The sequence below is a fragment of the Lycium barbarum genome, chromosome 6 (assembly GCF_019175385.1).
Source record: "Lycium barbarum isolate Lr01 chromosome 6, ASM1917538v2, whole genome shotgun sequence".
NCBI classification, from domain to species: Eukaryota; Viridiplantae; Streptophyta; class Magnoliopsida; order Solanales; family Solanaceae; genus Lycium; species Lycium barbarum.
Window position 1 is genome coordinate 40,046,254 of NC_083342.1, and position 144,179 is coordinate 40,190,432.

Consider the following 144,179-nt stretch of genomic DNA (forward strand, 5'->3'; position numbering starts at 1 on the left):
TCATATTTGGAGCTTTCCTCCACTTCTTTCCCTCCAAACCTAGCATAACCATCACATAAACTAATAAACATGGAAATAAGATGGAATATTACCTCAAGAACTCAAGAGCACTTCAATTCCAAGATTATTTCACCTTGAAGTATCCTCCAAAGCTTCTACAAGAAGAAGAAACAAGCTTCAACAATACTTTGAAAACCATTAGCACTTGATTCTTACTTTTAATCCTTGATTTCACTTGGGGGTTGATTACATATGTTGGAGATGGTTCTAGAAGTGTTTGAGGTCAGGGGAATGAAGAAAAATGAGATAAAATAAGGGGGTAAGAAATATACATAAAAGAAAAAGCTGCCACTGACTTAAATCTACTGTCCTCATTTAGGGATCGTAAAAATTATACGGTCCGTATAATTGGACCGTAAAATCCAATAGGGGCTCACCTCCACTGTTATCAATTTACGGTGGGGGTCAACCAAATATACGGTTGGTATACCCAACCGTAAAACCCAGCTTTTTCCAAAATGTAATCTCGTCGATTCGTTTAACCTCTAATCCTCTCAACACATACTAAGCATGGACTTAAATCCTTGTATACTCGAGATGAACATGTCTAATATTATGAAACCGTGAAGATAATTCTATATCTCTAATCTATAATAACTAACTCACGAAGAAACTTAAAGTATAAAAGTCCAGGGTGTAACAGATTTCATACTTGAGTTCTTGACTGTACTTGAATGCTTATTTGCTTACCTGTTAACTTCTTTCCTCAATATATGTAAATTATTCGTTGACGGCCTAAGATGCTTACTAGTACTACGTTAGACACCGGAGGACAGTTACGATATAGATCCATCTGAGTATTCCTCTGGGACACCGGAGGAAGATATTTCCGAGGCCATGCCAGCTGCTCCTATGGCGGAGCACTACGTTAGACAGGCCTCCCCGGTGAGTGTTATGGACTACTCCAGTCCCCTATCCTGGCCGTCAGTAAACCATGAATTGCCCGGTTATCTATACTCCTCAGATTTAGATACGAGCGATAACGAAAGTCAGATGAACAGATGGCGGGTAGACGATGATGAGGAGCACACTTCACATTCTAGCCCACCAGACCAGACTAGAGACCGGTCGGCTACAGGTATATGAGTTCTCTTTGGAATTTTCTATGTATGTGTAATTTCTGTAGAGTACTATTTAATGGTGGCGAGATGAAACCCAAAGAGGTCGATAATCCAGTATTTATAAGTAATGGCGACTAAGGTGTCTCCGCCACCAGTGGGAATCTGGAAACCTCGGATGAAAGGTAGTCATACATACAGATGAAAAGTGAATATTGAGGATTTAAAAGGCTAACCCGGTAATTGTATAGTCAGAAGAGTAAAAGACCCTCTCTAGTTCGGAGGGAGACACGTTACGAGGATATTTTGGAAGTTGTTAAGACACCGACTTGCTCAAAATTACGTGATGAAGGTCATGTGGTGAGGTAGATGTAATCATACCAGCATTAACGCACCGAGTTCCATCAGAACTTCGAGGTTAAGCGTGCTAGGGTGAGGGAAATTTTAGGATGGGTGACCCCCTGGGAAGTGTACTAAAGGTTCCATAAATGTAAACATAAGAGACAAATGAGAATTTAGGGAAGTCTAAAGGAAATTAGAGTATGCGGAGTGGTTAGAAACCTTAAAGAGGTCGCCTAGGCTGAGGTGGGGCTCCCGGTTCTAGTGGTCCTTTGAACCGCATATATGCCTTGGCCAGCCGACAGGACCAGGAGGCGTCACCAAGCGTGGTTACAGGTATATTATCGATATTCTCCTGAGATGTATATGCATTGATAGATCCAGGTTCTACTTTATCATATGTTCCCCCCCGGTAGCTAGTAGAATTGGGATAAAACCTGAACCGATAGAACTGTTCGAGGTAGCTACACCGGTTGGAGATTCTGTTATAGCAAGATAGGTATATAGAGATTGTTCAGTAGTTATATGTGGCCGTTGCACCAAAGCGAATCTGATAGAGCTGGATATGACTGAGTTTGATGTTATTATGGGTATGGATTGGTTAGCTTCTTGTTATGCCGACGTTGACTGTCGGAAGAAGGTAGTTCGCTTCCAGTTTCCAGGAGAACCAATTTTAGAGTGGACGGGAAGTACAGCATCGCCGAGGGGTAGGTTTATTTCATACCTCAAGGCCAGGAAGATGATTAAGAAGGGGTATATTTATCATCTGGTTCGTGTGCATGATATGAAAGCAGAGGCACCCACTCTTCAGTCGGTCCTGGTAGTCAATGAATTTTCAGATGTATTTCCAGACGAGCTTCCAGGTCTTCCACCTGAGCGGGAGATAGATTTCACGATAGATGTGCTGCCAGATACTCAGCCTATATCTATTCCTCCCTACAGAATGGCACCTGCAGAACTGAAAGAATTGAAGGAGCAACTGAGGGATTTGTTAGAGAAGGGCTTCATCAGGCCCAGTACATCACCTTGGGGAGCGCCAGTACTGTTCATGAGGAAGAAAGATGGTTCGCTACGGATGTGTATTGATTATAGGCAGTTAAACAAACTGACGATAAAGAACAAATATCACCTCCCCAGGATTGATGACTTATTTGACCAATTGCAGGGCGCTAAGTGTTTCTCGAAGATAGACCTGCGATCAGGCTACCATCAGGTGCGGATAAGAGAGGCAGATATTCTAAAGACAGCATTCAGGACCCGATACGGGCACTACGAGTTTAGGGTGATGTCTTTTGGGTTGACCAACGCCCCAGCAGTGTTTATGGACCTAATGAACTGAGTATTCAAGCCGTTTCTAGATATGTTCGTACTTGTATTTATTGATGATATCCTGGTCTATTCGCGATCAGAAGAGGATCATCCAGACCACCTGAGGGCGGTACTTGGGGTACTCCGGCACCAGAAATTGTATGTAAATTCTCTAAATATGAATTCTGGTTGACTTCAGTGGCATTTTTGGGGCATATCATTGGAGCTGATGGCCTTCGGGTGGATACATAGAAAATTGAGGCCGTAAAGGCTTGGCCGAGACCGACGACACCTACTGAGGTACGTAGTTTTCTGGGATTGGCAGGATATTATAGGAGATTTGTGGAGAATTTTGCTTCGATTGCAGCGCCATTAATGAAGCTGACTCAGAAGGCAGCTAAGTTACAGTGGACTGATGCCTGTGAACGAAGCTTCCAGATGCTGAAAGAAAAGTTGACTACAGCTCCAGTTCTGACTCTCCCTGAGGGACCAGACGGTTATGCCATTTATTGCGATGTTTACAGTGTTGGGATAGGTTGTGTATTAATGCAGCATGGCAGGGTTATAGCCTACGCCTCCCGGCAGCTCAAAAAGCACGAAAGAAATTATCCTACTAATGATCTGGAGCTAGAAGCAGTAATTCATGCTTTAAAAATATGGAGACATTATCTATATGGCATCCATGTCGATATTTATACCGAACACAAGAGCCTTCAGTATATCTTTAAGCAGAAGGAGCTGAATTTGTGGCAGAGGAGGTGGCTAGAGTTGCTGAAAGACTACGATGTTGATATTCTATATCACCCTGGAAAAGCCAACATAGTAGCAGATGCACTCAGCCGTAAGTCTATGGGTAGCTTGACGGACGTGCATCCCGGAAAGAAATAAATGGTTCGTGAGATTTACCAGCTAGCTAGTCTTGGAGTCCGTTTAGCTGATTCTGGAGACACTGGGGTTTCTGTCCGAGAAGTTACTGAATCCTTTATTATGGAAGAAATAAAGCGACGCCAATATGAGGATCCTGTTCTGGCACAGTATAGAGACACAACCCTTGAAAAGGAGAAGACTCCATTCGAGATTACACCTGATCGGGTGCTACTACATAAAGGCAGAATATGTGTACTTGAGGTTGCGGGGCTGCGGCGACAAGTTATGGGAGAAGCACATTATGCCCGTTATTCCGTCCATTCGGGATCAACAAAGATGTATCGTGACCTCAGATGCTTATATTGGTGGGATGGTATGAAAAGGGACATAGCAGAGTTTGTCGCTCAGTGCCTAAATTGCCAACAGGTTAAGATCGAGCATCAGAAGCCTGGTGGGTTGTTACAGGAGATGGAGATTCCGACTTGGAAGTGGGAAGCAATTAACATGGATTTATCACAGGTTTACCATGCACTCCGCGGAAGTATGACTCCATATGGGTTATTGTTGATAGGCTGACAAAATCAGCCCATTTTCTTCCAGTCAGGACTACCTACTCAGCTGAAGACTATGCAAGGTTATATATTAAGGAAATAGTAAGACTTCACGGAGTTCCCACATCCATTATATCCGACAGAGGTGCTCAGCTTACAGCTAATTTCTAGAGATCATTTCAAGAAGGATTGGGGACCCAGGTAAGCCTTAGTACCACATTCCACCCGCAGTCTGACGGACATGCCGAGCGTACTATTCAAATGCTAAAAGATATGCTGCGGGCCTGTGTTATTGACTTCAAGGGTAGCTGGGATGACCATTTACCACTTATTGAGTTTTCTTATAATAATAGTTACCATTCTAGCATCTAGATGGCACCGTATGAGGCCCTGTATGACAGGAAGTGCAGGTCACCGATCGGTTGGTTCGCTGTTGGCGAAACTAAGTTAATCGGCCCAGATATAATTCAGCAGGTAGTTGATAAAGTGAAACTCATGCAGGAACGGTTACTGGCAGCCCAGAGTCGACAGAAATCATATGCCGATAATCGACATCGACACTTAGAGTTCCAGATTGGCGATTGGGTATTTCTGAAAGTGTCACCCATGAAGGGTATAATGAGATTCGGCAGGAAGGGAAAGCTCAGTCCAAGGTATATTGGACCTTATCAAATTGTCCATAGGGTTGGCAAGGTCGCCTATGAATTAGAGTTACCATCTGATTTAGAAGCAGTGCATCTAGTCTTCCACGTGTCCATGCTTCATAAATACATTGGGGACCCTTCCAGAGTGTTTCCCATAGAATATATCCAGGTGAAAGAGGAGCTATCCTACAAGGAACAGCCTGTGGCCATACTGGATCGTCAGGTGAGAAGGTTACGTACCAAAGACGTGGCATCTGTTAAGGTATTGTGGTGAAACAATAACAGAGAGGAGATGAATTGGGAGGCCGATGATGAGATGAAGAATAAGTATCCCTACTTATTTCCTATGCCTAGAAGTAATCTAAATTTCTAAAGCGGATATGTTGATTCATGAATGAACGGTATGTGATAGCCATAAAAGAGATCTCCCCGAAGTGTTATAAGACCCCATAAGACAAGTTCAACATTCGAGGACGAATGTTCTAAAGGGGAGGAGGATGTTATATCCCGTATTTTGTACATTCGGATGTTTCAAGATAATCGCGATAAGTTAAGGGCAAGGCTATTATTTTCCTTCCGATTTTATTTTAATACACAAGTTGGTTATTAGTGGTATGGAAATATTGAGAAAGGGTAGGGGTAAAAAGGAAAAATTTTAAAAAAAAATGGTCATGAAAGCCACAAGTGGCCTTGTGGCTTAAGTGGGTCCCACCTATGGCTTGGCCAATTAACTCAAGCCATGAGTGGGGGCATGTGTCCACCTTGCATTAGTAGGAGCTATATATATATATATATATATATATATATATATATATAGATAAGTGATGACAAACAAGACATGTTCATCTTTTTAATTCAAGAAGCTTGGAGAAGAAAAAAAGAAGTATTCGGCCATGGTTGGCCGAATTTGGTGCTCTTGGAGTTGATCAAAAAACAAAAAATTCCTCTAGTATTCCAACCAATTGGAAGGCCCTTATTAACGTGGAGTAGTTGTTGGAGCAAGCAAAGCATTCATTTGTGCAACTCATAAACCCTAGCCAAGTTGAGAAGTTAAAGGATAAAGGTAAGATTTAATCTCCTTTTCTATGTGTTAGGGATGATTTGTGAGTGTTGTAGTATGTAGAAATGGATGAAATTCATGAAATATGTGTGTGTAGGTTGTGGCCGAATAGGGGCTGTGTTGGTAAGATGTGATGAATTGATTTTATTTAGTATTTTTGGTTGTTGTTGTTGTGGATTCCATGATGAAAATGAAGGTTTGATGGCTTAAAATGAAGTTGTAATCGTTGTGGGTTGTTGTAGAAGTTAATGTGACGTTAGCATGGTTTCTTATATTTGTATGAATGATGTTGTGAACGTGTGGTTGTTGGTATAATTCATGAACTTGGAAGCGAGGAATGTGTTGTTGTTGTTCTTATTGAGTTTGGAAGATTGTAAGTTGGGTTGTTGTGGTTAACTTGAAGGTAAATGAAATGCCGTCGAATTATGTAGAAAGGGTTGCTAACGTTAGAATGCATTTTGAATTAATTGTTGAAGTTGTTAATGTGGTTGTTGGTAATGTTGTTGATGATTTGGCCGAGTTGAATTCTCGGGGTTGGTGGAAATTATAGGGGAAATGCTGCCCAAATTTTTGTAGGTGAATTGCTAGCTTAGAATCAGATTCCTAAACACCTATAGCTAATGTTTGCTATCTTCTGACGTTGTTGTAGATCTTGGGAAAGCCGAGACTTAAGTTCGGATTAGCTTAGGAAGCGGGCAAGGTATGTAAGGCTTACCCTTTCTTTCTTTTGGCATGTCCTAGAGCTAAGTAATGTTGGACACGCATCTTGGGGTAACTCTATTCTTTAATTCCGAGCTTGTTTACGATTCTTACTCACTTCTTGACACGAGCATACTTGGTATAGTCGAGCCTATTGTATGATTGAATAACGAGCAAAGCATAAAGAGTCTCTATTCCAAAAAGGGTTCTATAAGGATTAATGTGCCTAACTTTCATAGGTGGTCTCGGATTGCTCTGAAACGTTCATAGAGGTTTCTATAATGAATAACGTCCATAACTTTAACTCGGATTGACTCGAAACATGTTTATGATTCTTCAAGTGTCGATTAGTGTACTTACCTATTGAGTCCTAAAAATTGATTTATATGCATATGGTTTCTCACTACTTTGCTCGTGCATGCTGTCAATACTTCCTTCACTGAGTCTCGGGCTAGGACATATTCTCGTGCGCACTCCACTGCATTGTTCATCGAGTCCCTCACTAGAGGATCGGGACACATTATATATATATATGATAGATGCATGACTTTCATTTCATAAGGCAAGTGTATTGATGCTTTTAAAAGTCATACTTGTTTCTGGTAAATCTCCATTTTAGTTATGATCCTCTTTATTGTATTTCATGCCTTACATGCTCAGTACATATTTCGTACTGACCCCCTTTTCTTCGGGGGCTGCGTTTCATGCCCGCAGGTACAGACGCTCATTGTGGTGACCTGCCAGCCTAGGACATCCATTCTGCTACTTTGAAGTGCTCCCTTGTTCCGGAGCCTATACTTTTGGTACAGATCCTTCTGTTGTGAATATGTATATATATGTCTAATTAGGGTACGGCGGGGCCCTGTCCCGCCATATGACACTGTTGTTACTCTTAGAGGCCTGTAGACATGCATATGGGTCATGGGTGGTTAATGTCCAGTTATATTAGTATGGTTTACGTTTGGCATTTCCCTATACTACGACGCAAGTATGCTAAGTGTCCATCTGGTTGAGTCGTGACAGTACAGGTTGAACGATAGATAGTATGATATACTGGGTACCTGTCATGGCCCTCTAGTTGGGTCGTGACAGGTAACTAAAGGTTCCAAAAGGAGTTCTCAATTGCTTGAAATCATATATACAGATATTTGTAAACCTTTTCCTACCCCTTGCTTGAATGTTGAGAGGTATTTTATGTCACGACACAACTTGAGAGTCGTGCGGGCACCCACACTATCCTCTTGTGGGCAAACCCTTTCCCTAACTACAGCATTTACTTAAAGTATGCGGAAATAAAAGCGAATATTTATATATATATATATATAAATTCATCAACAATAATAGAATAACAGAGGTGCGGATAATACAACTACATCCCAAAATCTGGTCTGGACTTATATAAGAGCTCCAATACTATACAATATTCGTTCTCAAAATACAAAGATAATAACTGTATGAAAAATCGAATAGACAGGCAACAAGGGTAGGAAATCCGGGTAGCAGGATCCAACAGTGGCTTACCCAGAATCTCCCATAAGAAGGCCTCGGGATCACTCGCGATGTCAGGAAGTAGAACCGGCTAAGAACTATGCACTCAAGAAAAAGTGCGAAAAGAGTAGTATGAGTAAAACACTAGTACTTGTACGCATCATAGGCCGACAACGATTAGGTCACACATATAAACGGAAAGAAATCAACAAGTAGAACAAATAAGTAGTCAAGTACAGTCATAAGGCATGTTCACCTATAAGATAAGATGAAGTGTATAAATTCCGAGAAAACAGTCAAGAATAGATGAATGAGTCTAGATGCAATGCACAACTTTCCATATCCGTACACACATGCTAAGGGAAATGCCTCAAAGCCATGACCCATGGGGGACTTGCGAAGTCCAAATATCCTCGTTCCGAAAAATGATCACGGACACGAGCACTCTCTCACTCCGATAAATGACCTCAGATCACGAGCACATCCTCGCTTCGGTAAAGACCTCGGATCATGAGCACTCTCTCTCTTTTACGCTCTCCGACAAAGACCTCGGAGGCTACACTCTCTCACTTATCCTCATTTCAAATCACAATCATATCAAATCACATAAGAATTATGGAATGCATGAAATCAACCTCAACAACAACGCATATCATAGGATCCACATATGCTTGTCATGAAATGCAATAACTCAATTCTTTCATATTATCCTTTTCTTTCATGAGATAGGTGAGATATCAAGAGACAGAGATAAATACATCAATCATGAGTATAACAAACATGGCGACAAGCCCACATAACAACATCCTTACTAAACTAGTTGATTTATCACCACAACCATGCCCCAAGGCCTATCATACTTTCCCCGCCAACAACTACCATCTACATACGTTTTTATAATCGGAGTCTAAACATAAGTAAGCCATAGCCTACCTCGGTGCCTAACTGGTGCTGTGAACTATTCCACTTGAGCTTTTCCCTTCCGGATCGTCTCAGAACAGTTAACGGCTATCAAATATTTACTCTGCATTAGATTATGAGTCTAAGGATACCCATGTTGTTACACTTCTGAATGACTCAAAAATGACCTTAGAAAATGACCCCGGGCCCATAAGGGTAAAATCAGAAATTTATTGGAAAATTAGTTTAGCCAAAGCCTAAGTAGTCATAATCTCCAGTTTCATGCAATTCTAACCCCAAATGAGCTTTAGTTTCATCAATTTTGGAGAAAACCCTCAATTTGCATAATAAGATTCTTGAATAAAAAGGGTGACTCAAGCTTAGTGACTAGTTGCCCATTGATTTAAATGCTTAGAATCTAAGAAATTTCTCAAAAAAAGTTATATTAGATTGAAGAAGGTTTCAAAATTCAACCTAGGGTACATAACCAAAAATCCCCTACTAAACACATGATTTTTAACATGGATTCCTAATTAATAGATGATATAAACATAAAAGGAAGGTGGGAAACTTACCCAAAAGAAGAATCTCCAAGAAACTCCCTAAAATTGCCTACCCAAGCCTTCTAAGTCGAAATTTTTGAATGAAAAGAACTAAACATGAATTTGGAATTAAATGAACCTGATTCAGCGATTTTCGAACCTGCGGACCATTCCTCACAGGTGTGGCATCGCATCTGCGGAGAAATGGCCGTAGATGCGGCCCAATTTAAACACCACAATCTCGCACCTATGGACCAAGCCACGCAAAGGTGGGTCCACAGGTGCAGTCCCACATCCGCAGATGAAATGCACCAGAAAATCAGAAAATCTGGTTTTCACCAAATTCAACCCGAAACTCATCCAAGACCTCCCGGATACAAACTAAACATGAAAACCACTCTAAAAACACACTACGAACTCACCCGTGCCCTCAGAATTTCCAAAAGAGGCCATCTTAACCCAGTCAACCCAAACGCCCAAAACAAGCTTTTCAAGGAAAAGACCAAAATGCCTCAAGTGCCTCGGAACCGAACCACCCCCTACCAAGTCAAAATCAACCTTCCAAACCTAATGGAACCGACGAAATCCCCAAAAAGACTCATCTAACCAAAGTCAACTGTTGGTCAACACTTCTTCACTTATTCAACTTTGACGTTTATAAATTCCTCAAAACCAACCAAGACTCACCTGAATGCCTCAGGAACCGCGCTTCCCATCCCCACAAGTAAAATACAAATGCACTCTAACAAAGCTAGGGGAAGGGTCAATAGTGGTAAAAGGGTAAAATACCTAAACGACCAAACGGGTCATTATAACAGATACTAATTAAACAACCTTTTGTCTGTTATATCCTGCATTTTCGAACGTCGAATTATTTGTAAGCTGAGGTGGGGCCCACACATCAAGATTTTTTTGGGACATGTAAAAATTTATATGAATCGTATATGTAAAGTTAAACACAACCCGTGAAGGGCCCTGGGGCCAAATCAAAGTGGAAGCCCTCCAAACGAATATTTTTAAGAAAATGTTTTCGGATGACCTGACTTGGAGGGGCAAACACGGCATTATAAGTTTGGAATTTGGGAAAATGCCCAGAACTAACAGTTGTAGATAATTGAAATAGCTTTCCAATGGTAGGTCGTGGGCTCCCAGGCGACGTCGGTACAAGGAGATATGAACGTTTTAAGGTCGAAAGGTCAAGCTGGGCAGTGAAATGGGCCCAACCCGATTCCAATTCGGGTCAGGCCTATTACCCACGCTTTTAATAGAAAAAAATCATTTTCTCTCCCTCATTTTCAGATCAAGAAACCTGGAAAACTCTAGAGAAAAAGAGAGAGGAGAGCCTAGAGAAAAAAAATCAGTTTTTGACCAAAATCGGAACCCCGAATCCCGAAGCCCATGAAGAGAAAAGTGTTCTACGTCGCGTTGCCTTCAATTTGAGCTAAAAATCAACTAAAAATAAGAGGGTGGACGTGGTGGCTGTGCACTTAAGGTATGAATAAGGCTTTTTGTTTATTGTTAACAAGTTTATTTAGAGTTTTAATGGATTAGAACGAAGAAATAACGTGATAAATTCGTTTGTTGGTATGGCTGAATTGTAGAATGGGGTTTGAAGAAAATTTTGGATGAAAACAAATGTATTTAACTTGTAGAATGTGGAGGATGTTGTTACTGATGTTGTTAGTGTTAATTTTGACCTCTTTGCGGAAATAAAATTATTAAATAGTTATATCGCGAATTGGTTGGTTGGGAAAATTTGGAAAATAATGTGCGGGCTGTTTTACGGCATATGTTGGTATTGATTTGGAAGTGTGAAGTCGAAATGAGGATTATTGCATTATGTCGTAAAGTAGACTAATTGCGTATATTGTGAATTATGAAAATTGTTGATGTTGTTGATGTTGTTGTTGGGTTGTTGTTGGTTGTGTTGAGCCGAGTTGAATCTCGGGGAGGCTATATGTATAGGGGAAATGCTGCCGAAATTTCGGTAGGCAAGTAATAAAATTTGGATTCTTAAAGGCTTGAATTTGACAATTGGTAAACATGACCATTTGTAGATTTTGGACGAAATTGGAAGTGAAGCTAAGCGAGCATAAGGCGCAATCGAGGTATGTAAAGCCTTCCCCTTTATTCTTAGGCATGTTCTGGATGTGATAGGCTCGGCCGCGAGCCTTAAGTACGACTCCGTTCCTCGGAATTCGAGACGAAAAACCGCTCCAATTCCTTCAGTACAGTTGAAACCATTTTCTTACAAATTGCCTTTAAAGTGAATTTTTGTACGAAACTTCCCTAAACGGAATCGGAACACTTCCAAACGATTATGGATGACCTCATAAGGTCTATTATCAGTAATTTACATATGTTGCCTCGAGTTGGTCCAAGGCGGGCCCACAAGGCCCGATATCTTCTGTATAACTTTAAATACTTCCGTTTTGTCCGATTTTCTCAGAAAACATCTGGACTATTATTTTGGTTATGATATGACTATTTTTATGCAATTCATACAAAATGACTTCTGAACATCTGAGAATCTGATTCTGATAATAAGCTGTCGTGCCTTCCCAAGTAGGATATAGGCGCGTACTATGCATACTATCTGGATACTCTGATTTGGCTCGCCGTTTGGCACCCTTCAGTCTGATTGAGTCTGTATATGAGTCTGTATGTATGTGGTTTCTCATTAATCTGTTCGTGGCTGTCTCAATGCATTCCTTCACTGCGTCCCGGGCCAGGTTCTGTTATCGTGCATGTTTCTCTGCATTGTTCACCGCGTCCCTCAGCGTGCGGGTCGGGATCTGTTATATCTGTATGATTATGATATTATGATCTGTGTATGGGGATGGCGGCCAGGATGGCATATGATCTGATCTGATTCTGTCTGTCCACCGCGTCCCGTACTAAGAGGGCCAGGTTCTGTTTACCGCGCCCCCAGACAGGGTCGGGATCTGTATGTATGTATGCATGTTCCATCAGCATTTATACAAGCACATGCCTCTGTATGATTCTGTATGACTCTGTATGACTCTGCATGCATAATTCTGTCCGGCATACTTCTGTCCGTCCATCTGGATTACGATTTAGTCTGTATATCCGTATGGATTCTGATTCTGTATGTCCGTATGGATTCTGATTCTGTATGTCCGTATGGATTCTGATTCTGTATGTCCGTATGGATTCTGATTCTGTATGTCCGTGTGGATTCTGATTCTGTATGCCCGTATGTTTTACGATTCTATCTATCTGTCTGAACCATGATTCTGTCCGTCTGTCGGGATTATGATTCCGTCCGTCCGTTCGATTTATGGTTTTGTCCGCTATATACATATGCTTCCGGTTCAGATTATGATTATGTTGTTATGTTTCTGCTTTGCATACTCGGTACATCCTTCGTACTGACCCCCGGTTCTTCGGGGGCTGCGCTACATGCCCGCAGGTACAGACGCACCAGGTGATACGCCACCAGCGTAGGGTTCTGATTCTGCTGTTCTGAAGAGCTCCTTTGATCCGGAGCGTACACTTTTGGTATATATCTTCTGTTTTCCGTATATTTTGTATGTATGGAAATTCTGGGTACGGCGGGGCCCTGTCCCGTCATATGATTCTGTATGTCTGTAGAGGCCTGTAGATATGTATGTGGGTTACGGGTTACATCTGTTCAGGTAGGTGCGTACGATTTCACGACTCTGTCTGCTATGTTAGCCTTATCGGCTTATATGGAAATTTCTATATGTTCAGGTATGTATCTGTTCGCGTGCGCCGCATATGTATTGGCCTGATTCTGTACACAGCTGTTTAAAAAAAAAATCTGTACGGTACGAAATTCTGTTAAGCAGATACGTATGGGTATCCAGTTAGGATACCAGTCGCGGCCCACGGGGTTGGGTCGTGAAATTGTCCTCGAACGGAGAAGAAACAAAGTGAAAGGTACCTGAATCGGTAAAGAGTTGGGGATATCTACTGTGCTTATCGTAGTCGGTCTCTCACATAGCCTCCTCAACTGGGTTGTACTTCCATTGCACCTTGACTGAAGCGATCTCTTTTGACCTCAACTTTCTAACCTGCCTATCCAAGATTACTACCGGCTCTTCTTTGAAGGACAGATTGTGATCAAACAATACCGAGTCTCAATGGATGATATAAGACCCGTCTGAATGGTATTTCTTCGACATGGAATCATGAATACCCGCTAAGCCTGGTGGCAATGCTAACTCAAAAGTAACCTCACCAAGACATCGAAGAATCTCAAAAGGGCCAATGAACCTTGGGCTTACCTTGCCCTTCTTCCCAAATCTCATCACGCCCTTTATGGGTGAAACCTTCAATAGAACGCGGTCACTAACCATGAACTCCAAATCATGAACCTTCCGATCCGCATACTCCTTTTGCCTACTTTGAGCTGCAAGAAGCTTTTTTTGAATCAACTTCACTTTATCCAAGGACTCTCTCAACAAATCAGTACCTCAAGGTCTCACCTCAAATGCATTAAACTAAGCAATCAAAGAAGGACAGCTCTTACCATACAAAGCCTCAAATGGAGTCATGTCAATGCTTGAATGATAATTGTTGTGTAAGCAAACTCTGCCAAGGGAAAGAACTGGTCCAAATGACCACCAAAATCGATCACACAAGCCCGCAACATGTCTTCTAACACCTGAATAGTCGTCTCGGACTGACTACCTATTTTTGGGTGGAAAGCGGTACTAAAATCCAACTGAGTCCCTAATTCCTTCTACAAAGTCCTCCGAAAATGGGAAGTGAACTGAGTGCCTATGTCTGAAATGATAGAAATGGGCACCCCATGCAATCTGACAATCTCTCTAATTTAGATCCTAGCCAACTTCTCCAAATTGTAGGTAGTCTGAACTGGAATGAACCGCGTGGACTTGGTCAACCTATCCACAATAACCCAAATGCCATCAAACTTGCCCAAAGTCTTCGGTAGACCAACCAAGAAATCCATAGCTATTCTCTGCCACCTCCACTCGGGAATGGGCATCCTCTGGGTCACACCACCCTGTCTCTGATTGTCACGACCCGACTAGGGGGCATGACGGGTACCCGGAGCTGACTACCGAGCACTACTCATTATGTTAATTATTATACCCAAGCTGAACACATATACTCTCCAAGGCAATACATAAATATACATAAGCCCTCACGGCTGCAAAAATGATATACAAGAATATACACTGATGTATCCATGAGACAACTATTACCCACGCATCCGTATCTACGAGCCTTTACTAGAGTACTGAGACATTAGGACGGGACAGGACCGCGTCGTGCCCAAATATATATATACAAAATAATGTATCAAAAATGGCACCTCCGGAATAGTGGGGTGCTCCTGTAAATCTGCTGAGTAGCTCCTAGGAATCTGGGCCACCTCCCTATCTACCTGTGGGCATGAACACAACGTCCAAAAAGAAAGGACGTCAGTACAAACAATGTACTGAGTATGTAAGGCATGAACAATAATAACATATCGAAGGGATAAGGAAACATCAAGTGAGGAAACAACCTGTAACTGAACGTCACTTAAGACGGAATAATGCATGCGAACTTACATCATAAATAACATCATATCAAGTATGCATATATAAGTTGCCCGACTATATAGGTATGGTGTGATCATCATTAGCCAGCATCCAGGCCTCCCGCGTCTGGGGTAACCATCTCACGCCGCCCACTAGTGGTGTCTACCCATGCCATCTAGACATGGTGTATATGCCGACCCCCTTAGCGGTGTCTGCCCGGCCATATATGCACGGTGCAATCTCATTATTCTATACGTATCATAAAGAATGCATAAGAACTCAAAGACAAGCTATAACTCTATCGAGGTGGTGTAAGGTCGATAACCCCCGATTCCATTATGGAGTAGTCATGATCATCATGCCTCACCTTGAAGGAACTAGCATTACAAGGTGAGTCTAGCAACAATGAATAACATCAAGGAATCATTAGCTTCATAAGGATGTCATATCATAAGCTTTGGTATCTCTAGACTTAGGCTCATCATCATCATTGTCATATTCACAACGCCTCTCTTATCTTTATTTCATGAGATGCTCTTGACAATCATACCTTTTCGCCTTTGTAACTTGCCGACTAAACACTTCCTTCCAAGTTCGTAATTCTACATTCAAGGGAATTCATACTAAGATTAGATATTCGGAAACATACTTGAAGCTAAGCTAAAGCTAATGAAAATTGGGCAGCACCTCCTTTGTTTCTACAACTTTCTCCATATAATATAACAACTTCCAAACATCAATAACAACACTACAATACCATAATTAATAAACTTTGTTAAGTTAGTCATTATTCAGTTCTCAAAATTCCCTCTCAAAGTCATTCATAACCATAGCCATAATACAACACCACATTCCTCCTCATATAATGCTTCTACAATATTCCTAATACCATTTATAACAAGATTATACTCATAACACATCAAGAATCATGATTCATGTCAAACTACTACTCAGGAATACCACTATTCTCATATTTGTAACCATTTTCTACTTTCTTCCATAATCCAAGTCTTTCAACCACTCAATACTCCTCTTAATAGCATGAAATGAACATAAAACTCACCTTTGATTGTGAAGGAATGGGTTTTGGATGGAAATGCTTCACTTGGAGAAAACCCTAGCTTCAATTCCAAATAGATTTCTATCTTCCATCAACCCTAGTTAGCATTCTTGCACTTGATTTCCTTGGATTGATGATGTTGATCTTTGCTTTGCCTTGGATTTATGTTAGTGAAATGTATGGAACCTTCTAAAGGTCTTGAGAGAAGGGGAGAAGTTGGAAAAATGAGATATTAGAAGTGGGAACATATATTTATACTTGGAAAATACTCAGCCCGACGGGAGTTATACGGACCCTTATACGGTCCGTATAATATTATACGGTCCGTATAAGTGACCGTATTTCACCATCATGGAAATCCCCTTTTCTGTTAGGTTATACAGACCGTATAAGTGGTCATATAACCCTATTTTTCTGAAGTTAATCTCGTCGTTTCGTTTGATCTCCAATCCTTAAGGAACCTTCTTAGCACTTGTTTAACACTTCATTAAGAACTTAAGGGGCGTCATAACTCTTCCTCAAGACATCATTAAGTCAACATTAGTTCGGTACTTTGCAAAACCCTTCCAAAATATGACTTACACCTTGCATTTTTCAACGAACTTTCTTCTCTTGTCTCAAATGTCTTTGGAATCTTAATTAGAACCGTTAAGTACTACTTCATACTTGTAGAAACATCATATACTTCTTACCCTACGTTAGACTATCTACCAAATGATGACATGAAATTTTTCGAGGTGTAACACTCTTCCCCACTTTAAAATCATTCGTCCTCGAATGTTAAGTTCTTTGGAATTCTACAAAAATTTCGCCAGAGCTTCCCCTGTAATATGGCGCTACCACCCTGTCACGACCCAACGCGATGAGCCATGACAGGATTCTAACTTCTAGCGACCAAACACCTCTAAATACTTATCTGAAACATACTGAACATCAAAGGTCCATAAATGGCACAAACTAATATCATAAAAGGGAAACATCAGAACTCTTTACAATCTGCATATATATATACACAACATGCGGAAGAACAGTACAAGCCAGCTAGGCTGCTACATATACTGTACACAAAAGAATGGAAGCCGACAAGGCTGCATCATCTGACTACTACATAAAACTGTCTACAGACCTCTACTGGAATAAAAGTTGTAGAAAGGACGGGACAGGGCCCCATCATACCCATATGCATACACATCTCAAAAGGGGCATACCAAAACTGACTGTAGCTCCAGATCAAATTGAGCGTACTGACCACTGCTAGATCTAGAGGTCCTACTGAGCTGGACCACCTATCGGTCTCCCTGTACCTGCGGTCATGAACGTAGCCCCCCGAGCAACGGGGAGTCAGTACGGATAATGTACCGAGTATGTAAAGCATAAGAACAACATATACATAAATATACATAAGAATCAAGGATAAAATCTGAACTCATAAACTGAAATGACTGACCGCATGTACTTGTATGAACTAGTATCCGCCTAAATCTGCATAAATATGCGTAACTGATAATGCCTCTGTGGGCGCATAATATGCATGCTCATACCTATCAATAATGACCGTGCATCTATATGAGTGCGTATTTAACGCCTGATGTATGTGTGCGTATATAACGCCTGTAAGCCTCTATGGCATCTCGTCATATCATATTGGCTCCTCTATGGCCATAATCCATATAATCATCATAGTAGTAATGCGTATAGAACGCCTATATCTCTTCTCATATTTTACATAATTTAATATTTGCATGTATAACGCCTGATATATGTGCGTATATAACGGCTTCTAGTCACGAGTCAATATATATAATATATAGTAAATGTAATGCATGAATGAACTGTATGCACAGAACTGGCTACACAAGACTGGAGCCATGAACAGAAGGATTACTCATGAACGAAGTACATGAACATCAAAGACTGAAGTACTCCTAATATTTCTAAGAGTAGAGTAATATGAAATCTCGCTTACTCGCTTGTTGGATCACATCGTAGGATCATGCCAAAAAGGAAAGGTTAGTCTTATCATACCTTGGAATATCTCAAATCGCTCAACCTCTACCTCTTGAACTTGCGAGTCTACAATTAAGATAACATAGTGCTTAATTAGGCTATTTACTTCGCTTACTAGCCATCTTCAAATGCGTATAAAGCTCAACGAGCTATAGACAATAATTTCCTTATAAGCTTACAACTCTCCAACTTCTTATTCGATTCCACATCAACTACAATACTCACATTAACAATGAAAACACACACACAGATATATATATATATATATATATATATATATATATATATATATATATATATATATATATATGTATCAAATCCCTTCCCAATCATCTTTTAGAAAATAACCCTAAGTCACTATCTTGTCTTTCATCCACTTACCACTTCCACCACTATCCCCTCCTTACATAGAATCACTAAAACTCTTGATAACCAACTTAAATACACGGGTAGATATCATTTACATACCTTGCGGGGTTAAGAATCCCAAGAATCACTTCAACTTCAACTCCCTAAACTCCACAACTTGAAGAAACCCTAGAAGCAACCTTCTTCTTTACCATCTCGGGTTTACGGGGTCCGGGTCTTGGCAAATCTTCACTAATATGATGGAAAAATATTGGGAGAGAATATATTAGGGTTATATAATTTTTGGAAGGAGGAAAATATCAAATAGGGTCGTGGACCACCTATTTATACTTGGAAGCCAAAAAGGCTACAGCGGTTCGGTTCGACGAGCGGGTCGACTTGCCCGTCGACCTGCGCCTGCAGATGCATGACTGCGGGATCCCATCGATGCCGCACGTTGATGGTCCATCGAACATGTCGACGACCCATCGACGATGACTGGTGTCCTGCAGGTTTTTCTATTTTAGTTCCGATCGCGTCGACTTGATTCGCTCAACTTTTAACTCCATAGATTGCCAAGAATATCTATTGGTACCCTTGTACATGGGGTAAGACATTCTCTACCTCCAAGCCCGGGCTTGGGTCTCTATTCCAAGGGCATACTCGGCTAGGAAACCATAGGTTCTACCATTACGAACACGAGGGGTGTAACATTCTCTCCCCCTTATGAACATTCGCCCTCGAATGTTCGAACCTGGGTTATAAAATTTCGGTAGAGTTTCCCCTGTACTTATACCAATCCACCCTGCACACAACAACCCAAAATAATGCCACAGAGGGCCATATACTATAACAAACAATGCTATGGCCTCACACAACCAATCATGACAACTAAAATGAAATAATACCTGGGGGCGATAATGCCTCAGGCTGAACCTCCTATACTGTTGGGAACAATTACGGGTACTCTGTCATCATTGCCTCTTCCGTTTCCCAAGTTACTTCCTCCATATTCTTACTCCTCTACAAGACTTTAACAGAAGCTACATCGTTGGTCCGTAACAGATGGACCTGTCTGTCCAATATAGCCACTGGAACTTCCTCGTTTGATAACTGCTCGGTCACTTGGATGTCATTCACTGGTATCACTCTTGAAGGATCTTCGATACACTTACGAAGCATTGATACATGAAATACTGGATGTACCGATTCTAACTCAGAAGGCAATTCTAGCTCATATGCCACTGTACCCACTATACAAATGATCTTATATAGCCCAATATATCGAGGGCTCAACTTACCCTTCTTACCAAACCTCATCACTCCCTTCATTGGTAAAACTTTCAGGAACACCCAGTCGCCCATCTTGAACTCTAGTTTATGTCGCTGATTATCCGCATAGGATTTCTGTCGGCTATGAGCTGTTAGCAACCTCTCTCTAATCACTTTCACCTTATCAACTGCTTGCTAAATTAAGTCTAGCCCTAGTAACTGATTCTCCCTGACATCGAACCACCCTATGGGCGTTCTGCATCTCCGCCCATATAAGGCCTCATAAGGAGCCATCTAAATATTGGAATGATAATTGTTGTTGTACGCAAACTCAATAAGAGGCAAATGATCATCCCAACTGCCTTGGAAGTCAAGTACACAAGCTCTAAGCATATCCTCAAGGGTCTGTATAGTACACTCTGCTTGTCCATCTATCTGGAGGTGAAACGCCATACTAAGACTCACCTGAGTCCCCAATCACTGCTGAAAAGACTTCCAGAATTTAGCGGTAAATTGTGCTCCCCTATCTGAAATAATGGCTGAAGGAACACCATAAAGTCGTACAATCTCCTTCAGGTAAAGCTTTGCATAATCCTCGACTGCATAAGTAGTTCTGACAGGCAGAAAGTGAGCTGACTTTATGAACCTATCAACTATGACCCATATCGAATCACACTTTCGCTGAGTACGGGGAAACCCTATTATGAAGTCCATATTAATTACCTCCCACTTCCATGTCGGAATCTCCATAGCCTGCAATAGACCTCCAGGCTTCTAGTTCTATTTTGACCTACTGACAATTTAAACACTGAGCGACAAATTCTGCTATATCTCTTTTCGTACCATCCCACCAATAAACTTCCTTGAGATTATGGTATATCTTTGCTGAGTCAGGATGAATAGAATAGCGGGAGTAATGTGCCTCTCCCATAACTTGCTGACGGAGTCCTGCAACACTAGGGACATACAATCTACCTCGATATCTGACACCTGTGATCACAAAAGGTGTCTTTTCTTTCTGAGGGGTTATATCTCAGTAATGAACTAGAACAGGATCTTCATACTGACGCTCATTTATCTCTAGTACCAAGGATGATATTGTTGTGTCTTGAACAGTAACTTCTGCATCACCTAAATCTAGCAATCGAATTCCGAGGCTAGCCAATCGATGAACTTCACGGATCATTTCTCTTCTCTCTGGTGTCACGTGCGATAAAATACCTATAGATTCATGACTGAGGGCATCGGCTACCAAATTAGCCTTCCTGGGATGGTATAGAATATTCACATCATAATCTTTTAACCTCTCCAACCATCACCTCTGACGCAAGTTCAAGTCCTTCTGTGTAAAGATGTACTAGAGGCTCTTATGATCAGTATAGATATTAACATGGACACCGTATAAGTAGTGCCTCCATATCTTCAAGGCATGAATCACTGTCGCTAACTCAAGATCATGGGTTGGATAATTCTTCTCGTGCTTCTTCAACTGTCTAGAAGCATAAGCGACAACCTTACCGTGCTGCATCAGCACACAACCCAATCCAACACCTGAAGCATCATAATATACCACATAGCCATCTGCTCCCTCTGGAAGAGTCAAAACTTTTGCTGAAGTTAGCTTATCCTTCAACGTCTGAAAACTCTGCTCACAAGCATCTGTCCATTGGAACTTAGCTGATTTTTGAGTCAATTTGGTCAATGCGGCTGAAAGAGAGGAAAATCCTTCTACAAACCTCATATAATAACCTGCCAAGCCCAAGAAACTACGTATCTCCGTTGGTGCCGTGGGCCTCAGCCAATTCTTCACAGCCTCAATCTTCTGGGCATCCACTCTAACACCTTCCTCTGAAATAATGTGACCCAAAAAAGCCACAGAGTTCAACCAGAACTCACACTTAGAAAACTTGGCACACCACACGTTACCTCGAAGAATTCCAAGCACTGTCTGCAGATGTTCTGCATGATCGGCCTCTGACGGCGAATAAACCAGAATATCATCTATGAACACGATCATGAACAAATCTAGAAAGGGATTGAATACATGATTCATCAAATCCATGAATACTGCTGGGGCATTAGTTAGCCCGAACGACATAACACAAAACTCATAGTGGCCATATCTAGTCCGGAATGCCGTCTTCGGAATGTCCTCTTCCTTGACCCTGACCTGGTGATATCTTGATATCAAGTCTATCTTCGAGAAATATTTAGAGCCTTGCAACTGATCGAATAAATCATCGATCCTTAGGAGCGGATACTTATTCTTTACAGCCACTTTATTCAATTGCCTATAATCACTACACATTCGCAAAGAGCCATCCTTCTTTCTCACAAATAACACCGGCGCCCCCGCGGTGATGTACTAGGCCTGATAAAGTCCTTCTCAAGCAAATCTTTCAACTGCTCCTTCAATTCCTTCAACTCCGCAGGTGCCATCCTATAAGGAGGAATAGATATTGGCTAAGTGTCTGGCAATAGGTCAATAGCAAAATCAATCTCCCTCTCTAGGGGAATGCTTGGAAGCTCATCTGGAAACACTTCTGGGAATTCATTAACCACATGAACAGACTGAAGAAGCGACGACTCTTCTTGCACATCTTGGACTCGAACTAGATGAAAAATATATCCTTTTCTGATTATCATCTTTGCCTTAAGGTAGGAAATAAACCTACCTCTAGGCTAAGCAGCATTGCCCTTCCACTCTAGGACTGGCTTGGTTGGAAACTGAAATCGAACCATCTTTGCTCTACAATCAACATTAGCATAATAATAAGCTAACCAGTCCATGCCCATAATAACATCAAAATCAATCATGTCTAATTCAATTAGATCTTCTACGGTATGGGGGTCACAAACTACAACAACACAGTCTCGGTATACCCGCCTAGCTATAACCGAATCACCAACTGGCAAAGACACCTCAAAAGGTCTAATTAACTCGGGCTCTACCCCAAACTTTCCAGCAACAAAAGGCGTAACATATGATAAAGTGGATCCTGGATCAATCAGTGCATAAACATCATGGGAGGAAACTGGTAATATACCTGTAACAACATCAGGAGACGTCTCGCGGTCTTGTCTACTAGCTAATGCATACACGCGGTGCTAAGGACCGCTCGAGCTGGATGCTCCACTCGTCCCCCTACCTCGCCCTGCTAGTGTCTGAAAAACTTGCCCTGGAGGGCGCATTGTAGAAGAAGAGCCAACCACAGACCCTGTAGCCCGGACCATACCTCTACCACCCCCCATCGGGCACTCCTTCATTCTATGGCCTGACTGCCAACAAGTATAGCAACCATCTGAGCCCAACCGACACTGACCTGCATGTAACTTGCCACACTGGGTACATCGTGGAAAAAGGGGCCTCATCTGGCCTGACTCTGGTCAGTACTGAGAACCTGATGCCCTAGAACTCTGGCCCGCTCTGGAATAAGAAGACCTGTCAAACCTCAGACCTGGAAATTGCGAAGGTGCACTCCCTGCCGGCTGATAAGAATACTTAAGATGTTGTTGTCTCTGACCCCCCGAACTCACTAACTATATCGAAAGATCTGGCCCTCTTACCACGGCTCCGGTCACACTCACGCTCTATCCGCCGCTGGAGTTTACGATCCTCCAAATTATGTGCGTACGCCTGTATGCGGGAGATATCCATGCCTGGCTGTAATGCAGCAGTCGTGCACTCATCTACCAAGTGTGGCCCTAGCCCAGCCACGAAGCGATGAACTCTATCCTACATCTCAGCCGCCATAGATGGGGCATACCTAGCCAAGGAATCCAAGTGTAGGCAATACTCTTGCACATTCATGCTGCCCTGCTCAATACGTTGGAATCTGTCTGCTCGGGCCCGTCGGACCTCTGGGGTAAGTAATGGCGAAGAAAAGCATCGGAGAGCTCTCGCCACATGGCTGGATGGGCATTTTCTCTCCTAGATAACTCCCATGCCTGATACCACTGTATCGAAATATCCCAAAGTCTATACGAAACCAACTCTACTGACTCAACCTCATCCGCGTGCATAACCCTCAAAGTCCTCTTCATACTATCAATGAAATCCTAGGGGTCCATGTTTTGCTTTACCACAGAAAACTCAGGAGGACCTAACCCAAGAAAGGTCTTAACCCTCGAACTACTAGCCCTGTCTGCTGGGTCAACACCAACTACTGCCGCTGTGCCTGTGCGACTACTAATCTGGTCAACAACCGTACATCATCCCGTACATCCTGGCCCTCTGTATCCGGCTGAAGAACTGGGGCTGGTGCTGGAGACGGGGTATGCGATGTCTCAAACGGCCCCTCACTCTAAATCTCATCCTGGGCCCTCGTGGCCTATCGAGTACGACTAGTGGTTGCACCTGTGGCTTTCTTGCCCTTCTGGGCAGCTGTAGCTTTCTTGGGGGGGCATCGCTGAAATCATAACAATTCATCAGAAAGTGAACGCCTAACACATGGCTATATCGCACAATCTAGGAGAGAAAGAATGACTTTATCCTAAATGTCTTGTAGCCTCCTATTTATAAGTGTGGTGCACAACACACCCATAAATAAGATTCTACCAGACACGATCTGTAGACAGTCCTAGGACGGAACTGCTCTGATACCACTTCTGTCACGACCCAACCCGATAAGCCGTGACGGGAGTCTGACTTCTAGTGACCAAACACCTCTAAATACTTATCTGAGACATACTAAACATCAAAGGTCCATAAATGGCACAAACTAATCTCATAAAAGGGAAATATCAGAACTCTGTACAATCTACATATATATATATATATACACAACATGCGGAAGAACGGTACAAGCCAGCTAGGCTGCTACATATACTGTACACAAAGGAATGGAAGCTGACAAGGCTGCATCATCTGACTACTACATACAACTGTCTACAGATCTCTACTGGAATAAAAGCTGTAGAAAGGATGGGACAGGGCCCCGTCATACCCATATGCATACACATCTCAAAAGGGGCATAGCAAAACTGACTGTTGCTCCGAATCAAATGGAGCGTACTGACCACTGCTAGATCTAGAGGTCCTACTGAGCTAGACCACCTGTCGGTCTCGCTATACCTGCGGGCATGAACGTAGCCCCCTGAGCAACGGGGAGTCAGTACGGATAATGTACCGAGTATGTAAGGCATAAGAACAACATATACATAAATATACATGAGAATCATGGATAAAATCTGAATTCATAAACTGAAATGACTGACCGCATGTACTTGTATGAACTAGTATCTGCATAAATATGCATAAATCCGCGTAACTGATTATGCCTCTGTGGGCACATAATGTGCATGCTCATACCTATCAATGATGACCGTGCATCTATATGAGTGCGTATAAAACGCCTGATGTATGTGTGCGTATATAACGCCTGTAAGCCTATATGGCATCTCGTCATATCATATTGGATCCTTTATGGCCATAATCCATATCATCATCATAGTAGGAATGCGTATATAACGCATATATCTCCTCTCATACTTTACATATATTTAATATTCGCATGTATAACGCCTGATATATGTGCGTATATAACGTCTTCTAGTCACGAGTCAATATATATAATATATAGTAAATGTAATGCATGAATGAACTGTATGCACAGAGCTGGCTACACAAGACTGGAGCCATGAACAGAAGGATTACTCATGAACGGGGTACATGAACATCAAAGACTGAAGTACTCCTAATACTTCTAAGAGCAGAGTAATATGAAATCTCGATTACTCGCTTGTTGGATCACATCGTAGGATCATGCCAAAAGAAGGAAAGGTTAGTCTTATCGTACCTTGGAATATCTTCAATCGCTCTACCTCTAGAATCCCAAGAATCACTTCAACTTCAACTCCTTAAACTCCACAACTTGAAAAAACCCTAGAAGTAACCTTCTTCTTTTTCATCTCGGGTTTACGAGGTTCGGGTCTTGGAGAATCTTCACTAATATGATGGAAAAATATTGGGAGAGAATATATTAGGGTTTTCTAATTTTTGGAAGGTGGAAAATATCAAATAGGGTCATGGACTACCAATTTATACTTGGAAGCCAAAAAGGCTGCGGTCCGATTCGACGAGCGGATCGACTTGTCCATCGACCTGCGCCTGCAGATGCATGGCTGCGGGATCCCATCGACGCCGCACGTCGACGGTCCGTCGAACATGTCGACGACCCGTCGACGATGACTGGTGTCCTGCAGGTTTTTCTGGTTCAGTTCCGATCGCGTCGACTTGATTCGCTCAACTTTTAACTATATAGATTGCCAGGAATATCGGCTGGTACCCTTGTACACGGGGTAAGACATTCTGTACCTCCAAACTCAAGCTCGGGTCTCTATTCCAAAAGCATACCCGACTAGGAAACCATAGGTTCTACTACTATGAATACGAGGGGCGTAACAACAACAACCCATAATAACATCGCCTCACAGGGCTATAACATAATAGCAAGAAATTATGGCCATACACGACCAAAAGCATTAAAAAGAAAGCATTATTATACCTCATAATACTGATGTCTCATCTTGAATCTCTCCCGGGGGTGGAAACAATTGCGGATATTTGGACTTTATGTTTTCTTCCGCTTCCCAAGTCATTTCCTCTCGATTAATGTTTCGCCACAAGACCTTAACTGAGGCTACTTCTTTATTTCGAAGTTTCCGTACTTTCCTATCTAGTATAGCAATAGGTATCTCTTCATAAACCAACCCTTCCGTAACTTGAACATCATCTACAAGCACAATTCTAGTAGGGTCTCCGACACACTTACGGAGCATTCATACATGGAAAACTGGATGGACTGATTCAAGTTCTGGGGGTAAGTCTAGTTCATAAGCCACTTAGCCTATCTTGCGGACAATCTTATAAGGTCCAATGTATCGAGGACTTAATTTTCCCTTCTTGCCAAATCTCATCACGCCTTTCATCGCTGATACCTTTAGGAATACCCAATCATCAACTTGGAATTCTAAGTCTCGCCGACGGTTGTCCGCATAAGATTTCTGGCGACTTTGTGCTGTCAACAATTGATCTCGGATAACCTTGATCTTTTCCACCGCTTGTTGAATCAACTCTGAACCTATTAGTTGCATCTCTCCTACTTCAAACCACCCAATAGGGGATCTACACTTCCTTCCATATCGAGCTTTATATGGGGCCATCTGAATACCGGAATGATAGCTTTTGTTGTATGCAAACTCAATAAGAGGCAAGTGATCATCCCAGCTACCCCCGAAATCTAGCACACATGCCCGTAACATATCTTCCAAGGTCTGAATAGTGCGTTCAGCTTGTCCATCAGTTTGTGGGTGAAATGTTGTGCTAAGTCTTACTTGAGTACCCAAACCTTCTTGGAAAGACCTCCAAAACTTAGCAGTAAATTGTGCTCCTCTATCTGTGATAATGGATATCGGGACACCATGAATTTGCACTATCTCCTTAAGATATAACCTCGCATAATATTCTGCTGAATATGTGGTTCTGACCGGAAGGAATTGAGCTGATTTCGTGAGTCTGTCAACAACCACCCATATAGAGTCATACTTGCGTCGAGAATGAGGCAAGCCTGCAATGAAATCGATGTTGATCAATTTTCATTTCCAAGATAGAATTTCCATGGCTTGTAGAAATCCTCCTGGCTTTTGATGCTCAATTTTCACTTGTTGACAATTTAGACATTGAGCTACAAACTCGGCTATGTCTTTCTTCATTCCATCCCACCAATATATTAGCTTAAGATCGTGATACATATTTGTCGCTCCTGGGTGAATGGAATACCGAGAGTAATGAGCTTCTTCTAAAATCCAACGACGTAGTTTTGTAACATTTGGAACACATAGCCTGTCTCGGTACCTAAGAACTCCATCTGTAGAAACTTCAAATAGCGACTTCTCTTTATCAGGAAATTTATCTCTATAGTGATGTCACGACCCAACTTGGGGCCGCGACGGGTACCCGATACTACTATACCGAGCACCTCTTATCTCGCATCTTACTCTTACTACTGAGTGGGCTGTATGGACGATACCGTTAATTACTTTTCTCAACACCATCATTAATAGCATACTCGTAAACAAGTGTTAATAAACATTGTTAACATATTATACAACCACAAGGACGAACAAGAGTGTAAAACATCTGACTGTACCTATCTGTCTACGAGCCTCTAAACAAGATACATATAATCACAAAGAGGGCCGGGTTCTGCCGTGCCCGAATATATACACAAAAGTAGTACCAATAAACTGAAGCTCCGGAACAACTGGAGCGCTCTCAATGTACCGCTAGTGGAGCTCCTAGGAATCGAACCCGTCTACCTGCTTACCTGCGTGGCATGAAACGCAGCGTCCACAAGAAGGGACGTTAGTACGAGCATTGTACTGAGTATATAAGGCATGAAAAGTAGCATAACGAGGAACATAAAGTATGGATAATAATATAATGGGATCATAGTGCATATAGTGAAATAAGAGAGTAATCTGTACATATGAGTGCCTCTTAGGCAGTTGCCATGCATGCTTAGCCTTTTTCAAAAAAGGAAATATTTCTTGTTCACATACACAGGAAATAGAACATATCATAGCGCCGAACAACGTCGGCTCCCCCACATATGTTCCGCGTCCGGGATGATAAGTTACGCCAACTGACCAGGTGTCAATGTGTCTATAGCGCAACATATGTCCCTTTTTCCCCATATTCCCCATATGCATATACATGTATCATGTACGTATATCATATAAGCAGCATGCATGAGAGCCCAAAGAAAGTCATGTATCTATCGGAGTGACGTGAGGTCGGTAACCTCCGATTATATTATGGAATAATCATCCCGACTTTATCTCTCCTTGAAGGAACAATTACTATAAGATGAGACTATCAACGAAGGATAACATTAAGAGAACGTAGAATAAGATCACAAATCTCGTAAGGCGCCAAATCATATACATATGCACATAGAACAAATTTTCAAGACTCGATGGGTACGTACATAGATCGACACCTGAAGGCTCAGAAACAGGTTTCGGGTCAATCCGACTTAGTATAAGAAAGTTATGAGCGTTTGAAGTACAGAACCTTCTATGAACGTTGCGGAAGCTATTTTTGAAAAATCAAAGCAATAATCATACCAAGTACCTTTAAACATGAAATCATAGAAACATTCTCATCCTTGACATCATCAACGTCATTGTAAAACATACCCATCGTTATTGTCATAAGATCTTATAAAATCATAAACCTCTATTTTAGTAGAATACGGACACTTTGGAAAAAAAACATTTACGAGTTATCGGGAAGAGAATCATGCCTTGGAATCATAACATCTATCTTTCGAGAACAAGGAAGATATGGAAACAATTATGAAATCATAGCATCGGAATCATGCCTTGAAAGAAAGGGACGAGCCTTAACATACCTTTCCCGCTTCCTTAGTCAATCCTACTTAACTCTTGGCCTTCCCAAAATCTATAACAATGTTAATGAATACAAACATTAGCTATAGATATCCAAGAATCTCATCCTAAACTAACACTTTGTCTACCGAAATTTCGGCAGCATTTCCCCTGTAAATACACCATCCCCGAGAATCTAACTCAGCCAATTTTATCAACAACAATCCGAGAATTCAACTCGGCCAAATTATCAACAACAATACCAACAATCATACTAACAACTTCAACCATCAATCCAAAATATATTCTAACATTAGCAACCTTCGTCACACAATTCAACGACATTTCATTCATATTCAATTCAATCACGTATAATCCAACTAAGACCAATGATCCCACATTCAAGTATTAATTCGAAATCTTTCTAACATGATTCAAGAATACTTCAAACAATTCACATAACATTCAAAACAACCCAATCAACATACTACTTCACCCGAGACCTTCCAAATTCAACAAGAACAATAACGACACATTTCCTTCTTTCAAGTTCATAAACCATACCAACAATTTACACACTAACAACATCATTTTCCATGAATATAAGAAATGATTTTTAACCTCACATTCGCTTCCAAACGACTCTCCAACCGTTACAACTTCACTAGAATCATTAAGCTTCCATTTTCATCATAAAACTCATGGCAACAACAACCAAAACACTAGATAAAATAATTGGTTCATCATTTCTACATAGCACCCATATACACGGCCACTTCCTTTATTCATATTTTCATGAATTTCATCCACTTTTACATACTACAACATACATAATCATCCATAACATATAAGAAAAGGATTAAACCTTACCTTTTTCCCTTAACTTTTCACTTAGCTAGAATTGTAGCTTGCAAGAATAGATGTTTTATTTGCTCCAATAACCACTTCACTTTGCTAGGGACCTTTCAATTGATTGTTTACCTAGAAGAAAATGATTTTTGATGAATTTTTTTCCAAGGTTCTTGTTGGATTGGATATGGCCGAATGGCCTCTTGGTTTGGCTTCTCTAAGTTTCTTGAAATTGCCAAGTGATAATATGAAAAATATAACTAGGGAGTTACATATATAATTTACCCATGTGGGCCTTGGCCCATTTATTTGGACGGCCAAATGGCCCCTTTAACTCAAGCCCATCTTTTTTTTTGTTTTGTAATTCATGAAAATTTATTTTCCAAATTCCAAATTTGCCCTTAGCCTTCCTCCATATTTCTATGAGTCATCTTGCGAATTTCCCTTTTCGCCCCTAGCCTCTCTTAACATTTCCACATCAAAATTTTCACAATCAACTTGTGTATTAAACAAGAGCAAAATATGGCCTTGTCCTTAACCCCTTGTAATTATCTCGAATTATCCAAATGTACAAAATGCGGGATATAACAAGTGACTCAACTGGGGGTCTTCATATTGGCGCTCTTTCACCTCCATATCTAAGGACGAAACAGCTGGGTTGTGAATACCAATACTTGCATTGCCTGAATCAATTAGACGAACTCCGAGGCTGGATAGCTGGTGAAGCTCACGGATTAATTCTTTCTTCTCTGGAGAGACCGCACATAGACTTCCCATTGATTTGCGGCTAAGTGCATCAGCTACTACATTCGCCTTCCCAGGGTGGTATAAAATACTCACATCATAATCTTTTAGTAGTTCTGACCACCGCCTCTGTCGAAGATTTAACTCCTTCTGTTTGAAAATATATTGGAGACTCTAGTGGTCTGTATAAATATCAACATGAACCCATACAAATAGTGTCTCCACATATTTAGTGCATGAATAACCGCGACCAATTAAAAATCATGGGTTGAATAGTTCTTTTCATGTTTCTGCAATTGTCGGGAAGCACAGGCAATAACTTTACCTTGCTGCATCAATACATAACTTAACCCAACATCAGAGGCATCACAATAAACAACATAACCATCTGGCCCTTCTGGGAGTGTCAAGACTGGGGCTGAAGTTAATCTATCCTTGAATTCCTGGAAACTACATTCACAAGCATCAGTCCATTGGAATTTTGCTGATTTCTGAGTTACCTTCGTTAATGGTGCTGAAATAGAAGAGAATCCTTCTACAAATATCCTATAATAGCCTGCTAATCCCAAGAAACTACGGACCTATGTCGATGTTGTGGGCCTTGGCCAAGTCTTCACAGCCTCTATTTTCTGAGTATCAACTCGAATACCGTCAACTGAAATGATATGGCCCAGAAACGTTACAGAATTCAGCCAGAACTCACATTTCAAAAATCTAGCATACAACTCATGAGTCCGAAGAATCCCAAGGGCAATACGCAAATGGTCTGCATGCTCTGCTTCTGTCCAAGAGTATACTAGAATATCACCAATGAACACGATCACAAACAGATCTAAGAGAGGCCTGAATACATTATTCATCAGATTCATAAACACCGTCGGGGCGTTAGTTAACCCAAATGACATTACCCGAAATTCATAGTGGTCATATCTTGTTCTAAAGGCCGATTTCGGAATATCCTCTTGTCTAACCCTTACTTGATGATACCCCGATCTCAGATCAATTTTGGAAAACCACTTGGCACCTTGTAGTTGATCAAACAAATCATCGATCCTTGGAAGCGGGTATTTATTCTTTACCATCACCTTGTTCAGCTGCCTATAGTCAATGCACATCCATCGGAAACTATCTTTCTTTCTCACAAATAGGACATGTGTTCCCCACTGTAATGAACTGGGCCTAATGAATCCCTTCTCGAGCAAATCTTTCAATTGTGCCTTTAGCTCTTTCAATTCTGCGGGAGCCATTTCGTAAGGAGGAATAAATATTGGTTTAGTATCCGATAACACGTCAATAGAAAAATCAATCTCTCTTTCCGGAGGAGGGCCTGGAAGTTAATTTGGAAATACATCCGGAAATTCATTTACTACCGGGACGGATTGAAAAGTCGGCGGCTTTGCTTCGGTGCCATGAACTCGGACTAGATGATAAATATAGCCTTTGGCGATCATCTTCTTCGCCTTGAGGTAGGACATAAACCTACCACTTAGGGACGCCGTATTACCTTTCCATTCAAGTACGGTTTGTCTTGGGAATTGGAATCGGACTATCTTCATTCTGCAATCGACATTAGCATAACAAGAGGCCAACCAATCCATGCCCATAATCACATCAAAATCTAACATTTACAGGTCTACCAAATCGACTTTAGTCTGACGATCACATACCACAATCACACAATTTTTATACACTTGTCTAGCTATTACTAGATCACCAACCGTATTGGATACCTCGAAAGGTTTAATTGGCTCGGGTTTCACCCCAATACGGTCAGCAATATAAGGAGTTATATAAGACAACGTAGAACTCGGATCAATCAGTGCATAAACGTCATGAGAAAATATGGATAATATACTTGTAACCACATCTGGAGAGGACTCAAGATCTTGACATCCTGCTAAAGCATAAATATGGGGCGGGGTACCACCTGAACTGGATGCTCCTCCTCTGCCCCTACCGCGGCCTGCTGGAGTCTGGGGAGTCTGCCCTATCGGGCACACAAACGAGGAAGAACCAGCTGCTGAGCCTGTGGGCTGAACCCCAACTCTACCACCCATCGATGGACAATCATGCATCATATGCCCAACCTGACCACAGGCATAATAAGCATCTAAACCCCGGTGACACTGACAAAAATATAATTTACCACACTGGCTACATAGCGGCATCGGTGGTCTCCGCTGGCTAGGATCACCTCCAAACTGAGGACCTGAGACTCTCAAACTCTGACCCGGACCAGAATAAATAGGGCGATCAAATATCCTGCCCTCAAACCGAGGAGGTGCACTCGTCGCGGACTGGCCCGAATATCTGGAATACTGTTGCCGCTGACCCCTTCTATACTCACTACTAGCACCGGCAAATCCAGCCCTCTTGCTCTGTTCTCTGTCAATATCACGCTCACCCCTCTGCAGCTGTTGCTGCTCTTCTAAATTCTGGGCGTGAGCCTGAATACGGAAAATGTCCATCCCCTCCTGTAGTGAAGCCGTCAGGCAGTCTTTGAACAAATGTGGCCCTAGGCCACTTACAAATCTATGTACTCTATCTTCCATGTCAGCCAACATAGTCGGAGCATATCTAGCTAATGAATTAAAGTGAAGGTTGTACTCCCGAGCACTCATATTCTCTTGCTTTAGATTCAAAAACCTGTCAGCTCGGGCCCTTCGAACCTGGGGTGGCAAATAGTGGCGGATGAAAGCATCGACGAATTCTTACCAAACTGGAGGAGGTGCATTTTCCTTTCTCAAAGATATCCAGTTATTATACCAAAGAACCGCCACATCCTGGAGTCTATAAGATGCCAACTTCACAGATTCAGTATCGAAGGCATAGATGATTCTCAACGTTCTCAGCATCTCATCAATAAAACCTTACCGGTCTTTATCCGGCTTTGACCTAAAAAAATCTGGGGGACTTGAACTCATGAAATCACCGGGACCCGCGCTTTACCGTTGAGCCTGAGCCGCAACCAACTGAGTCAATAACTGAATGGCCTCGGTCATCTGTTGACCCGAAGCACTCGGTGGAGGAACTGAAGGCATAGGAGCCGGAGCTGAAGACCCTCCTTGTTCTTCTAGAATAGGCGGAGTGTGAAAGGTATCAGATTGAGCCTCATTATGGGATTCACCTTCTTCTACATTCATTGGCGACTCCCTTTCCATCCGCCTTTCTGTCGTAGCCTTGCCCTTCTGGGCGGCTGTGGCTTTCCAATTTACCGGCATCACTAAAATCATAATGCACAATTAGGGAGAAGGAAATTTTGTAACATAGCTCTATCACACGATCTAATAGGAAGAACAATGGTCATTTTTCCTAAATTCCCCGTCGCCCCTTGTTTATAAGTGTGGCACGCTTCACACCCATAAACGAGACTCTACTGGACACGGCTCGTAGACACACCCTAGGTCGGAATTGCTCTGATACCACTTCTGTCACGACCCGACTAGGGGGCCATGACGGGTACCCGGAGCTGACTACCGAGCACCACTCATTATGCTAATCATTATACCCAACCTGAATACATATACTCTCCAAGGAAATATATAAATATACATAAGCCCTCATGGCTACAAAAATGATATACAAGAATATACACTGATGTATTCATGAGACAACTATTACCCACACATCCATATCTACGAGCCTCTACTAGAGTACTGAGATATAAGGACGGGACAGGACCGCGTCGTGCCTAAATATATATATATATATATATATATATACAAAATAATGTATCAAAAATGGCACCTTCGGAATTGTGGGGTTCTCCTGTAAATCTGCTGAGTAGCTCCTAGGAATCGAGGCCACCTCCCTGTCTACCTGTGAGCATGAACACAGCGTCCAAAAAGAAAGGACGTCAGTACGAACAATGTACTGAGTATGTAAGGAATGAACAATAATAACATATCGAAGGGATAAGGAAACATCAAGTGAGGAAACAACCTGTAATTGAACGTCACTTAAGACGGAATAATGCATGCTAACTTACATCATAAACAACATCAAATCAAGTAAGCATATATAAGTTGCCCGACCATATAGGTACGGTGTGATCATCATTAGCCCGCGTCCAGGCCTCCCGCATTCGGGGTAACCATCTCATGCCGCCCACTAGTGGTGTCTGCCCATGCCATCTAGACATGTTGTATATGACGCCCGCCTTAGCGGTGTCTGCCAGGCCATATAGGCACGGTGCAATCTAGTTATTATATACTTATCATAAAGCATGCATAAGAACTCAAGTACAAGCTATAACTCTATCGAGGTGACGTAAGGTTGAGAACCCTCGATTCCATTATGGAGTAGTCATGCTCATCATGCCTCACCTTGAAGGAACTAGCATTACAAGGTGAGTCTAGCATTAGCTTCATAAGGATATCATATCATAAGGTTTGGCATCTCAAGACTTAGGCTCATCATCGTCATTGTCATATTCACAACGCCTCTTTTATCTTTATTTCATGAGAAGCTCTTGATAATCATAGACTCATAGTTTTCGGAATATAAAAGAGTCATGGAAAGCTAAAGGAAGTCATGTTGTAGGAATCATGCCTTAGAGAAGAAGGGAATAGCCTTACATACCGTTTCGCCTTTCTAACTTGCCGAGTAAACGCTTCCTTCCAAGTTCGTAATTCTACATTCAAGGGAATTCGTACTAAGATTAGATAATCGGAAACATACTTGAAGCTAAGCTAAAGCTAATGAAAATTGGGCAGCATCTCCTTTGTTTCTACAAGTTTCTCCATATAATATAACAACTCCCAAACATCAATAACAACACTACAATACCATAATTAATAAACTTTGTTAAGTTAGTCATTATTGAATTCTCAAAATTCCCTCTCAAAGTCATTCATAACCATAGCCATAATACAACACCACATTCCTCCTCATATAATGCTTCTACAATATTCTTAATACCATTTATAACAAGATTATACTCATAACACATCAAGAATTATGATTCATGTCAAACTACTACTCAAGAATACCACTATTCTCATATTTGTAACCATTTTCTACTTTCTTCCATAATCCAAGTCTTTCAACCACTCAATACTCTTAATAGCATGAAATGAACATAAAACTCACCTTTGATTGTGAAGGAATGGATTTTGGATGGAAATGCTTGACTTGGAGAAAACCCTAGCTTCAATTCCAAAGAGATTTCTAGCTTCCATCAACCTAGTTAGCATTCTTGCACTTGATTTCCTTGGATTGATGATGTTGATCTTTGCTTTGCCTTGAATTTATGTTAATGAAATGTATGGAACCTTCTAGAGGTCTTGAAATAAGCGGAGAAGTTGGAAAAATGAGAAATTAGAAGTGGGAACATATATTTATACTTGGAAAATACTCAGCATGACGGGAGTTATACAGACCCTTATACGGTCAATATAATATTATACGGTCTGTATAAGTGACCGTATTTCACCATCAGGGAAATCCCCTTTTCTGTAAGGTTATACGGACCCCTTATAGGGACCATATAAAGTTATATGGACCGTATAAGTGGTCGTATAAGCCCATTTTTCTGAAGTTAATCTCGTCGTTACGTTTGATCTCCAATCCTTAAGGAACCTTCTTAGCACTTGTTTAACACTTCATTAACAACCTAAGGGGTGTAATAACTCTTTATCAAGACATCATTAAGTCAACATTAGTTCGGTACTTTGCAAAACCCTTTCAAAACATGACTTACACCTTACATTTTTCAACGAACTTTCTTCTCTTGCCTCAAATGTCTTTGTAATCTTAATTAGAACCGTTAAGTACTACTTCTTACTTGTAGAAACATCATATACTTCTTACCCTACGTTATTCTATCTACCACATGACGACATGAAAATTTTCAAGGTGTAACACTGATGCTCATACTTAACTTGCTGGCAATTCAAACACTTAGAAATGAACTCTACTATATCCCTCTTCATCCTACCCCACAAATAATGTTGTCTTAAGTCTCGATACATCTTTGTAGATCCGGGATGGATGGAATAGCTGGAACTGTGAGCCTCTTCCAAAATCAACTTAATCAACCCACCAACACGAGGAACGCAAATACGCCCCTTAATCCTCAAAACACCCTCATCATCTAGAATCTCTTCCTTGGCCTCCTCACTCAACACCTTATCTCGAATATTACACAATTTCACATCCTCAAACTGCTGAGCCTTAATTTGCTCCAAAAGAGATGACTGTTACACCTTGCAAATTTTTAGGTCTTTTTTATCATAAGAAAACTAATGTAAGACCGAAGAGGCCGTGGGACCCTCACAAGGTTAAATAAGACTTTTCACAAGTGTTAAGTAAGTATCTCAAGGTTTCGGGATCAAGCGATTCGAAGGAATTAAATATGTCGAAACTTTCAAACGTCGAGTTTTGTCGTGAGTTGGTCGTTGTAGATTTAGAAAGCGGGAGTATCTTAGGGTTTTTATAAGAGTAGATGTGTTCATCTTGAGTATATGAGAGTTTAAGTTCATGTTTAGTATATGTTGGAAGGATTAGAGGTTAAACGAATCGACGAGAATACATTTCGTCAAAAGTTGGGATTTGTGGTAGGATTTACGGATCGTATATGGTATACGGACCGTATTTTTGGCTGAACCCCCACAGTATTTTGATGATAGTGGGGTTGAGCCACTGTTGGTGATTTATAGTCCAAATATATAGACCTTTTATAATTTATGGTCCGTATATGAGGACTGTATATTAAGGCGGTGGCCGACCTTATAATGTTTTAAATTGATCCAAGGCTCATTTTTCATTATTTCCACCCCAAAGCTCATCCATATACTCCCCAAAACCCTCCTTAAAAATTTTGAAGTGCTTGAGAGTGAAACTTAATGATTTGATCCAAGATCAACTTTCAAGATTAGCTTAAAGGAAGAAATAGCACTTCTATGGTGTTGTGTTGATGTTGAGGGTTATTGCAAGCTAAGGGAAGTTTGGATTTCGACTTGTTGCTACTTTTTAAGGTGAATATATTGTGTTCTTGGTTGTTCTTAAGTTTATCTTGGTGTTGGTTAATATAAATCCTTGAAGGAAGCACAAACTAGTGAATAGAATCGTTATTGGAAGATTGTTGAGTTTAAAAGTTGTTTGTTTGTTATTCTTGTATGATATAAGGCTGGATCTTTTGATGTAAATGTTTGTTATCATGCTATAAGTGATGTTAAGTTAAATTAAATGGTCCATAGGAAGTGATATAGGTTATACGGGTTCCAATCCGAGCTTGTCGCTTGTCGCTTGTCATGAAATGTTAACGATTTGTTATTGTTATAAGTTGTCTTGTTAATGGTATTTGCACTTGCTGAGCTGCTTCAGTTGTTGTTGTTAGTATATGGAATTGGAGGAAGTTCTCGTTTCAGGGGAGATGCTTCCCAAATTTACTTAAATGAGCTACTAGTTTAAGTTAATGTAAGCCCTTCTTAGTATTAATCGTGAATCTTATTATGCTATTGTTTATTGAGTTGTTTATGGACTGCATCGAAAGTATTGAGGAAATGAGGAGATGGAGGTATGTTAAGGCTAACTTTCCTTCTCTTGGCATGATTTATATGAACAAAATATGAATGTAATGCTACTACTCTTAGTAGCTAGAAGTCTCCATGTTGATTCATGATCAGATAGTATTGCTTCCAGAAAGTCTATTCATGATTTGTGAGTTCTATAGAGTCAATGTATTGATAATGATGTTAGTTTCATAATGTTTATCGAAGGTGTAACGACCTTACATCACCTCGACAGACTCAGAATGTACTCTATCATACTTATGCATTTATATATACATGATATTATGATGATGATTACCCACAGAGGCCAATGGCATTATACACACACACACACACACACACACACACACACACACATATATATATATATATATATATATGTATGATAGGCTCATATACGCACCACTGATCAGTTTGCTAGGATGATGATGCCCATAGAGGCTTAAACAGGCGTTATATACGCATATATATGTATGAACAGGAATTATATACGCATATATATGTATGAACAGGGGTTATATACGCATATATATAGTACTTATGCATATCATGGCCCTCAAAGCAATTCAGATATACAGGTTGTATCCTTTTACCTATGTTGCTCTCATATCTTCTTTACGCTACTTTCATGCCTTATATAATCGGTACTTTATTCGTACTGATATCCCTTTGCCTGGGGATGCTGCATTTCATGCCTGTAGGTCCCACTATATAGGTTGGCGGTCCTTCCAGTAGGTTATCAGCTCAGCAAAAGTGTCGTCGCACACTACTTTCTCCAGAGTTGCCTTTTTTGGGTCAGCATGGATATGTTCACATGTTTATGGGTATGGCCTGTCCCGACCTTATGATGTTTATGTACTCATTAGAGGCTTGTAGATAGAATTCATGTATATAGATGTTTTGTATGAATGTTCATGTTGGCCTCATAGGCCAGTATACCTCATGTATATTAGGTTGGGGTTGTTTATTGTCGAATATCCCTTATGTTTTTTTCAGGTTGTCTCTGTCACGACCCAACCCCGTGGGCCGTAACTAGTGCCCGAGCTGGGCACCGGTACACACTCACTTACCGGAATCGGCATACCAATGGCTTATCCATATTCGGCGTACACTAACTTGTACAGATACAAAGGTCAGATATTGTCTTAAGCGGTTGCATATGATCAGATGTATCACAAGGAAGCCGGCAAGGCTATCATAAAACATATCATCCCACAAATACATATATATGCATATACATACAAGCCGATGAGGCTGTCACAGCAAACGGAACCGCTTAAGACACAAATCACACAGACACAACAGAACAGTAACTATTCAGAACCCACATATATGTCTACAGGCCTCTAATATAGACAACAGAATCATATGACGGGACAGGGCCCCGCCGTACCCCTGAATATATACATACATATATACATACATATATGCAACGAGAGAGTCTATACCAGAATGTGGGCTCCAGAACAAAAGGAGCACTCCAAAACAGCAGAATAGTTGTACTAAGCTGGCGGGTCACCAGAACGAGTGTCTGTACCTGCGGGCATGAAACGCAGCCCCCGAAGAAAGGGGGTCAGTACGAAATATGTACTGAGTATGTAAAGCATGAAGGACAAAACTCAGAATCATAACGGAAATAAGAAGTATGGAAAACAGGTACAAAAATCAGTATACCAAATGCTTACTTTTGAAACACAAATAATGCATATCAAATCATGCATAGGGCTCAGGAATGTGGTCGCCACTCCGACGCTGGCGCCACAACACATCATACTCCAGAAGATTTCATATCTCCGTACAACCCCAAAACACATCATAACATCATAGCACATCATACGCCATAACACATGATAACACCATATATAAGCGGTACCCGGCCCTATGGCGAGGGACTCGGGAAACCGTAACACATCATACTGCCGAATATAACGTAGTGCGCATGATGACAAACCGGTCCGGGACTCAGCGAAAAAAGTAAATACAGTATGCAGGAGCAGAGTAGTGAGAAACTATATGCAATTTAAAAACATTATTACTTTAGACTCAACAACTAAGTAAACTAACCGACGCTCGAGGGTTAAGACGATAATCATTTGAAATCCTTTCAAAAGTCGTTAGAGTTATACAAAGGTAAGTCTCGGGGACCACAGATGAGTGGCAACCCAATCCGAGCCCGCCTACGAAAGTTACAACCATAATACGCTTTAGAACTCCCTAAGAATGTTTCGGAGCGATGTGAGCTCGTCTAAGAAAGTTAGAGACATTATTCGACATAAAATTTTTAAGAATAAAAATTTTGTATACCATTCTTTATCCAATGATAGAAATAATCTAAGGACCATTGTTCGATTATACTAGGAATGTAACATCAAGAAATGAATAAGAATCGTCGACATGCTCGGATCTTAAAAGTGGAGTTACCCCGAGGCTCGTTTCGTAGCTTACTTGCAACTAGGACATGCCAAAAGAAGGAAAGGGTAAGCTTTACATACCTTGTCTGCTCCTTAAGCTAACCTGAATTTAAGCCCCGGGTTTTCCAAAATCTACAACAACACCAACGAATATCAAGCATTAGCTATAGATCTTAAGAGTCTAATTCTAAACTAATAACTTTGTCTATAAAAATTTCGGCAGCATCTCCCCTGTAAATACAACCACCCCGAGAATTCAACTCGGCCAACTTTATCAACAACCATACCAACAGTGATTCCAACAATACCAACAATCATTTCAAAATGCATTCGAACCTTAATAACCCGCTTTAACATAATTCAACGGCATTCCGTTTACATTCACTTCAACTTCATACAATCAAACCAACACCAATGCTCACATACTCAAATACTAATCCAAAATCATTTAAACAAAATTCCAGAATATTTCAAACAATCCGCACAACATTCAAAACAATCCAACCAAAACTCCATTCCACCCGAAACCTTCCAAATGCAACAAGAAGAACAACAACACATTTTTTTTTCAAATTCATGAGCTATACCAACAATTCACATGCTAGCAACATTAATTTCCATAAACACAAGAAGTGGTTTTAAAATCACATTAGCTTCTAAAACAACTCTCCAACACTTACAACTTCAACTAGAATTATTAAACTTTCATTCTCATCACAGGTTCCATTACAGTAACAACCAAAATACTAAGAAAAAATGGTTCATTCTCTTCTACACTACACAATATCCACACGGCCACAACACTATATATACACGGCCACAACATAACATCCATATTTTCATGAATTTCATCCACTTTTACATACTACAACATACACAATCATCCAAAACATATAAAAAGAAGATTAAACCTTACCTTTTTCACCACACTTCTCACTTGGCTAGGGCTATGAATTTGCAACAAGGAGTGGTTTAATTGCTCCAACAACTATCCCACGTTAAAGAGGACCTTCCAATTAGTAGAAATTCTAGAAGAAAAATAATTTTTGATCAAGATTTTCAAGGGTTTAATTTTTTCTTAGCTTGGCCGAATGGCCTTCTCTTTTTTTCTTTGTCTCCAAGTTTCTTGAAATTTCTAAGGATGAAGATGAAAATATGACTATTTAGTCTCCTAATATACACATGTTTAATCCATCCATGTGGGCCAAGGCCCACCCCAAATTGGACGGCCACATGGCCCCTTTCTATTTCAAGACTATTATTTTTTTTTGTTTAGTAATTCATGAAAATTATTTTCCTAATTCCAAATTTGCCCTTAGCCTTCCTCAATCTTACCATGAACCACCTTGTAATTTTTTCTTTTTACCCTTAGCCTTTCTTAATATTTCCACATCAAAATTTTCATAAACAACTTGTATATTAAGCAAGATCAAAATACAGTCTTGCCCTTAACTTCTCGCAATTATCTTGAAATATCCGAATGTACAGAATACGGGATATAACATCCTCCCCCCCTTTAGAACATTCATCCTCGAATGTTAAATTAGTCTTATAGGGTCTTATAAATACTTCGAGGGAATTTCCTTTATAACTATCACACACAATTCACCTATCAATCAACATAACCAATTCAGAAATTTAAATTACCTATAGATATCGGAAAAAAATGAGGGTACTTCTTCTTCATCTCTTCTTCAGCTTCCCAGGTCACCTCCTCCCTATTATTGTTCCGCCACAATACCTTAACAGAAGCCACGTCTTTTGTACGCAGTCTTCTCACCTGACGATCTAGTATGGCTATCGACTGCTCTTCGTAGGATAACTCTTCCGTCACCTGAATGTCATCTATGGGAAATATCCCGGAAGGGTCACCAATACATTTGCGAATCATTGACACGTGGAATACCGGATGCACCGCTTCCAAATCGGATGGTAAATCTAACTCGTAGGCGACCTTGCCTATTTTACGGACGATCTGGTAAGGCCCAATATATCTCGGACTGAGTTTCCCTTTCTTGCCAAATCTCATTACTCCCTTCATGGGTGACACTTTCAAAAATACCCAGTCACCAACCTGGAATTCTAAATGTCGACGTCGATTATCCGCATATGACTTCTATCGACTCTGAGCGGCTAGTAACCGTTCCCGAATAAGTTTCACTATATCCACTGCTTGATGAACCATGTCCGGGCCAATTAACTTGGTTTCACCAACATCGAACCAGCCGATCGGTGACTTGCACTTCCTGCCATACAGGGCTTCATACGGTGCCATCTGGATGCTGGAATGGTAGCTATTATTATAAGCGAACTCAATAAGTGGCAAATGGTCGTCCCAGCTACCCTTGAAGTCAATAACACAAGCCCGTAGCATATCTTCTAATGTCTGAATAGTACGCTCGGCCTGTCCGTCAGATTGCGGGTGAAATGCGGTACTAAGACTTACCTGGGTCCCCAATCCTTCTTGAAATGATCTCTAGAAGTTAGCTGTAAACTGAGCACCTCTGTCGGATATAATAGATATGGGAACTCCGTGAAGTCTCACTATTTCCTTAATATATATCCGGGCATAATCCTCAGCCGAATAGGTGGTCCTGACTGGGAGAACATGGGCTGATTTTGTCAGCCTATCAACAATGACCTATATGGAATCATACTTCCGTGGAGTACATGGTAAACCTGTAATGAAATCCATGTGAATCGCTCCCCACTTCCAAGTCGGAATTTCCATTTCCTGTAACAACCCACCAGGCTTCTGATGCTCGATCTTAACCTGTTTTTTAATTTGGGCATTGAGCAACGAACTCTGCGATGTTCTTTCTCATACCATCCCACCAATATAAGCATCTGAGGTCATGGTACATCTTTGTTGATCCCGGATGAACAGAATACCGAGCATAATGTGCCTCTTCCATAATCTGCCGCCGCAGCCCTGCAACGTCAGGTACACATAACCTGCCTCTATATAATAATACTCCGTCAGGTGTAATCTCGAACGGGGTCTTCTCCTCATCAAGGGTTGCATCTCTGTACTGTACCAGAATAGGATCCTCGTATTGGCGTCGCTTTACTTATTCCATAATAGATGATTCGGTAACACCTCGGGCAGAAACCCTCGTATCTCCAGAATCGGCCAGACGAACTCCAAGACTGGCTAGCTGATGAATTTCATGAACTATTTCTTCCCTTTCTGGCTGTATGTCGGTCAAGCTGCCCATAGACTTGCGGCTGAATGCATCTGTTACTACGTTGGCTTTCCCAGGATGATACTAAATGTCAACATCATAATCTTTCAACAACTCGAGACATCTCCTTTTTCGCAAATTCAGCTCCTTTTGCTTAAAGATGTACTGAAGGCTTTTGTGGTCCATATAAATATCAACATGAACGCCATATAAGTAGTGCCGCCATATCTTCAAAGCATGAATTACCGCTGCTAATTCCAGGTCATGAGTAGGATAATTCCTTTTGTGCAGTCTGAGCTGCCGGGAGGCATAGGCTATAACTCTGCCATGCTGCATTAATACACAACCTATCCCAACACCGGAAGCATCACAATAAATAGCATAACCGTCTGGCCCCTCGGGGAGAGTCAGAACTGGAGCTGTAATCATTTTTTCCTTCAACATCTGGAAGCTGCGTTCACAAGCATCGGTCCACTGGAATTTTGCTACCTTCTGAGTTAGCTTCGTTAACGGTGCTGCAATCGAAGCAAAATTATCCACAAATCTCCTATAATATCCTGCCAACCCCAGAAAACTTCGTACCTCAGTAGGTGTCGTAGGCCTAGGCCAATTCCTTACGGCCTCGATCTTCTGGGTATCAACCCGAATACCATCTGCTCCGTCGACATGCCCCAAAAATGCCACTGAAGTTAACCAGAATTCACATTTGGAGAACTTAGCATATAATATATGTTGCCGGAGCGTTCCGAGTACTGTCCTCAGATGATCTGAATGCTCCTCTTCTGATCGTGAATAAACCAGAATATCATCAATAAATACAATCACGAACATGTCTAGGAACGGCCTGAATACTCGATTCATCAGATCCATGAACACTGCTGGAGCATTAGTTAGCCCAAAAGACATCACTCCAAACTCATAGTGCCCATATCGGGTCCTGAACGCAGTCTTCGAAATATCTGCCTCTCTTACCCGTACCTGGTGGTAGCCCGAACGCAAATCTATCTTCGAGAAATACTTAGCACCCTGCAACTGGTCAAATAAATCATCAATCCGGGGGAGGGAATATTTATTCTTTTATGGTCACTTTGTTCAGCTGCCTATAATCAATGCACATCCGTAGCGACCCATATTTCTTTCTCACGAACAGTACCGATGCTCCCCAAGGTGATGTACTGGGTCTGATGAAGCCTTTCTCTAATAAATCCTTCAGTTGCTCCTTCAATTCCTTCAGTTCTGCAGGTGCCATTCTGTGAGAAGGAATAGATATAGGCTGGGTATCTGGCAGCACATCTATCATAAACTCTATTTCCCGTTCAGGAGAAAGGCCTGGAAGCTCATCTAGAAATACATTTGGAAATTCATTAACTACTGGAACTGACTGAAGAGTAGGTGCTTCTGCTTTAATATCATGCACGCGGATCAGATGAGAAATATACCCCTTCTGAATCATCTTCCTGGCCTTAAGGTATGAAATAAACTTACCCCTCGGCGATGCTGTATTTCCTGCCCATTCTATAATTGGTTCTCCCGGAAATTGGAAGCGAACTACCTTCTTCTGACAGTTGACATTGGCATAACAAGAGGGTAACCAATCCATGCCCATAATAACATCGAATTCAGTCATATCCAGCTCTTTCAAATCGGCTTTGGTGCAACGACCACATATAATTACTGAGAAATCTCTATATACCTGCCTTGCTATAACAGAATCCCCGACTGGTGTAGCTACCTCGAACGGTTCTATCGGTTCAGGTTTTATCCCAATCTTACTAGCAACCAGGGGGGAGATATATGATGAGGTAGAGCCTGGATCTATCAATGCATACACATCTCGGGAAAGGATCAATAATATACCTGTAACCACATTTGGCGATGCCTCCTAGTCCTGTCGCTGGCCAAGGCATATATGCGGTTCAAAGGACCGCTAGAACTGGAAGTTTCGCCTCAGCCTAAGCGGCCTCTTTATGGTTTCTAATCACTCCACCTACTCTAATTTCCTATAGACTTCCCTAACTTCTCATTCGTCCCTTATGTTTACCTTTATGGAACCTTTAGTACACTTCCCAGAGGGTTACCCATCCTAAAATTTCCCTCACTCTAGCACGCTTAACCTCGAAACTCTAACGAAATTCGATGCGTTAGTGCTGGTATAATTGCATCCACTTCTTCGCACGACCTTTATCACGTAATCTGAAGTAAGTTGGTGTCTTCACAACTTCCAAAACATTCTCGTAACATGTCTCCCTCCAAACTGGATAGGGTCTTTTACTTTTCCCGACTATACAATTGTCGTATTAGCCTTTTAAATCCTCAATATTCATTTTTCATCTCTATGCATGACTACCTTGCATCCGGGGTTTCCAAATTCCCACTGGTGATGGAGACACCTTAGTCGCCGTTACTTATAAATACTGGGTCATTGGCCCCATTGGGTTTTCGCTCGTCGCTATTAAATAATGCTCTACGAAAGTTACACACACATAGAAAGTTCCAAAGCGAGCTCATATACCTGTAGCCGACCGGTCTCTAGTCTGATCTGGTGGACTGCTATGTGAAGTGTGCTCCTCATCATCGTCTGCCCGCCACCCGCTCGTCTGATCTTCGTCATCGGTCACATCTGAGTCTGAAGAGTATAGATAACCGGGCAATTCCTGGTTTACTGACGGCCAGGATATAGGACTGGAGTAGTCCGTAACACTCACCGGGGAGGCCTGTCTAACGTAGTGCTCCACCACAGGAGCAGCTGGCATGGCCCTGGAAATCTCCTCCTCCGGTGTCCTAGAAGAATACTCGGATGGATCTGTATCGTAACTGTCTACTGCAGGGTCCTCCTCCCCGGGAGTCAGAAACTCTGGAGGAATTATCACCGGGTCCTCCGAAGGATCAGTCTCAATAGAATAGCTAAGGCTCCTCTTACTCGGTCCTTGAGATACTCTAGGGGCCTTCTTAGCGCCCCCACTGTCTGAAGCTAACCTTTTCATCTTTCGTCAACGCACAATCACCTGCAAGGAACAGAATCAGAAGCGATCTTCCTGGATACTTACACTATTGATCTCTTCTGGGCATCATTGTAGACACAACAATTCGTTAGAGAGGAACCATCCTAATAACACAGCTCTATCGCACGATCTAAGATCGAAGGAAGGCTGACATCCTAAATGTCCTGTAGCTTCCTGTTTATAGATGTGGTGCACAACACACCGATAAACAAGACTCTACTAGACACGGCCTGTAGACATTCCGAGGACGAACCGCTCTGATACCACTCTTTTCACGACCCAACCCCGTGGGCCATAACTAGTGCCCGAGCTGGGCACCCGTACACACTCACTTACCGGAATCGGCATACCAATGGCTTATCCATATTCAGCGTACACTAACTTGTACAGATATAAAGGTCAGATATTGTCTTAAGCGGTTGCATATAATCAGATGTATCACAAGGAAGTCGGCAAGGCTATCATAAAACATATCATCCCACAAATACATACATATGCATATACATACAAACCGATGAGGCTGTCAAAGCAAACGGAACCGCTTAAGACACAAATCACACAGACACAACAGAACAGTAACTATTCAGAACCCACATGTGTGTCTACAGGCCTCTAATACAGACCACAGAATCATATGACGGGACAGGGCCCCACCGTACCACTGAATATATACATACATACATATATGCAACGAGAGAGTCTATACCAGAATGTGGGCTCCAGAACAAAAGGAGCACTCCAAAACAGCAGAATAGGTGTACTAAGCTGGCGGGTCACCAGAACGAGCGTCTCTACCTGCGGGCATGAAACGCAGTCCCCGACAAAAGGGGGTCAGTACGAAATATGTACTGAGTATGTAAAGCATGAAGGACAAAACTCAGAATCATAACTGAAATAAGAAGTATGGAAAACAGGTACAAAAATCAGTATACCAAATGCTTACCTTTGAAACACAAATAATGCATATCAAATCATGCATAGGGCTCAGGAACGTGGTCGCCACTCCGACGCTGGCGCCACAACACATCATAGTCCAGAAGATTTCATATCTCCACACAACCCCGAAACACATCATGGCACATCATATGCCATAACACATCATAACACCATATATAAGCGGTACCCGGCCCTATGGCAAGGGACTCGGGAAACCGTAACACATCATACTGCCGAATATAACATAGTGCGCACGATGACAAACCGTCCTGGGACTCGGCGAAAGAAGTAAATACAGTATGCACGAGCAGAGTACTGAGAAACTATATGCAATTTAAAAACATTATTACTTTAGACTCAACAACTATGTAAACTAACCGACGCTCGAGGGTTAAGACGATAATCATGTGAAATCCTTTCAAAAGTCGTTAGAGTTATACAAAGGTAAGTCTCGGGGACCACGGATGAGTAGCAACCCAATCTGAGCCCGCCTACGAAAGTTACAACCATAATACGCTTTAGAACTCCCTAAGAATGTTTCGGAGCGATCCGAGCTCGTCTAAGAAAGTTAGAGACATTATTCAACATAAAACTTTTAAGAATAAAAATTCTGTATACCATTCTTTATCCAATGATACAAATAATCTAAGGACCATTGTTCGATTATACTAGGAATGTAACATCAAGAAATGAATAAGAATCGTCGACATGCTCGGATCTTAAGAGTGGAGTTAACCCGAGGCTCGTTTCGTAGCTTACTTGCAACTAGCTCATGAGCTATACCAACAATTCACATGCTAGCAACATTAATTTCCATAAACACAAGAAGTGGTTTTAAAATCACATTAGCTTCTAAAACAACTCTCCAACACTTACAACTTCAACTAGAATTATTAAACTTTCATTCTCATCATAGATTCCATTACAATAACAACCAAAATACTAAGAAAAATTGGTTCATTCTCTTCTACACTACACAATATCCACACGGCCACAACACTATATATACACGGCCACAACATAACATCCATATGTTCATGAATTTCATCCACTTCTACACACTACAACATACACAATCATCCATAACATATAAAAAGAAGATTAAACCTTACCTTTTTCACCACACTTCTCACTTGGCTAGGGCTATGAATTTGCAACAAGGAGTGGTTTAATTGCTCCAACAACTATCCCACGTTAAAGAGGACCTTCCAATTAGTAGAAATGTTAGAAGAAAATAATTTTTGATCAGGATTTTCAAGGGTTCAATTTTTGCTTGGCTTGGCCGAATGGTCTTCTCTTTTTTTTTCTTTGTCTCCAAGTTTCTTGAAATTTCTAAGGATGAAGATGAAAATATGACTATTTAGTCTCCTAATATACATATGTTTAATCCATCCATGTGGGCCAAGGCCCACCCCAACTTGGACGGCCACATGGCCCCTTTCTATTTCAAGACTATTATTTTTTTTTTGTTTAGTAATTCATGAAAATTATTTTCCTAATTCCAAATTTGCCCTTAGCCTTTCTCAATATTATCATGAACCACCTTGTAATTTTTCCTTTTTACCCTTAGCCTTTCTTAATATTTCCACATCAAAATTTTCATAAACAACTTGTATATTAAGCAAGATCAAAATACAGCCTTGCCCTTAACTTCTCGCAATTATCTTGAAATATCCGAATGTACAGAATACGGGATATAACAGTCTCATAGCGGCCCTCCTGACCCACTTGTGCATGCTAGTATGTTTATAGATGTATGACTTGGTGGTGCCCGGAAAGTAAGGCTCGAGTGCCCGTTGCGGCCCTCTGGTTTGGGTCGTGACAATGACCTCGCCTCAACACAAGCTAGAACCTTGCCAAGTTCTGAAATATCAATCCTCACCATACTATTAGCCAAAGACTGAACCTCTATAGCCAAGGGACACTCCTCAACAATCAAATGTGCCAAGCTACCCATACTCACTGCCTTCCGGCTCAACGCTTCAGCTACCACATCAGCCTTGACCGAATGATAAAGAATGGTAATGTCATAATCCTTGAGCAACTCCATCCACCTGCCTCGAATTTAGATCCCACTGATTGAACACATACAGAAGACTACGATGATCCGTCAACACCTCATAATGAACTCCATACAGGTAATGTCTCCAAATTTTCAAAGCAAAGACTACCGCCGCCAACTCTAAGTCATGAGTAGGGTAGTAGTTCTTATGAACCTTTAACTGCCTCGAAGCATACGCGATCACCTTACATTCTTGCATCAACACACTACCCAAACCAATCTGAGAAGAATCACAATAAACAGTAAAGTCTTTCCCCTCCGCAGGTAATTCCAAAAATCAAGGCGGAAGTCACTAAGGTCTTGAGCTTTTGAAAGCTCTCCTCACACTCATCGGACCACTGAAAAGGCAGATTCTTCTTAGTTAATCGAGTCAAATGGGAAGCAATAGATGCGAACCCCTTCACGAACCGATGATAATAACTCGCTAAGCCCACTAAACTCCGAATCTTAGTCACCGAAGCAGGCCTAGCCCAACCCCTAACTGCCTCAATCTTCTTGGGATCAACAATAATCCCATATTTAGACATGACATGCCCCAGAAATGCTACGGAACTGAGCCAGAACTCATTCTTCTCTTTCAACAAATCAAGAACTATTCTCAAATGCTTCTCATGATCTTCCTTTCTATGAGAGTACACCAAAATGTCATCAATGAAGACAATCACTAACGAATCCAAGTAAGGCTTGAAGATCCCATTCATCAAATCCATGAAAGTTACGGGGGCATTGGTAAGCCCAAAAGACATCACCAAGAACTCATAGTGACCATAGCGGGTCTTGAAAGCAGTCTTCAGAATATCCTCCGCTTTAATCTTCAACTGATGATACCCTGAGCTCAAGTCAATCTTAGAGAAGATCGACGTACCCTGAAGCTGATCAAACAAGTCATCAATGCGGGGTATCGGATACTTGTTCCGAATAGTAACCTTTTTCAACGGTTGATAATCGATACACATCCGCATAGAACCATTCGTCTTCTTCACGAACAATATGGGAGCACCCCAAGGGGAAACGCTAGGTCTAATTAATCCCTTGCTCATCAAGTCCTATAACTGCTCCTTCAACTCTGCCGGAGTCATACGATAAGGTGGAATAGAAATAGGCCAAGTGCCTATCTCCAAATCAATACAGAAATCAATATCACGATCAGGTGGCATACCAGGTAAATCTGTGGGAAAGACCTCCGCAAACTCACTAACCAGAGGTACTGACTCCAGGGAAAGAGTATCCACACTAGTATTCTGAATATGCACCAAGTAAGCCAAACACCCCTTTTACACTAACTTCTCTGCCTGAAGGAATAATATAATCGTCTTGGGAGCAAGGGTAGGAGTACCCTTCCACTCAAACCTCGGAATGCCTAGCATGGCTAACGCGGCTATCTTAGCATGACAATCTAAAATCGTGTGATAGGGAGACAACCAATTTATACCCAATATATAAAATATACCATATTGAGGATCACAAAATCTACCCAAGTACTGTAACCCATGAATTTAACTGTACAAGATCGATACAATCGATTTACCACCCCAGAATCTCCGACCGGAGTAGATACATGAATAGGCACATCAAGTAGATCACAAATCATATCCAAACCTATAGAGAAATATGTGGCCACATAAGAGAAAGTAGAGCCCGGATCAAATAATATTGAAGCTACCCGGTGACAGATCGAAATAGTACTAGTGATGACTGCATCAGAAGCCTCTGCCTCTGGTCTGCCAGGAAAAGCATAGCAATAAACCCATCTGCCCTCAGACTGTGTGCCTCCAAGTATAAGGTATGTTTTTCATCCCATATCTTATGTTGAGTTTATTTGAAGGATTAGCAAGCCTAGGAAGTGAAAATAGTTATGGAGGAAAGGTCATAAAGTGTTGTGTCGTAGTTGTTGTGGTTATGGGTTGTTTTGAACATGTGTGTGGCCGTGTGGCTGGGCTGATTTATATGTATAGAGATGGTATCTAATGTTGTTGGTGTGTTGATAAAGTTATACTCCTCGATTGGGATGAAAGGAAGGGTATATTGTTGTTGTATGTTGAAAAACATCGTGTGGGATGTTTATGGAATATATTGGTATGGAAAATAGTGTTGTTGATGTTGGTATTGTTGTTGTTGTTGATTGGTTGCTGAATTGTAATTTTGGGCTAGGCATATAAACAGGGGAGATGCTGCCCGATTTTCGGCAGAGTATAGAATAGCTTGATTTGAAACCTGGAACAAGTGTGCAATAAAGAGTCTAACGTTAGTATAACTCCTCTTAAATGTAGATTTGCGAGCTTGGATGAATAAGCGTAGCTAATAGGAGGTCGAACAGGTATGTTAAGGCTCGTCCCTTTCTTTCAAAGGCATGATTCCTACGTTATGATTTCATAAAATGTTTCCATACCTTCCTTGTTTTCAAAAGTTAGATGTTTATGACTCCAAGGCATGACCCCTTTCCCAATAATTCATAAATGTTTTCCAAAATATTCGTATTTCCTAAATCAGAGATTTATGGCTCTGTGAGCTCTTATGATAGCAACAATGAACCTGTTTTCACAATGATAATGATGAGGTCAAAGATGAGAATATTTTCCTACGATTATTATGATGATGATGATTCCATGTTTAAAGGTTCCATGTTTACGATTTCAATGACGATATACGAATGTTGAGCTATTTCTTGATTTCTCAATTTTATTCATGGATGATGACTATTTTGAAAGATTCCAAAGTATATGAATTCACGCCTTATGAGATTTATGATCTTATGATATGTTTTCTCTTCACGTTATTCTTCACTGGTTGTCTCACCTTATAATAATTGTTCCTTCAAGGTGAGACAAAGCGATGATGATCATTCCATAATATAATCGGAGGTTACCGACCTTACGTCACTCCGATAAGGATATAACTTTCCTTGGGCTCTCCTGCATGCTGCTTATATGATATATGTATATGATACATGGACATGATATATGCACATGATACATGAACATAATACATGTATATGTATATGGGAAAGAGGGCCAGAGCGCTATAGACGCGTAACCACCTGATCAGTTGGTATTATATAGACGCATAACCACCTGATCAGTTGGTATTATATGGGGAAAAGGGCCAGAGCGTTATAGACGCGTAACCACCTGATCAGTTGGTATTATATTACATGATATCATCCCGGACGCGGGACATATGTGGCTAAATGGATCGGAGCCGATGCCTCGGCAACATGATATGTTCTATTTTCTATATATATGAACAAGAAATGTTTTTTCAAAGAAAGCTAGGTATGCATAGCATCCGCCCTAACAGACACTCATATGTACAGGTAATTCTTTTATCTTACGATATGCTCTATATTTCCATTCTGTTATTATTCGTACTTTACATCCCTTACTATGTTACTATTCATGCCTTACATACTTAGTACATTTCTCGTACTGACGTCCCTTCTTCTGGACGCTGCATTTCATGCCACGCAGGTGTATACAGATGAGTAGAGGATATTGCTAGAGGATGTCCTAGCTGGATTGGCGAGCTCCATTTCCTTCCGGAGTGTTGCCGAGTCAGGGTATCTATGTTATAGTATATTGATTTATGTTAGAGACTTTGCAGACATAGTCACGTATATAGCATGTCAGTTTGGCAAGCAGCTTTGCAAGCCGATGTATCATTATGCATTATGTTATAAATTTCATATGATTACAGATTTTACTTGATTTGAGAAAGACGAGAAGAATGATTTTGAAAAGCTTTCATTATGCATTTCTTTTTGTGATTTAAGAGTCCAGTGAGATTATGAATGTAACGAGAACCAGCGGGTTCGCTCGGCTCTAAGTAAAGGGTCGGGTGCCCATCATGCCCTATCAGAACTGGGGTGTGACAAATTGGTATCTGAGCAGTTCGTCCTAGGGGTTGTCTGCAAAGTCGTGTCCAGTAGAGTCCTGTTTATGGTGTGAAGCGCGCCACATTTATAAACGGGAGGCTACGGGGCATCTAGGGTGGTTACTCTTCTTTCACATCTAAGATCGTGTGATAGAGGCAAGTCATAGGAAATTATATTCTTTATACTAACTTTCGATCTCAGAAGAAGCACAGTGTCGACGGAAAAAAGTGAGAGATGATATGGGGAGTCACAGAGGTAAGTCACTTCGCTGAGGCTACGTTATCAGAATATATATATATATATATATATATATATATATATATATATATATAATAATGAATCGGTACAAAGGTAGGAAATGGCACGAAAGATGTATGTCGGGTATGGTAAGAATATTTCACGTATGATTGAGGTGTAAAGCTAAAGAACGAAAAGTGAAGTTAAACAAGCAGATATAACGGGGCAGATCGCTAAAGGATCAGGTACATCTCGAGGTGTGATATGTGAGGTAAGTTTTGATATTTTTGTTCTTTTACCTGAAAATTGGAGCCTTGGGTGGCTGGGATATGTCATATACATATATATGCCCTGTGAGGCATTGCTGGTATTTGCTGCATGCAGGTTTTGGATAGTAAGAATTGTAAAGGAGACTCTGCCAGAATTTTTCAAAATCAGGTCAATTAGTTAGGTACACTTAACAGGAAGAAGCGTGGAAAGGAAATATCGTAAATAGACAATAAGTGGGATGTGTTGCTTTAGATGAGTTATGGATTTGGTATGGCAGGAAGAATGATTATAAGGAAGACGATTAGCAGTTCGAAGGATTAAAATGTGTTACATTCGAGGTTTAGTAGGAGCAAGGTCTATTGGGGGATTCAGGGAAAGTCGACAAACGAGTTCTGTTGTAGATTAGTATATAAGAGTGGCGAGTGGAAACCCAAAGAGGCTGATAACCGAGTATTTATAAGTAACGGCGACAAAGGTGTGTTCGCTGCCATCGGGAATTTGGAAATCTAGGATGGAAAGTAGTCATACACACAAATGAAAGGTGAATATTGAGAATTAAAAAGGCCAAAATAGTAATTGTGTAGTCGGAAGAGTAAGAGACACTTTCCAATTCGGAGGGAGATGCGTTACGAGAACGTTTTGGAATCTGTCAAGACTTCAACTTGGTTTAGATTATGTGGTGAAGGTCATGCAGTGAGGTGGATACGATTATACCAGTATTAACGCACTGGATTTCATCAGAGTTTCAAGGTTAAACGTGCTGGGGTGAGAGAAATACTAGGATGGGTGACCCCCTGGGAAGTGTACAAAAGTCCTATAAATTTAGACATAAAACATGAATAATAAGCTAAAGTAGACTAAGGGATATTAGAGTGTGCGGAGTAGTTGGAAACCTTAAGAGGTCACGTAGAATGAGGCAGGCTAGACCGGTGAAGAGAAAGAAAGTGCATTACAACTCTATAATTAGAATGAGTTTAAGTAGCGCTTGGAAATACCTTGCAAGAGAGGCGTTAGAAAATGTACATATGTATGCATATAATATCCCATCTATGGCTGTATCAGCCGGTATGTGTATCCCGGTAACCGGCATTGCGGTATCTTGAAGGCATTAATCAAACAGGGTAATAAAGTGTAAGTGACAAAAGAACGCTACCAGGTAAGCTGATTTACTTTCACTACCGGATAGGTTTGGAGAGTTCTAATGCAATGTCATTTGGAAAAGAAAGAAAGTGAAAATGCGGAAGGTAAGGAAATCAAAGCGTTGAGAAAGTAAAAAAGTAAGAAACATGAGTGAGCGAAGACTCCGAGAGAGATGACGGGCAAAACGCGAGACTATTTGGGTAAATATTCGAAGGTAGGCGTGTGAAAGGGATAAGGTGTGGTAGTATGGAACAAAAGAGGAATGTGTAGCGTTTGAGAACAGAATTCGATAAGTGGGGCTAAAAGCGTAGTGACCACGACAAGAAGTGTGATGTAAGAGAAAGAATGATTAAGCCTTGCAACGATGCTAAGAGATTTTCAGCCCTCGAAAGGTATATAAAGGGATAAGTGTGTGGCAAATTAACACGGTTGCCTCGGACATGGAAAAGCTTTCCAAAAAGATGACTTAAGAATAGAACGGATTTGCACGTTTAAAGGAATATTTCACGAGCTTCAGAGCCGATACCACAAATAACAAGAGAAGAAAGGTACTCGAGGAGGAAGAAACCCAAGGAAGGGTAAGGATGAAAGTAGGGAAGGTATACTAATGGGTTGGTCGAAGGAAGAGGACAACATTTAGGAGTAAAGTAACTGGAAATCATTAACCATGGGAATAAGAAGGATACTTTAACGAGTTGGCGGTAGGAAACCGATTACTCATCGAAGAAAGAACGAGGATGATGAGTCGACACAATTGATTAGAAAATAAACGACATAGAATAAGAATTCATGGGAAGACCGAGAGATTTGATCATAGAAGAAATGGAATGAAATGTAAGGAACGTGCATGGAAGACCGCCCGACCGTAGCATCATAAAGATAGATAGAGGTTCGATAAACGAGGATGGAGAGAGTGTACATTGTAAGAATTCCGTGCTAAGAGCAAGAAGTAGTAGGACACTCGGAAAACTCGAATGCATAGCTACAACACAAACACGTAGTTAAGAAGAATTATGATTAAGTTAGCTAAATGGGCGAAAGGACTAGTAGTGGATGGAATGGAAATATTGACAAAATGGTGATATAGACATAAATGGAAGAAGAACTCAGGGAAAGAAGTTTTAGATATGTTATAAGCAAAGTCGGGAAGAAAAACGAGGAGTAAGGTATAATCGAAGACTTCATAAAGGACGTGGTGAATCTCGATGTCCCCACTAACTTGCAGGTCCAGAAAACCGTTAGTCATGAAAGACAGAGGTGTGAAAAGACGAAAAAGTAGGCATCAAAATTAGGTCTAACCCCTATAAGTATTCCGGTTGGATACAAGACTGTAACTAACAAGAAGATAGACAAGTCAGACCGTACGATAACGGAACCCCGGCCCCAAGAAGACCGTGAAGGACGACAGATAATTATCGAAGGCCACGGTTACTCGAAGGCTATGGGCGTATAAGGACCTTCTTAATAAGGGGGGAAGAACATACTAGACTTGAAAGGAGCTATGACGTTTCAAGCCCCAGACAAGGAGATTTATTAGCTCGGGCTAGAGTTTGAGGCATATTGGCATATCGGGAAGGTAACAGAAAGACGTGGAAATAAATTGACAATAAGGGTACTATGAGGTAGACATAGGGAGAAAGTATGGAACATAACTCAAGAGAGCACTTTCCGCCAAGGTGAACTACGATATTTTAGACAATGATTTTAATTGGTACAGTGTATATCTAGGATCAACGGGTATAAAAAAAAATAGCCCGAGATGGTACCGAAGAGGTAAACGCAAAGAGTGCGCCGTATATGAGCAAGGTAATTGCCCACTAGCAGGGAAACAAGGAGCAAGAAAAAGAGAATACTTACAGGCCGATGAATAGTTACGGCACGACAAATCAAGACTACCATAATGGAGAAAGAATAAGAGCGAGATGCTAGTTAATTTCTGATCATGTACAGGAGGACAAAGAAGTAAAAGAAGATGACTGAAGACATAAAAGAGTTAAGAAATGCAAACAGAGCCCTCAGTACCCTCAGGTATGTAATGCTTCTCTAAAGTGATTTCTTGGTCGTGTGTGGCCAGTATGGATATTGATGTTGCAGCCCAGTGGGGCGATTATATGTTCTAGGTTGTTGTGACAGGATGATAGTTGTACAATTACAGGGGAAACTCTGGCGAAACTTTCGTAGAAATCCCTAAGAACTTAACATTCGAGGACGAATGTTCCTAAGGGGGGAAGGATGTTACACCCTGGAAAATTTCGCGTTACTAAGACTGTAGACGACTTAGTATGAGCTCAAGGGAGAGCAAAGTTATACAAGGATTAGGGATGAAGATTATATTATCTGAGTACAAGAATATATATATATATATATATATATATATATGAGATTTGGAGATTGTATGGAGTAAATCAGATAACACGTTACTCGATGATAGCCCTCGTACCTATAAGGTAAGGTGGGGCCCACATGTCGGGATTTTGTAAAGAACATATGAAAGGTGATATGAGCAGTACATGGAAAGTTGAGCAAATCTTAAGAAGGACCCTTAAGCCAAATATGGGCATAAGCCCTCCAAAAGGATGATTTAAAGATACGTTTTCGGATGACCTGACTTGGAGGGGCCAAAACGCTATTAGAAGTTTGGAATTTGGAAAAACACCAAGAATAAAAGTTGTAGATAATTGAAAGATCTTTCCAACCGTAGGTCGTGGGCCCTCACACAACATCGGTACCAAAAGTTATGGCCATTTTAAGATCAAGACCCTAAGCCGCCAAAAGGCTCCGCGGGCCCCACTTGAGTAAGTTGGTGAAACCGACCTAGGAGGGGTATAAATACCCCCATCAACCCCTTTTTTTCAGCAAACAACCTTCTAAAGAGTCCTAGAAATTTCTTCACACCTCCCCCAAACATTGTAGTCCGATAAATCAAGAATTTCACAAGATTACACCAAACTAGCCCACGAAAGGTGATTGTTCTTGCTTCTACTTAAGTTTGGTGTTGGAAAAAGTTGATGTGGCTGAGTTTCTTCAAGTATAAGGTATGTTTTTCATCCCATCTCTTATGTTGAGTTTATTTGAAGGATTAGCAAGCCTAGGAAGTGAAAATAGTTATGGAGGAAAGGTCATAAAATGTTGTGTCGTAGTTGTTGTGGTTATGGGTTGTTTTGAACATGTGTGTGGCCGTGTGGCTGGGCTGATTTATATGTATAGAGATGGTATCTAATGTTGTTGGTGTGTTGATAAAGTTATACTCCTCGATTGGGACGAAAGGAAGGGTATATTGTTGTTGTATGTTGAAAAACATCGTGTGGGATGTTTATGGAATATATTGGTATGGAAAATAGTGTTGTTGATGTTGGTATTGTTGTTGTTGTTGATTGGTTGCTGAATTGTAATTTTGGGCTAGGCATATAAACAGGGGAGATGCTGCCCGATTTTCGGCAGAGTATAGAATAGCTTGATTTGAAACCTGGAACAAGTGTGCAATAAAGAGTCTAACGTTAGTATAACTCCTCTTAAATGTAGATTTGCGAGCTCGGATGAATAAGCGTAGCTAATAGGAGGTCGAACAGGTATGTTAAGGCTCGTCCCTGTTATACCTCGGAAGTTTTCCCGTACTGGTATGATGAGTGTATGGTGTTTCACTAAGTCGGGAATGGCTAATTATGAAATCTCGGAAAAATAATAAAGTTGCAGAGAAATTCACTGCCAGTGGTCGTATATGGCGCTATCCGGACCGTATAGTGGTTTACGGACCGTATAGTGCACTCGTCCTTCAACCTGCCAAAAATCTCAACTTTCTGGAAATTGTTGAATATGGTTAAATACGACCCAGTTTACGGCCCGTAAACTGGTTTACGGACCGTAAACCAAGTCGTAAACTGCCCTGTCCACCAGCCAAACTCTCTGCTTTTGAGAGAATGCTTAAATACGTTCACTGGGACGGACCGTAAATCAAAATACGGTCCGTAAACTGCACATTACGGTCACTGTTCATCCCGACAGAAATTCATTAAACATTATCTTTGAGTTATTAAAAGGAACATTTGGCCTCATTTTATTTCATTCATCATTCATGCAACTCAGGAAACCTCCAGAACTTTCCAAACACTCCATCCACAAGAACCCAAGAGAATCAAAGGGGATATCAAGTCCAACAACACAAAATCTATGAAACCAAGTGCAAGAACACATCAAGGCATCATCTAAGTCAAGAAATTCCCAAGAAGGTGGAACTAGGGTTTTGGCTAAGTAAAGAATTTCAACTCAAGGGTTGTTCAACCACTATCCAAGGTAAGTTTCATGATTATTCCGTGTTGTTTGAGGTGTTGGAAAGCATAGACACTTGAAATGTAGAAGGACATAGAAATGGGTCATTGTTGAGTGAATAGTGACATAAATGAATGATAGTAGAATTGAACTATGAACATTGAAGTGTCATGAATACAAATACGTTATAAATGATGTTTATATCATGAAACAAGCAATTAATGTATGAAAACGCAAGGATAAGCTAGAAGTAGAAATAAGGGGAAAATTTGAGGAAAAGGGTGAATTTTGCCAATTGTATGTAAATGACGAATGTTGAGTACGATTTTGACAGTAGAATTATAAATGTTGGGAGCGATATGAAACATGAGAAAAATGGTACGAACGATGGAAGCGTTGTACGACTTTTCCTAGAATTTGCGATACGTTCTTGTAGTTAGTTTATTAATGGTGATACGGATTCTCTTATGAAGGTAACGACGTGATATCGACGAAGAATAAGTGAGCGACATCTTAGCTAAGCGACCAAGGTATGTGAGGCTAGTCTTTCTTTCTAATGGCATGAATCTTTGATGTAACTTCCTATTCCCTTCATGAGCTCTCACTTTCTAAGAAGTTAAAAGCCTACACTTATGAATGTCCATATGAGATAAGTTATACGATATGATGATGCTAGTATAATGATGATGTTAATTATCGCTTACACTCACCTCATGTACTAGTTCCTTCAAGGTGAGGCAGAGTATAAATAGTTGTTCCATAATGGAATCGGGGGATCACGACCTTACGTCACCCCGATAGAGTAAAGTTGATCATGAGCATTTCACACCGTGCCTAGTTGGCCGGGCAGTCACCGCCAAGGCGGGCAGCTATACGGATACACCATGACCTTCGGGCATGGACAGACACCACTAGTGGGCGGCATGAGATGGTACCCCGGACGCGGGAGGCCTGGACGCGGGCTAATATTATTGATTATCACACCGTTCCGACATGGACGGGGAGCTTGCATATGATGCATACATGTTATGAGGATGAGTATGAGTAAGATGGCACGCATGATTTCCTTTAGGATTATCAGACAGATCCAGATATTTCCTGTTGATGTTATTACTATGTTGTTGATGTTTTCCTTCCTTGTTTATGCTTCTCATACTCAGTACAACATTCGTACTGACGTCCTTTCTTCGGACACTGTGTTCATGCCCACAGGTAGACAGGGAGGAGAGCTTGGCCCAGATCCTCAGTAGCAGTCAGCTGGTTGAAAGTACTCCATTGTCCGGAGGTGCTTAGGATTATCCTTTTGGTATATATGTATATTTTTGGGCACGACGGAGCCTTGTTCCGTCCATGAATATACAGTATGTTAGTAGAGGCTCGTAGATACGCAGTGTGGGTTAGATGGTCTCACAAGACGTTTTCATATGCATGTATATTATTTTGATGGCTGAAAGGCAATTGTATATAAAGTATTTATGTTTGTTTAATTATGATTTTCCTACAATTGGCATGTAAATTGATAAAAGAATATTAGATGGGCAAGATAAGTAGTAGAGTGAGCGGTGCTCGGTAACTAGCTCCGGGTACCCGTCGCGGCCCTAGCTGGGTCGTGACAGAAGTGGTATCAAAGCAGTTCGTCCTAGGAAGTGTCTGCGAGCCATGTCTAGTAGATTCTTTTTTATGGTGTGTTGCGCGCCACGCTAATAAACAAGAGGCTACAGGGCATTTAGGAAAATGACCATCCTTCTTCTCATGAAATCGTGCGATAGAGCCATGCTTAGGATTATGTTATTCCTAAAAGTGCGTTATGGTTTCAGAAAATGCCGCCAAAGGGAAAAGCTACAGCTGCCCAGAAGGGCAAAGCTACGACAAAGAGGCAGGCCGAAAGAGAGCCTCCGGCAAATGTAGAGGAAAGCGAATCGTAAAGTGAGGCCGCGCCCAATGTAGGAGAGCAGGGAGGAGCCTCAGCTCCGATTCCTCCACCGGGTGTTTCGGGTCAACAAGTGTCCGAGGCCATCCATTTATTGACACAATTGGTTGCCGCTCAGGCACAACAACAGGATGCGGGTCCAAGGGATCGTTCAGCTAGCACGAGAGCCCGTGACTTTATGGCCTTAAATCCTCCAGAATTCTTTGGGTCGAAGCCAGATGAAGATCCGCAAAATTTTTTCGATGAGATGTTGAGGACTTTAGAGATTATCCATGCTTGCGAGACCGAATCCGTGGAGTTGGCTTCCTATAGACTCCGCGATGTGGCGGTGTTATGGTATAAGAATTGGGTGATAACAAGAGGAGAAAATGTTCCACCTCCCGTGTGGCAAGAGTTTGTAGATGCCTTTATTCGTCACTACTTGCCACCCGAAGTCCGCCGAGCTAGAGCGGACAAGTTCCTGAATTTAAAGCAAAGGGGTATGAGTGCCCGAGAGTATAGTATGCAATTCAACTCACTGGCTCGATATGCTCCGACTATGGTGGCAGACATGGGAGACAGAATCTATAGATTTGTGAGTGGTCTGGGGCCACATTTGTACAGAGATTGTTTGACGGCCTCCTTGCAAGACGGGATGGATATTTCTCAGATACAGGCCCATGCTCAGAATCTCGAGGAACGACAACGACATCAAAGAAGTAATCGTGATGGTGACAGAAGACAAGGTAAGAGGGCTAGATCTATGGGAGAGAACAGTGAGTATAGAGAGGGATCGAGACAGACACATCCCAGGCACTTAGGTCAGTCCGCGACTAGTGCGCCTCCCAGATTCTCAGACGGAAGGTTCGATTGCTCTTTCCAGTCAGGGCAGGGTCAGAGTTCGAGGGCCCCAAGTTCTCAGTATCAGGGAGATGTTAGTCAGAGGAGACCTCCAGTACCGCGGTGTAGCCAGTGTGGCAAATTACATTCCGGACGGTGTCGTCAGGGTTCGGATGCTTGTTATGCTTGCGGGCAAGTTGGTCACATGATGAGAAACTGCCCCTCAGCGAGGGATAGAGCTGGGACTCAGCCTACAGGTTCAGCAGCGGGTTCTTCTTCAGCACGCCCGACAGCACAGACTCCCCAGACTACAGCAGGTAGAGGCAGAGGTAGAGGGGGAGCATCTACTTCAGGTGCTGTTCAGCCCCGTGTGTATGCTTTAGCTGGGCGACAGGATCTCGAGTCTTCCCCAGATTTTGTCACAGGTACCCTGACTATATTTTCCCGTGACGTATATGCTCTGATTGATCCAGGTTCTACCGTCTCATATATTACTCTGTATATTGCTGATTGTGTTGGGGTGAGACCCGAGCCAATTAAACCTTTCGAAGTATTCACTTCGGTTGGTGATCCTGTAATAGCGAGGCAAGTATATAAGAACTGTGTAGTCATTATACGTGATCGTCAGACAAAGGCTGATTTGATTGAACTTGAGATGATAGATTTTGACGTAATTATGGGTATGGACTGGTTGGCGTCATGCTATGCTAATGTGTGTTGCCGGACAAAGGTAGTTCGATTCAAATTTCCGGGAGAGCCCGTACTCGAGTGGAAGGGTAATACATTTTCCCCAAAGGGTAGGTTTATTTCCTACCTTAAGGCGAGAAAGATGATAGCCAAGCGTTATGTTTGTCATCTAGTTCGGGTTCAGGATACGGAAACGGAAGTGCCAACTTTCCAGTCGGTTCCGGTAGTGAATGAATTCCCAGATGTGTTTCCCGACGAGTTACCAGGTCTTCCTCCAGAAAGGGAAATTGATTTTGCCATCGATATATTGCCGGACACCGAGCCTATTTCTATTCCTCCCTATCGAATGGCTCCGGCAGATTTGAAAGAGCTAAAGGCACAGTTGAAAGACTTACTCGAGAAGGGTTTTATTAGACCCAGTTCATCACCGTGGGGAGCACCGGTCTTGTTCGTGCGAAAGAAAGATGGGTCGCTACGAATGTGTATCGATTATAGACAGTTGAACAGGGTGACTGTAAAGAACAGATATCCCCTTCCCAGAATCGACAACTTGTTCGATCAATTACAAGGTGCTAAGTGGTTTTCTAAGATAGACCTAAGATCGGGTTATCATCAAGTGAGGATCAGAGAAGAAGACATTCCCAAGACAGCCTTCAGAACGAGGTACGGCCATTACGAGTTCCGAGTAATGTCGTTTGGGTTGACGAACGCCCCGGCGGTGTTCATGAATTAAATGAATAATGTGTTCAGGCCGTTCTTGGATCTTTTTGTGATAGTGTTTATCGACGATATCCTGGTATATTCTCGCACAGAGTCAGAACATGCAGATCATCTAAGAATTGTTCTTGGCGTTCTTCGAGATCGGGAATTGTATGCAAAGTTTTCGAAGTGCGAGTTTTGGCTAAACTCGGTGGCATTTCTAGGTCATGTTATTTCAGATGATGGTATCCGAGTCGACACTCAGAAAATAGAAGCTGTGAAGACTTGGCCAAGGCCTACGACACCTACGGAAGTTCGTAGTTTTCTTGGGTTAGCAGGGTATTACAGGAGATTTGTAGAGGGCTTCTCATCTATTTCAGCCCCATTGACGAAGTTAACTCAGAAGTTGGCTAAATTCCAGTGGAATGATGCCTATGAGCGTAGTTTTCAAGAGTTGAAAAACAGGTTGACCTCAGCACCAGTGCTAACACTTCCAGAGGGATCAAATGGCTACGTAGTATATTGTGATGCCTCCGGTGTGGGATTAGGCTGTGTATTGATGCAGCATGGGAAAGTCATTGCATATGCCTCAAGACAGTTGCGAAAGCATGAACAGAATTATCCCACACATGATCTTGAATTAGCCGCGGTCATTCATGCATTGAAAATATGGAGACACTACTTATACGGTGTGCACGTGGACATCTATACGGATCACAAAAGCCTTCAATATATTTTCAAACAGAAGGAGTTGAACCTGCGGCAAAGGCGATGGTTAGAATTACTGAAGGATTACGATGTGAACATTCTATATCACCCAGGAAAGGCGAATGTAGTGGCAGATGCACTTAGCGGCTGATCGATGGGTAGTTTATGTGGAGTTCCTTCGGAAAAGCGAGAAATGGTTCGTGAGGTCCATCGGTTATCAAGTCTTGGCGTACGACCAATTGATTCAGGAGATGCAGGTATTAGCGTTAATAACCCCACAGTTTCATCATTGAATCTAGAAGTGAAGGAACGACAATATGAAGATCCTCAGTTAAGCCATTATCGAGATCTAGCTCACGAAAAAGAAAAGTCTCCATTCGAAGTTTCCATAGAAGGGGTCCTTAGATATCGGGGCAGGTTATGCGTACCGGATGTGGCAAACTTACGCCAACGGATTTTAGAGGAAGCACATTATTCCCGGTATTCTATTCATCCAGGTGCAACCAAGATGTACCACGACCTTAAGTTGCTATATTGGTGGGATGGCATGAAGCGAGACCTAGCAGGGTTTGTAGCCCAATGTCCAAATTATCAGCAAGTGAAAGCCGAACATCAAAAACCAGGAGGTTTATTGCAAGCAATGGAAATTCCTACGTGGAAATGGGAAGAAATTAATATGGATTTTATGGTAGGATTACCCCGTACGCGAGGGAAGTATGATTCTATATGGGCGATCGTGGACAGGCTCACAAAAGTAGCTCATTTTCTCCCCGTCAGGACTACATATTCAGCGGAAGACTATGCTAAATTGTATCTCAAGGAGATTGTACGACTTCATGGTATTCCTTTGGCCATTATCACGGATAGAGGGGCGCAGTTCACAGCCAAGTTCTGGAAGTCCTTTCAAGAAGGTCTAGGTACTCGAGTTAAGCTCAGCACAGCGTTCCACCCACAGACCGACGGGCAAGCCGAGCGCACTATTCAGACCTTAGAAGATATGCTACGAGCATGTGTGCTGGACTTCGGTGGTAGTTGGGATGAGCATTTGCCTCTTATTGAATTTGCCTATAATAACAGCTATCATTCCAGCATTCAAATGGCCCCGTATGAAGCCTTATATGGAAGAAAATGCAGATCTCCAATTGGATGGTTTGAAACCGTAGAAGTACAATTGATAGGCCCCGACTTAATCCAATAAGCGGATGAAAAGGTTAAAGTGATTCAAGACCGACTATTAACAGCTCAAAGTCGCCAAAAGTCTTATGCGGACAACCGCCGACGGGATTTAGAATTTCAAGCTAATGATTGGGTATTCTTGAAAGTTTCACCAATGAAGGGAGTAATGAGGTTCGGCAAAAAGGGGAAATTGAGCCCAAGATACATTGGACCTTATCGAATCATCCGCAAGGTGGGAAGAGTAGCCTATGAGTTGGACTTGCCTTCAGAGCTCGAATCTGTACACCCAGTATTCCATGTTTCGATGCTCCGCAAGTGTATTGGAGACCCCACGAGGATTGTTCCGATTGATGATGTACAAGTGACAGAGAAGTTGACATACGAAGAAGTGCCCATTGCTATTTTGGATAGACAAGTGCGAAGGCTTCGGAATAAAAAGGTTGCTTCAGTCAAAGTTCTGTGGCGGAACGATAATCGGGAAGAAATGACTTGGGAAGCGGAGGAGAAGATGAAATCTATGTACCCCCATTTGTTCCAATCCCCAGAAGAGATTCAAGATGAGACGTCGACAATATGAGGTATGAATGTTTAATTTTATGTTTTTGGTCGAGTGTGGCCATAAATGTGTTGATATTGTGACATAGCCCTGTGAGGCGATGATATTATGGGTCGTTGTGGTAAATATGGTATTGCCAAATTACAAAGGAAACTCTGGCAAAAATTTTCTAGAATCCCCGAGTGTCGAACATTCGAGGACGAATGTTCCAAAAGGGGGGAAGAATGTTACACCTCGGAAGTTTTCCCGTACTGGTATGATGAGTGTATGGTGTTTCACTAAGTCGGGAATGGCTAGTTATGAAATCTCGGAAAAATAATAAAGTTGCAGAGAAATTCACTGCCAGTGGTCGTATATGGCGCTATACGGACCGTATAGTGGTTTACGGACCGTATAGTGCACTCATCCTTCAACCTGCCAAAAATCTCAACTTTCTGGAAATTGTTGAATATGGTTAAATACGACCCAGTTTACGGCTCGTAAACTGGTTTACGGACCGTAAACCAGGTCGTAAACTGCCCTGTCCACCAGCCAAACTCTCTGCTTTTGAGAGAATGCTTAAATACGTTCACTGGGACGGACCGTAAATCAAAATACGGTCCGTAAACTGCACATTACGGTCACTGTTCATCCTGACAGAAATTCATTAAACATTATCTTTGAGTTATTAAAAGGAACATTTGGCCTCATTTTATTTCATTCATCATTCATGCAACTCAGGAAACCTCCAGAACTTTCCAAACACTCCATCCACAAGAACCCAAGAGAATCAAAGGGGATATCAAGTCCAACAACACAAAATCTATGAAACCAAGTGCAAGAACACATCAAGGCATCATCTAAGTCAAGAAATTCCCAAGAAGGTGGAACTAGGGTTTTGGCTAAGTGAAGAATTTCAACTCAAGGGTTGTTCAACCACTATCCAAGGTAAGTTTCATGATTATTCCGTGTTGTTTGAGGTGTTGGAAAGCATAGACACTTGAAATGTAGAAGGACATAGAAATGGGTCATTGTTGAGTGAATAGTGACATAAATGAATGATAGTAGAATTGAACTATGAACATTGAAGTGTCATGAATACAAATACGTTATAAATGATGTTTATATCATGAAACAAGCAATTAATGTATGAAAACGCAAGGATAAGCTAGAAGTAGAAATAAGGGGAAAATTTGAGGAAAAGGGTGAATTTTGCCAATTGTATGTAAATGACGAATGTTGAGTACGATTTTGACAGTAGAATTATAAATGTTGGGAGCGATATGAAACATGAGAAAAATGGTACGAACGATGGAAGCGTTGTACGACTTTTCCTAGAATTTGCGATACGTTCTTGTAGTTAGTTTATTAATGGTGATACGGATTCTCTTATGAAGGTAACGACGTGATATCGACGAAGAATAAGTGAGCGACATCTTAGCTAAGCGACCAAGGTATGTGAGGCTAGTCTTTCTTTCTAATGGCATGAATCTTTGATGTAACTTCCTATTCCCTTCATGAGCTCTCACTTTCTAAGAAGTTAAAAGCCTACACTTATGAATGTCCATATGAGATAAGTTATACGATATGATGATGCTAGTATAATGATGATGTTAATTATCGCTTACACTCACCTCATGTACTAGTTCCTTCAAGGTGAGGCAGAGTATAAATAGTTGTTCCATAATGGAATCGGGGGATCACGACCTTACGTCACCCCGATAGAGTAAAGTTGATCATGAGCATTTCACACCGTGCCTAGTTGGCCGGGCAGTCACCGCCAAGGCGGGCAGCTATACGGATACACCATGACCTTCGGGCATGGACAGACACCACTAGTGGGCGGCATGAGATGGTACCCCGGACGCGGGAGGCCTGGACGCGGGCTAATATTATTGATTATCACACCGTTCCGACATGGACAGGCAGCTTGCATATGATGCATACATGTTATGAGGATGAGTATGAGTAAGATGGCACGCATGATTTCCTTTATGATTATCAGATAGATCCAGATATTTCCTGTTGATGTTATTACTATGTTGTTGATGTTTTCCTTCCTTATTTATGCTTCTCATACTCAGTACAACATTCGTACTGACGTCCTTTCTTCGGACGCTGTGTTCATGCCCACAGGTAGACAGGGAGGAGAGCTTGGCCCAGATCTTCAGTAGCAGTCAGCTGGTTGAAAGTACTCCATTGTCCGGAGGTGCTTAGGATTATCCTTTTGGTATATATGTATATTTTTGGGCACGACGGAGCCTTGTTCCGTCCATGAATATACAGTATGTTAGTAGAGGCTCGTAGATACGCAGTGTGGGTTAGATGGTCTCACAAGACGTTTTCATATGCATGTATATTATTTTGATGGCCGAAAGGCAATTGTATATAAAGTATTTATGTTTGTTTAATTATGATTTTCCTACAACTGGCATGTAAATTGATAAAAGAATATTAGATGGGCAAGATAAGTAGTAGAGTGAGCGGTGCTCGGTAACTAGCTCCGGGTACCCGTCGCGGCCCTAGCTGGGTCGTGACAGTCCCTTTCTTTCAAAGGCATGATTCCTACGTTATGATTTCATAAAATGTTTCCATACCTTCCTTGTTTTCAAACGTTAGATGTTTATGACTCCAAGGCATGACCCCTTTCCTTATAATTCATAAATGTTTTCCAAAATGTTCGTATTTCCTAAATCAGAGATTTATGGCTCTGTGAGCTCTTATGATAGCAACGATGAACCTGTTTTCACAATGATAATGATGAGGTCAAAGATGAGAATATTTTCCTACGATGATTATTATGATGATGATTCCGTGTTTAAAGGTTCCAACTTTACGATTTCAATGACGATATACGAATGTTGAGCTATTTCTTGATTTCTCAATTTTATTCATGGATGATGACTATTTTTAAAGATTCCAAAGTATATGAATTGACCTCTTATGAGATTTATGATCTTATTCTATGTTTTCTCTTCACGTTATTCTTCACTGGTAGTCTCACCTTATAATAATTGTTCCTTCAAGGTGAGACAAAGCGATGATGATCATTCCATAATATAATCGGAGGTTACCGACCTTACGTCACTCCGATAAAGATATAACTTTCCTTGGGCTCTCCTGCATGCTGCTTATATGATATATGTATATGATACATGGACATGATATATGCACCTGATACATGAACATGATAAATGTATATGTATATGGGAAAGAGGGCGAGAGTGCTATAGACGCGTAACCACCTGATCAGTTGGTATTATATGGGGAAAAGGGCCAGAGCATTATAGACGCGTAACCACCTGATCGGAGCCGACGCCTCGGCAACATGATATGTTCTATTTTCTATATATATGAACAAGAAATGTTTTTTCAAAGAAATCTAAGTATGCATGGCATCCACCCTAAGAGGCACTCATATGTACAGGTTATTCTTTTATATTACGATATGCTCTATATTTCCATTCTGTTATTATTCGTACTTTACATCCCTTACTATGTTACTATTCATGCCTTACATACTTAGTACATTGCTCGTACTGACGTCCCTTCTTGTGGACGCTGCGTTTCATGTCACGCAGGTGTATAGAGATGAGTAGAGGATATTGCTAGAGGATGTCCTAGCTGGATTGGCGAGCTCCATTTCCTTCCGGAGTGTTGTCGAGTCAGGGTATCTATGTTATAGTATATTGATTTATGTTAGAGACTTTGCAGACAGAGTCACGTATATAGCATGTCAGTCTGGCAAGCGGCTCTGCAAGCCGATGTATCATTATGCATTATGTTACAAATTTCATATGATTACAGATTTTACTTGATTTGAGAAAGATGAGAAGAATGATTTTGAAAAGCATTCATTATGCATTTCATTTTGTGAATTAAGAGTCCATTGAGATTATAAATGTAACGAGAAACAGCAGGTTCGCTCGGCTCTAAGTAAAGGGTCGGGTGCCCATCATACCCTATCAGAACTGGGGTGTGACATAAACTCTGTACAAATTGTACATACATATATATACTGAAAAACAGTGCAAGCCAACTAGGCCGCTACATATATTGTACACAAAAAAATGGGAGCCGACAAGGCTACATCATCTGACTAATACATACAACTGTCTACAAACCTCTACTGGAATGAAGCTGTAGAAAGGACTGGACAGGGCCCCGTCATATCCATATGCATATACATCTCAAAAGGGCTAGCATACCAAAATAGACTACAACTCCGGATCAATTGAGCGCCCTGACCACTGCTGGATAGAAGTCCTACTAAGCTGGAACACCTGTCGGTCTACCTGAACCTGCGGGCATGAACACAGCCCCCCGAGCAACGGGGAGTCAGTACGGATAATGTACTGAGTATGAAAGGCGTAAGAACAATCATGTATATAAGAATCATGAATAAAATCTGAACTCATAAGCTGAAATATTGTCTGCATGTACTCGTATGAACTAGTATATGTATGTATCTGCATAAATCTGTATAACTAACAATGCCTCTGTCGGCGCATAATATGCATGCTCTCAATGGTAATCATGCTCATGTACATAAATGTAGGTCATAGTGCTGAGGAACGTTCAGCCCGATCCATATCCCATATAATAGTAATGCCGAGGAACGTACGGCCTGATCCATATATCATATAATAATAATAATAATAATGATAATGCCGAGGAACGTACGGCCCGATCCATATATCATATAATAATAAAGTCGAGGAACGTACAGCCCGATCCATATATCATCATAAAGGGGCACAAGCTGATTAGGTGGTAATGCGTGTATAACGCCTACCTATTTTTCATACCCCATATACATATAATACTTGCGTATATAACGTCTTCTGGTCACGGGTCAATATATTTATATATGAATGAATGTAATGCTTGAATAACTGTATACATAAAACTGGACCCATGAACAGAAGGAGCAATCATAAACGGGGTACATGAACATCAAAGACTGAAGTACTCCTAATGCTTCTAAGAGTAGAGTAATATGAAAGCTCGCTTACTCATTTGTCGGTTCATATCGTAAAATCATGCCAAAAGAAGAAAAGGACAGCCTTAACATACCTTGAAGTATACCCAATCGTCCAACTTCTGCCTCTCGAACTTGTAAGTCTACAATCAAGATAACGTAAGCCTTAATCAGACTATTTACCTCGCTTACTAATTATTTTAAATACGAATAGAGCTTAACAAATTATGGGCAACATTTCCTTTATAAGCTGAACAACCCTTCAACTTCCCATTCAATCCAACATCAACTACAACAACAATAACAACACTTATATATAAATATATACTCAAATTTATCTCCAATCATCTCTCAAAATAGCCTCAAATCACTACCTTGCCCTTCATCAACTTACCACTTCCATAAATACCCTCTCTTTACTTAAAATCACTAAAACTCTTGATAATTAACTCAAATACAAGGGTAGAAATCATTCACATACCTTGAGGGGCCTAGGATTCCAAGAATCACTTCGACTCCAACTTCCTAAGCTTTACAACCTTGAAGAAACCCTACAATCAACCTTCTTCTTTACAAGCTTGGGTCCACGGGGCTCTGGACCTTACCAAATCTCCACTAACAATGATGGAAAATATTGAGAGAGAAAATATTAGGGTTTCTCTGATTTGGAAAGGAGGAAAATAAGAAATAAGGTCGTGAACCACATATTTATACTTGGAAATTAAAAAGCTCTAGCGGTACGGTTCGACGGATGGGTCGACGACCCGTCGACTTGCCCGTCGACCTATGCCTACAGATTTCCAGTTGAGGAACCCTATCGACACCGCACAGCGACGGTCCATCAACTATGTCGACGGCCCATTGATGGTGACTGGTGTCTGCAGATTTCTCATATTCAGCTCAGATCGCGTCTGTTCGATTCGTTCAACTTCTAACTCTGTAAATTGCCAGGAATACCTACTGGTATCTTTGTACACGGGGTAAATCACTTTCTCTCTCCAAAACTCGGACACGAGTCTCAATTCCAAGGGCATACCCGACTATGAAACCATAGGTTCTACTACGACGAGAACGATCGGCTTAACACTATTGGTCAATACTTTTTCACTTATTCAATTTAGAAGTTTCTAAATTCCTCAAAACCAACCAAGACTCACCCGAATACCTCGGGAACCGTGCTTCCCATCCTCACGAGTCAAATACACTCTAACGAAGCTAAGGAAAGGGTGGTAAAAGGGTAAAATGTGTAAACAACCAAACAGGTCGTTACATTTTATCTCATTTATTGATGACTATTCAAGATACATGTATCTCTATTTTCTGTTTAACAAATCAGAAGCACCTGATGCTTTTAAAAATTTCAAAACAGAAGTAGAGAAACAAACAGGAGCTCAAATCAAAATTGTAAGGTGTGACATGGGTGAAGAATAATATGGTAGGTACACAGATAAGGGACAAGTTAAGGGTCCATTTGCTGAGTTCCATGAGAGTGAAGGTATAATTGCTCACAATACAATGCCAGGAACACCACAATAAAATGGTGTGGCAGAATGAAGGAACCGGACATGGTAAGAAGCATGATTAACAGATCAATTTTACCTTTATCCTAGAGTGAAGTCTTTAAAACCGTTGTGTATATTTTAAATGGGGTTCCATCTAAGGTTGTCCCTAAGACGCCTTTTGAATTGTGAAAAGGGCGGAAACCTAATTTAAGCTATTTACACATTTGGAAATGTCCAATTGAGGTGAGGGTTTATAACCCACATTTGAAAAAGTTGGATCAATAAAATTAGCAGTTTCTTTATAAGCTATGCGGTTAACTTTAAAGGATTTAGGTTTTATTGTCCTTCTCATTCCCCTAAAACTATTGAGGCTATAAATGCTAAATTTCTTGAGGAATATGAAGTAAGTGGGAATGGTTCGACTCAAGTGCTGGAATTGAAAGAAATAAGGGAACCACCTGTGGTACCTTTATACATTTGGAACTTGAATGTTGTTCAGATAAATTGTCATGAATTGTCCGAGGAGCAACAAGTTCAAGAGCCACCACTACCTGAGGAGCCACATAAAGATCAACCCGTTTTACCTGAACCCATTGAAATAGTGTCTGAACCAGTGGGAGTAAGAAAATCCTCAATAGTTCGCAAACTAGAAATTTCTAGCGACTATGTTGTATATCTTCAAGAGTCTGACCATGATATTGGATTAAAAGATGGTCCATGCTCCTTTTCACAAGCCATGAGTGGAGAGAACTCCACACTTTGTTATGATGCCATGAAAGAAGAGTTGGAATCTATGCTAAGAATAAAGTCTGGAATCTTGTTAAATTACCAGAAGGAGTCTCTACTATAGAATCCAAATGGGTTTATAAAACCAAAAGAGACTCATATGGTAATATTGAATGATATAAAGCCAGGATTGTAGCCAAGGGTTTTACTCAAAAAGAAGGCATTGACTACCATGAAACCATTTCTCTAATTTCAAAGAAGGATTCATTAAGAATAATCATGGCATTAGTTGCTCATGTTGATTTAGAGTCACATCAAATGGATGTGAAAACGACTTTCTTGAATGGAGATCTTGAAGATGAGGTATACATGCTTCAGACTGAAGGTTTTTCTGATAAGGATAAAAGTCACCTTGTTTGCAAGTTGAATAAATCCATTTATGGACTAAAACAGGCTTTCCGCCAATGGTATATTAAATTTCATAATGTTGTTTCTTCATTTGGATTTACGGAGAACATCAATGATCAGTGTATATACCTTGAGATAATGGGGAGCAAATATACTTTCCTAGTCCCATATGAGGATGATATTTTACTTGCTAGTAGTGATTTGGGATTGTTGCATGAGACGAAACAATTTCTTATTTAGAATTTTTAAATGAAGGATATGGGTGAAGCCTCCTATGTCATTGGCATAGAGATTCACACAAATAGATCTCAAAGATTACTTGGACTATCTCAAAGGGCCTGCATCGAAAGAATTCTAGAATGATTTGGAATGAAAACTGTTCACCTATAGCAGCACTCATCATTAAAGGTGACATATTCTCATTGAATCAATGTCACAAAATTCAAACAAGAGAAAACGAAAGGCATTCCTCATGCTTCACTTGTTGGGGGCCTTATGTACGCACAGGTCTCCACTAGACCTGATATTTCCTTCGCAGTAGGAATGCTGGTAGATATTAAAGTAACCCTGGTCTTGATCATTGGAAAGATGGTAAAAGGGTTTCGAGATATTTGCAAGGAACCAAAGATGTTAAGCTCACATATAAATATTCTGACTTATTGGAGGTCATTGGTGTTACACCTCGGAAATTTCTCCGTACTTGTATGATTAGTGGAATGATGAAAAGTTGAGTGAATGATGTTTTATTAAGTCGGGAATGGCTAATTAAAATTTTTTGGAAATAAGAAAGTCGCGGAAAATTTTCTGTCCAGTGGTCGTATATGGCACTATACGGCCCGTAAAGTGATTTACGGGCCGTATAGTGCAATCGTCCCTCAGCTAGCCAAAAATCTCAAGTTCTGCCAAGTGTTGAATATGGTTAAATATGACCCAGTTTACGGCCCGTAAACTGGTTTACGGACCGTAAACCAGGTCGTAAACTACCATGTCCATCAGCCAAAACTTTCTGTCTTTGAAATGGTTAAATACGACCACAGTGGACGGACTGTAAATCAAAATACGGTTCGTATATGGTGGTTTACGACCACTGTTCATCCCGACAAGTTTTCATTAAAGATCAGATTTTGAATTATTAAAAGGGAACTTAAGCCCATTTCACGTCATTTTTCATCCAACACTTCAAGAAAACTCTAGAGTGTTCTTCAACACTTCAACTCTAAGAATAGCAAGAAAATCCAAGGAAACCTAAGATTATCAACACCAAATTCATGAGAATAAGTGTAAGAACACATCAAAGGATCTTCTAAGTCAAGAAATTCCCAAGAAGGTGGAACTAGGGTTTTGGCTAATTGAAGTATTTCAACTTAAGGATTGTTCAACCATCCTCCAAGGTAAGTTTCATGATTATTCCATATTGTTTGAAGTATTGGAAAGCTTAGACACTTGAAATGTAGAAGAACAGAGAAATGGGTCATTATTGAGTGAATAGTGACATAAATGAATGATAGTGGAATCGAACAATGAATATTGAAGTTTTGTGAGTACTAATACGTTATAAATGATGTTTATATCATGAAACAAGCATTAAATGCATGAAAATGCAAGGATGAGCTAGAAGTAGAAATAAGGGAAAATTGGAGGAAAATTGTGGATTTTGCCAAACGCACGTAAATGACGATTGTCGATTATGATATTGCGAATAATATTATGAATATTGGGAGTTGATATAGAACATGAGAAACGTAGTATGAGCGAAGGAAGCATTGTCCGACTTCTCCTAGAATTAGCGACACGTTCTTATAGTCAGTTACTAATGTTGATACGAATTCTCTTATGAAGGTAACGTCGTGATATCGACGGAGAACAAGTGAGCGATATCTTAGCTAAACGACCAAGGTATGTGAGGCTAGTCCTTCTTTCTAATGGCATGAATCTTTTAACTTGAATCCCTATTCCTTTCATGAGTTCTTGCATTCTAAGAAGTTAAAAGCTTATGCCTATGAATGTCTATATGAGATAAGTTATACGATATGATGACACTAGAATGATGATGATGTTATTCCTTGCCTACACTCACCTTATGTACTAGTCCTTTCAAGGTGAGGCAGAATGTCCATGACGGTTCCATAATGTAATCGGGGGATCACGACCTTACGTCACCCCGATAGAGTAAAGTTGATCATGAGTCAAATATACGCATTATGATAAGATAATTATTTTATGATAAGCATATTACTATGAGCATTTACATTGAGCATGTCATGAGCATTTCACACTGGGCCTAGTTGGCCGGGCAGACTCCGCTTCGGCGGGCGGCGATACGGATACACCACGACCTACGGGCGTGGGCAAACACCACTAGTGGGCGGCATGAGATGGTATCCCGGACGCGGGAGGCCTGGACGCGGGCTAATATAATTGATTATCACACCGTTCCGACATGGACGGGCAGCTTGCATATGATGCATACATGTTATGATGATGAGTAAGATAGCATGCATTACTTCATGTATGATTATCAGTCAGATTCAGTTGTCTCATATTGATGTTATCCTCATATTACTGATGTTTCCTTTCATTATGTACGCCTCTCATACTCGGTACAATATTCGTACTGACGTCCTTTCTTCGGACGCTGTGTTGATGCCCACAGGTAGACAGGGAGGAGAGCTTGGCCCAGGTCCTCAGTAGCTGTCAGCTGTTGGATAGCACTCCATTGTTCGGAGGTGCTTATGGCTATTCTTTTGATGTACATTCATATATGCATATTTTGGGCAAGACGGAGTCTTGTTCCGTCCATGTATTCATTATGTTAGTAGAGGCTCATAGATCCGCAGTGTGGGTTAGATGGTCTCACAAGAGGTTTTCATATGTATGTATATTATTTTGATGGCCGAGAGGCAAATGTATATAAAGTATTTATGTTTCGATTAAATATGATTTTTCCTACAATTTGTATCTAAAATTGATAAAAGAGTATTAAATGAGCAAGATAAGTAGTAGAGTGAGCGGTGCTCAGTAACTAGCTCCGGTTACCCGTCGTGGCCCCTAGCTGGGTCGTGACAGAAGTGGTATTAGAGCAGTTCGCCCTAGGAAGTGTCTACGAGCCGTGTCTAGTAGAGTCTTGTTTATGGTGTGTTGCGCGCCACGCTAATAAACAAGAGGCTACAGGGCATTTAGGAAAATGACCATCTTTATTCTCATGAGATCGTGCGATAGAGCCATGTCTAGGATTATATCATTCCTAAAAGTGCGTTATGGTTTCAGAAAATGCTGCCGAAAGGAAAAGCTACAGCTGCCCAGAAAGGCAAAGCTTCGACAAAGAGGCAGGCGGAAAGAGAGCCTCCGACAAATGTAGAGAAAAGTGAATCGCAAAGTGAGGTCGTGCCCAATGTAGAAGAGCAGGGAGGAGCCTCAGCTCCGATTCCTCCACCGGATGCCTCGGGTCAACAAGTGTCCGAGGCCATACATTTATTGACGCAGTTGGTTGCCGCTCAGGCACAACGACATAATGCGGGCCCAAGTGATCGTTCAGCTAGTACAAGAGCCCGTGATTTCCTTACTCTAAATCCTCCAGAATTTTTCGGGTCGAAGCCGGATGAGGACCCACAAGGTTTTATCGATGAAATGCTGAGGACGCTAACACTTATGCATGCTTCTGAGACTGAATCTGTAGAGTTAGCCTCATATACACTTCGCGACGTGGCGGTTCTATGGTATAAGAATTGGGTGATAACAAGACGGGAGAATGCACCACCTCCCGTGTGGCAAGAGTTTGTAGATGCCTTTATTCGTCACTACTTGCCACCTGAAGTCCGCCGAGCTCGAGCGGACAGGTTCTTGAATTTGAAACAAGGAAGCATGAGTGCCCGAGAGTATAGTATGCAATTCAACTCATTGGCCCGGTATGCTCCAACTATGGTGGCTGACATGGGGGACCGAGTCTATAGATTTGTGAGTGGTTTAGGACCACACTTGTTCAGAGATTGCCTGACAGCCTCTTTGCAAGACGGGATGGATATTTCCCGGATACAGGCCCATGCTCAGAACCTCGAGGAACGACAACGACAGCAGAGAAATGATCGTGAGGGTGACAGAAGACAAGGTAAGAGGGCTAGATCTATGGGGGAGAGCAGTGAGTACCGAGGGGGACCGAGACAGACATATTCTAGGCACTCAGGTCAGTCAGTGACTAGTGCACCTCCTAGATTCTCAGATAGGAGGGTTGACCGTTCTTTTCAGTCAGGCCAGGGGCAGAGTTCGAGGGCCTCAGATTCGCAGTCTAGGGGAGACTTTAGCCAGAGGAGACCTCCAGTACCGCGGTGTAGCCAGTGTGGTAAACTACATTCCGGACAGTGTCATCAGGGTTCGGATGCTTGTTATGATTGCGGGCAAGTTGGTCACATGATGAGAGATTGCCCCTCAGCGAGAGATAGAGCTGGGACTCAGCCTACAGGTTCAGCTGCGGGTTCTTCTTCAGCACGCCCGACAGCACAGACTCCTCAGACTATAGCAGGTAGGGGCAGAGGTAGAGGGGGAGCATCTACTTCAGGTGCTGTTCAGCCCCGTGTTTATGCTTTAGCTGGGCGACAGGATCTTGAGTCTTCCCCAGATGTTGTCACAGGTACCTTGACTATATTTTTCCGTGACGTATATGCTCTGATTGATCCAGGTTCTACCTTCTCATATATTACTCCGTATATCGCTGATTGTGTTGGGGTAAGACCTGAGCCAATTAAACCTTTCGAGGTATTAACTCCGGTTGGTGATCCTGTAATAGCGAGGCAAGTATATCAGAACTATGTAGTCATTATAGGTGATCGTCAGACAAGGGCTGATCTAATTGAACTTGAGATGATAGAATTTGACGTAATTATGGGTATGGACTGGTTGGCGTCATGCTATGCTAATGTTTGTTGCCGGACAAAGGTAGTTCGATTCCAATTTCCGGGCGAGCCCATACTCGAGTGGAAGGGTAATACCGTTTCCCCAAAGGGTAGTTTTATTTCCTACCTTAAGGCGAGAAAGATGATAGCCAAGGGTTATATTTGTCATCTAGTTCGGGTTCATGACACGGAAGCGGAAGTGCCAACTTTCCTGTCTGTCCCGGTAGTGAATGAATTCCCAGATGTGTTTCCCGACGAGTTACCAGGCCTTCCTCCAGAAAGGGAGATCGACTTTGCTATTGATGTACTACCAGACACCGAGCCTATTTCTATTCCTCCATATCGAATGGCTCCAGCAGAACTGAAAGAGCTAAAAGCACAGCTAAAAGATTTACTTGAGAAGGGGTTTATAAGGCCTAGTTCCTCGCCATGGGGAACACCAGTCCTGTTCGTAAGGAAGAAAGATGGATCTCTACGAATGTGCATCGACTACAGGCAGTTGAACAAGGTGACAATAAAGAATAAATACCCTCTTCGTAGAATTAACGACTTGTTCGATCAATTGCAAGGTGCTAAATGGTTCTCCAAGATAGATATGAGATCGGGTTATCATCAGGTGAGAATTAGGGAAGCAGATATTCCCAAGACCGCCTTCAGGACAAGATATGGTCACTACGAGTTTCGAGTAATGTCGTTCGGGTTGACGAATGCCCCGGCGGTGTTCATGAATTTAATGAATAATGTGTTCAGGCCGTTTTTGGATCTCTTTGTGATAGTGTTCATCGACGATATTTTGGTGTACTCTCGCACAGAGTCAGAACATGCAGATCATCTAAGAATTGTTCTTGGCGTTCTTCGCGATCGGGAATTGTATGCAAAGTTTTCGAAGTGCGAGTTTTGGCTAAACTCAGTGGCATTTCTAGGTCATGTTATTTCAGATAATGGTATCCGAGTCGACACTCAGAAAATAGAAGCTGTGAAGACATGGCCAAGACCTACGACGACTACAGAAGTTCGTAGTTTCCTTGGGTTAGCAAGATACTATAGAAGATTTGTAGAGGGTTTCTCATCTATTTCATCCCCATTGACAAAGTTAACCCAGAAGTCGGCTAAATTCCAGTGGAGTGATGCCTGTGAGCGTAGCTTCCAAGAGCTGAAAAACAGGTTGACCTCAGCGCCGGTGCTAACACTTCCAGAAGGATCAGATGGCTATGTAGTGTATTGTGACGCCTCCGGTGTGGGATTAGGATGTGTATTGATGCAGAATGGGAAAATTATTGCATATGCTTCGAGACAGTTGCGAAAACATGAACAGAATTACCCCACTCATGATCTTGAGCTAGCTGCGGTCATTCATGCATTGAAAATATGGAGACACTACTTATATGGTGTGCACGTGGACATCTATACGGATCACAAAAGCTTTCAATATATTTTCAAACAGAAGGAGTTGAACCTGCGGCAAAGGAGATGGTTAGAATTACTGAAGGATTATGATGTGAACATTCTATATCATCCAGGGAAGGCGAATGTAGTAGCAGATGCACTTAGCCGCCGATCGATGGGTAGTTTATGTGGAGTTCCTTCGGAAAAGCGAGAAATGGTTCGTGAATTCCATCGGTTAGCAAGTCTCGCCATACGGCCCATTGATTCAGGAGATGCATGTATTAGCGTCAATGACCCCACAGTTTCATCATTGAATCTAGAAGTGAAGAAACGACAATATGAAGATCCTCAATTAAGCCACTATCGAGATCTATCTCAGGAAAAGGAAGAGTCTCCATTCGAAGTTTCCATAGAAGGGGTTCTTAGATATCGAGGCCGGCTATGTGTACCGAATGTGGCAAACATGCGCCAACGGATTTTAGAGGAAGCACATTATTCCCGGTATTCTATTCATCCAGGTGAAACCAAGATGTACCACGATCAAAAATTGGTATACTGGTGGGATGGCATGAAGCGAGACATAGCAAAATTTGTAGCACAGTGTCCGAATTGCCAGCAAGTGAAGGCCGAGCATCAAAAGCCAGGAGGGTTATTGCAAGCAATGAAAATTCCTACGTGGAAATGGGAAGAAATTAACATGGATTTTGTGGTAGGATTACCCCGTACGCGAGGGAAGTATGATTCTATATGGGTGATCGTGGATAGACTCACGAAAGCAGCTCATTTTCTCCCCGTTAGAACCACATATTCAGCGGATGATTATGCTAAATTGTATCTCAGGGAGATTGTACGACTTCACGGTATTCCTTTGGCCATTATCACAGACAGAGGGGCACAGTTCACAGCCAAGTTATGGAAGTCCTTCCAAGAAGGTCTAGGTACCCAAGTTAAGCTCAGCACGGTGTTCCATCCGCAGACTGACGGACAAGCCGAGCGCACTATTCAGACCTTAGAGGATATGCTACGGGCATGTGTATTGGACTTTGGCGGTAATTGGGATGAGCATTTGCCTCTTATTGAATTTGCCTATAATAACATCTATCATTCCAGCATTCAAATGGCCACGTATGAAGCCTTATATGGAAGAAAATGCAGATCTCCAATTGGATGGTTTGAAACCGGAGAAGTACAATTGATAGGCCCCGACTTGATCCAAGAAGCAGTTGAAAAGGTTAAATTGATTCGAGACCGACTGTTAACAGCTCAAAGTTGCCAAAACTCTTATGCAGATAATCGCCGACGAGATTTGGAATTTCAAGTGGGTGATTGGGTGTTCCTGAAGGTATCGCCGATGAAGGGAGTGATGAGATTTGGCAAGAAGGGAAAGCTAAGTCCCAGATATATCGGACCCTACCAAATCATTCGCAAGGTGAGTCGAGTGGCCTATAAATTGGACTTGCCTTCAGAGCTCGAATCCGTGCATCCAGTATTCCATGTTTCGATGCTCCGCAAGTGTATTGGAGACCCAACAAGAATAGTTCCGGTTGATGATGTGCAAGTAACAGAGAAGCTAACATACGAGGAAATGCCCATTGCCATTTTGGATAGACAAGTACGAAGGCTTCAGAATAAAGAGGTTACTTCAGTCAAAGTCTATGGCGGAACAATAATCGGGAAGAAATGACTTGGGAAGCGGAGGAGAAGATGAAATCTATGTACCCCCATTTGTTCCAATCCCTAGAAGAGATTCAAGATGAGACGTCGATGGTGTAAGGTATGTATGTTTTAGTTTTATGTTCTTGGTCGTGTGTGGCCATAAATGTGTTGATATTGTGATATAGCCCTGTGAGGCGAAGATGTTGTGGGTTGTTCTAATGGAAAGGTAGTATCCAAATTACAAAGGAAACTCTGGCAAAAGTTTTCCAGAATCCCCGAGTGTCGAACATTCGAGGACGAATGTTCCAAAAGGGGGGAAGAATGTTACACCTCGGAAATTTTTCCGTACTTGTATGATGAGTGGAATGATGAAAAATTGAGTGAATGATGTTTTATTAAGTCGGGAATGGCTAATTAAAAATTTTTGGAAATAAGAAAGTCGCGGAAAATTTTCTGTCCAGTGGTCGTATATGGCACTATACGGCCCGTAAAGTGATTTACGGACCGTATAGTGCAATCGTCCCTCAGCTAGCCAAAAATCTCAAGTTCTGCCAAGTGTTGAATATGGTTAAATACGACCCAGTTTACGGTCCGTAAACCGTTAAATACGACCCAGTTTACGGCCCGTAAACTGGTTTACGGACCGTAAACCAGGTCGTAAACTACCATGTCCATCAGCCAAAACTTTCTGTCTTTGAAATGGTTAAATACGACCACAGTGGACGGACCGTAAATCAAAATACGGTTCGTATATGGTGGTTTACGACCACTGTTCATCCCGACAAGTTTTCATTAAAGATCAGATTTTGAATTATTAAAAGGGAACTTAAGCCCATTTCACGTCATTTTTCATCCAACACTTCAAGAAAACTCTAGAGTGTTCTTCAACACTTCAACTCTAAGAATAGCAAGAAAATCCAAGGAAACCTAAGATTATCAACACCAAATTCATGAGAATAAGTGTAAGAACACATCAAAGGATCTTCTAAGTCAAGAAATTCCCAAGAAGGTGGAACTAGGGTTTTGGCTAATTGAAGTATTTCAACTTAAGGATTGTTCAACCATCCTCCAAGGTAAGTTTCATGATTATTCCATATTGTTTGAAGTATTGGAAAGCTTAGACACTTGAAATGTAGAAGAACAGAGAAATGGGTCATTATTGAGTGAATAGTGACATAAATGAATGATAGTGGAATCGAACAATGAATATTGATGTTTTGTGAGTACTAATACGTTATAAATGATGTTTATATCATGAAACAAGCATTAAATGCATGAAAACGCAAGGATGAGCTAGAAGTAGAAATAAGGGAAAATTGGAGGAAAATGGTGGATTTTGCCAAACGCACGTAAATGACGATTGTCGATTATGATATTGCGAATAATATTATGAATATTGGGAGTTGATATAGAACGTGAGAAAAGTAGTATGAGTGAAGGAAGCGTTGTCCGACTTCTCCTAGAATTAGCGACACGTTCTTATAGTCAGTTACTAATGTTGATACGAATTCTCTTATGAAGGTAACGACGTGATATCGACGGAGAATAAGTGAGCGATATCTTAGCTAAACGACCAAGGTATGTGAGGCTAGTCCTTCTTTCTAATGGCATGAATATTTTAACTTGAATCCCTATTCCTTTCATGAGTTCTTGCATTCTAAGAAGTTAAAAGCTTATGCCTATGAATGTCTATATGAGATAAGTTATACGATATGATGACACTAGAATGATGATGATGTTATTCCTTGCCTACACTCACCTTATGTACTAGTCCTTTCAAGGTGAGGCAGAATGACCATGACGGTTTCATAATGTAATCGGGGGATCACGACCTTACGTCACCCCGATAGAGTAAAGTTGATCATGAGTCAAATATACGCATTATGATAAGATAAGTATTTTATGATAAGCATATTACTATGAGCATTTACATTGAGCATGTCATGAGCATTTCACACCGGGCCTAGTTGGCCGGGCAGACACCGCTTCGGCGGGCAGCGATACGGATACACCACGACCTACGGGCATGGGCAGACACCACTAGTGGGCGGCATGAGATGGTACCCCGGACGCTGGAGGCCTGGACGCTGGCTAATATTATTGATTATCACACCGTTCCGACATGGACGGGCAGCTTCCATATGATGCATACATGTTATGATGATGAGTAAGACAGCATGCATTACTTCATGTATGATTATCAGTCAGATTCAGTTGTCTCATATTGATGTTATCCTCATATTACTGATGTTTCCTTTCATTATGTACGCCTCTTATACTCGGTACAATATTCGTACTGACGTCCTTTCTTCGGACGTTGTGTTCATGCCCACAGGTAGACAGGGAGGAGAGCTTGGCCCAGGTCCTCAGTAGCTGTCAGCTGTTAGATAGCACTCCATTGTTCGGAGGTGCTTATGGCTATTCTTTTGATGTACATTCATATATGCATATTTTGGGCATGACGGAGTCTTGTTCCGTCCATGTATTCATTATGTTAGTAGAGGCTCGTAGATACGCAGTGTGGGTTAGATGGTCTCACAAGAGGTTTTCATATGTATGTATATTATTTTGATGGCCGAGAGGCAAATGTATATAAAGTATTTATGTTTCGATCAAATATGATTTTTCCTACAATTGGTATGTAAAATTGATAAAAGAGTATTAAATGAGCAAGATAAGTAGTAGAGTGAGAGGTGCTCGGTAACTAGCTCCGGGTACCCGTCGTGGCCCCTAGCTGGGTCGTGACAATTGGATATTCAGACTCTGATTAGGGTGGATGCAAAGACTCTGGTAAATGTACTTCTGGATACATTTTCCTTCTTGCTGGAGGTGTTGTATCTTGGAGGAGTGTTAAAAAACCATTATTGCAACATCCACAATGGAAGTTGAATTTATAGCATGCTATGGAGCTACATCACAGGCGTTATGGTTAAAGAGTTTCATTTCGGATCTTAGAGTTGTCAATTCTATTGCAAGGCCATTGAGAATTTTATGTGATAATTCAGTTGCAATATTCTTTTCAAAGAATAATAAAAGTGGCAGCTGAAGCAAGAACATCAACATAAAGTATTTGATGGTTAAAGACCATGTCAAGAAGCAAGATATGAGTTTTGAACATGTTAGTACTGCTCTGATGATTACTGATCCTATGACTAAGGGTTTACCAGCTAACGTGTTCAAGGATCATGTAACCCATATGGGTCTTAGCTAGTAACTCATTTTAGTCTTGCTTTGGTCTCTAACACTTTGTCTAGACACTATCGTTTCTTTGTTATACATGACAGTGCACATTTTGATTTTCATGTATTATGTTGTGATCATTGGATCAATAAAGTTGGACTCTGAATGACTTATATTAAGCTCATTCATAAAGTTATTGAATACTTTATGAGAATATATTTAAAATTATATTGTAATTCATGGAAGGAAGTGTTTGTTTTAGAGCATGACCGCCATGATTCATGTAGTAATGTGTTCTAGTTAAAGTGATTTGTTGCATAACAGTTTAGTGGAGTGAATAAAGTGATCTTTGGCCATATTACTATGTGGAGCAAGTGGGAGAATGTAAGAAATACACGTCTCTTTAATGAGACATTAAATGTGGCTCACATATTATGGTAACAAATTATTTACCTTGTCTTCCAAGTAAATAATAATTATAGCAGATAATAATTTTTGGTCATGCATATCCGAAAATTTTCTTGATGGGAGAAAACGTTTTATTAGGAGTCCCTACGGCAACAATATTTATGGAGAAGTCTCTAGGGTTGAAATCTTTGCCTAAGAGTCCCTAACCTACCTATAAATACGTCTGTCACTCCATCAGTCTTGTATTATGAAATTGTGATAGGTATAGGCTAAAGGCTCTAAGGTTTTTATTATTCTTTTTAGAGTTACAAGTCGGCGCTAGATAAAAGCGATTCTTCACGACACTTGAACAACTATGGCTGAAGGTAAGTTCCGATTAAATATTCCGCTGCGTTGGCTCTGTGTATGTGTTAAAAATACAACAGTTAACCCTTGTTTATATTTGTCGTTGTTTGATCCTAAAAAATCAAATAAATCGAGAAAACAATTCGCTTTACAATGGTTCTGGTCCAATATATTGAAATAACCTTCAATACTTTACAATGTACAAAAACCCATGAGAAACACACAACCAAAGTTGATAGAGATAACTGAAGTACTCCATAAGAAGAAGGAAAAAAATCAAAGATCAGCAAAATGAAGCTAATGTTTACGCGCAAAGGATGAGGAGAAATGAAAGAGAGGTCATGATGAGGGGAAAACTTCTTAATTTATTTTTCTTTTTGACTTTATGATTCTGTAGCAATTTGGATGGAATTAGTGGGAAGTGGAGGCTCTATTTCATGGTCAGTCTCAAGCTGACTGTAATTGCCTTTTTCCTTGAAGAGTTGAATATGATGATGCTTGCAATAAAGCCTGCCTTCATGTGCGATGTAGTTTGATGGGCTTATTGTACAACCTCCATGAGTGCATTTGAAGCACGCCTTGTGGTATGATGTTTCGTTCACAGTAACCTTAAACAACAACACGAAGATACATAAACATGCCATCTTTTTGTCTGGTAACAATTAGTACTATAAATATTTGGGACTTGGCTTATATATAAGAATTTTTACATAATTACTATATTTTAATCTAGGCAAAAGACATAGCATCCTGAACTATACCCGAAATGTCGACTTCACACTCTAACTAATTGGGCGACATATTACCCCATGCACATTTAAAAGGTGAGTTTATTTACCCCCTAATACACATATAACCAGTTGCACAAGGAGAGGAGTTACACACTCGCCTGCCAAGTCAGCGCAACATCAGAAATCTTCAAAATTTTAATTTTTATATTCTTTTCCTTTTATTTTCTTTATTTATTAATTTTTCTTTTGTTAATCATATTTTACACTAATTAATTCTTAATTAACCATTAAAATCCTCCATTAATTTTATCTTCTTCATCATTAAACCACACCACCCACCTCATCTCTTATCCCACCGTAAAAATCATATCCGCCACCACCAGAGCCACCATTATCAACTCTACCTGTTGTAAGATTTTCTTAATCTTTTTTCCTTTTCCATTTTTGTTTCTTCTTGTTCTCTTTCTTCCTTTTCTCTTTCCTTTTTCCGCGCCATTTTCTCTGATATGAAGACTAGCTTTCAGATCCTCTAGGCCTTTCATTTTTCCGCCCATTTTCTCTATTCTTCTTTTTGTCTTTGTATAAATTTATCGGTTGGCTGGAAAGCTTGATATTGCCGGCACCTTGTTTTCTGGCAAGGTGAGTTTGTCCTCCTCCTTTTGATCTGAGAAGAGAAGTGGGTCGTTGTGGGAGAAGGAAGGAAGAGGAGAAGTGTGTCGTTGTGGGCGACGAAAGGAAGAGGGGAAGTGGGTCGCTGTGGGCGTCATCGCCGGAGACGAGCTCGTCGGAGCTCCGGTGGTGGTCTCATCTCTCCCTTATTTTTCTCTAAAGAAAAACCCAAACAAACATTAAGAAGGAAGGTGGGGGTGGGGATGGCGGGAGGGAATTACAAAAATCTGAATTTCGCAATTGAAAAAAAAAAAGATAAAAAATGAATATACTTTAACCAAAACGAGCCTATTTTTAATTATTTTTATATTTTGTGTCACGTCAGCTTTCAGGGGTAAATAAATTCATATTTTAAATGTGTAGGGAATAATAGGTCGCTCGATTAATTGGAGTGTGATGACGACTTTTCAGTATAGTTCAGAGTTCTCTGTCTTTTGCTTTTAATCTATTATAGCGGGTAATTCATCTAATTTTCCAGCCTATTAATTTCACTTTTATGAACGATTACTGTCAGTTATCTTTCAAGAGATTATAATTAATAGTATAAAGTTATTTTACACGGTCTAGAAAAGTTAAACTCAAATATTTATAATTGTTGTTACCTTCTCAATGGGATACACAGTTTTAGTGCAGCCCACGCATTTTTCTCTCGTGCCTGCGAATAAACTTGAGACTTTGTTCCCGGTACCATTCTGTTGAACTTCAAGTTAACAGAAATTGGAATTAGACAAAAAGTAGAAAGACATAGATTAGATGATCAGTCCATAAAAGAATCTGATTATATAAGAACATGTCGAAAACCTTACCTCGTTATCCACAGGTTTTTCTGGCTTTGAGACCTTTGGTGTTCCTGATAAAATACCAAAAAAGTTAAGTTGGCAAAATGAACTTGGGACTAAACTATAATGGGATATTAGGATGTCATATTGATGTTCCAGAGAAAGAAACTAGTGTGCCAGATTGATTCTTTCACAGGCACTTTATACGGTCACTTAAATAGTACTTGTTCTTCTAGTTTGATTTTAATTTCTTCTGTATTCTTCTTTTTCTATTTTTGTATGTCTTTTTTCTAAAAGGACGTCTGAGACTATTGAGTTATACCTTCAAAACTCTTGTCCAAACTGCCAGTTCTCTTAAAAAGCTGATCAAAGTGAGGCCTGCAGTATATTACCCCCTCAAAGGAGTTGAAATTACTGAGCTGAAATAAGTAAAATACTCCATTTATCAGATAACTGAACGGCTATAGATCATATTTTTGTTTATCAAAAGAAACCAAAAAAGGAAAAGAGAAAAAGTAGGTGTATAGAGTGTTCCTCATTCCGGAAAAACTTTTCTTTCGAAAAGTTACTTTAGTATTTAGTAATTTTGTTTTGCCTTACATGTAATTGTAAAGGAGTCGTCTAACTACAGTCACAACTCTCTATAACAACATCCGCATACAACATCACCTCTTTATAATAGCTAATATTTTTAAAATCGATTTTTTATGTTATATTTTACTTCTCTATAACAACATTTTACATATAACAACAACAACCAATTTTATAACAGTACACTTTTTGTAAAATTACCCTCCATATAACAACTATTTTCCTTTTGTGGTAATATAGTAATTAACCGTCTTTATAAAAGTAGAATATATATGATTACCAATAATAAGTGTTAATATTTTTACTAAATATTTAATGTGATTATGACAAAATATTACATATGAATACATATTTGTAATCTAAAAATATCATTGGCTTCTATTTTTATTTATAAATAATTCAAAAAGGAAAACAGTGTGAATAAGGAGTACAAATCCTATTTTTTGGGCAAGCAAAGAGACAAATCATTGATTCCTTCTAATCTTTTGAGAACGGAATCTACAAAACAAGCTATAATTATAAATTTATTCCATCGATCTTGAAAGAATTTAATTTTCAAGTAGATTTAAAATGTGTGACCTAAAGCTTAAAACTTTATGCATTCAATTATGAACTTATGGAAATTGTATTAACTTTCTTTAATGTTTAGGTAGTGAAGCATGCATATCTTTGAGTTTTAAAATTTAAATAATTTTGTTAATTCTTATAACATTAATAAGTAAAATAAATAAATATTATATATTTTTTTGCCTATAACAGCCAACTATCATTCAAATGTCAAATGCTGTTATAGGAGTATAACAATAATTCTCTATAACAGCCGAATTATTTTGAACCCAATGATGCTGTTATAGAGAGATTTAACTGTAGTTGGTACAACGTTTATGAGGCTTTACGAAAGAACTAATCCTTACATTAAAAAGGGTCAAACGGACTGTTAAATTTTTTAAGGAGCTTTATGAAAGAATTAATTTGGCTATTAGAATTTTTGACACTAGCCATTGGAGCACATAGCTATATACTATATATAAAGTACTGTCGTGACTTAGAGATTTCCAATTCCCTTTGTGTTTCTCTTCTTCTTTCTAAGATGATTTTTTTCTCTTGAAACCTGTTGTTTCTGGTCCCAGTTAATTACTGGAAAGCTTGTTAAATTTTGAAGATTACGTCTAATTAAATTATTCATTATGAATGTGTGTACATATGTGTGAGTTGTTTCGGGGGTTAAGATATCCTTAAGAACAATGTGTTAACACACTTCAATCTTCATAATATTTTAAGGATTTATTCTAAAAGTTCCAGTTTAATTAATAGCAAGATTTGGAGGATTTATATCAAGTGTGTTCAATAAAAGTGATAGATCCAATCGCTGAGTTCAGAAAATAGAGTATTTATGCAGTTTTCATCATTTTAGGTATTAAGATGAGATCTACTGTTTTACTCTAAGAACTGAATGTTTGAAGCTATGCAAAGAGGTTAAAGATTTTCCATGGACAGTATAAAAATACAAGATTGCAGGCACCAGTAGCAGAATAGCAAGAAATCAAGCACAAAGTGTATACGGTAAAAATCGGATATATGTTAAACCGGTAAAACCAAAGACCGAAGGAAGAAAGGGACAAGAATGTGCACGAAGATTTTCATTCTAAACCGGAGGAATCCTTGGACCGAAGCAAAGGAAGGGAATCATTTGGTCCGGTTTCCCCATGGCCGAGTTGATCGTTGCCATTGGTCCATTTGGTCGTAGCTGTTAGTCCATTTGATCGTGGTCGTTGGTCCAGGAGATCCGTTGCGCGGTTGCCACGCGTCGATAACGTCCTGTCATGTTCAACTGCCAATCGTACGGGTGTCAAACCGTACGATCAACCTAATCCAACCTGCTCCACTTTAGAGTTTTTCTCTTTATTTTTAGAAACACTTGTTGTATGAAGCCCATGGGGCAATACTATAAATAGGGGTCATTGCCCTACTTTTAAAGGGTTGGCTTCCTCATATCAAGAACTCTTGTAATAGCAAAATTATATAACTCTCTCTCTCAAATATATGATTTCGATCCACATCTGTTGTGTTCATCTCTTAAATTTATTCAATCAAGTAACACTCATATATTAGTAAATACACAAATCTACAGCAAGTCACCGATTATCAGTTGCTTCTTCATAGTATATTCATATATTTCTTTTCTCTATCAAATAGATTCAAGGCACAACCACATATCCTATACCTTACTCACAAATTTAATTGATTATCCAAATTCGGGATAAACAGTTTGGCGCCCACCGTGAGGCTAGGATAATAGTGGTCTTTTATCTTAATCTCTACCTCACCCATCAAAATAAAAAAAAACCTCTGTTCGTCTCTGAAAAAACGGACTAAATGGCTGACAATGGGCGCTCTGGTCACATCAACAACAACGAGATTGTGGCCGAAAATGAAAGCAACGAGCCACGAGGATTACCAAACCCTTCTGACCCTAACCCCGTTAATTCGAGGGAGGGCCTCAACCATCAAAACACCGTGTATCAGGAGAATGCCGCCCAGCCGGCCATTGACCCTTTAAATACACACAATTCAATTACTTTGTCCCGGACACAGGGCGGGAAAGAACCGGATACCCCGAATGATAACATTGACTTACGTTTAATTATTGAAATGTTGCAGGTACATAGAGCGGCGATTGCCGAACAGGGAATCGAGATAGCCCGGTTGCAAAACGGAAAGGATAAAACGACCTCGGAGGAGGCGAAGCCGAACCTGGAAGAGATGAGGCACGGATGGTCGAGAGCAATGGGTCCGGAGCTGGTTTCTCCACCGAGGTTCTGAAAATGCTCGAGACCTTGGCAAAACGGGTAGACTCGACCGAAAAGAGGGTGGATATATACAACTCTCGGGTGGACCAAATCCCGGGGGCTCCGCCTTTACTGAAAGGGCCGGATTCGAAGAGGTACATCTAAAGGACTTTTCCTCCGAGTGCAGCTCCGAAACTAATCCCGAAGAGGTTCAAAATGTCGGATATCCAGAAATATGACGGCACAACGGACCCGCACGAACACGTGACCTCATACACCTGCGCTATAAAAGGCAATGATATGGAAGAAGATGAAATTGAATCGGTATTGCTGAAAACGTTCGGGGAAACTTTGTCAAAAGGAGCATTGACATGGTACGACCATCTGCCCGAGCATTCGATCACTTCATTCGAAATGCTCGCCGATGCCTTCAGAAAAGCTCATGCCGATGCCAAGAAGGTGCAGGCCCGTAAGACAGATATTTTCCGTATAACCCAGAGAGACGATGAATTACTGCGTGAATTTGTCAACCGATTCCAAAGGGAACGAATGGAGCTCCCCCCAGTTCCAGAAGAATGGGCTGCACAAGCTTTCACAAAGGGGCTCAATGTTCAGAGCTCAACGACTTCGTTCAAATTAAAGGAAAGCTTGCTGGAGTACGAGGCTGTGACATGGGCTGATGTCCATAACCGATACGAGTCGAAGATTCGGGTGGAGGATGATCAATTCGAGCTTCCCCGGGGCCAATAAATGTGGACAGAAGTTTTTAGAGACCAAGGAAAGGTTACGAAACGAAGGTCGAGTCGTCGAGGGAAAGGTATCGGCCATACTCCCATTCTGAGAAGCCAAGCTTTTGGTCGGAGAAATCAAGGGTTAGCCCAAGCCATTTCTCTGGTCGGGGTAATAAATGGGTCAAGCCAAAAACGAGGATTGTCGCCAGCTAAGAGAGGAGGTAGCCCGGTTACTGAAGAATGGTCATCTCAGAGAATTGCTGAGTGAACGAGCCAAAAGTCACTACAAGGAAAGGGAGACTCATAAAAGGGTCGAGCCAGTAGAACCCCAGCATATAATCAACATGATAGTTGGAGGTACCGATGCTCCTCGAGGGCCGGTGATGAACTGGGCCAAGGATTCTGTTGTTCGCGAAAAACGCAGTCGGGATTATTTGCCCGAGGGTTCTATCTCTTTCAGCAACGAGGATGCAGAAGGCATCATTCAACCACATAATGATGCATTGGTAATTTCTATACTTATCTTTAAAACTCAGGTTAAACGTATTTTGATTGACCCAGGTAGCTCGGCCAACATCATTCGGTGGAGAGTGGTCAAACAGTTAAGGCTGCTCGATCAGATCGTACCGGTATCCCGGGTACTCAGCGGGTTCAACATGGCGAGCGAAACCACAAAGGGGGAGATGTCGTTGCCAGTGAACATCGATGGCACTATCCAGCAAACGGTGTTCTATGTGATCAAAGGGGACATGAAGTATAATGCACTGCTGGGTAGACCTTGGATATATAGCATGAGGGCCGTGCCCTCAACATTGCCTCAGCTGCTGAAATTCCCAACCCCGGAGGGGATAAAAACCATCTGGGGTGAACAACCCGCTGCTAAGGAGATCTTCGTGGTCGAGGAGGCGATACCTCAGCCCAAAAAATCGGATCACAAGGAATAAGATCCAACCGGAGGAGCGAACACCAAATAGCTATCAAAGCACGCGGGTTTGGACTCGGGGTATGAAGAGGATGATTTCGATGTACCCAGATCATTCGTCATGCCGGATTACTCGGATGCAACCAAGTCGACAGTAGAGGAGCTGGAGCAGATCATTTTGTTCGAATATCTACCGGACAGAAAGGTATACCTGGGCATGGGGTTAACCCCGGAGCTCAGGAACAAGTTAATTGAATTCCTTCGAGCTAACGCAGATTACTTCGCATGGTCCCATATAGATATGACGGGTATACCACCGGAAGTAGCAACTCACAAGCTCAGCTTAGACGGGAAGTTTCCTCCGGTGAAGCAGAAGAGGAGACCCATGGCGGAAGCAAAACACGCCTTCGTAAAAGATGAGGTACCAAAGCTTTTAAAAATAGGTTCTATCCGGGAGGTAAAGTACCCGGACTGGCTAGCTGACGTGGTAGCGGTTCCCAAGAAAGGTAACAAATTTCGAATGTGTGTTGATTACAAGGATTTAAACAAAGCATGCCCAAAGGATTCATTTCCGTTACCTCACATCGATAGAATGATCGATGCAACGGCCGGGCATGAGATGTTAAGTTTTCTCAATGCCTACTCCGGGTATAACCAGATTCAGATGCACCCGGAGGATCAAGAGAAAACATCCTTCATTGCCCGATATAGGAATTACTGTTATAATGTCATGCCTTTTGGATTAAAAAATGCCGGTGCAACTTACCAACGCCTAGTTAATGGGATGTTCGAAGAACAAATAGGGAAAACAATAGAAGTTTACATTGACGACATGGTGGTCAAGTCCCTGGAAACAAAGGACCATGTAAAACACTTGTAGGAAACCTTCGATGTGATCCGCAAGTATAACATGAAGCTCAACCCGGAAAAATGTGCCTTCGGGGTCCGGTCCGGCAAATTTTTGGGTTTCATGGTGTCAAACCGGGGGATCGAGATCAACCCGGACAAGATCAAGGCCATCGAGGATATCGAGGTGGTGAATAACGTCAAAGGAGTACAAAGGCTCACCGGGAGGATAGCGGCATATAGTCGCTTCATATCGAGGTCCTCGGACAAGAGTCATCGCTTCTTCTCCCTATTGAGGAAAAAGAACGACTTCGTTTGGACATCGAAGTGTCAAAGAGCTTTACAAGAATTAAAAAGATACTTGTCCAGCCCACCGTTGTTGCACACGCCAAAGGCGGACGAGCAACTCTTTCTCTACCTTGCTATCTCCGAGATAGCGGTAAGTGGCGTTTTTGTCCGAGAAGAATCAGGTACGCAATTCCCTATATATTATGTATGTAGAACTTTGGGGGATGCGGAGACCTGGTATCCCCACTTGGAAAAATTGGCATTGGCATTGGTCAGTGCTTCTAGAAAGCTCAAGCCCTACTTTCAATGCCATCCAATATGCGTAGTGACTACTTACCCCCTAAAAACATCATACATAAACTGGAATTATCGGGTAGACTAACTAAATGGGCCTTAGAAATTAGCGGATATGATATCGAGTACAAACCTCGAACGACCATCAAGTCCCAGATCTTGGCTGATTTTATGGCAGATTTCACCCCGGCTATGGTCCCCGAGGTCGAGAAAGAACTTCTGCTGACCTCGGGGAAAGCCTCGGGTATTTGGTCGCTACATACGGACGGAGCCTCGAACCTCAAAGGTTCTGGGCTAGGAATCGTCCTTAGAACCCCGGCCGGGGATGCCGTTCGGCAATCCATTAGACCTATTAGATTGACTAACAATGAAGCCGAGTATGAGGCTATGATTGCAGGTTTGGAATTATCCCGGAGTATGGGGGCCGCAATAATCGAGGCAAAATGCGACTCGCTCTTGGTCGTAAACCAGGTTAACGGCGTCTTCGAGGTCAAGGACGAGCAGATGCAGAGGTATCTAGAAAAAATCCAAGTGATACTTCACCGATTTAAAGAATGGACGATGCAGCATATACCGAGGGAGCAGAACAACGAAGCCGATGCATTGGCAAACTTGGGGTCCTCGGTCGAGGGGGAAGAAATCAACCCCGGGACTACGGTGCACTTGTTAAACACGGCAATAGAAAACGGGCATGCCGAAATAAACACAATGGGTTTAACTTGGGATTGGCGCAAGAAGTACATCGATTACTTACGTGATGGAAAGCTCCCGAATGACCCAAAAGAATCACGATCGTCAAGGACCAAAGCTGCGCGTTTCTGCTTAGTAGACGGCTAATTGTATTGACGGTCTTTATTCGGGCCCCTGGCTAAGTGTTTGGGCCTCGGAGAGACGGAGTATGTGATGAGAGAGGTGCACGAAGGAACCTGCGGTAACCACTCCGGTGCCGAAGCTCTGGTCCGGAAGATCATCAGAGCCGGCTATTACTGGAACCGGATGGAGGAAGATTCGAAAATTTTTGTCCGAAAATGTGATGGGTGTCAGAGACATGCTCCGATGATTCACCAGCCCGAGGAGTTGCTAGATTCGGTGGTTTCACCTTGGCCTTTCATGAAGTGGGGAATGGACATTGTTGGTCCGTTACCGTGGGCACCAGGTAAAGCCCGTTTTATTCTATTTATGATTGATTATTTCTCTAAGTGGGTTGAAGCGCAGGCCTTTGAAAAAATTAGAGAGAAGGAAGGCATTGACTTCATATGGGACCACATCATCTGTCGCTTCAGCATCCTTGTTGAGATAACTTGTGATAACGGACCCCAGTTCGTGGGTGGCAAAGTCAACGATTTCCTCGAGGGATTGATGATCAAGAAAATTATATCAACTCCGTATCACCCATGTGCGAACGTACAGGAGGAATCCACGAACAAGACAATAATCCAAAATCTGAGGAAAAGACTTGAAGCATCAAAGCATCATTGGAGGGAAATATTACCGGAGGTGTTGTGAAGCTTACAGAACCACATCAAAGTCAAGCACGGGAGAAACTCCTTTCTTGTTGGTCTACCGGGCTGAAGCCCTTATTACCGTAGAAGTTGGTAAGTCGACTCTCCGGTTCATATATTCCACCGAGGAGTCAAACGAGGAGGCCATGACCGTAAAACTCGACCTCGCGAATGAACTTCGCGAAAACGCGTTGGTCCGTATTGCAGCCCAGAAATAAAGAATGGAAAGGTACTACAATCGGAGAGCCAACTTTCGGCATTTCCAAGTTGGGGACTTGGTGCTTCGAAAAGTTACCTTGAACACCAAGAATCCCAACGAAGGAAAACTGGGTCCAAACTGGGAAGGACCGTACAAGGTAACCGAGATAAAGGGCAAAGGATCGTACCAGTTGGAATCCATGGACAGGAAACGGTTGCGCAACAACTGGAACGTGGCTGATCTGAAAAGATACTACTGCTGAGGTATGGACTCCTCATGTTTTCAAATTAACCTTTTTCTTTTTACAGAATATCAAGTACCAGCTAAAGAAAAGAATCTAGAGCTGAAAACACGTGTTGCACTCTTTTCCTTAGTACGATTTTCTCCCAAAATGGGCTTTCCGACAAGGTTTTTAATGAGGCAACAAGTACAACGTGTTCCTCGACGAAGATAAAGGACACACATCCGGATACTCGGGGTCGCATTGTACGAGTGGGGACTTGATAGCACTCACCCGATCTTGCAGCTCGGATAAGCGCTAGGGGAATATAATACCCACTTCAAAGTTTACCTCGGTTAGCTGAAATCGGAGGAGCTCAATAAGCAAAACCGAACCTAAAATATTAGGTTCCGATGTAAGGACCAAACAATCAGAATGAATCGTGTCCACGCAATATTTTCCACTGCAAAACCAAGAGCCGGACCTTCTGCATTAGGTTCTGATGTAAGGACCAAACGATCAGAATGAATCGTGTCTATTTAGTATTTGCTACGGCAAAGGCAGAAGGAAAAAAGTTCCTCATGTATATAAATACTTGCAATGCAAAAATTATCGAAAGTTTGGATAACGATATCTCGGACGTCTTCTTGTTAAAGCACTTTACCCCGAGGATTACTGCCATATTTCGGCACTACTCCATTCATATACCCAATACCGGGCATAACGGTCAAAATTCGACAAAGGCAGCAAGGTCATAGCAATCCGACCCAAAATCATTAACCCCACAAACGGGGACTCTTACATCAAAATTTAGCCAAGGCTGAGATTCAGGTGTCCGAAAGATACCGGTCCAAAAAAAATATAAAATAAAAATAATAAAAAGGCTAAGTGCAGGCCTTAATCTATTCGGCATGGCTGGATCCAGAAGCTTCGGACACTGTCCGCTCAGAGTCGTCGGAGTCAGACCCGAGGGTACCCTTAGCCTCTTCCTCGACTCTTTTAGCCTCGAGAATAAGGGCCGGAAGATCCATAAAGCCGTGCTCGGCTTGCTCGAGGGTGATCCTCCGAGACTTTCATTTCTCATATTCGGCAGCAATAGTAGCATGAGCCTCGGCGGCCTCCACGCTCTTCAGAGCCTCTTCCAAATCGGTCTCGGCCTGGGCTAACTTTTCCGCCAAAACATCCCGAGCCTCTCTGAGGACATTCTGCATTTGGATGGCTGACTCGAGCTCGGCCTTAAGAGTGTCATTAGCATCAGCTGTCTCTTCGAGCTCGGCTCTTAGATCAACACATATCTGGCCCCTTTTGTCCGCCTTCTCCTCGAGCACCCTCATGCGCTCTTTGTACCGGGCATTCTCGGATTCGAGCTGCCGATGCCTCTCGGCCATGCTCGTAGCATCAGACTTGACAGAGTCCAGCTCCTCCGGGAGTTGAGCGACGGTGTTTTCAAACTCACCAAGCCTTGAGGATAAATTAGTATTGTCTCGGCTAAGGCCGATCTTGTCAGCTTCGAGACTCCGATTATATTCGGCCATCGCGGCCAGCTCATCCTTTAACTGACTATTTTCGGCCTTTGCTGCGTGGAGCTAGGGTCGGAGGTTGGAAAGAGTAATTGCTTGATTCAACTCATCCTCCTTCACCCGCAGAAGATGCAAAAACTTCTCGGTCTCTCGGCTTTGAGCATCTAGCTGGCCCTTGAGGTCACGGACGAAAGCCTCGTTGACAAGCACCACACTCTGCAAATAAAAAAAGTTAAAAACTTGAACAAACGAGACTAAAAATTCTCGGTGAAATTATGCAAGGATGGCTGATAAACATACCCGGTTGCCCGCGTGCATACCCTCGTTAATGAGGCACTACCAAGAGACCCCGTTCATCTTTCGCTTGTCCGAGTCCGAGACAAGAGTCCTCATATAGCCTACTACGCCCACTGGGCAAGACAGAAAGCTGCAATCCTCGGGAACGGTGATCGTAGCCAATCTTGTCCTCCTCGGATCCACACTTGGGGCCGGAAAAATGCGCACCAAGCTGTCCCTGGCACCAGATTCGGAGGTTCAGCTAGCCGCCCTCGTGGGCCGAGGGATCGGGAGATGTCCGAATCCAGCAGCTTCGCCGGTAGCGGGAGGAGTGCTCGAGAACATGTCCTCAAACTCATCCGACCTTGAATCCGGAGTTGGAGAACTTGGAATGGCCTCAACTGCTTCAGCAAAAGCGGGGGTCTCTATAGTCGCAGCAGGCTCATAGTCAGGCAGCGGACCCACATCTATGGTGACTTCGGTCTCCGGGACCGACTCAATTCTTTAACCCGCTTTGGCAGCTGCTGCCCCCCCGGACCTTCTTGTCCTTTGAAGGGGGTTTCCTAGGAGGAAGCTTCACCTGAAATATCGACGAATTCAATCGACCTTAGAGGAGTCGGGTAAAGAATTTCTTCCGCACCTGTAGGTAATGCCGGAACCGAAGGTCTTTCCCCGGTTGAAGGAAGGGGTGAAACGGTGATGCTCCCCTCCTGAATGGCAGCCACGGAAGGGGCCACACTGATACTTCTAATGAGGAGCTCGGGCTCTGCCTCATCCCTCAAAGTCCTAACAACGCTCCTCGCCCATTTCTTTGGTTTCTGCCCTTTGTCCGAGGGCCTTTTTCTCTTGGCGGCGGCAGCAAGGATACGAGAGGCACCCGCCGAATCAAAATCGGGTGCTGACGTTGCTAGATCTGCTGCTGACTCTGGCCTTGGATCCACCGAGCCCTTAGGTAAACCTGAAAATCGAAGATGTTACAGAAGGATAGAAGATGCAATGAATACGGACATAAACCGGATATTACTGTGGTTCTGGGGGACCCATCGGCCACGTGACAGGTGACCCCACGTCCGATTGTCGTGGGCATGTTGGCTGAGTAGAGATGTAACCCATTCGTTGAGATCCCGGACGACCGGAGGAATCCAACCCACGGCTAACACAGATAAGGAGCACTAGGAAGATGGATAAGCTGAAGATCAAACAAAACACAAGCAATAGACACAACCAATTGTTAAAAAAGAATTCATACTTACGATTATTATTCCACCTTTCCGGAAAAGGCATGTAGTTGTCCGAGATAATGTCCGAGGTCCGCACCCGGACATATCGCTCCAACCAGCCCCTGTCTCTATCTTTATCCATTTTTAAGAAAAATGGATTCCGGCTACGCTTTGCGAGTTTTATTACGCCTCCCCGGAACAACCTCGGGGAATATAAACGGATCAAGTGGGCCAGCGTAAGCTCCTTCCCGGTGTTATTGGCCAGCAGCCGGAGGCAGGCCATGACCCTCCAAACGATCGGGCCAATCTGTGCCAGGGTCACATTACAGGTCCGGCACATGTCCAAGATGATTGGATCAACCGGGGGGTCAAGCTTGAGAGTGAAGGGGTAAGTGTAAACGTATAAAAAACCTTCCCGATGGTCAGTGACTGATTCACTTGGCCCGGGGTAAAAACTTGAACTGAATGGGTGTCCCACCCACAATCAGCCCGGACTAGATCAAGTTTATCCTCGGTAATGGATGAGGGATACCGCCTCACATCATACCCTCTATCGGATACCGGAGAAGGCTTTTCGACCTCAAAATATTTGTTGAAATTAGGTTTGGCCGGTATTATGTCCGAGGCAGTGGGCTCGAAGGTGCTTTTTGCCTTGGCTGGAGAAGTTGGCTCGGTTCCTTGAGAAGAAATCGAGGGGACATCATAGGAAGTAGTTTCAGTGTTAGCAGACATTTGGAGAATACGAAGAGAGATTTGGCAAAATTCGAAAGAGAAGCTAAAAGGTAAAGTAAGAGAACAGTCAGAGAATTCGAAAATGGCAGAAAATGAGAGGAAGAAGCAACAACCTACTCAACAAAAATGGTTAAAGTGGAGCTGTTGTCAGAATCGTTCCTTTTCACGTAATATAGGCAGCGAATCAACGAGAAAAGTGGGTTGAAGGGTAAGTTAAGAAGTGAAATGAAGGGGAAGTGAAGAACTGGAAAAGCAGAGAGATGAATTGAAGAGGTAAAAATGTTTGAATGAGGGGATAAAAAACGTTATATAGGCAAGAGATTTGGGCGGTTACAATTCCCAGCCAACCGGGGAGCGCCACATGTCCCATAATTAATGAGGAATGACCTGAAGCGACGTGCGTTGCGGCGGTTTTCAGTGCTGACCACCCGGGATGAGACATGTGGCTGATGACAGACGAGACGTGACACAACTGTTCCCGCCAAAACTAAGAGATATGAACGGGCATTCGGAATCACCGGTTTTTGATTCATCCACTTCCCGTTACTCCGATAAATCTACGGTCCGGGAAGTGTGGGGACTATCTGTATACGGTAAAAATCGGATATATGTTAAACCGGTAAGACTAAAGATGGAAGGAAGAAAGGGACAAGAATGTGCACGAAGATTTTCATTCTGAACCGGAGGAATCCTTGGACCGAAGCAAAGGAAGGGCATCATTTGGTCCGGTTTCCCCGTGGCCGAGTTGGTCGTTGCCGTTGGTCCGTTTGGTCGTAGCCGTTAGTCCATTTGATCGTGGCCGTTGGTCCGGGAGACCTGTTGAGCGGTTGCCATGCGTCGATAACGTCCTGCCATGTTCAACTGCCAATCGTACGGGTGTCAGACCGTACGATCAACCTAATCCAACCTGCTCCACTTCAGAGTTTTTCTCTTTATTTTTAGAAACACTTGTTGTATGAATCCCATGGGGAAATACTATAAATAGGGATCATTGCCCTACTTTTAAAGGGTTGGCTTCCTCATATCAAGAACTCTTGTAATAGCAAAATTATATAAATCTCTCTCTCAAATATCTGATTTCGGTCCACATCTGTTGTGTTCATCTCTTAAATTTATTCAATCAAGTAACACTCATATATTAGTAAACACACAAATCTATAGCAAGCCACCGATTATCAGTTTCTTCTTCATAGTATATTCATATATTTCTTTTCTCTATCAAATAGATTCAAGGCACAACCACATATCCTATACCTCACTCACAAATTTAATTGATTATCCAAATTCGGGGTAAACAGAAAGCAACTAGAATAAATCGAGCTTGGGTTAAATATTGAGCTACTCATTCCTACGGTATATGCAAGTTTCTAATTCACAAATGGATGACCAGAGACATGAAAAACAACATCATTGTGGATTTCTGAGAAAGAATAGAAGCACTAGGAAGAAATTTACCTGCAAAATCGAGATCTAGCTTACTCAGAGAAACAACTCCCAGGTGATGGATTTACAACATTTGGTTAGAGCTTGAGGTGCGATTATGTGTGTCCAAAGCACAGAAGCTAGCATTTCTGGTGGTGAATTCTACTTCCGATGATCGGCATCGGAGTTGGAGAAAAACCCTATGTGGTTCAACTTTTGTAAATGAGCCACTGATAACGTTTTGTTGTTTATTTGTGGGTCTACCCAGTTTAGGCGGCCCTACGTTTTTGTTTTCTTTTTGTAAGACTTTTTATTTTCTTTATTAAATAAAATATCCCTCCACTAAGGACACTTAGTGGTTGCTCTGAAAAAAAAAAAATTAGGCATATCGCATGATATATCTAGTCAACCCAATTTACACCCACCCTAGAGAGGGAAGGGAAGGGTCTATTGCCTTGAACTTTTTTTTAGGTGGTTTTAGGTCTGAGACCACGATAGATTAAAAGTTTTAGCATTTCCTTTCTCACATGATATTTACTTTGTATTGTTTAAAAGTAGTGTCATCCTTACATGTTATTTTTTTGAACTATATATAATGGCATCCTAGTAAGGGTGCAAAAAGATGATACCTTGTTACATCTCGGGAATTTTCCGTTTGTATGCAAGTGAACGAATATCGGAAAGGGATTACGAGCAACGAGTTAGCCAAGACTTAGTGAGGTCTTGGAGAAGAGTTATAACGTCCCTTAGATTAGTATTGAAGTGTTGAACAAGTGTTAAGAAGGTTCCGAAAGGATCAGAGATCAAACGAAGTGATGAGAATAAGTTCAGTGAACTGGTGAGTTTTACGGCTCATTATACGGACCGTATAATGTTTTACGGACCGTATAATGGACCGTAAAACCATTACAGTGGAGGATGGTTGCTGGTGGAAATTTTACGGTCAGTTATACGGACCGTATAACGAACCGTCAAATGGTCACAGTAAAGGGGTGCAGGCAGACCCATTTCACGGTCTATTATACGGACCGTATAATGGACTGTATAGTGGAACCCGACAGATCAGTGGAATGTTATTAAATAAAGGACCAAGTTCATGAAATCATTTCAACATTTCCTCCCTCTCTCTAAAACATCTCTCTACATTTATTATACAAGTTTTCAAGGATTATAAGCCATAAACAACATTACATAAGTGAATCAAGAGTAAGAACCCATCAAGGATCATCTAAAGTCAAGAAATCCAAATGGAGAAAAACTAGGGTTTTGCTCAAAGTGGAATATTATCAACTAAGGCTTGTTCCTACAACATCTAAGGTAAGATTCATGATATTTATATGTTGTTTAAAGTATTTGAGAGTTAAAATGCTTGGTCATTAGGAGAGAATAGCAAAATGGGTTATGAATGATGAATAGTGACGTTTTTGAGACATAGTTTGGATTGAATCATGATTGTTGTTGTGTTGTGATATGAATGTGTTATAGGTGACGTTAAGATCATGAAATAGACATTGTATATGAATGGACGAAGTTGGGTGTTGTGACCATGAACATGGACAAATGAAAGTAAATTGAGAAACCTTGATAATGTGGATGATTAATGGCCATTGATATGATATTATGAATGTATTGTTGACGTTTGGGAGTTGAATTACGATATGGGCAAATGTTGTATAAATAAAGGAGACGCTGTCCGATTTTCTCTAGCTTTGGCCATGTGTGTTAGTTATCGATCCTAACGATAGTATGACTTTAATAAAGGTAGAAGCGTGAGCATCGGAGGAGTACGCAAGTGTAGAATAGTGCGACGGAAAGGTATGTAAGGCTAACCCTTCTTTCATAAGGCATGGTTCTTGGCCAAATTTCTAATTCCTCTATATGAGTATGTTGTATGCAAATGATTGACACTTCGAGCTCATAAGCTCACGATCTTTAACATGTACTACGATTGTACTACGCCCCTCATATGACGAGTAAGTCTATGATATAGCAGTAACGATAGTGATGATGATAGTAATGATAATGATATCAATAATGATGCTAAAGGTGCCTACGGGCTATTATACCTATATGTGCCTATGAAGGGCTATAATGAACCCCGAGCTTATAACGCCGGGTAGAATATATGTATATGAATATGTATGAAGTATGTATACGATTACGAAACGCGCGCGCACGTCTGCAGATGGTACGGATAACCCTAAAGCCTTGGTAGGGCCAGGTAGAAATAACATTGAGCCTTGGTTGGCCAAGTACGTATGAAACACCGAACCTTATGGTCGGGTACGCTATGTATGTATATAAGTGTATGGCTATGTATATAATATGAATATGAATGTGAAAAGACTATGTATACTAATGCGAGCCCTATTATGAAATACGCATGAGAAATGGAAAGTTCCTATGAAAGGCAGGTAAGTGCCATGATGATGATATTATTGTCTTCCTTCCTATGCCATTTCATATATTGTCTATGATGCTTCTACATTGATGTTGATCATGCTTTACATACTCAGTACATTCTTCGTACTGACGTCCTTTTGTTTGTGGACACTGCGTCATGCCCGCAGTTGCACAGGGAGACAGACTTGATCCATAGCTGCTTATTCAGAGATTACATAGCGGAGCTCCATTTCCTTCGGAGCCAAAGCTTTTGGGTACCTATTCTTTTGTGTATATAATTATGGGCATAGCGGGGTCCTGTCCCGCTCATGTGATGTGTTATACTCTTCCTAGAGGCTCGTAGTCATGTGTATATGGTTAGACATGTCCGGCCTCGTCGACCTATGTTTTGTATATCATTTTGTCGGCCACGTTGGCCACGTACATTGATGTGGCATAGATGCCTATGGTGATATAAATGTACCGTTGTCCAATTGGGACTAGTTGACGAATGAATGGAAATGCATGTATAATTATGTGGCTCACCTAGATGTAAGCATAAGAGTAAGCTAAGAGGGTGCCCGGGTGAGCTAGCACCGGGTGCTCATCGCGGCCCCGAGTCGGGTCGTGACATACCTTGAGAGTACTTTTGCAATGGTAGCACTTGAAGCAAGCCTTGTGATAAATGCGGTTATCAGCAGCAAGGCGATCCACCAGATACACCGTCTTCTCACAAGCACTGCATTTTTGTGTTGTTCCTGCGAATGTCATTTTTTATTCTGTGACTCAGACCCAAAAGGCAGAGAACAGATATCGGAGGATGAAATCTATTTTCTTTCCCTCTGTTCTCTTCCCAACTCCTCTCTCACTCTCTCTCTCTCTCACTAAAATTTCATGCACAATTTAATCATCAAAAAGCTTAAATAATACCGGACAAAGGCTGAAAAACAAATGAAAATATGTTTGTAGATTGGCAGTGATTTGCGGGTCATGTTAGATATTCCATCATTTGCTCATCATTTTTTTCCTTAGACCAAGCTCTTCCACTCCCAGTGTCCCATAACATAAAATTGTTAAGCAGATGATGGTAGTCTAAAAGAATAATACAATAATACAAATTCAGGTGGTCAACAACAAAAGAAAAGCGATAATCGCAAATATATTTTAGAGTCTGAAATCGAACCCACATAAAATTTACGTTAGTTTTTGCTGATTGATATATTACTATCCACATAGAACTTATGCTAGTTTTCATTGATTGATATTACTAAGTTCTAATGCTCAAACAATTTAGATAACAAAAGATTGATTTTAATTTGAGTATAAAGAAAACGATCAATTAAAGACTAAATAAAATCACTACCTACAAAAGAGTATCCCATGAGTTAAAAAGCCTAGGCGCATAATGATTTCTCCACTTATCAGAATTAATTAATGACGTGTTCCTTCTAATCCCGCAGAATTCTTTTCCATTGATCATGAATTCTCCACTTACCTCAAATATTTCCTAAAATTAATAGAAACCTCCTAAAATTACTCTCCCGAATTAACTCTGGCAAACAAATCAATCAACTTGCAAAGACTATGACAAGGTCGAGTTATCCCTAATTTCCACTTTTAAATCCAAAAAGTTAATTCCATAATTGTGCGGAAGTGGCGTTGGTCATCAAGAAGGAAAACAGGATAGAACGATGCATTCAATTGAGAGCTCTTCAATTAAATAGTAACAAGCAAAATATAATTGAACAACAGCAAAATAAATGACTCAATTAAGAGAAAATACTGTCAATAAATTCACTCAACAAGATATGTAATCAAAATCCTAAATTAAGAAGATTAACTACTCATGTTTATACTCGAAAATATAAATCCTACCGTCAAAGCAATATTCATAATAATAAAAACTAGTTGAAATTTAGAAAAACTCGTCGAATCTTGCATTGAAAGCGAATCAAAATTCTGTCAAGGTTAATATTGATCCAATAATAGCTGCTAAAATTAGGATAGGACCCTTTTATATGGCCTGAAATTACGCTTGGACAAAAATTGTCCGCAACAAAAAATTTCCAAAAAATATATAGGCACAAATGCACTAGGCATCATGCACCACATGCTTTAAATTATGGTATTATACAATCTTGCTTGCACTATGGTATTTTTCTAAGTGTACACATGCTAGCTACGGTCCTTACGGTGCATGTCATGTAGCAAGCTATACAAATTTTTTCCAACCTCTTAACTATGCTCCAAATTTGACACATTGTGTCTCCTTTCGCTTCAAACGCCCCCTAAACATCAAAATTCACTAATTAGGCCACGAAGAATACATTTAACAACTAAACTGTCATGCTCAAAACCCGACCCTGACGTAGCAGGCATCCGATGCCCTGAACAACACTGGAAGCACCTTATAAAATCAATAAACGTCTAATCTCTTTTGATAATCTTTCAAAATTTATTTAAAACAATTATTTATGGCTAACTAAAACCATACTCATACTTATAAAAATCAGCAGAAGTTTAATAGAAATAAGATGTCATAAAACTTGGCAAACACCCTAACATGTCATACGAGACTTCAACAATCTACTCATAACATAAAGTCTAAGTATGGAGCTTCTAAGAGCATAAACAAAGTCTAACTAATCAGGAGGCAGCCTGAAAACTAAAATAATAAAACTAGATAGATGGGGTGTCCCACGAATAAGGGTGTGGGCTCACTAAGCCTGGAAAGCAGCAAGTTCTCGTACTCCGTACGCATATCAAGAACTTTCTCTCCTTGTTACCTAACATACCACCAAAAACAACAATGGTATGCTTGAGTACTAGGTACTCAGTGAGTGTCTCTGGGGCAATAGTTATATAGCAAAATATACAAGTCATAAGTATAATTGAAAACTGTGTTAAGAAACAGTTCAAAACGAATGATAGCTTATCATGAAATCCAGTATAAATCAACGATGAAGAAATACTCACTTTAAATCTTTTCTCATTACCTGAAGTTCTTTCAGTTGAGTTCAAGTTCATCACGTGCCAACTCACGGGCAACCACAATCATGCCAATACAGACCCAAATCAATAGTAACAAAGGGATGACAACTTTAGGTTCCCTATACTGCATAGAAGCACCACATTGGGGCTATCAACCCACAATGGATACCCTTCCTCCCGAATATTTAGGCAAAGACAACATCGGGGCTATTGATCCTCGATGGCCATTCTTCCTCCTGAATGGCTAGGCAAACCCCACTAGGATCCATAGTGACTACCTTTCCTCCCGAGTAGCTAGGACAAACACAAATAAGAGAAATCATGGCCTATTAGCTAAATCACAATCATAACAAGAAGCCAGATCACTCATTATGGATTATGTTCTTCATCCCTTTAATAGGGGTATACCAATGTCATTAATTGATTTAGAAATCAAGTTCAAATCATTAATCAATTTCCATTCAACGAGACTTGTTCATAAGGCAAAACACCTTGAATATCCAAACTTTTGAGATCAAGTTTAAAGCATCCCTCATAGGGTTAAATCATGTTCAAAGTTCAAAGCTTTATAATTCAATGTCGATCATTCCTTGGTAGGGGAAAATCATAGATACATATATATAGTATAATACACATAAGGTTTAATGTGGGCTTTTCCCTCATGCACACAAACCTTGCCAAAGAAACCGTTATTAAAGGTTGAAAAGTATGTTCGAAAAGAGACATACCTCAAATCCCCCAACAACGCTCTCTAATAGAATTCCCGAGATTTAACAATCACTCTATAATCGATTAGGACGATAAAGATTACAACTTTAATCTAATTCCACTCATCTCTTCCTTTTTGGAAAAACTAGGGGTTTTAAGCCAACATTCGTGTTCTTGATAATTTGAGAATTTGTCATGGGTCTAATCAGTTGTAATAACTCACACTAGCCTCAACCCACTCAATAAATACTATTAGACGTAAAAAAATCTTACCTTTGATGAGGTTTCCCACAAGCCCTCTTCAATTGTTCCTCCTTTGATTTTTCAAGAATCTATGGATTGGAATGATAATCTAGTGTTAATCATTGTTACTTTGATGTATTTTAATCATAAAGTGATTAGTAACTCACCTTGTAAGGTTTGGAGAAGTTCTATGGTCTCTTTCTCCTCAAAAAGTCGGCTAAAAACAATGTAGAATGAACGATTTCCGAAAATTTTACGTTTTGAACTTTTATAAAAGCATCCCCACCTGCGGCACAGCCTGCGAGACGTAGCTGAACCACAAGTTGTGCCAAAGAGGCACAACTCAGGGCGTTCAACCTGAGACACGACGCGTAGATCGATAAAACGGCCATAACCTTTTGCTCACAACTTTGTTTGAGCTGATCCTTATATCATTGGAAAGGTATTTTAAAGGTCTACAACTTTCATGTTTTTAAGTTATCTCAAATTTCCAACGGATTTTCACATATACTAGCTGGAAATCGTACCTATCATAAATTTAGTCGATTCTATTGAATCTTATGCATCTCACTATTCGTCTTGATCTTAAAACAACTATTTTTACCCAAACTCACCCGAGAGGATTTCATATGGCTAAAATGTTACATTATCATTCTCTTAACGTAATCACACTTAACATGAATTTACGGAACGTTACATAAACCAGCCAAATTTTTTCAAAATGAGTGGTAAATCATGTAAAAACATGCACATTTATGTCAAGTATCCCAACCCAAACTTGGATTTTTACTCACCTTTGAGCAAATAAGAGAAAACATGGCAAATTCAACACAAAAGAATTCAAAATCATATTAGAACCCTCACCGAGATACCTATCTTCGATTAACCTTGAAACTTAAACAACCTAATAAGAATCAGGTTACTTGAAAGAAAAAACAAATAATGCGGAAGCGAAAATTATGAAGATTAAGGACTAAAAAATAATATAGCCGAAAGTTGAGAATAAATTTTCAAATCTCAAAAGTAATGACTAAGAATCCTAATTGATTTTAGTAAACCTAATTTGCAGATTATAGCTAACAATGAGTACAAGCATATTCAATTCAAAAACTTAGGTGACGTGATCTAGACTCCTAATTGAATAATTAAAGACAAATAACCTTCTTCAATTAATCAAGTAACAATCGTATATATCAAGTGAATAATTATCTTACCTCTATTCTCATAAGGTTATGAGATAAAACTCAAGTAGCCAATACACAAAGGTGTAAAAAAAAAAATCCTCAATAATATTGTATCAAAGAGAAAAATTCAACCCTATATATGGGGAAAATTTCAAACACCATATCTCAATTAGCACATGATTCGAAATCTACTTTTATGAAAATAACACCTAGTAAAACCTAGCTAGTAAACTTTAAATTAGGAAAACAAGTAAAAATTAATGTCGCACTTCTTTCTAAAATTAAACTACCTAATAAAAGTAAGGTAAAAAATGATAATTCCTTCAAACTACTCGCCTAATCTATGGGACTTGGGCGAGAATTTCATCGATTATGGGAAGCATTTTCAGATTTACCGGGCCTCTAAGTGGGCACAAATCTTCTTCCCTCTTGGGCTTGAATTTGGTCCATGAAATATATGTAGCACTTAGCCCACTCTTCAACATTATTCTTGAACTCATTCTTGGGATTTTCTTTCACGATAAGTATCTTATTGATTTTTCATTGAAGTCTAGCAACCTAGGCTTGCAAACTCCTTATCTTGAGACCTTGTCGATGTTCTTCTTAGGGCTTCTGTAGCTTCATCCTTGCACATGGAGCTATCATCCCCCTCTTCTTGAAAATAATTCATCCTCGAATTTGATCCTACACCAAACAAGAACAAGTCAGCAACATTGAAAATAACACTTAATTATTTTATAATCACTAAGCAGATCCAAATTGTGAGCATTGTCTCCAATTCACTCGAGAACTTTTAAGGGTCCATCGCCTCTAGGACACAATTTAGACGTATTTTTGAAAGTAAAACTTTCTTTCCTCATGCGAACTCAAACTAAATTCCCAAGCTCAAAGATGACTTGTTTTCGTCTTTTGTTTCTGTCATGGCCCAACTCGTGGGGTCGAGAGAGCACCGACACTAACCCCCTGGTGGGTGAACCCTTCCTTTATTCAACGGCCAACACAAACATAATTAAGTAAATAAGAAGACAAAATAGTCTCAAATCATAAATAGCTAAATATGCGGAATACCACAACATAAATCCCCCGGATCTAGTCTGAATAGTACAAGAGCAACTAAATACATAAGTCTAGAAATACAAGTTAGAATAATAAATCTATCTCAGAATAAGAAATAAAGACAGTAGGATAGAATAGTCTCCGGGCAGCGGGAACCATCAGAAGCTCACCCTGGACACTCTAACCCGAACCTCGGGATCACTCACGATGTGCGGAGGAGGAACCTACTACGAACTCTGTACTCAGAAAAAGAGTACAACAAGGTAGTATCGGTACAAACTCTATGTACCGGTAGGTATCATAGGCCGACAACAGTTAGATAACATATATAAAAGAAAGGAACTAAAAGATAGGCATCCGAGCAATCAAGTACAATCGCAACACAATCAAAGATCAGCATAACACATGATATAATTACCAAGGCAGAATCAAATGATATATATGAATGAGATGAATGAGTGCATATGCAATGCAATGAGAAGCACTGCTAACTGTCTGTCTCCGTACACACATGCTACGGACAGATATCCTTCACGTCTCGATAGTCATGACCTATGGGGGACCCTTGAAATCCATGTACCAGTCACTCCACACACAACCCAGGGGTGACTTCCACAACACAAGCCACTCCGCACACAACCTAGAGGTGGCTTCCATGTCAAAACTATCCATATTCTCAGATGTTCCTTTCTCACTGATCATCACCAGTACCAAACACAGATCATATCAATGTAACATGTAAAATGAGTATGCATTCTATGCAAGATATCAATCTCAAGTGTAATCATATCAAATCTCAATCGGACCTCTACATGAGCATATATCACAATATCAATACCGAATCAAGTTCTTTCCCTATCCATGATAAATGCCAAGATAAGTGAGAGACGAACGCATCACAACAACAACATGAAAAATAAGCAACAAGCCCAACATCACACATATGGCAACAAGCCAAATCACAATAAATGAGGCGACGATCCCACAAAGTCATTGTAACGACCCGTTCGATCGTTATGCGTGTTTTGATCATTTTACCCCTGTCGACCTAATTCCCGATATTACCGGGCGATTCTAGCGAGAATGGAAAGAATTAAAACCTTTAAGTGAAAGGGTTTGACCAATAGTTGACTTTTAGGTAAACAGACCTTTTTCAGAATTTCATATAATTTTTGTGAGGTCTAAAGTGTAATTTATGACTTGGTGGGGTGGCTAGTTCGTTTCCCGAGGCATCCGATGCATATTGGGTACTTGGTTGGAAACTTATTTTTAGCCATTTGGGGGTTGACTAAGTCAATGTGACCTTAATTGAGAATTTCGAGGTCACAGATTGATTCGTAGCTTATTTTTACTTGCGTCTGTATGTTTTGTTTGTATCCAGGAGGTCCTAAATTGTTGTCGGGGTTTTGGGTTCAGACTTGGTGAAACCAGAAGATTTTTGGTTCTGGTGTCTCGCCCCAGCGGAGTCTGTTGAGCTCCACGGATTCACCTCGATCAAGGCTGTTTGCCCCAGCGGGCTTTGGTTCGCAGGAGCCGAAGGATGATGTAATTAATTAATGCCGCCCTAACAGATAGGAATCCGCTGAGGCGAGATCGCGTGAGTGGAAATGGTCTGCCCCAACATGAAACGCTGAACCAAAATCCATTTTTTATTCCTAACTTCGAATTATTATTTCCATTCACCAAAAACCTAAGTCTATAGAGTTGGAGGCAAATGTAAGAGAAGCTTTTGGTGGAATCATCTTGGGGTAAGTTCTTAAACCTTAATCTTGCATTCACCTTTCCTTTACTAGTATCCATGGTGGTAAATGGTTATTGAGGGTGGTGGATTATGAAACCTAGGTCATTAATCATTAAACCCTCTAATCTAATTGGCTATTCTTATTCTAAATACTGATTCTATCTTCTATGATTGTGGATTAATATATTCTAGGATTGAATCTCTCTTGGCTTCTAGAATCAATTCAAGAATTTAGGGTTCCTACTAAATTGGGGGTTTTGGCTTAATTGATGAAATTGATCGACCAATTGTGGTTAGAACTCCAAAAAATTAAGGATAATGACTAATGAGACTACGGATAGTGTAATTTCACCCTTAATTCCCGGTTTTACCCTCGTGAGTCGATAAGGGTATTTTAAGTAATTCTCCACCCATTTCTCTTTCCGATTAGTTAGCTTGTTGTGGTTATTTACTTACTTAGCATTGTTAATATTAGACTTTCATAGTTTTGAAGCACTTCGGCAGGGGAAGGCTCAGGTGAAGTAGTACGTGACTCCTGTTTGGCATTTAAAGTAGGTTAGGACTTACTTTAGTTAGACTTTGATTAGTGAATGATTAGTGAAACGTATGCAAGCGTAGAATTGATGGGAGAAAGCATGATTAGGTCTCCGGATATGATGTTAGAATGGATATACTCTTAGGTTGGTATGACTTCTGATTATGTGGGTTTGTCGCCGTTATTTTACGTATTGTGACATGTGGTTTAACTGTTTATTGTGATTTGGGCGATGTGAGGTGATAGATTCACTATGATAATTGAACTCTATGCCGTTTCCATTTTCCATGGTTGTTGTGATTTATGCCAGTCTTATTATGGCTTATGGTGCTTTGTGATCTCCATAGCATACTCATTGGCTTGGTTTCATTGCTATCTTATTTTTGCATTCATACATTCATACATGATGAAAATGTTGTGGAAACAATGGAATGAAATAACTATGGAATAATTGATGGAAAAGGACTTAGAAATATATGATAGAAAGTGAAATATCAAAGTCATCTCTGGGCTCTGTGCAGAGTGGCTAGATTTATAAAAGTCACCTCTGGGCTTTGTGCAGAGTGGCTAGATTTATAAAAGTCACCTCTAGGCTTTGTGCAGAGTGACTGGTACATGGACACCATGGGTCCCCCAGGTCGTGACTGCCAAGACGTCAAGATTCTGTCCGGAGCATGTGTGTACATGTTGTGTTGTTGGCCATTGCATTGCATTGATATCCATCTCATTGCATTATATATTTCGTCATCTCATTTTACTTCTATTGATTGGATTGTGATTGTACTTGTGTTGTGGCTATTCTGAGGAATAGTGAAAGACTTGGCAGACTCGTGTTTAGGTGCTACACCATAGGCTATGACTCGGTTATTGATCATTTGTGAATTATGTGGATGTTTGTGCCTGTCTGCTTATCTTGTCTGATTCTGTGTTTTACATGCGTGAACTAATCTTAGTCAGCCCATGATGCTTACCAGTACGTGTGTGTACTAATACTACCCCTGCTGCACTTTTCCTGAGTGTAGATTTTGAGGCAGGACCTTCATCCAAACCCCGATTCTACTACCTTCCTGCCATGCCGCCTGAGGAGTCCTTCTCTATTGTCTTTGATTATTCCTTAGACATTTCATTATGTTTAGATAGTTGTATTATTCTAGACAGTGTTGATTAGAGTTCTTGTATGGTGACATCATTTTCTGGGGTTGTATTATGACTAGTATTTCCGCACTTATTATTATTTATGGCGTTGACTTAGACTATTTATTATTGATCTTGCTATTTATGTTATTTTGGAAATTGAATAAGTAATTGATTAAGGGGATGGTTCGCCTACTAGAGGGTTAGTGTGGGTGCCATCTGTCACGCCCTGAACCATGGCCTAGGCGTAACACGGCACTCGGTGCCTAACTGCATGTGACCGAGCGAACTCATCGGCTGGCTGAATCAACATGTGATATCAAAGCATGCGATAATAAGGAAATAGGACTAACACATGCTGATCTACTAAAAATCTGACTGAAAATATATTAAATGCAAAAATACTGGTTTAAGTCTGAAACATCTGAATAAATAGTCAACAAGGCTAATTCATAAAAAACTGCTAATATCTGACTGACTGAACTATGTCTATGAAGCCTCTAAAGATAACTTTCTAAATACTGGGAAGACTGAAGCAGGATAATGCCCCGGAGGAACTGGGCTCACCAATAGCTGATACGAGCAAGTCCTAGCTAGCTAGATCGTCAACCTGTATATGATGCAGGCCCCCAAGCAATAAAAAGGACTTCAACACATTTGAATTGTACTGATATGTAAAGCAACTGAAATATAAGTACTGAAACTGAAATTGAACTAAATAGGAAAGCAAGAATCTGAAATTGAACTAAACAGGAAAGCAAGAACCTGAAGTACTCCCTGTTCTGAATGAAGAATCACCTGTATAACTGTAAATATAAACTGTGGCCTAGGGCCCAAATAATGTGCACAAAAACTGTGGCCTCAGGCCCAAGCAATACGTATGCATAAACTGTGGCTTAGGCCCAAAAATACAGATATAGGTGTTCATCATTAAACAATTTACAAGACTGAGACTGGCTATAGATGATAGCATGATAACTATTTCTGATTATGGAACTTAAACAAATAACTAATCATATACTGACTGAGACTCATGTGATGTCAATACACAATTCTATAATGATTACGCACTGAGTTCATGATATTCAAAGTGATCACCATGAACGAATTATGAAACTATAACCCTAGAAGATAGCAATTCTACAACTATTCAAGAAACTAGGGCTAAACTGTATTCTGAGTCAAATTACTGATAAGCATGTAGAATGAGGCATAGGGAGAATCATAAACGTTCCCTAACATAGATAGTTAGCCTTACATACCTTAACTGCTTCATAATCCACAATAAAAGTCTGAACTTTGAGAAGAATCCCAAAAGCTTGTGTCTCAAACCTTAAATATGGGTTTTCTTGAAAACCCTAGGTTAAGAACAATGATTTCTCATTTAATATTCATGAATATATGTTGGAATTCACTTGGAATGATTAGAATAGACTTACCTTGATGTATTCTAATGGTAGGGAGAGAAGAACTTCGTACTAGGGCTTGAGGAATGTGAAAACTAATTTTTAGAAGCTAAGTGTTGTATTTATACAAATGCTGGCTCGTCCCTAGGACTTGCTTCGCGAGAATTTAGACGCGTCAGGCCATCTAGGGGCACCAAAAACTAGTAAAGTGATACCAAAGGCGAAGATTTTGGCCAGCCGGACTTTCTCGCCTCGTCTGCCTTCCTCGCGTCGTCTGCCTTCCTCGTCTCGCAAGGATTTTGGTGAGCCTGAACTACTCTCAGTGAAACGACCATATCATTTTGTAGAGATGTCCAATTAACCTCCATAATATACCGTTGGAAAGATATTTCAAAGGGCTACAACTTTGTGTTTTATGTTTTCTCAAATTTTTAACAGATTTTCACTAAATCGGGCTGAAAGGTAGACCTACAGAAAACTTAGCCGATTCTATCGAATCTGAGCACCCCTCTATCAGCCATTTTGAGATGATCATATCTCCTTGATACAGACTTCGATTGGCCTGATCCTTATATGCCTGGAAAGGTATTTCTATGTACTATAACTTTTATTAAGGAACCTTTTCCAAATTCCGAATGAATCAATGTGTTATGGTTGCCCCAAGTAGGCCCCTTAGCCACTTTCGCAAAACGTTCAAACCTTAAAATTTCCTCTAAAACTCTAACGATATGTGTCTAACCTTTATTTTAAGATACGGGGTGTCACACGATCACGACGGTATTTGGGTCGTGACAATTTGGTATCAGAGCCCTAGGTTCACCGATCTCACTGTACAAGAACATGTCTAGTAAAGTTTTGCGGATCTATATGGAGACATATGTACTTATGTTCTAGAGGCTATGGGATACTAGGAAAACTCCAATTCCTTCTTTCCTTTGTGCTACTTGATTCAAATTGGTATCTAGTTGGTTCAAATTGGTATCTGACTTGTCCTTCTATTCTCTTACAAATGGTGAGGACTCGTGCTAGAGAAGTAGTTGATATGGCACAATTATTGGCTGCCAGGCTAGAGGCTATGGACACGACAGAGGAAAAGGGGTGGCACCGGCTTGAGGCAAGGCGCCCGTGGCTGGTTAGGCTCGTGCTAAATCAATCTCTCCTAAACCACCAATTCGTCCTCGAATGTTCAACTGACCTCATGGGGTGTCATAATACTTCGGGAGGGTCCCTTTCATAGTTGTCCTTTCCTTCATGCCCATTCTTTATCTTTCACCCTATCTTCTTTATAATCAAACTCCTCGGTCTTTACATGAGTCCTCATTCCGTATCATGGGTTTTCCTAATCCACTGTGCCAACTTATTATCCTTGTACTCCCCAGATCATCTCTTTTCTGTTATTGTTTCGTCACCACACCTTAATAGAAGCCATGTCTTCGGCGCGCAATCTTCACTTATCGATCCAATATGGCCACAGGCTGTTCCTTGCTCTCATTTGATCTACAGTATTGCAGTCTCGCTTATCATGCTATAAATATTCATCTGCCTTTGGTGTTCTCGTTTCTCTGCTCCCTGCTTCTTTACGTCTTTGTCACTGTTCCTTTTAATCTTTCATTCCATATATTTATCCAAAAACGTATGTACATAATGTTTCTTTACCATTTATCTTCCTTCGCAGTCCAGTTACCCTTATGGTAGCTTATGATCCGAGTTCACTTAACTTCTTAGTTCGCAACACCTTTGAGTTCTTACTACAACTTTTTTTTTATTTCCTTCTCTCACATTTTTGACACAAGTATACTTGTCTTTGATTTCTTGTATTGGCGCTCGTTTCGTCCATCGTTAGTCCTTGTTGGCTCTCCGGTGTGGATTCTTTTCAAATATGATCGAGCATTGCTTCAAGTCGATGATTCATATGATTTCATAACGTATGTTCTCATGTTCCGTGTAATTAATGGTCCATGAACTATTTTCTAGTATCAGGTGAACTCCTTTATTTCATCCATAGGCACTGCGCTCTTTCCTTCTTTAAAAAATTTCCAAACTACCAATCGTTGATACTTTCGTTGTAATAGTCATTGTCACCCGAAATATCCCTTGAGTCTTATCATTCTCTCCATTATCCTTTGTGAACTTAGCTTGTAGCCCTTTCCTGCTCTTTTTATTACTCTTTAAAACATGTCGCTGCGTATTTAGGTACGGTGCCATTTTGCCCAATATGAGGGATTCAAATCATGGCATAAACATATCATAATTCATGTTGGCATGGATCATTCTCCTAAGGTGTCTTCCATCCTTTCCCTTCATGTCGGTCTCACGGTACACTTCATTGTCAGCTCGTTTCTATTCCTTTCATGTATTCTTTTGATATGCCGATATATTTTGAACTCTATCCCCGAGCTAATAAATTTCCTCTTCTGGCGCTTGGAATTGTTGTGATTCCTTTAGAGTCTGATATAATATATTCTCCCCCCGCCCCCCCTTTTAAGGGGCTCCTCATACGCCAATAGTCCTTTTGTGAAGTCTTCATCTCGTTTATACTTTACTCCTTATCTTTCTTTCCAATTCTGTGCATACCATATCGAAACTTCTTACCATAAGTTTTCCTTTCATTTTGCGCCTATATCCTCATTCTTGTCAATATTCCCATATCTTCCTATCCACTATTAGTCCCTATCACCCATTTGGCTCACTTACTCGTAATTTTTCTTAACCATGCACTTGTGTTGCAACTGCACGTCCATATTTTTCGAGCATCCCACTAGTTTTGCTCGTAACACAAGATCCTGACAGCTCACACTCTCTTTATCCTCGCTCATCGAATCTTTAACCATTTTATGATGTTATGACCGAGCGGTCTCCTATGTACATTCCTTGCATTTCATTCCATTTCCTTTAAGATCAAATCTCCCAGACCTCACATGAATCCTCATTCCATACCAGTAATTTCCCAATCAACAGTGTCGACCCATTATCCTTATTCTTTCCTTGGTGCATAATTGGGTTCCTATTATTTTACTCCCAAACGTTCTCTTCGGCAGAAAGCCCCCCTTCATACCCGAGGCAACCACATTAATATGGCTGCACATTTATCCCTTTCTATACTTTTCAAAGGGCCGAAATCTTCTAACATCGTCACAAGGCCTAGGCATTCTTTCTCTTACTTCACATTCCTTGTCGTGGTCACTATTCCTTTAGCCCTACTTATTGGAATCGGTTCTCGAACTCCACACATTCCTCTTTTGTTCCATATGACCGCACTTTATTCTTTTCACGTGCCTATCTTTGGGTCTTTACCCAAGTAGTCTCATACTTTGCCGGTAATTTCTCTCGGGGGCTTCACTCACTAAGTTTTCTTACCTTTCACCTTTTTTTTTTCGACACTTTAATCTCCTTGTCTTCCATTTACTCACTCTCTTTCTTTTTCAAATATCATTGTATTAGAATTTCCAATCTTAACCTGTAGTAAAAATAATAGCAACTTACTTTATAACACTTGTACCATTATTTTTTGCTGTCATTTGAATTTTGGTACCCTTACTCGATTACTGCCTTTCCATACCGTAGCACCGGTTGCTGGGACACACATTCCCACCGATACAATCACATGTGGGATACCATACGAATTCACATATATGTATATATAATTTCTTCCATTTCGCCTACAAAATACTTCCAAACGCCGTTCAAGCTTATCCTAATTCCAGAGCTGGGATGCACTTTCTGTCTCTTCGCCAGTCTAGGCTACCTCGTCCTACGCGACCTTTTATGGTCTCCAACCATCCCGTATACTCTAGTTTCCCTTAGGTCATTCTAGCTTTCACTTGTCTCTTATATCTGAATCTATAGGATTTCTAGTACACTTCCCAGGGGGGTCACCCATCCTAATATTTCTCTCACCTTAGCACGCTTAACCTCGAAACTTCGATGAAATCCAGTGCATTAATGCCGATGTAATCACATCCACCTCATCGCATGACCTTCATTACATGATCTGGGGCAAGTCGAAGTCTTACAGATTCCGAGACACTCTCGTAACACGTCTTTCTCTTTTGCAATTACTATTTTACCCTTTTCAATCCTCAATATTCACTGTTCACTTACGTGTATAACTACCTTCTGTCCTAGATTCCTAGATCCTAATGATAGGGAACACACCTTTGTCGCCGTTACCTATGAGTACTCGGGTATCAGCCTGTTCGGATTTCCACTCACCATCCTTATATAATAATCTGCAGCAAAGCTGATCGTCGACTTTCTCTGAATCCTCCAGCAGACCTTGTTTTTACTAAAACTCGATTATTATCCATCTTAATCCTTTGGACTGCTAATCGTCCTTCTCGCCGTCGTTCTTCATGTCATGCCAAGTCCATAGCCCTTCTGGAACAACACATCTCGCTTATTGTCTATGTACGATATTTCCTTTCCACTCTTCTTCCTGTTAGGTGTCCCTAGTTAAATGACCTGATTTTGAAAAATATTTCGACAGAATATTCTTTACAATTCTTACTATTCAAAATCTGCACACAACAAATATCAACAATGCCTCACAGAGCATACGGTCATGCGACATCTTCCAGCCACCCAGAGCTTCCAGTTTTAGGTAATAGAACAAAATATCAATACTTACCCTTGTGGCTTTCCATATCGCCATTCACTTTCTTCCGTCGTATGTAATGCTTATATAAGGAATCTTATTTTCCTATGACTTGGCTCTATCGCACGATCTAAGATAGAAACAAGGTCAACAATCCCTAGATGCCTCGTAGCCTCCTTGTCACACCCTAATCACGCTAGGGTGTGATGGGCACCCGACCCCATATCCGGAGCCGACCGAACCCATAGACTCTTATTTCATACATAATCTTTCCGGACTTTTATATCAATTAAGTGTGAAATACATATTAAGGCTTTCAGAAATCTTTTCTTTTCCTTTGTTCATCAAATCCAACAAAATCTGTAATTATATAGAATTCATATCATAATACAACTGACACATCGGCTGATGGAGCCGCTTACAGAACTGACATACTATACCCATGACTCTGTTTGCAAAGTCTCTAACATCAATCCAGAAAGCATATCATACAAACTCTGATTCGGCAACACTCCAGGAATAAATGGAGCTTGCCATCTCCACTGGGACATCTTCTATCATAGCTTCAACTCATCTGGGTGTACCTGCACGGCATGAAATGCAGCCCTCGAAGAAAGGGGGTCAGTACGGAATATGTACTGAGCATGTAAAGCATGAAACACAGAAAACAGAACCATATCCGAAGCAAACAGTACAAGAGTGAGTACATTATCTAGATTACCAAAGCGCTTATTTTCCAATCACAAATCGTGTATACAGAGGTCATATGTCAGAAATGGTGCAGATCCAGAATATCAGAATGTTTGTTTCCAGACTCAGATCATATATGCCGATATCTTATGTCAGAAGAAGTACAGAAAGTACCGAATGCCAAAATGCTTACTTTCCAAACACAAATCATGCATGAGAAAATCATATATCATATATGCATATAACGTGCCCCGGCCCTCCCGTGAGGGACGCGGTAGATCGTATATTATGTAAGCATATAACGTGCCCCGGCCCTCCCGTGAGGGACGCGGTAAATCATATATCATGTGAACATATAACGTGCCCCCGGCCCTTGGTGAGGGACGCGGTGAATCATATATCATGTATGCCAATGTCATGTATCATATATGTATGTAACGTGCCCCGGTCCTCTTTTGCGGGACGCGGTGAATGTGCCATCCTGGCCACCACCCCATCATCATATCATAATGTCATCATATCATATATAACATGCCCCGGCCCGCAAGTGAGAGGGACGCGGTGAACAATGCAGAGGAGTACGCACGAGAACATATCCTGGCCCGGGCTCAGTGAAATCCAAACTGAGACTTGCACGAACAGAATAATGCGAAACCATATGCACACAAATCAAGACTCGATAGACGAGCATACTTACCGACTCATGAAAGCTCAGAAACAAGTTTCGGGTCAATCCGACTTAGCATGAGAAAGTTATGGACGTTTGAAATACAGAGCCTTTTACGATCATTTCAGAAGCCTTTTTTTTTTTGGAAGAATCGAAACAATAATCATATCAAGTATCTTTCGGATATCATATAGATTAAATCAAATATGACTTTTAGAATCATATGTACGTATCACAGACTCAATGGAATAATCAAACGTACTATCATTCGAAAATCAAAACATTAATCATACCAATTGTCTTTCGAATGTCATTCGGAAACGTATTAAACAGAACTTCGGACATTAACCCATACAGAACTCTTTAGGGACAAAACTCAGAATCCAAGAGTAAAATTACCCCAAAATGCATATCATATCATACCTTATGTGGCTCTAGGACATGCCAAAGAAAGAAAGGGTAAGCCTTACATACCTGTTCCACGACCAACTAGCTACGCTTATTTGTCCAAACTTGCTAATCTACATTCAAGAGAATTGACATAATCATTAGATTCATCGACATATACTTGTCTTAGTTTTTCAAATGAATTCACTTATATTCTGCCGAAATTTCGGCAGCATTTCCCCTGTAAATGCAACATCCCCGAGAATCTAACTCGGCCAATTTAACAACAACAACAAACCCGAGAATGCAACTCGGTCAAACTATCAATAACAATACCAACAATCATATCTCCAATCTTCAACAATTTACTCAAAATGCATTCTAACATTAATAACTTGTTTTACATAATTCAACAACATTTTATTTAGGTTCCAACCGATTATCACAACACAATCCGCAACCTTCCAAATTAAATAAAAACATCAATAACACATTCCTTACTTTCAAATTCATGAACTAGATCAACAACCTACACGTCGACAACTTCCTTTCAAGTTACCAAACCATCATTTTCATCATAGAATTCACATCGACAACTACTAAAATGTCAAATATAATCAATTCACCATAACTTACCAAACCACCCATCATTCGGCCACAACAACTACATGAATATTTTCATGAATTTTCCATCCATTTCTATGCATTACAACAACAACCAACATACTAAATAAAATTAATCCATTCTTTCTACACAACATAACACATACACGGCCAACACTATTCATATACGGCCACAACTTCAACATCATTTTTTTTTTATGAATTTCATTCATTTCCACACACTCTAACATGCATAAATCATCCATAACATATGTAAAAGAAGATTGAACCTTACCTCTTCCACTTGTCCCTTCAACTTTCGGCTAGGGTTAAGACAACACCAAAGGAATGGTTTGCTTGCTCCAACAACTATACCACGTCGTAGAGGACCTCCCAATTGGTTGAAAGGCTAGAAAAAAATAATTTTTTTGTGATCAATTCCCATGGGGATAGGTTCGGCCATGGCTTGGCCGAATACCCTCCCCTTCTCCTTCTTTCTTTTCTTTTCTCTTAAGTTGTGAAGGGAGATGAATTATCTAGATTTTTCTTCCACTTATTCATATATATATATATATATATATTTCCCACAAGCATGTGAGGGGCACATGCCCTCTATCTTGAAGTTTCTAAAAATAAACAAATATGACCACTTGGTCATCTAATTATACACATGGATAATTAATTCAATTGGGCCAAGCCCACCCCAAGTGCACGGCCAACATGGCCCCTTTTTATTCAAGCCCACTTCTTTTTCTTCTTTGTTTGTACTTAGTCTTGTAATTCACGAAAAATATTTTTTTCCAAATTCTGAATTTACCCTTAGCTTTCCGCCATATTACCATAAACCATCTTGTGAATTTACCTTTTTACCCTTAGTCTTTCTCAATATTTCCGCATCAATATTTTCGTGAACAACTTATGTATTAAACAAGATCAAGAACATAGCCTTTCTCTTAACTTCCCGCAATTATCTTGAATTATCCGAATGTACAAAATGCGGGATATAACACTCCTGTTTATAAATGTGGTCGGCTTCACACCATAAACAGGACTCTACTGGACACGACTTTGCAGACAACCCCGAGGACAAACCTGCTCTGATACCACTTTGTCACACCCTAATCCTACTTGGGTGTGATGGGCACCCGACCCTTACATAGAGCCGAGCGAACCCTCTGACTCTTAATACACACATAACCTCTTTGGACCTTTAAATCAAATAAACATGAAATATATAGTAAGGCTTCCAGAAATATTCTTATTCTTTGCTCTCAAATCAAACAAAATCTGTAACCATATGGAATTTATCACATACTACAGATTAACACATCGGCTGATGGAGCCGGTTACAACACTGACATTCTATACCCACGACTCTGTCTGCAAAGTCTCTAACTTCGAACAAAACATCATAGCACATATACTCTGACTCGGCAAGACTCCAGGAGCAAATGGAGTTGCCAATCCAGCTGAAGCATCTTCGAGCAATGTTCTTTACTCATCTGGGTGTACCTGCGTGGCATCAAACGCAGCCCCCGAAGAAAGGGGGTCAGTACGGAAAATGTACTGAGCATGTAAGGCAAGAATCACAGTAAAAGAGAATCGTAGCTGAAACAGAGATTTACCAGAATCAGGTATGAACTTTCAAAACATCAAAGCACTTGCCTTTTCAAATGAAAATCATGTATGTCATCACAGATTATAAATGAAAATCATGTATACCATCATCGTATATCTTATATCATATAACGTGCCCCGGCCCTCTACTGAGGGACGCGGTGAGTAAACTCATGCATGTTGTTACCATATATCATATATGCATAAAACGTGCCCCGGCCCTCCATTGAGGGACGCAGTGAATGAAATCATGTATGTCATCATCATGTATCATATTTGCATATAATGTGCCCCAGCCCTCCATTGAGGGACGCGGTGAATGAAGTCATGTATGCTAATGTCATGTATCTTATATGCATGTAACGTGCCCCGGCCCTCTTTTGCGGGACGCGGTGAATAGAGTCATCATATCATAATGTCATCATATCATATATAACATGCCCCGGCCCGCAAGTGAGAGGGACGCGGTGAACAACGCAGAGAAGTACGCACGAGAACATACCCTGGCCCGGGACGCAGTGAAGGACATACTGAGACTTGCACGAACAGAGTAGTGCGAAACCATATGCACATAAATCAAGACTCGATAGATACATACACTTACCGGCATCTGATGGCTCAGAAACAAGTTTCGGGTCAATCCGACTTAGTATAAGAAAGTTATGAGTGTTTGAAGTACAGAACCTTCTACGAACGTTTCAGAAGTCTTTTTTTTTCGGAAAATCAAAGCAACAATCATATCAGGTACCTTTCAGATATCGTTACAGATCAAATCAAATAGAGCTTTTGGAACCATATGTACGTATCAAAATATGTCAAAGACTTAATGGAATAATCAAACATACTATCATTTGAAAATCAAAACTTTAGTCATATCAATTATCTTTCGAATGCCATTCGGAAACATATTGAATAGATCTTCGGACATCATAGATACGTATCCAAAACCATATGAAATAGCTTATGGAAATCAAGAACGTTAGCCATCCTAGTGGTTCTAAGAATAGGAGTTTCTTTGAAATCATACATATACTTTGTCATGTGGGTTTCACAAAGATCATGCCAAAAGAAAGAAAGGGTAAGCCTTATACACCTGTCTCACGTCCAATTAGCTACGCTTATTTGTCCAAACTTGCTAGTCTACATTCAAGAGAATTGACATAATCATTAGACTCATCGACATATACTTGTCTTAATCCTTCAAATGAGTTCATTTATAGTCTGCCGAAATTTCGGCAGCATTTCCCCTGTAATTACAACATCCCCGAGAATCTAACTCGGCCAATTTATCAACAACAATCCGAGAATTCAACTAGGCCAAATCATCATCAACAATACCAACAATCATACTAACAACTTCAACAATCAATCCAAGATATATTCTAACATTAACAACCTTCGTCACCCAATTCAACGGCCTTTCATTTATATCCAATTCAATCACATATAGTCAAGTTAACACCAATGATCCCATATTCAAGTATTAATCCGAAATCATTCTAACATGATTCAAGAATACTTCAAATAATTCACATAATATTCCAAACAACCCAATCAACATATTACTTCACCCGAAACCTTCCAAATTCAACAAGAACAAGGACAACACATTTCCTTCCTTCAATTCATGAACTATACCAATAATTCACACACTAACAACATTATTCTTATAATTACAAGAAACCATATTAGAATCACATTAATTCCTCCAATAATTTCTCAACAATTACAACTTCATTTCAATTCATCCAACCTTCATTTTCATCATGGAATTCACAACCACAACAATCAAAATACTAAATAAAATCACTTCATCACATCTTATCAACACCACCGCTATATTCGGCCACAACCTCCACACACATACTTTCATGAATTTCATTCATTTCTTCTCTCTACAACATACATAAATTATCCGTAACACATGTAAAAAAAGATTGAACACATACCTTTCTTCACTTATCTCTTCTTGCTCGGCTAGGTTCACCACTTGCACAACAAATGCTTTACTTACTCCAACAATCACTCCACTTTAAAGAGGACGTTCCAATTGGTTGAATTGCTAGAAGAAATAATTTTTCTTGATCAATTTTCCATGGCTCAATTTTTGGGAGCCATCGCCGAATAGCTCCTCTTTCTTTTTCTTTCTTTCTCTTATTCTCCAAGCTTCTTAACTTTAAGATGAATATGTCTTATTATTTTTTTCCACCACTTGTCTATATATATAATTAAGCCCTACAATTAAAATATGAACACATGGCCATGGGTGGGACCCATATATACCACACGGCCATGGTAGATTATTCTTGATCTTTCTTGAATTTTTGTGAAATGTCCTTCTTACCCCTAGCCTTCCTCAATATTACCATGAACTATTTTGTGAATTTCCCTTTTTACCCCTAGCCTTTCTCAATATTTCCATACTAACAAACAACTTGTACATTAAAATAATTTTGGAAAATGGCCTAGCCCTTAACATACCACGACTATCTCGAGATATCCGAACGTACAAAATATGGGCTATAACAACAGGAGCTGAGGCTTTCGATGCAGTTATCATAGGTAAGATCTCAGTCTGTCACCGGGCGGCTTCAGTGTTATTCGACCCGGGTTCTACTTTCTCGTATGTGTCTACATATTTCTCTATGGGTTTGGATATGATTTCTGATCTACTTGACGTGCCTATTCATGTATCTACTCCGGTCGGAGATTCTGTTGTGGTAGATCAAGTCTATCGGTCTTGTATGGTTACATTTATGGGTTATAGTACGTGGGTAGATTTGGTGATTCTTGACATGGTAGAATTTGAGGTTATATTGGGTTTGAGTTGGTTGTCTCCCTATCATGCGATCTTGGACTGTCATGCCAATATAGTCACACTAGCTATGCCGAATATTCTTAGACTTGAGTGGAAGGGTACTCCTGGTCCCTCCCCGAAGAAGATTATTTCATTCCTTCAAGCCAGAAAGTTAGTGAATATAGGATGTTTGTCTTACTTGGCCAATGTTCGTGATGCCAGTGCTAAAATTCGATCACTAGAGTCTATTCCTGTGGTAAGCGAGTTCACGAAGGTGTTTCCTACGAATTCGTCGGGTATGCCACCCGACCGTGATATCGATTTCTATATTGATTTGGAGCTGGGGACTTGCCCTATTCCTATTCCGGCATATCGGATGACTTTGGCTGAGTTGAGAGAGTTGAAGGAACAGTTGCAGGACCTTCTTAACAAGGGATTCATTAGATCGAGCATCTCCTCTTGGGGCACTCCCGTGCTTTTTTTTTGAAGAAGAAGGATGGGTCGATGCTGATGTGTATTGATTACCGCCAGTTGAACAAGGTCGCCATTCAGAAGAAGTATCCTATTCTCCGCATTGATGATTTGTTTGACCAGTTTCAGAGAGCTTCTATCTTTTCTAATATTGATTTGAGGTCGGGTTATCACCAGTTGAAGATCCGGGCTAAGGATATTCCCAAGACAGCCTTTAAGACTTGTTATGGTCATTACGAGCTCCTTTTTATGTCTTTTCGGCTTACTAATGCCCCAGCAGCTTTTATGGACTTGATGAATGACATTTTCAACATATTTGGATTCCTTCGTCATAGTCTTCATTGATGATATTTTGGTGTATTCGCGGAACAAGGAAGATCATCAGAAACACTTGAGGATTGTTCTTGGTTCGTTGAGGGAAAAGAAGCTTTATGCTAAGTTTTTAGTGTGAGTTTTGGCTCAATTCAAAAGCATTCTTGGAGCATGTTGTGTCTAAGGACGGGATTATAGTGGATCCCAAGAAGATTGAGGAATTTCAAGATTGGGCAAGGCCCACTTTAGTTACCGAGATCCGGAGTTTTATGGGACTTGCTAGTTATTATCGTTGGTTCATGAAGGTCTTTTCTTCGATAGCTTCCCATTTGACATGTCTTTCTCAGAAGAATGTACCTTTTCAGTGGTCCGATGAGTGTGAAGAGAGCTTCCAAAAGCTCAAGCCTTTGTTGACTTCAGCTCCTATTCTATCTCTACCAGTGAAGATGTTATAGCCCGTATTTTGTACGTTCGGATAATTCGAGATAAATGCGAGAAGTTAAGGGCAAGAATATTTTCCAAAATTATTTTAGTGAACAAGTTGTTTATTAGTATGGAAATATTAAGAAAGGCTAAGGGTAAAAAGGGAAATTCGCAAGAGGGCTCATGGAAATATCGAGGAAGGCTAAGGGCAAATTTGGAATTAGGAAGAATAATTTTTCATGAATTACAACACAAAAAAAAAAAAGTTGGGCATAAAGAAATGGGCCAAGTGGACGGCCATGTTGGGGTGGGCTTTGGCCCACATAGATAAATTATACATGTGCATAAAAAGATGACTAATTAAGCATATTTCTCATCTCCATCTTTTGGAAACTTGGAGAAGCTTTGAGAGAAAGAAAAGGAAAGAGCCATATTCGGCCATGGCTAGGGGAAAATGATGCCATAAGATTGATCAAGAAAAATTATTTTCTTCTAGTATTCCAACCAAATGGAACGTCCTCTTTAACGTTGAGTGGTTGTTGAAGCAAGCAAACCATTCTTTGTGCAAATTTCAACCCCTAGCCGAGTAAAGAGATGTGTGGAGAAAGGTATGTGTTCAATCCTCTTTTAGATGTGTTATGGATGATTTATATATGTTCAAGTATGTAGAAATGGATGGAATTCATGGTACATGTGTATGTGGATTGTGGCCGTGTAGGTGTGTGTTGTGTAGGAGTGATGAATCGATTTTATTTAGTATTTTAATTGTTGTTGTGGTAGATTCTATGATGTTATATGAAGATTTAATGGTTTGAAATGAAGTTGTAATAATTGTGGGATTATTGTATAAGTTAATGTGACATTAGCATGAATTTCTATATTTGTAAGAATGGTGTTGTTAATATGTAGATTGTTGGTGTAGTTCATGAATTTGGAAGGAAAGAATGTGTTGTTGTTGTTCTTGGTGGTGTTGGAAAGTTTCAGGTGGAATGGTATAGTAGTTGGGATATTTTGAACATTGTGCGGATTGTATGAAATGTTTTTAAGTCTTGTTTGAATGATTTTGGATTAGTATGTCACGACCCAACCCCATAGGGCGTGACTAGTGCCCGATTTGGACACTCATATTGCCTGTTAACTGTAATCATTTATCACTAGCATGTCACGAACTTATTTGTATAAACAGATAGGGTGTTATTTTTAAGGCTGTCAAAATTTTGTATGTCGTAGGCACCTGTCTCCTGAATAATTAAAATTTTTAAACAACAACATATATATATTCCTACGCAAGCCGACAAGGCTGCCACGATATGCAACATACCAAACATACATATATATGCAAGCCGACAAGGCTGCCATTACGAATGGGTACGCCCCAAACATATGTCATAATCATAAAACGCGTCAACAACCATAAACAGACCCACACAAATGTCCACAGACCTCTAAGAGTAATGACCGTATCATATGGCGGGACAGGGCCCCGCCGTACCCAAATAAACTCATATGAATTCAACATAAGGGAGTTATACCACAAGCTAGGCTCCGGAACAAAGGAGCAGTCAAAATAGCTGAATAAGTGTCCTAAGCTGGCGGATCTCCGAAATGAACGTCTGTACCTGCGGGCATGAACGCAGCCCCCCAAAGAAAGGGGGTCAGTACGGAATATGTACTGAGCATGTAAAGCATGAAACATAGTGATAGACTCATACTGAGATAAGATGTATAGGACTCAATGCAACTAACAGAATTTCATAAAGACTTGCCTTTGAACATATTTCATCTGTATCATTCTCATATCAATGTCAATCTAGTGTTTTGTAATCAAAGCTGCATAATCATTCTGTATATATAATGTATACGTGTCCCGGCCCTCTAGTGAGGGGCTCGGTAATTAAAATCATAGTATCATAAACATGCACATAGACGTGTCCCGGCCCTTTCGTAAGGGACTCGGTAATAAGGAATATATATGCCCTCTTGGCCACCATCTCCATATCATCATATCATCACATCATCATATCATCATATATATATAACGTGTCCCGGCCCTCTAGTGAGGGACTCGGTGAATATAGTCATAGCATCATAAACATAAACATATACGTGTCCCGGCCCTTTAATGAGGGACTCGGTAATAATATAGTAGATGTGCGCACGAGAACGTGTCCTGGCCCGGGACTCAGTGAAGGATATAGCGATAAGCACGAGCAGAATAATAAGCAACCACATATATGAAATGCATCTTTTGAGACTCAATAGATAAGCAACTAACCAGCTCTAAAGTATTGGGATAATAATCATATTCAATTCTTTTCAACTCTCATTATAAGCCATAGCAAGGAACGTTTCAGCTTTCATGTACATGTATCAATTTTCATGATGTAGCTTTTGAAAATCAAGTATACTTCTATTCATGCCATTCTTTTAAGAGTAGGAACTTCTATACATCATTCATTAGTCAATCATGTAGTAGGCTCGTGACAATAGCATTAAGGAAATATAGAATCATAAGTCATGCATGGAACTAGAGAATAGAATTTACCCCAAGGTTCATATCATTTCATACTTACGTCTAGGATATGCCAAGAAAAGAAGGAATAAGCTTTACATACCTTTAGCGTTTAGTTGTATTCTAACTTGTACTTGCTGCCCAAATACACTTATCCTATATCAAGATATCAAGAGCTACAATTAGTCTACAAGGGAATTCAATATGTATCTTAACGTTAACAATCCCTTTCAAACATTTAGACCACGTTTCGTTCGCATTCAAACCAACTACATACAACCAATCCAACATCAATAATCATATGTTCAATACCAACCCGGACAGCCCACATAACATTCCAAATATCCCACATTCACAACATTCCATAACGATTCACATACGGCTACTACATTCTCAAGTTACTCCTAATAATCCGTAGCCTTAACGTTTTCGTGTAACAACTTTACAACAACCCAAACAACGTAAATACAATATAGATTCTTAACTATCATTAGTATTTCCAATTTATAGAAGACAGCATGTCCAAAACAGTTCCTAACAACAACACGCCCAAAACAGTCCCTAACCAATCAACACGCCCAAAACAGTCCCTAACCAACAACATAAAGGTGCCCGGAATTCTTGCAAATGTTTACGAACATACCAAGCAAACCACATATGATTCTTACACATTATTTCATGTCTTCATTTCATATAATTTCAGTAAAATACGACCAGCAGTCACAAGATAAATATATCACCAAATTCGTACGCAAATAGCTACATTGTCGACACTAAAACCTTACAACGACAACAACATGTTTAATGACATTACTTTCATGATCCTTGGAACTGTTTTAGCATCATTTACATTCTTATAACAGCCCACAATTCATTCCAATTTCGACCTGAATCATTGCACTTCACTTTCACTAAACGTTCACAACAAGAATCAACACTCAACACATACAAATTCACCTCTAGCACTAAAACAGTCCACTGTTTTGGACTGCTTATATGCTTCAACATAATTCATTTCCTTAACACCTTAATTCACATATTCAACATGCACACAATACACCACAATGTCCATAACAACAACAATCAAAATGTGACACAAAACAGTCCACAAATTCCTCTAAAACAGCCCCCTCACACGGCTTCAACACAACTACAACAACTTCATGATTTTCATTCATTTATCCATACTACAACACATTCAATCCATTTCCAATACATGTACAAGAATATTAAGCATCATTTCACCTAAGTTTATAGCACACAGCCCACTTCAACTTCAACAACAACAGTCCCTAACTTACGATAACATCTAAGTCCATATATCGCTTGTATATCAACGTTTCCTCCATGTATACACCATATTAAACCTTTAATTCAATTAATAACATGAGTAGGAGGTTGAAAGTACCTTTAACAATCAGAATCTTCAAGAATCTTGTTCCTCTTTCCAGCTTCTTGCTTACAACACAAGGAAAACTTAGGCTACAACTTCTCTTTAACTAATATCATGTCAAGGGTCTAGGATTTAGCTTATATGATGGCTCAATTAGAAAGGGGGTTTGGGAGAGAAAATAAGGGTTCTTGGATCTGTTTAAGTCGTGTGAAGTGATATAGGGAAAAGTGGTGACTTATATATTAAGTTTAATGGGCCTCATGGGCCGAAATATGAGTGTTTGGGTCGGGTCCAAACTTGCTGCCCTGCCAGCCCAAATGGCATCGTCCATATCTCCTTATCCCGATATCATTTTGATGAGCGGTTTGTTGCGTTGGAAACTAGACTCGATGAACTTAATTTTAGGATTTTGAAACACCTTAAAACTCCTCATATGCTAGGAGATATGCCTCCTACAATATAGGCTAAAATCGGGTCCGAAATTTTTACTGAAGTTGTTCCGATTAATTTCGTTTAACTTCTAATCCTCTTCCAACCTCATGTAACCTCTTATACATACATATACACACTCATATACATACTCATAACATGATTTCAAATCCTTTAGGTTACCATGTCACCTCGGGATACTTAAGGCAACCATATATATAACGATATTCTTACTAACTCGACTAACTTTCCTTGAACCTTCATAACTCATTTTTTTCTTGTTTTACTTCAAGTAGCACGAATTATTATGGAGTGTAACATAGTACTTAAATGGGGGAGCATTGGTGTTGGCTTGATCATATGTGGTTGGTTTGAATAGAAAAGATTGATAGTATTAGGATGCATTTTGAATTAATTGTTGAAGTTGGAAATACGATTGTTTGTATTGTTGTTGATAAATTGGCCAAGTTAAATTCTCGGGGATGGTGTATTTACAGGGGAAATGCTGCCAAAATTTCGGTAGATTATAAGTGAATTTATGTGAGAAACTAAGGCAAGTGTATGACGATGAATCTAATGATTGTGTGAATTCTTTTGAATGTAGACTTGCAAGCTTGGATAAATAAGCGTAGCTAATAGGACGTGGAGCAGGTATGTAAGGCTTATCCTTTCTTTCTTTTGGCATGATCCTTATGAAACGAGCAGATGACGTATATGTATGATTTCAAAGAAACTCCTATTCTTAGAGCCACTAGGATGGCTAACGTTCTTGATTTCCATAAGCTATTTCGTATGATTTTGATGCATATCTATGATGTCCGAGGACCTATTTGACATGTTTCCGAATGGCGTTCGAAAGATAATTGATATGACTAAAGTTTTGATTTTCAAATGCTAGCACATTCGATTATTCCATTGAGTCTTTGATATATTTTGATACGTACATATGGTTTCAAAAGCTCTATTTGATTTGATCCGTAACGATATCCGAAAGGTACTTGATATGATTGTTGCTTTGATTTTCCAAAAATGGCTTCTAAAACGTTCGTGGAAGGTTTTGTACTTCAAACGCTCATAACTTTCTTATACTAAATCGGATTGACCCGAAACTTGCTTCTGAGCCTTCAGATGTCGGTAAGTGTACGTATCTATCGAGTCTTGATTTATGTGCATGTGGTTTCACACTATTCTGCTCGTGCAAGCCTCAGTATGTCCTTCACTGCGCCCCAGGCCAGGTTCTGTTATCGTGCGCCTCCTCTGCATTGTTCACCGCGTCCCTCTTTGGGTGAGCCGGGATCTGTTATATGTATATCTGTATATGATGATATGGGGATGGCGGCCAGGATGGCATATGATGATACTATTCACCGCGTCTCTCCCTAAAGGGCCGGGATCTGTTATATGTATATATGATATATGATGTCGGCATATATGATGACTCCATCCACCGCGTCCCTCACTAGAGGGCCTGATCTGTTATATGCATCTATGATATATGATGTCGGTATATATGATGACTCCATTCACCGCGTCCCTCACTAGAGGGTCGGGATCTGTTATATGTGTACATGATATATGATGTCAGCATACATGATGACTCCATCCACCGCGTCCCTCATTAGAGGGCCGGGATCTGTTATGTTATATGCATATGTATATGATGACATATGATGTCGGCACGCATGATCTGTGTTTGGAAAGTAAGTATTTTGGTACTATGAATGATTTACTCATTTTCTGTACTTCTTCTGACTTATGACATCGGTATGCATGATTTGCGTTCGAAAAATAAGCACCTTGGTATTCTGGTTAATGTACTTACTTTTTGTACCGTTGTTCTGATTATTGTTCTGTTTTCTGTATTCCATGCCTTACATGCTTAATACATATTCCGTACTGACCCCCTTTATTCGGGGGTTGCGTTTCATGCCGCGCAGGTACACCCAGATGAGTGGGAGCCATTATAGAAGATGTTCAGCGGAGTTAGCAAGCTCCATTTTCTCCTGGAGTGTTGCCGAGTCAGAGTTTATACGTTATGATTTCTGAATGATGTTAGAGACTTTACAGACAGAGTCGTGGGTATAGAATGTCAGTTTTGTAAGCGGCTCCATTAGCCGATGTGTCATTTTGTGTTATGATATAAATTCCATATGATTATAGATTTTGTTTGATTTGAGAATAACGAAAAGAGTATTTCTGAAAGCTTTATTATGTATTTCATCCTTATTTGATTTAAAAGTCCAAAGAGAATATGTCTGTACTAAGGGTTAGAGGGTTCGCTCGACCCTAAATAAGGGTCGGGTGTGTTATATCCCGTATTTTTGCGTATTCAGGAAAATTTGAAATAACTTTGATTTGTAAGGAATAAGGTCATTTGGTGATTTGAATTAGTATATGTGTGTGTTGTTCGTGAAAAATATTGGTGTGGAAACACGGAGGAAGGCCAAAGGGCAAAATTGGAATTTTGGAAATTCGTTTCGGGAATTACAAAACGAGAATTTTAACGAATTGAGCTCAACAAGAATTGATGAAAAATCAAGGCCCAATTGGCTAGGGTGGCCGGCCATGGCCCTTAAGCTAGCCAAGCCCATGGATTAATTAGTCATGTGCTTGGTCATGTGACAAGTCAATATATGAAGACCAAGTCTTCATTTCATATTCAAGTAGAACATTCAAGAAAATTAAACAAGAGAGAGTGAGAGGTAAGGCCTCTCGGCCGAACCCCTTTCCCAAACAAAAAAAAAATCGAAGTCCCTTAGTTGTGATCCAAAAATCATAGTTTTCTAGCAAAATTACTAACTCAAGGGTGCTCTTCAAGATGGCATAATTTTTAAGGAAAGAAAGTACTTGTGATTGGCAAGTGGAAGTTGAAGAAGTTGAAGAGAAAAGGTAAGGATTCATTCCATGTTATTATGTTATGAAGGTTTGTTTGTGTTGTAGTATATGAAAATGAGTGGAATTCATGAAAACATGGAAGTTTGCAAAGTGGGTATAAAGTGTAGTATGTGGCCGTGTGTATATGTGTTGTATGTATGTGATGAGTTGAAGTTTATATTGTAATCTAGTTATGTGTATGATGGAATCCATATTGAGAATGAAAGTTGAACGAATTTGATGGAAGATGGAAAATGAATATGTGGCCGTGTGATGTTTGAGGTTTGGAATGAGAATGAATTAATTTGGCTTGACATGTTAGTTGTGTTATTGTGATGTTTGCAATGCAAATGAAGATGAAATGATATAAGTTTGCATTGAAATGGAATGTAGAAGTTTATGTCGTTTTAGTACGATTTTATGAAAATGGAGTTGTTAAGGTGCAAATTATGATGATTGTTGATGAATTTGGGATATGGAAGCATGTTATGAATAAGTATGTTAAAGATTAGAAAGATCTTCAACACATATATATACATAAACATGTACAACAGAAAGATCTGTACCAAAAGTATGGGCTCTGGAACGAGGGAGCACTTCAACACAGCAGAATGGATGTCCTAAGCTGACGGACCACTCACGTGCGCGTCTGTACCTGCGGGCATGAAACGCAGCCCCCGAAGAAGAGGGGGTCAGTACGGAATATATACTGAGTATGTAAGGCATGGAGTACAACTAGAAAGATCATAACGGAAACAGAGATTCTAGGAGTCAAGTATCATAGCAAAGAAACCACTGTACCTGTGCAGTACGAAACACAATCAAACATTCTCATATCACATACCGTACCCGGCCCATTATGGGACTCGGTGACTGAAATCATGTCATTATGTCATCATGAATACATGTATACATATACCGTACCCGACCCTCCAGTGAGGGACTCGGTGAATAGAGTCATGCATGTCAACATCATATATCATATATATACAGTACCCGACCCTCTAGTGAGGGACTCGGTGAGTGAAGTCATATCATCATATCAGTATGCCATCATATCATCATGCATATACATATATACATACCGTACCCGACCCTCTAGTGAGGGACTCGGTGAATCAAATCATCATATGCCCTCCTGGCCACCATAACATGTCATCATCTCATCATATCATCATATACATATACCGTACCCGACCCTCTATTGAGGAACTCGGTGAACAATGCAGTGGAGTGCGCACGATAACATACCCGGCCCGGGACTCGGTGAATAGACATATTGAGGAGTGCACGAGTAGAGTAGTGAGAAACTATATGCATATAAATCAAGACACGATAGACAAGTATACTTACCGACACCTGGAGGCTTGGAACAAGTTTCGGGTCAATCCGACTTAGTATGAGAATGTTATGAGCGTTTGAAGTACATAACCTTCTACGAACATTTCAGAAGCCGTTTTTGGAAAATCAAAGCAACAATCATATCAAGTACCTTTCGGATATCGTTATGGATCAAATCAAATATAGCTTTTGGAACCATATGTACATATCAAAACATATCAAAGACTCAATAGAATAATCGGACGTGCTAGCATTTGAAGATCAAAACTTTAGTCATATCAATTATCTTTCGAACGCCATTCGGAAACATATCAAACAGAACTTCGGACATCATAAGTAAGCATCAAAACCATATGAAACAGCTTATGGAAATCAAGAACGTTAGCCATCCTAGTGGCTCTAAGAATAAGAATTTCTTTGAAATCATACATATACGTCATTTGCTCGTTTCATAAGGATCATGCCAAAAGAAAGAAAGGTAAGCCTTACATACCTTGCCCGCTTCCTTAGTTAATCCAACTCAGGTCTTGGCCTTTCCAAAATCTATAATAATGTTAGTGAATAACAAACATTAGCTATAGATATCCAAGAATCTCATCCTTAACTAACACTTTGTCTACAGAAATTTCGGCAGCATTTCCCCTGTAAATACACCATCCCCGAGAATCCAACTCGGCCATATCATCAACAACAAATCCGAGAATTTAACTCGGCCAACTTAGCAACAACAATCCCAATAGTTATTCCAACAATATCGACAATCAATTCAAAACTCATTCCAACGTTAACAACCTTTTTCTACAAGCTTCGACGGCGTTCCATTTATGTTAGATTCATAATTGCTTACATATTCAAGTTCTAATCCGAAACCATTCAAACAATATTCAAGAATACTTCAAACAATTCGTACAATATTCACAATAACCCAACCCATATGCCATTTCATCCGACACCTTCCAAATGGAACAAGAACAATAACAACACATTTTCTTCCTTCAATTTTCATTAACTTCACCAACAATTCACACACTAACAACATTGTTTTCCATAATTACAAGAAATGGCTTTTAACATCACATTAGTTTCTAAACAACTCTCCAACACTTACAACTTCAACTAGAATCATCAAACTTTCATTATCAACATAGAATTCATGACAACAACAATCAAAATACTAAGTAAAATTGATTCATTCTCCTCTATAGCACATAAGCACCACACGGCCACAACACTATATCCATATTTTCATGAATTTCACTCATTTCTACACACTACAACATACACAATCATCCATAACATATAAAAGAAGATTAATTCTTACCTTTTCCCTTAACTTCTCACTTGGCTATGATTATGAACCTGCAACAAAGAGAGGTCTTCTTGCTCCAAAAATTATACCATGTTAAAGAGGACCTTCAAATTAGTGGGAATACTAGAAGAAAATAGTTTTTTGGATCAAAATTGGAGGCTTGAATTTTCCTTGGTTATGGCCGAATAGGCCTTGTTGGGTTTTCTCCTCTCAAAGTTTCTTGAATCTTCTTATGTTGAAGATGAATTTGTCATCTTTTCTTTACATATATTAAACTCCCATATGGGTCTTGGCCCATTAAAGTGGACGGCCACATTGGCCCTTGTGCCTCAAGCCCATTTTTTTTTTTGTGCTTTTGTAATTCATGAAAAATTATTCTCCAAATTCCAAATTTGCCCTTAGCCTTCCTCGGTATTTCTATGAGTCATCTTGCGAATTTTCCTTTTTACCCCTAGCCTTTCTTAATATTTCCACATCAAAATTTTCTTAAGCAACTTGTGTGCTAAACAAAAATAAAAATGTAACTTCGTCCTTAACTTCCCGCGATTATCTTGAATTATCCGAATGTACAAAATGCGGTATATAACATCCTCCCCCCCTTTAGAACATTCGTCTTCGAATGTTAAACTGGCCTCATGGCGTATTATAATACTTCGGGGAGGTCTCCTCTATAGTTGTCACATACGATCATTTAGCATATCCGTTTTAGAAGCTTAGATTGCATGTGGCATAGAAAACAATTAGGGATACTTCCTCTTCATTTCTTCTTTCGGCTTCCCAGATCGTCTCCTCTTTATTATTGTTTGGCCGCAATACTTTAATCGGAACCACGTCTTGGCATATAACTTTCTCACCTGACCATCCGTTATAGACACAGACTATTCCTTATATGGTAGCTTCTCTGTCACTTAGATATCATTTCTATGAAACACTTGGGAAGGGTCACCAACACATTTGCGAAGCATAGGCACGTGGAAGACTGGATGTACCGCTTCTAATTCGGTGATACCTCTGATTCATGGGTGACTTGCCGATACTACGGACAATTTGATAAAGTCTACTATATCTCAATTGAGCTTTCCCTTTTTAATTTTACATTCTAAGTATTTATCCAATCATGACTTTGTCGCTAACGAGCATAATGGTTATGTTCCTTTCCAAGGCCAGTTTATTAGTATCCAAAACGTATATACATGATATTGCTTTTCCATTTTTCATCCTTCGCAGTCCGACTATACTCATGACAACTTATGATTCGAGCTTAGTTAATTTCTTAATTCGTAACATCTTTGGGTTCTTGCCGCAACTTTTCCTCGTTTCCTTTCCTCACATTCCTCGATGCCAATATACCTGTCTGTAACTTCCTTGGATTGGTAATCGTTCCATCAATCGTCATTCCTTGTTGGCTCTCCAGTGTGCACTCCTTATAATTATAATTGGGCATAGCTTCATATTAATTATTTTTACAATTCCATAGTGTATACCCTCCTGTTCGGTATGACTAATGGTCCATGAATCATTCTCTAATACCCGGTAGCCTCTTTTATCTTCTATTCATATGAGCAGCGCGCTTCCTTTCTTCGAGAAGTTATCAACTACCAACCGTTGTTACTTTAACTGTTGTCATCCGAGGCATCCCTTTGATCTGTTATTCTCTTCATTGACCTTGTGGATTTAGCCTGTATGCCTTTCTTGCTCTTTTTATCGCCCCCTTCTGGAACTCAGATCATCATAATTCGTTTCAAATCTAGTATGTTCTCCCCCCCCCCCCCCCCTTTATTAAGAGGGTCTATATACGTCTATGCCCTTTAAATAACCATCGCTTTCCGCGATCCTCTTACAATTGCAGTTCCTTCATCGTGGAGTCTATCCTGTCTATCTCCTTGTTAACTACGTTCTCGTATTTAATCGGAATACTCATAAGGGCATCCATTTCTGACACTTACTTTCCTTTTATTTTTCTATTTTGACATACCTCTGTCCTTTATGTCTAACAGTGTCATTAATCTTTTGGTGCGTATCTGTTTCCAGTTACTTTTTTTTCAACCACTCTCTTTTTTCCTTCAATTAAGCCATCAGTATCCTTAATCTCTTTCTTAGGGAGTAGCTTTCTTCTCTTATTGTTTGGTAGCATCAGCTCCAAAGTTTTTAAGGTATTCTTTTATACGCGTGAATCGGTTCCATTCTTAAGTCACCCTCCAGAAAGGCTTCTCTATGTTCAAATCAACTATACCAACATGGCTGTGGAATTATCCTTTTGTACTGATATCCTTCCACAATAGAGGATTCGGCCAAGCTGTCTTTTCCTTCAAGCCCGTTCCTTATCTTTAGTCCTGTTTTCTTTGTATAATCGAACCTCTCGGTCTTCACATGAATTCTTATTCCATGTCATGGGTTTTCTATTCGACTGCGTCAACTTATTATCTTATTCCTTCCTTGATAAGTAATCAGTCGGCTATCGCCAACTTATTAAGGTATCCTCTGTACTCCCATATGTTTGTCCTATTTTCACCGTTAACCTCCCTCAGGTTTGTTCCTCTTTTGTCCTATACTATCACATTCTAGTTCTTTTACAGACCTGTCCTTCAAATTTCTACGCAAATGGTTTCATGCTTTGCCCGCCGGCTCTTTTGGAGGCTTTGCTCAACCATGTTCCTTACCTTTCACTTTTTCCGACATTTTGATCCCCTTATCTTCCATTGGCTCACTCTCTTTCCTTTCCAAGTATCGTTGTATTAGAATTTTCCAATCTTAACCTGTAGTGAAATTAATATCAATTTATCTCATAACATCTATACCATACCCTTCGCTTTGTCTCTTGAATTCCATCCAGTTAATGTCTTCCATATATTGCAACACTGGTTGTTAGGGTCCACCTATCGATCGATATAGTCATAAATGGGATGTCCTATGCATACATATACATTACTGCCATTTCTTTTACAAAACATTTCCAAATGCTTATTCAAACTTACTCTGATTCCAGAGCTGCGTTGCTCTTTCTTCCTTTCCACCAATCTAGTCCGTCTCAGCCTACGCGACTTCTATAATGTTTCTAACCACTCCACATACTCTAATTTCCTTTAGGTTACCCCAAATTCCCATTTGTCTCTTAAATCTACATTTGTGAAAATTTTAGTGTACTTCCCAGGGGGTCACCCATCCCAAAATTGCTCTGGCCCCAGCACGCTTAACCTCGAAACCTTGATGAATTTCGGTGCATTAATGTTGTTATAATTATATCCACTTCCCCGTATGACCTTTATCACGTAATCTAAGGCAAATCGGGGTCTTAACAACTTCCAAAAGGTCCTCGTAGCGGGTCCCACTCCGATCTAGAGAGGATCCTTTTACTTTTCTGACCATACAATTACCATGTTGCCCTTTTGACTCCTCAATATTCACTTCCATCTGTACATATGGTTACCTTTCATCCGGGGTTTCTAAATTCTCACTGGTAGCGGAGACGTCTCAGTCGCCGTTACTTATAACCACTGGGCCATCGGCCCCCTTTTGATTTCCATTTGCCGTCATTACATGATACTTCTACAGAAGTTACACATACATAGAAAGTTCCAAGAAACTCATATACCTGTAGCCGATCGGTCTTGGGTCTGATCTGGGGAGCTGCCATGTGAAGTGTGCTCCTCATCATCGTCTGTCTGTCATCCGCTGGTCCGACTCCCGTCATTGCTTGCATCTGAATCGGAGGAGTATAGATAACCAGGCAATTCCTGGTTTACTAACGGCCAGGATAAGGGACTGGAGTAGTCCGTAACACTCACCGGGGAGGCCTGTCTAACATAGTGCTCCACCACAGAAGCAGCTGGCATGGCCCCAGAAATCTCCTCCTCTGGTGTCCCAGAAGAATACTCTGTTGGATCTGTATCATAACTATCCTCCTCCCTAGGGGTAAGAAACTCTGGAGGTATCGTCGCCGGGTCCTCCGAGGGATCTATATCGTAACTGCCCTCCGCAGGGTCCTCTTCCCTAGGGGTCAAAAACTCTGGAGGAATTGTTGCTGGGTCCTCCGAAGGACCAGTCCCAATCGAATAGTTGAGGGTCCTCTTACTCGGTCCTGGCGATATCCTAGGGGCCTTCTTAGCACCCCCACTATCAGAAGTTGTCCTCTTCATCTTTCGTCAACCTACAATCACCTGCAGGAAGAGGATCAGAAACAATTTCCCAAAATACTAACGGTTTGCTCCGTTCGACTCACAATTGGAGGTTTTGTACCTGATCAAGTTTTAAAAGGAATTTCAGCTTACAAATGTCCAATTTTTACTTTTATTACTATTTCCAATTTTTTACTTTTATTACTATTTCCTATCATGCTTTGGTTAATCTTGTCATGCTTTATTCTTATTGTTGGATTATTTGGTTGAGTTAGCGTATGTGTTGTCAATTATTTATTTGAGTTTAATTTAGAATTCATATTTATCCTTGTACTAGTGCCTCTAGGCCCGTGCTAAGCCCGGGCCCAAATTTAACTTTAATTTGTTATAAAAATATTCCTTTGCCCTTAATAAAATAATTTGTAGTCATACAAATATTTTAGACATCAAAATTTAAAACTCTAGAAGGTTCGATAGCTTTTGAATAGAAATGACATGAGAGTGTTTTTAGAGTTGTGGTAGCTTTTGTTTCGTCATTCCTTTTTTTTTTTTTAAATCCCTTTTTGAATCTTGTATAAAATTTATAATTTGTTGATTTGGTAGAGCCTGTAATAATAGATACACAGATACCAACCTATAAAACTGTCAAAAAAAAAAAAAAAGACAATCCGACCATAAACACATGTCACCAAATAAAACAAAAGCTCATCCCAGTTAAGAGTTAAAACCAATTTCTAAAAAGAAAAGCAACAATTGGACAATTTAACACCTTGAGTTAAAAGGAAAAAATATACTCCTTTTGTCCCAGATTATGTGACTAATTTGGCTTATGTATCGAATGGAATCAACTGAGTATCATGAAATTAAATATAGATATCTTCTCGTGTAAATATGATAAACTGTAGTTTTAAATTAAAATACTGGTCAAAGTTTACATAATTTAATTCTTAAGAAGCGAAAAATATGAGATAAATTAGGACAAAGGAACTATACCTTTTCCAGTTTCTAAAAATTTTGAGAACAATCTTGTTATTTGATGGTGTAACGCTCTTCATATCAAATTATTGCTAAAAGTCTCGTGAATCTTCTTCTGCAATCAAGACACAAAAGCAAAGACCTGTTAGCTTACCCCCAATCAAGTCTCTAGGTTCGATAGCTTTTGAAAAGTAGACCTTAAAAATAAAAAATCAAAAAATTGACTTAAATAAATAAGATTAGGACCTAAAAATAATTAATTAAAAAGTTTTTAAAAAATTATTATGAGGGCTACAAAAGTCCTCACATTTGCTCTTATATTGTATAGTAAAAAATAATCTTACCAAAATTGAATTAGATGAATAGAAAAAGTTTACATGCGTAAATGTGAAAATTGACAACTTAAGATAAGATATGATAGTGGGACCCATATATTTTACTTTTCCAAAACCAGCAAAATCCTTGGCAAAGCTGAGCTACAACATCTGTCCAACTTTGTGGTTGGCAAGTCTAGTTAAAATGCAACCATGGACGACAAAACTCCTTTCATTCTCCCTTATTATATATGTAAATTAAAATCGAAAGTCATTGGTCTTACTGAATTGATTCATGGGAAAATGACCTAATAATACTACTTAAGACTCTATATTACAAAATATAAGGATATTTTAAATTACAAAGTATACCAGATTTGAGCTTAATGGGATAACCATAATTTTGAGTTCTTTTTTAAAGAAGAGAATCTGATTTTTTAAATGTGGCTTAATTTTAGGATAGTTACCCATGACCACCTTCTTCTTCTTTTCAAAAAGATTTCTCTCTCTCTCTCCCTCTATAGCTCTGTTGATAAACACCATTTTCAAACCTAAAAATTCATCTTCTCCCCTATTATGATACGATACAGCTTCATCGACGAACAATTCTCCACCAATTTTAACATTTACATATACGTTTCGAATAATTCTCCACCAATTTTAACATTTACATATACGTTTTTTGCCCTAATTAATACTCATATATCCCCTTTGCAGTAATATAATAAATCTCCCTTCTTTTTGGAATTATCCAATAAAAAATGAAGGCAGGGTCATATAAGAGAGATTATTCTAATCTTCTAATGGTCCCAATTGATGAAGATGGAGGCATGCCACGGTTTTATTTCACTCGACCTCCCATCGTTACGAACTTTGTATGGAATCTGGTTTGCATCTATTACAAATTTATTATACATATTTTCTCATAATTTATAAACACTTTGATCAGATTTATACAATTTATATGTACTTTATCATAATCAAAATATACATAAAAATTTTATACATATTTTGATACATAAAAATTTTATACATATTTTGATACATAAAAATTATAACCAATTTATACAGTTATACATATTATATAAAAAATTTATAAATATTTGTTTTCTGGTGTATGAACTTTTTATGAAATCTGATTTGTATCAATTACACAAAATATAACGAACTTTGTATGAAATCTGATTCATACCGAGAAATTGATTGTGTATGAATTTTTAATGAGAGAATAACCGATTAGAATGAACTTTTTGAGTAAAAATTGGAGAAAATTAGGGAATAATATCTCTTTATTTTGAATGGGGAGAGAAAAGTGGATAAAATAAGGGAGCAAAAGTTAAAACAGACATACAAATCACCTTCATAGTCAAAAGAGTATGTTCAAAAGAGACATACCTTAATATGTTAAACAAAGTTTAACAATTCACTTTTCTAATGAAGAACATCCAAACCCTAGCTTGAATCACTTTGGGAAGAATTATGTTGCAAACCTTAGGTTTTGGTCACAAGAATCATGGGTTTGATGTTAGAATGGATTAGTAATGTTAGGGATGTTCTTACCTCTTATTTGGAGACTTGGAGGAATGATTTTCG

General features: G+C 40.4%; 1 protein-coding gene across 4 annotated transcripts; it reads right to left on the reverse strand.

Annotated features, from left to right (window-relative positions):
* Nucleotides 1-70,203: 70,203 nt before the first annotated feature.
* Nucleotides 70,204-104,648, reverse strand: LOC132643760 (LIM domain-containing protein WLIM1-like). 4 transcript variants are annotated; one of them, XM_060360299.1, is made up of 5 exons: nucleotides 104,402-104,648; nucleotides 88,154-88,250; nucleotides 87,859-87,902; nucleotides 87,655-87,744; nucleotides 70,204-70,475 (listed from the first exon to the last, which is right to left on the reverse strand). In XM_060360299.1, the coding sequence occupies exons 1-5, from the start codon at nucleotides 104,534-104,536 to the stop codon at nucleotides 70,392-70,394; spliced, it is 450 nt and encodes a 149-aa protein (XP_060216282.1). In that variant the 5' UTR covers nucleotides 104,537-104,648; the 3' UTR covers nucleotides 70,204-70,391. The 4 variants fall into 4 exon arrangements, with proteins under 4 accessions (XP_060216282.1, XP_060216285.1, XP_060216281.1 ...); XM_060360302.1 differs by having other exon boundaries at nucleotides 70,345-70,475; nucleotides 87,655-87,752; XM_060360298.1 differs by lacking the exon at nucleotides 70,204-70,475 and adding an exon at nucleotides 85,795-86,260.
* Between the last annotated feature and the right edge of the window lie 39,531 nt (nucleotides 104,649-144,179).

Bases quoted from the DNA above. Each gene is read 5' to 3' on its own strand.
- LOC132643760 (XM_060360298.1), bottom strand. From the start codon at position 104,536: ATGACATTCGCAGGAACAACACAAAAATGCAGTGCTTGTGAGAAGACG. The intron at 87,745-87,858 runs GTAAGGTTTTCG...GAAGTTCAACAG, and splicing joins AAAAACCTGTGGATAACGAG to AATGGTACCGGGAACAAAGT. The intron at 86,261-87,654 runs GTAACAACAATT...TTGTTGTTTAAG, and splicing joins CTGTGTATCCCATTGAGAAG to GTTACTGTGAACGAAACATC.